We start from the raw sequence: 127,868 nt of genomic DNA on the forward strand, positions 1-127,868 counted from the left end.
GCAAGGGAGCAGCCTGTGGTGCCCTGTTCTTTATTTATGCAAGGGGTGTCCTGCTCTTTACGCAAGGGAGCAGCCTGTGGTGCCCTGTTTTTTACGCAAGGGAGCAGCCTGTGGTGTCCTGTTCTTTGTGCAAGGGAGCAGCCTGTAGTGTCCTGTTCTTTATTTATGCACAGAAGAGCAGCCCGTGGTGTCCTCTTCTTCTTTTTTTTTTTTTATGCAGGTAAAGAGCCCGTGGCAGGGGCGGATTGGGAAGCCGGGGAAAATTTCCACTGTGCCGTGTCCCGCACCCCTCTCAGTGGCCGTTCTCCTACCAAACCTTGGCTGCCACAATTGGAGCTTCTGCGCATGCGCAGAAGCTCAGTTAACCCAGAGCCACACGAAAATGGCGTGCTAGGCGAGGAGGCAGTGTCACTAGCTCCCCTGCATCATATATTAGGCTGGCTGTAGGAGGCTGTCAGTGTGGCAGCTGTGGCCACTCTCACTGCCATAGGCAAGCAGCTCTGCCTCCTTCAACAACGCGCTGTTACTTATGGGCCAGTGCTCTGGACTTGCCCCCCAGGCTAAAATCTGCCAGCCAGCCCCTGAGGTTATGAACAGTAAATACATGGGCGAGATGTCCTAAGTGATAGAATTGAGAGTGATAAAGTACCAGCCGACCAGCTCCCAACTGTCATTAAAAACACAGCATGTTACTTGGCAGTTAGGAGCTCCTAACTGTCAATGTATTTATTTACTATTTATAACCTGTACAGATCTGAAACACAACCGAGTCCTCCGGTGAATATGGGTCCGCTCTGTAGGCTGTGGTTATCCCTGTGTGCGTTTACATTCTTGGCCCCTCCCCAGAAATGAGAGTTAGTCCCACCCCCCAGCCAAGAGTGGAGATTTCCCAAAGCCCGCTACTGATTGGCTGGTGGGTGGGACTAACCCCAAGTTTGGAGGAGGAGCAGAGAATGTAAACACACACATCTTGGCTCCTGTCCCTGGGATGACTGCAGCCTATGAAGCGGACCGATCTTCGCCAGAGGCCTCGATAAGTCATATTTGCTTCAACAGGTACCCACAATTGGGTTCTACTGGACAAGGGAACAGACCTGCAGTGGACCTGTAGGTGGGTATAGTATGTGTGATTGTAGAGTGGAATAAAGTTTTACTTTTCTGGTGTGCGTGTGTGTGTGTGTGTGTGTATGTTTTTGTCACACGCAGCCGCGACGGAGCGCGGCGGGTACAGTACTCACCCGTCCGCGCCCGCCGCCGGCTAGCGTGTGCAGGCTCCACTCTGAGGCGGGCAGGTGGGGGCAGCGCTGGGTAGAGGCGGCAGCGACGGAGCATCAGGTAGCAGCGTCCTTGACGATTGCGGCGCCGGGAGGCCGGCGGCGCCATCTTGAGTAAGGGCAGGTAGCGGATTGGGCCAGAGTAGAGAGTTCCTCCTCATCCTGCACGGACAGCCAATGGCAGCCACTCCCTGGGGATATATTGGAGCTGCCCAGGCTGATCCGTGTCAGTGCAATGAGTCTTCTGAGTCGTTCACATCTCCGAGCTGACTCCTGGATCCTGGTTCTCTCTCCTGACTCTGGTGCCTTGCTCCCTGCACCTTATCCAAGGAAGGTTTTCTCCTGACACCAATGCTGCAAGCGCTATCTAGTGCTGGCTCCTGCTTGTTCCAGAATTCCCTTTCTTCATCATCCACCCATTCCATCCTCTTCCAGTCTTCCGGATCCATTTCTTCCATCATCAAATCAACCTCTTCCTGCATCTTCTTCTATGTACTCTGGCTCACCTAAAGACTGGTTCCAGAATTACCACTGGCAGTATATTGTGCTGGACTTATTGATTTATTCTTTTGCCACTTAAAGAAGTATTTAAGTGAACTTATTATTTATGAAACCAGTTATTAAACCTGCACGTTTCAATCCTACTCGCCCTGGTCCGTCTCCAGCTTCTGTGCACCACACGACTCCATCCAGCCCTTCTGCCGTGACAGTTTGCACTGACCCGATGGAATCGGGTGAAGCACAGGCTTCCATGACGGATGTTCTTCAAGGCATCATGGCTCGCCTGGAACAAGTAGAAACCACCCAGCGTCAAGTGGCTCACTTCCTCCAGTCCTTGTCACCACCTCAGGCGGCTCCCTCAGCTTCGGCCGCACCCACTGCTGGAGTCTCTGCCCCTCCTGCTCCTGCGAGTCCATCTGTTCCTCACCATCTACAGCTGTCGACACCCAGTAAATATGACGGGTCTCCGAGAGGATGTCGAGGATTCCTAAATCAATGTGACGTGCATTTTACCCTCCAGCCTTCCAATTTCCCTTCGCCCAAAACCCGGGTGGCCTACATCGTATCCCTACTGGCTGGTCCAGCCCTGGAGTGGGTGTCCCCCCTCTGGGAGCGTGCGGACCCTCTTCTCAATAATTATGAAGAGTTTGTGGCCTCCTTCCGTCGTATATTCGACGAGCCCGGCAGAGTGTCCTCTGCAGCCACGGAGATCCTGAGGATTCGTCAAGGCAGTCGCCCAGTGGGACAATATGTCGTACAGTTCCAAACCCTGGCGTCCGAACTTCGATGGAACGAAGAGGCTCTCGTATCTGCCTTCTGGAACGGTCTGGCTGGGCGCATCAAAGACGAGTTAGCAACTCGCGATCCTCCTTCCACCCTGGCAGAACTCATCTCCCTATGTACCAAAGTCGACCTGCGACTCCAAGAACGCCAACTTGAGAGGAATCGTTCTGATCGCCTTCGTCCTCGTTTCTCTCCCAATGTTGCTCCGGGTCCCAAGGCAATTCCTTCGCCTGCTGCACCAGCTGATGAACCCATGCAAATCAATCGTTCCCGCCTGTCCCTCGAGGAGAAGTTCCGAAGACGGCGAGAGAATTTGTGTATGTACTGTGGCTCATCTGCTCACCTATTGGCTGCCTGCCCACTGCGGCCGGGAAACGACCGCTCCTAATCCCCCCGAGGGAGGTCCGATTAGGAGTATTGTTTTCATCTCCCTCTTCTACTGACTCTATTATTCCAGTGACTCTTGTGTGTCCCCAAGGCGAGAGAAGACTTCAGGCCTTATTGGATTCTGGAGCAGCGGGGAACTTCCTTTCTTCTTCTTTTGTCAACCAGCATGCCCTGCCTGTGCAACCTCTGGATCATTCGCTGGTCCTCACGGCTGTGGATGGGAGTCGAATTCGGAGTGGACAAATCACTCATCAAACCATTCCGCTGAAGTTGCTCATCGGAGCCTTACATCAAGAGACCATTCAATTCTTCATTCTTCCACAATCTTCTCATCAAATGGTCCTGGGTCTTCCCTGGCTCTCCAAACATAATCCACAAATTGATTGGACCACTATGGAGATCAAGGCCTGGGGAACAGTCTGCCAGTCTACTTGCATTCCTCAGATCCTTCCGGTCTACCAGACCCATCCACAATGTGAGGATAACTGCTCTTCATCTTCTTCAGCTCCACCCTTGTCTATACCCGTACCGTATCGTCCATTTACAGATGTCTTCAGTAAAGGAGGTGCTGACACTTTACCTCCCCACCGGCCTTGGGACTGCCCAATAGAATTGATGGCTGGGAAATTTCCTCCTCGTGGCCGCATCTATCCTCTGTCGCTACCCGAGACTGAGGCCATGTCCTTGTACATCCAAGAGAACTTAAACAAGGGGTTCATCCGACCTTCTACCTCTCCGGCCGGGGCTGGGTTTTTCTTTGTGAAAAAGAAAGATGGCGGTCTTCGGCCTTGTATCGACTATAGAGGCCTGAACGACATCACTATAAAGAATCGCTATCCCTTACCCCTTATCACAGAACTGTTTGATAAGATCAGAGGAGCGACTGTCTTCACCAAATTGGACCTACGAGGGGCCTACAACTTGATACGAATCCGTTCCGGTGACGAGTGGAAGACGGCTTTTAATACAAGAGACGGTCACTATGAATATCTGGTGATGCCCTTCGGCCTTTGCAACGCCCCTGCCGTCTTCCAACAGTTCGTGAATGATATCTTCCGGGACTTGCTGTACCATTCCATTGTAGTCTATCTAGACGATATACTCATCTTCTCCTCCAATCTTCAACATCACAGACAGACCGTGTCCGAGGTGCTACGACGTCTTCGTCAAAATCAACTATTCTGTAAGTTGGAAAAATGCGTTTTTGAAGTCACCTCCATTCCATTCTTAGGCCACATTCTCTCTGCTACTGGTATCGAGATGGATCCAGAGAAGGTGAGAGCGATCCAAGACTGGGCACCTCCCACGACACTCAAGGGAATTCAGAGATTTTTAGGATTCTCAAATTATTACCGGCGATTCATCCGGAACTTCTCTACCATCGCTGCTCCCCTCACAGCTCTTACCCACAAAGGAGTTGATCCAAGTCAATGGCCGCCAGAAGCATTCTCAGCCTTCCAACAGTTAAAGAGGGCGTTTATGACGGCACCCATTCTCCTCCAACCAGATCTCGACAAGCCCTTCATCCTCGAGGTGGACGCATCCTCGGAAGGTATTGGGGCCATCTTGTCACAAAAAGGAGAGGATCAAGAATTACATCCTTGTGCTTTCCTCTCCAAAAAATTCCTTCCGGCAGAGAAGAATTACCCCATTGGGGAACAAGAGTTACTTGCTGTCAAAACAGCGTTAGAGGAGTGGCGATACCTTCTGGAGGGTGCGCGGCATAAGATCACCGTGTATTCAGATCACAAGAATTTGTCCTTTCTCAAACAAGTTCAATGCCTCACTGCTCGTCAAGCCCGATGGGCTATGTTTTTCGAACGTTTTAATTTTCAAATTAAATTTCGACCTGGCACCACTAATATTAAAGCTGACGCCCTATCCCGTTCCTTTGAAACGACTTCTGATATAGAGATTCTTCCTCGTCCAATCCTTGATCCAGTGGTTTTTGCTCAACTGTCCGTACAGCCAATTCCTCCTCCAGGCAAGACGTTTGTTCCTCTCGAACTGCGAAAAAAAATATTATCATGGGCACATTCCTCCCGTTTCGCAGGTCACGCAGGAATACAGAAGACCTTGATGTTCCTGTCACGTTCTTATTGGTGGCCAACCATTCGTCACGACGTCACCAACTTCATCGCGTCTTGTGTAAAATGTGCTCAGCATAAGGTGCCCAGAACAACTCCTGTTGGTCCTCTCCGTCCTCTGGCCATTCCCACAGAACCATGGACTCATCTATCTATGGACTTCATTTGCGAGTTGCCTCCTTCCAAAGGTCATACAGCAATCTGGGTAGTGGTTGACCGATTCTCAAAAATGGTCCATTTCGTCCCACTAAAAGGTCTTCCCTCTGCTCCAGTACTGGCTCAGCTATTCATTTCCACCATTTTTAAATTACATGGTCTGCCCAAAGAAATTGTGTCTGATCGCGGAGTACAGTTCGTGGCGAAATTCTGGAGAGCTCTCTGTGCCACGGTAAAGGTTATCCTCAAGTTTTCTACTGCCTTTCATCCCCAGACCAACGGCCAGACGGAACGGGTGAATCAGGACTTGGAGGCCTTTATTCGATTGTTCATCTCGTCCTCTCAAGATGACTGGGTAGATCTCCTCCCGTGGGCAGAATTTATGCATAACAACTCCTATCACTCTTCCTCCGGAACCACGCCCTTCTTTACCGTATTTGGTAAACACCCACGATCTCCAGACTTCTCAGAATTACCCTCTTCTGAAGTTCCTGCAGCGACCACTTCCCTCCAACGCTTTGCGAAGATTTGGTCGGATGTCCACACCGCTCTCCTTAAATCTTCTGCTCGATACAAGAGAATGGCGGACAGGAAAAGAAGAGCAGCGCCCAGATTAAAACTCGGGGATCGGGTATGGCTATCTACCCGTCATATACGCCTCCGTCTGCCTTCTATGAAACTGGCTCCCCGGTACATTGGGCCATATGCCATCACCCAAGTCATTAATCCAGTCGCTTATAGACTTCAACTTCCTCCTTCCCTAAGGATCTCGAATTCCTTTCATGTGTCCCTCCTCAAGCCTTTAAGATTGAACTCTTATCAGAAGACGGTTCCCAAACCACCCAAGATTAACTCCGAGAGTGGGATCGAATTCGAGGTAAGACGTATCATAGACTCTCGTCACCGCAATGCTCGTACTCAGTATCTGGTGGAGTGGGTCGGTTTTGGTCCTGAAGAGAACTCTTGGGTGGACTCCGTTGATTTGCATGCTCCAAAGCTGATTAAGCAATTTCTGCAGCGAAATCCTCACAAGGCCCATAGGCGTCCTGGGGCCACCCTGAAAAGGGGGGGTACTGTCACACGCAGCCGCGACGGAGCGCGGCGGGTACAGTACTCACCCGTCCGCGCCCGCCGCCGGCTAGCGTGTGCAGGCTCCACTCTGAGGCGGGCAGGTGGGGGCAGCGCTGGGTAGAGGCGGCAGCGACGGAGCATCAGGTAGCAGCGTCCTTGACGATTGCGGCGCCGGGAGGCCGGCGGCGCCATCTTGAGTAAGGGCAGGTAGCGGATTGGGCCAGAGTAGAGAGTTCCTCCTCATCCTGCACGGACAGCCAATGGCAGCCACTCCCTGGGGATATAGTGGAGCTGCCCAGGCTGATCCGTGTCAGTGCAATGAGTCTTCTGAGTCGTTCACATCTCCGAGCTGACTCCTGGATCCTGGTTCTCTCTCCTGACTCTGGTGCCTTGCTCCCTGCACCTTATCCAAGGAAGGTTTTCTCCTGACACCAATGCTGCAAGCGCTATCTAGTGCTGGCTCCTGCTTGTTCCAGAATTCCCTTTCTTCATCATCCACCCATTCCATCCTCTTCCAGTCTTCCGGATCCATTTCTTCCATCATCAAATCAACCTCTTCCTGCATCTTCTTCTATGTACTCTGGCTCACCTAAAGACTGGTTCCAGAATTACCACTGGCAGTATATTGTGCTGGACTTATTGATTTATTCTTTTGCCACTTAAAGAAGTATTTAAGTGAACTTATTATTTATGAAACCAGTTATTAAACCTGCACGTTTCAATCCTACTCGCCCTGGTCCGTCTCCAGCTTCTGTGCACCACACGACTCCATCCAGCCCTTCTGCCGTGACAGTTTTATTCAACTATTTGTAATGTTGTAGAACTACAAGTACCAGTGGGCCCTTTAATGTCCCGTATGCTGGGACTTGGGTTTCTCCACGTCCCTGCATGCGGTGCAGGCTTCTATGGGCAACGCTGATTTTAAAATCACGCTGTCCACCCCATCAAAGCCCCGGAATGTACCGCATTACGGGCTTGGTGCATATATGGCTGCAGCCCAACTTCTGAAAACTACATTTTCGGAGGTTGGGCTGCATTTTTTACTTTGCTGCATGTCACGCATTGTATATCAGCTCATTTTAAAAAAGAGGAGGCTTGTTTGATTAATAGTGTTTCTAGTTTTAAAATGATTGATCAAAGAAATTTGAGGAAAAGTGAAACCGCTAATACTTTAGCATCTGCAGATATGCGGTGGGTATATGAGTTACACTCATTGCAGCCAAAAGTAGAGAATTTGAATTGAAATGTGTTTTTTTATGTAAATGTGACTTTTTATAGGTTTTATTATTTAATGTAAAATTATGCTGTACTTCGTATATAGTATAAACTTTCAGAGCCCCTGTCCCTGTGTCTGCAGGTTCATACAGTCACCCAAAAGGATAGCACATTGCAATGCGATCCTGGGTGGTAAATTCCACCCAGATTGCATTGCATATGCGATCCAATGATAAATTGGCCCCTAAGTGCTGCATAGCAAGTAATACCAATGGCAAGCCACACATGAACTTTGGGAAACTAGGGGCTCTGGGCGATTGACATTGCTGGAGCTATAGGACAGCCAGCAGTGGAGATGTTTGAAACATAGAATTTGATGGTAGATAAGAACAGTTTGGCCCATCTACGCTGCCCCCTTTTTAACCATATTGTTACCTCAAACCCTATGTGATCCTTATATCATTATTTCTATCCAATGCATGTTTACATTGTTCTACTGTCTTAGCGTCTACCACCTTGTGTTCTAATACTTCGCTTCATTTAAACAAAGTTTCCCTAATGGACCTTAATTAAACCTTTGATTTATTTGAAAGTTTCTATCATGTCCCCCCTTTCTCTTCTATGCTCAATCTATAAATATTGATATTTATTAGTCTTTCCAAGTAATTTTTGTGATATAGGCCATGCACCATTTTAGTTGCCCTTCTTTGTACAGTCTCTAATGTATTTATATCCTTCTGGAGAAATGGCCTCCAGAACTGAACACAATATTCTAGGTGAGGTCGTACCAATGACCTATACAGTGGCATTATTACTTCTTTCTTTCTACTGCTGATACCTCTCCCTATGCAACCAAACATCCAACTTGCCTTCTTCATTGCTTTGTTACATTTCCTACCTGCCTTTAAGTCCAGTGAAATAGTACCTACTAGATCCCTTTCCACCTCAGTAGTTTCCATTATAGTGCCATTTATACTATATTTAGCCTTTGAATTTTTGAGACCCAAGTGCATGATTTTAATTTGTTTGGCAATAAACTGTAATTGCCATGCTCCTCACCATTCCTCTAGTCTACCTACTGTATATCATTAATATAGTGTTCCAAGTGCAAATGGTAAACAGCCCCTAAGCACTCAGGGAGGAATGCTGGGAGGTGAACTTAGAAATAATCTTCCAAACAGTAAGTATCTTCAATTATGAATGGGGCGAACTTAGTGCTATTAAAAAGGTAAGATCAAAAATATTAAAAGGTCCCCACATAAACAATACAATAAAATAAAGAGATATATTAGATTAGGTATGTTTCGGTGATGCTGTCAATGCAAAAGCAAAGCAAGACTGGCACATATTGAATGCAAAGGGGGAACCTCATATTTATTTTAAACAGAAGCATAAACACAGGGACTTTCAGAGTTGTAAAGAAACCCAATGGATTGCAGCTACATCTACTGACAGTCTTCATGAAAATTAAAAATTCTGGATTTGCCAATATCAGTGTCTGCGTTCTTGACTTGCAGCGTATATGTGGCCATCCTGAGTAAACTTCGGAATTTTCTCAGATGATCGATGTTGAAGCATTTTTTTTAAAGGAACTATAAATGAGGATATGTTCATAAAATCCATAAGTGTCCAGTAATGCCCATGTCTTAATTATGTAGACAGCGATGAAATCAGTGGCATATTTATAATGGGTGCAGTTTGAACTGTGAAAATGGGCCTCTAAGTCCTAGGGGGGCCCACATCGCACACACTGCATCAATTATTTTTAAATACTTACCCCTCAGGAGTTCAGTGATGGTGGTAGCGGCGATGCTGAAATTGCTGGTGAAATGGCCACTGTTCCATTTTTTCATAGATTTGCACATGCACAGTGGAGTCTGAGCACTCTATTGCACAGACTTCATAAGGTTGCTGGTGCGGAAAGTGCCAGAAATATGTAGAGATCTGCACATGCTACTCCCGGCAAAGAGGAGGGAGCCTCTTTGCCGGGAGTAGCATGAGGCTGAAAACAGACCTCCTCCTATCCTAAAAATGCCCAAGAATGAAATATTTACATGTTTCTAATATAAGAATATATCGGTCCTGGTTGCACAGTGGTGACTTACCTGCTTCTGAAGGCTGCAGCAGCTCTTACACGAATTCTAGGTCCAAATGGTCATGTGATTATGAGGGTCAGAGCTGCGATCCTCCCGCAATCCAGTGAATATTTCTTCCCTATACCGAATCCTTTTCTCTACCGCTTATCCTAACCATTCCCCTAGAAACTAGCCATAGCCTCTTCAATTCCCCTAAACCTAACCCTATTCCTCCCAACCACAACCTAACCCTAATGTTGACAATTTGACAATGTCAACATTTCCCACGTTGAAATTTTGAAGATGTCGACCATTTCCTGTTAACCTCATAACTATGTTGACATCCTAACTAACAAAACTGTGGTATCAACCTTATTAATGTCGACACTTATTGTCTATCTTTTTACTACATATCTGATCAGCCCCTGTGAATGAGAGAATGGCTGTATTTTTAAAGTGGCAATCATTTAAAAAAAATGAATAGATTGCATTATATCAACAACATTCATCATATAGTTTACACAAATCTTATCACAATAGCCGCCCCCCGCTGTTCCTGTATTGAGCTGCACCCTAACCTTTTTATAATTGGAAGGCATGGCACCTTCAGGTCCACCACTCACCAAAGAGTGAGCGCAGTCAAATCCAGTTAAAAGACAAGTTCCTGACAGTATCTGTTTTCAGTAGTATTTGACCGAGGATTCTTGCAGTGATAAAGAACATTCTTGCAGCAGTAGATTGATGTTCTGTAGGTCTATCTGTACATCAGCAGTTTGTTGCACTTGATTTGTAGAGTCTGTGACCCATGTACCAGCATGTGGGCATGTTGATAAGCGATCCCTCACTTTACAGATGTGTATATAAAATATAAAATCACTTTGCTAAGTTATCACTGCAAGAATCCAACTGCTTTGTTCTGAAAACAGATGCTGTCAGGACGTTGTGTTATGTTATGCGTGTATCTGATGCAGGTGTGCATGGCCTGGTACCTCTTGCAGATTGGCTGTTATAGTGTGATAGTTTCTGAAGTATAACATCATCTGGGAGCTATAACGAGAGGTAAATACAAATCATCAGCTGTGGAACATAAAAATCCATTAACTATACAGCCATGTCTATAAATGTCACACGTCTTACCTGGGTACCAGTAGAAAAGCAGTGACAAGCATGTAGTCCTGATAATCTTGATAGATCACGTGTCTAGATTCTAGAGTCATTTTGACTGCAATATTTCCATTGACAAAGTCAAAGCATATATTGGGAAATGAGACACAAATCAATTAATCGCTCTACAATTAATTATCTGCCGTAATTCTAGAAATTTACTAAAAGCATAAAAATGTTAACATTTTGTCTTCCCTAAGAACATCTGCCCCCTGGTGCCTCTGGAGCTGCTTGGAAGGCTGACAGAGAATGCTGACTGGCTGTTCTGATTGTGAATTACACAAAGTCAGAGCCCCCAGGCAACATTCTCTAACTACCTGCCTTCCAGCTTGCAGTAGACAGTGAATCTCTGTCAGTGTGTTGATTGGTTGATGACTGGAGCTATCCACCAATCAGAGTGCTGAAAGCCATTCACTATACGAAAACATGGGGAAAGACTGCACAAGGCTGCAGGAGGTGTCTGTTATTATTGTGTTTTTATTTGTTCACATGATTGGGTGCGTAGGCCCAGGTCCTACAATGCTTATAAAATAGGCCGGAGATGATTATTTTATTGTGAATTAAATATTTGCTATCCTGACAAGTCAATCACAATTAGCCACTATCAGTTGTAAACCTAAAGTGTTTCTATCATTCTTAAATTTGATGGCCACAGACACAAAAACTTTAGGTTTCTATTCTGCTCAAGTAATTCTGCTAAATAAACATCTGCCTTTATCATATGAATAATATACTGTATGAGACAACCAACTTTGCAGATAGGCACTAGGTTTGGGAACCACTGCTCTAATGTTTAAATTAAACACATTAGAGCAGTAGTTCCCAAACTTAGTGCCTTGTCACCCTGGGGTGCCTCAGGCCACTTGCAGTGGTACCCTAGGCTAGTGGTCCAGGATCAATTAAAATTATTAATGTTCAATGTATTAACCAAAACCAGAGCTGGTGGTTTCCCATCATAAAGTATACATATTTGTGTATGATATATATATATATATATATATATATATATATATATATATATATATATATATATATATATATATATATATATATATATAATCCTTATAGTCCGGCAGCTCCTGTGCTGACAGGTTCAGCCTACAGGTACTTGCCCGGGTGCCCGCTTGGAGGGTTGATGTCCCCCCACAAACAAGAAATAATAAACAAGCATCACTCCGGGTCTGGTGTCAAAAGTCAAAAAACTTTACTGAGCAATGCCTATGCCGTTTCGGGCCAAGCCCGTCTTCAGGACATTTGGCCCGAAACGGCGTAGGCATTGCGCAGTAATTTTTTTACTTTTGACACCAGACCCAGAGTGATGCTTGTTTGTTATTTCTTATATATATATATATATATATATATATATATATATATATATATATATATATATATATATATATATATATATATATATATATATATATATATATATATATATATATATATATATATATATATATATATATATATATATATATATATATATATATATATATATATATATATATATATATATATATATATATATATATATCCCGCACATTGAAACACAGCACACAATCTAAATTGACAAGATCTGTCCAACAGATATTTAACCTCACTCGCGAGCAAAGAGTTGCTCTAAAAAATTGTCATACAATTGTACGCACAACCAATATGGGTGGTGGTTCTTGGAGTACTACAAAAAATATATTTACCAACAATTAAATGACAGCAATGTTTTTGAAGCTCTACCTCAGGACCAGATCAGTACTTACATTAAAGAACTTGATCGCATACTCATCATCAATACTTACATCTCTAAATATCTGTTCCAGAATTTCACATTGGATCATTCAATGTCACTGTTCCTTTACACTAATCCCAAACTTTACACTAATCCACCCGGAAAGGCTGATCGATGCTGCCAGAAACTCACTGTATTTCAAGATTTCACAGTTCTTCGAATTTCATATCCAACCATTGATATAAACACAACCTACTACCAGGGTGAGCTGGTAAAACCAATAACAGAATTATTCAACCAGTCGCTAGCTACTGGAGTAATCCCAGAGGACTGGAAAACAGTGAATGTAGTCCCACTGCACAAAAGTGGAAGAAAGGAAGAGGTAAGCAACTATCGACCAGTGAGCCTTACATCAGTAGTAGGGAAATTGATGGAAACACTCTTAAAACTTACAGGATCCACAACAGCATGGGTTTACTGGGGGAAGATCATGTTAAACAAATCTTATTGACTTTTTTGACTGGGTGACTAAAGTAATAGATCAAGGTGGGGCTGTAGATGTAGCTTATCTAGACTTTAGTAAGGCTTTTGACACTGTCCCACATCGCAGACTGTTAAATAAACTTGAAAGCTTGGGATTGGATTTTAAGATAGTTGAATGGATAAGAGCGTGGTTGCAGGACAGAAAACAGAGAGTTGTAGTAAACGGAGTACAGTCAAAGGAGGTAAAGGTTACAAGTGGGGTACCCCAGGGATCTGTACTTCTACCAGTGCTTTTTAATATCTGTGTTGGTGATATTGCAAATGGAATTGAGGGTAAAATGTGCCTTTTTGCAGATTACACAAAGGTATGCAACAGGGTAGACACACCAGGAGGGGTAAAACAAATTATTGATGATCTAGGTAGATTAGAGGAATGGTCAAGAGCATGGCAACTACAGTTTAATGCCCAAAAATGCAAAATCATGCACTAGGGTCTTAAAAATCCAAAGACTAAATATAGTATAAATGGCACTATAATGGAAACTACTGAGGAAGAGAGGGATCTAGGTGTCACTATTTCAGGGGACTTAAAGGCAGGTAGGCAATGTAACAAAGCAATGAAGAAGGTGTCAGATGCTTGTTTGCATAGGGAGAGGTATCAGCAGTAGAAAGAAAGAAGTAATAATGCCACTGTATAGGTCATTGGTACGACCTCATCTAGAGTACTGTGTTCAGTTCTGGAGGCCATAATTCCAGAAGGATATAAATACATTAGAGACTGTACAAATAAGGGCAACTAAAATGGTGCATGGTCTACATCAGTGGTTCCCAACCCTGGTCCTCAAGTACCTCCAACAGTGCACGTTTTCCAGGTCTCCACAGAGAATCACATGTGACATCATTAGCTCCACCTGTGGTTCTTTTAAAATGTGTCTGAATAATGAGTGCACCTGCTGGGAGACCTGGAAAACGTGCACTGTTGGGGTACCTGAGGACCAGGGTTGGGAACCATTGGTCTACATCACAAAATGTACCAGAAAAGACTAAAATATCTTAAAATGTATACTTTGGAGCAGAGAAGGGAAAGGGGGGGACATGATAGAAACTTTCAAATATATCAAGGGTTTTAACACGGTACAGGTAGGAGACATTCTTTACAGGAAGAGGAGCAACAGAACATGAGGACATGCACTGAAACTAGAGGGAGGAAGATTCAGGGAAAACTTGAGGAAGAATTACTTCACAGAAATTGTAGTGGATAAGTGGAATAGCCTCCCATCAGAGGTGGTAGAGGCAAACAGTAGAACAATTGAAACATGCTTGGTATAGGCATATTGATATCCTTACAAAGAAATAAGGATCAAATATGGTTTGAAGTAACATGTTTAAAAAAGGGGCCAAGTGGTTCTTATCCGCCACCAAATTCTATGGGCGAGTTTTAGTGAACTGCATACTTTCAGAAATTGCACCAAATCGCACTTTTTAAAACCGCATTATTGGCCCGATTTTCGTATATTTAATGAGATGCAAATTCATGGCAAAAAGTGCGATAATGTTCGATTTTCAGTCATGAAAATGTGCAATTTTCAGTCATAAAATTGTGCATTTTCAGAAGTGCAATTGCGGTAAAAAAAAAAGTCGAAAAAAAAAACGGCATGGGGTCCGCCTTCCTGAGCATAACCAGCCCTGGGCTCAAAGAGCTGGTCCTGGATTCATAAAATAACAGGGCAATACAAATAAGGGTCCCCAGGATTTTTTAACACCAGCACCAGGCTCAAGGGCCGGTCCTGGTTTCCAAAATACGGGGGACAAAATGAGCACGGGTCCCCTGTATTTCAAGAACCAGCACCGGGCCCAACCAGCCAGCCAGCAGGGTAATGCCACAGCCGAGGGGAGACTTTTGATACAAAGCCCCCTGGCCAAAGCATTCATCCCTCTGACCGGTCAGCATCGGCAGGGGTCCTGGGGAAGTGTGGACCCCCAAAGAAGGGGTCCCCCCCCTCCAGAACTTACCTGCCCATGCTGAAGCCCGGGGCTGTCCTCGATGCCCCTGGGCGGTGGGCATCAAGCTGATTATAGTGTAAAAAAAATAGAGAACCTATTGTGTATTGCTGTGGCACTACAAGTCCCAGCAAGCCAGCACCGCATGCAGGGACTTGGAGAACCACAAGTTACTGACATTACAGATTCTAGCCAATCTCCATGCAGCTCCTCCTATAAGTATAGTGGGTTGAGACCTGGGAATTCGCCACTACAATGATGTTTTTAGAGTAAGCTGTGTGTCTCCACAGCTCCAGTGAGATCCTGCTGTCTGTGTACACTATCCATCCTGCTGCACAGTCTGGCTTCATCCAGCATCCCTGGAGGCTCCTCTTAGTTCCAGCAGAGTTCGACATTCGCTTTCTTCAAAGTCATCTATCCACTCCTGAAACATTTATAGTCATCATCAATAGTCATCATCGATTGTCACCATTGATAGTCATCACCGATTATCATCATCAATTGATATCATTGATCATTCAAACATCGATTGCAATTGACCGCTAGCTTCAAGGGCATTGCTCTAAAGCGCCAAACTAACATTCACCTATCAATTAAGTGCTACTTTTTGCATCTGCTGATTTTAAAGTTCATTGCTGTACTTCTACATTGCTACCCTCTAAAGTAACTTTCCTTTCCCAGTCACCTTCAGAGAGTCCACGCTGATATCAACCACCCTCGGTATCCAGTATTGGTACCCATCATCATCAGGTGTACCCCACTCGGTATTGTCACTCCAAGTCTCCTGTAGATTACAGCATATTCCCTGCCAGTGGCTTCCAAGATACTCACCTCTTCTTCATCCATCGATGGTCATCATCGGACATCAGTGACAACATCCATTCTGCAGCTTCTGCTGATTCCATCCCCTACCGGTTCCACTCCAGTCAGAGACTCTACTCAGGCAAACCCAAGTCCAAAGACTTTTACAGTTACTACTGTTTCTTTCTGCTAAGTCTAAGACTTTCTAAAAGTAATTGCCATTGTCTAAGTTACTGTTCAATAAATAACAACTGCTGTAGTGTGCTTAAACAGGGAAATCCTATTAACCCTTCACGAATATATATATATAGGTGCCCACAGACGCACCAATTTTACTGTGCAATGCGTTTTTGATTGTACAATGGTTCTATACAATTTTTCTTCCAGCTTGCGACGCGATGTGCACTTGGATGCATGCGATGCGATGTGATGAACCCATGTTTGTAATGTTAATTTTCAGATGTATTCTAAAAAGTATGTGTAGCACGTACTTTTTTAGACATACAATATCGGGCTCCCGGGAACGCGCATCGCACAAGCCCATAAACACCACCCGATAATTGTACATAAGTTGCGTTTTGTACTTAAAAAGTACAAAACGCATTTGATAATTGATGCGTCTGTGGGCACCTTAAGGATGATAGATAAACACAATTCACTTAATTTAGTCATTGTATTTTTCAAATTTCCCAATAAGATACTTAGGGATGCCAGGTGCTGATACTCTAGGATGCCATAATTCAGTTTGGGATCCACCACATTTCAGTGTCTTCCTTTATCAGACACCATTTGCTTATCACTATATTTCCCATTTATATTTTGCTTGCCATCAGTGGCTGAATTTTAATGTATACCAATAAACATGTAAACACATTTTAGAAAATTAACCCTGTGAGTGAACAAACAGGAATATTGTTTTTCTCTTTTTTCATGATCTCAGATACCATAAACACTTCCTGAGTATTTCATTTCATCCGTCTTTTATTTACCCAATGGGACAGAGAACACTATTGTGCGAATTCTGACTGCCATAAAGTGCATCCGCTGCCTTGTTGATTCACACCTATGAATTAATCGCATTTAATAGTATCAACCCCCTTGAGGCTAAATATGGTATATTATGTATCCAATTATTACTATATGTCAAACATTAAAATCATGCATATATTAAAATAAGCATTATTATGTAAAAAGCATATTTATTATTGTTGCTGAGGCAAAAACATAAATAATTAATCATTTGTATCTTTTTTTAATTATTATCCATGCACTGTAATTTCATCAAGGAACTGATAAACTATTACTGCTTTCACAATGCAAAATGCAGGGTCGCACTGGGACTTTGAAAATGTTCAGTCCCTGCATATTGCACTTTCCGACCCCTTCAGCAAACCAGCAATATTTCCGGTTCGCTGCCGTCATGCAGGGGTGGGGCAAAGCAGGGGAGCATCATCAGTGGGGGGGAGGAGGCAGTGCTTAGAGCTGGCGCTGCTCCAAGCACTGCCTCTTCCATTAGTGTGAACGGGAACTGGGTCGATCAACTTGAATAACCCGTTCACAGTGCACAGCAACCCGGCAATGAACTGGTAACAACCTTTTTTTAATGGTAGGTAATGCCGGGTTGGTACCGGTTTGCTAGAACTGGTAACCCCTTTCAGATTGCACCAATTACCAAGTCGAACCGCCAACAAACCGGCATGAACCCGGTAATAAGGTGCGATCTGAAAACTGTATAAGTGTACTATGATAATCTGATATTTAAAATTCTGTGGACTGTCACAAAGTATACAAAATGTTTAAATAAATACATGGTAATTCTATGTTACCATTGGTGAACTTTGTCCCAGATTAGAACTACCATTATAGGTAATAGAAAAAAAAATTGCAGATTGTTATCTTAAAAAAGCTTTGAGTATGTGAATCTCCTGAATTTGGACAAGCATACACAGACAGATAAGGCGTTGACAGATATTGATAAAGCTGAACAAACAATTTTTATCAATTTTTTTTCTAAATTGATCTTTTCTTTAATGGACATGCACCTATAAGTCACCAGTTAGTTTCCAACTGATTGTGTAGATCAGTGGTAGCCAACCCTAGCCCTCGAGAGCTACCAACAGTTCACATTTTCCAGACAACCTAGCTGCTGCACAGCTGCACTCAATAATCACTGACACATTTTAAAAGATACGCAGATGAAGCTAATTAGCTTACTTGTGATTCTGTGAGGAGACCTGCAAAACATGCACTAGGGTTGGTTACCCCAGGGGTAGATCAATCTTAATGCATAGATCATATGCACATCATACTTCAATTGTGTTCTGAATAAGATAAACTAGTTTTAAGAGCTTATCTTGAAACTTAAATGCCCCTGTAACCTGAATATATAGCATAATTAATAAAGTGCATAAATTAATTTTTACGCAGTTTGCATCATTTTAAAACACCTTGAATATGTGCACTCCCGATACAAGTGAAAAGTGATAAAAAATTTTTTTTGCGAGTGTGGAAAGTTTTTTAAATTAGTATACATTGGACGGCATTCTGCCGATGTTGTGTGTGGAGAAGTAGAACAGGTTTATTGTAGTGTATGCTGGGAATAGGTATAGGGTTAGTGGGCATGTGCTGGGTGCACGGTTAGTAATATGTAGTGCAGTGTATGCATTGGCGTAACTAGAAATTTTGCTCCCCGTTGCCAAAATAAATTCTGGTGCCCCCCCCCCGGGCATCCCGCCAGCCGCATTAGTGCCCCTGCGTCCTGGCGTACACAGTGGAAGGCAGGGGCATAACTATAACCTTGTGGGCCCCATAGCAAAATCTTGCTATGGGGCCCCCTCCACAGGGACCAGGGGCACACTGACACACACCCATACATTACACAGGGACCAGGGGCACACTGACACACACCCATACATTACACAGGGAGTGGGGGCACACTGACAGTGGCACCCACACATACATTGCATAGGGACCTGGGGCACAATGACTCACACACACACCCATGCATTGCATAGGGACCAGGGCCCCACTGACACACACACACACACACTCATACATTACACAGGGACAGGGCACACTGACAGTGGCCCCGTCATTACACAGGCACACTGACAGTGGCACCCACCCATACATTGCACAGGGAGCGGGGGCACACTGACACTGGCACCCACACATACATGGCACAGGGAGCGGGGCACACTGACACACACCCAAACATTACACAGGGACTGGGGGCACACTGACAGTGGCACCCACACATACATTGCACAGGGAGTGGGGGCACACTGATACTGGCACCCAAACATACATTGTACAAGTGCTTGCACACAATCTCCTCCTCCCTTCCCCCTGCGCTTCCGGGTCCAGGAGCAGTGCTTTCATCTTCTGCCAGACTGCTGCCAAGGACTCCTGCGGTTGCCTCCGGCTTCATGAGAGCGGTGAGCACCGAGACTCTGCGCCCCAGTGGCACAGGCTTCCCCCACCACCGCTAGGGCTGCGGAGCCCAATTTATGCCACAGAGTGTATGTGGGGTAAGGGCTTCTATGTGAAAGGTTGCACATGTGCCCAGTATTTGGAAGCCCTCAGGGGCATATTTAGTGTGGGTGCAGTGTGCACAGTGCACACAAGCACCTAGGGGGCCCACACAGCACACGCTACAGCAATTGTTTTTAAACCTTACTGTGCGGAGTCCGGCTCCAGCTGCAGCAGCCCCACGGAAATTGCTGGAAAAATGGGCACTGCACCATTTTCCAGAAATCTGCGAATGCGTAATAGGGTCTGAGCTCAGACGCGACTGCGCTGCACTAAATCCTGGCCTGGCCGTAAGAGACTCATCTATTAATATGCCCCTGGAAGCCCTGTTGTCTGCAATGCTAGAGAAAACAGAACAGTCTAGCAGGACAGTCTGACAAGGCAAATAGTTATGGACTATGGAACCCATGTACCATTGAATATTTGCAGCTAAGTTAGCCGCATATATTAAGTATTCCTCAAAAGTATCTAGGAGGGCCCGCAGCATGAATCTCCGATACCTGCTACAATCCCTCTGGCACTGCCAGCAGCCGCATCCCCCATAAGTTTCTACAGTACTGTTTACCTAGAACGGCGCCCATCGCGGGCATCGCATGTACATCGCATGCCATTATAATGGCATGCGATGCGACCGATGCGATGCCCGCGATTTTACATAGAAATGCATTTTAAAATGTAAATGGCGTCGGTCGCATGACATGCGGCCAAAAAACGCATGCGATGCGACCGACGCGATTACCGTGATTTTACATAGGGAACAATGATAAATGGCCCAATTGACCCGATTTTACATAGGGAACAATGTTAAATGGCCCACAGACCCCAAATAGGCACCCTGAAGTGTGAAATGGCCCCCCCAATTGTTAACGCCACCCCACGATCAACGTCAACCCGAAGCGTGGCGAGCGCAGTGAGCCTGCGAGGGGCGGCGGTATGCGTCCTCCGACCTTTTCATACCCCCACTATCCACGTCGGCATGGAGTTGAGAATAGAAAATGTGGTGAGCGCAGCGAGCCTCCGAGCCCGAAGCGTGGCGAGCGCAGCGAGCCACCGAGTCCGAAGCGTGGCGAGCGGACGCGGATACCTGTGAAGCCCGCGAATACCTGTGAAGCCCGCGAATACCTGTGAAGGTATAAGCGTCCGCTCGCCACGCTTCGGGCTCGGTGGCTCGCTGCGCTTGCCACACTTTCTATTCTCAACTCCACGCCGACGTGGATAGTGGGGGTATGAAAAGGTCGGAGGACGCGTACCGCCGACCCTCGCGGGCTCGCTGCGCTCGCCACGCTTCGGGTTGACGTTGATCGTGGGGTGGCGTTAACAATTGGGGGGGGCATTTCACACTTCAGGGTGGCTATTTGGGGTGCGTGGGCCATTTAACATTGCTCCCTATATAAAATCGGGTCAATTGGGCCATTTAACATTGTTCCCTATGTAAAATCGCGGTAATCGTGTCGGTCGCATCGCATGCGTTTTTTTTGGCCGCATGCGATGCGACCGACGCGATTTTTTACCTTGCGATGCCTAAGATCAAAATCGTGGGCGCTGTTCTAGGTAAACAGTACCGTTTCTACCATCCAGTGTGTACACATCCAACAACATACAATGCATGCTACAGTGGGTCTTTAATGACTCGCCCCGTCGTCTGAGCATGTACAGACGAAGGTACGCATTGTTAGTGCTATGGCAACATTCGCAACAAACAGACATGATAAAACCACAAGGACCTTTTGACTGTCAACCTTCCCAATGTCGACATAATGCATGTGTCAACCCTTTGACCCTGTCGATCTTAGCCATGTTGACCTTTTGTCTACATTGACCTAAAGCCTGTCGACCTTTAGTGGTCCACTCATTGTATGTCAACCTTTTTTTGGTCGACCTAATGACCCATACCCTTATAATTCACTATATAACTGGACACAGGGTTTTCCTGTAGACTCCAGTAGGTATGATGATAATAATTTGCATGTTTTATAAGGTTGCTTTTTCTGTATTGTGCAATACATTGTAAATATTTAGAATCAAGCTTGTTATCTTGACAGCAGCATAAAAATATATATGCTATAAACCAGAGGTTCCCAAACTGTGTGCCGTGGCTCCCTGGGGTGCCTCGGGACACATGCAGGGGTGCCCTGGGTTGGTGGACCAGGACTAGCTCAAATTATTAATGGTTAGTTATTTATGAGCAAAACCAGTGCTGGTGGCTGCCAATCATAAAATGTGTACAAACAGAAGCAAATCCTACCATTTACCACATAACTCACCCTAAGAATCGCATATAAACCCAATCTAATTAATTTATTTTTGGCCTAGGGGTGCCGTGAAAAAAATCTGAAACTCTAGGGTGCCGTGATTCAAAAAAGTTTGGGAACCCCTGCTATAAACTATAAAAGTGTACACCTTAATTTCCTTTAAGTTGCATTATGCACTGAGATCTCATACATAAAGCCTAGCATTGTATATTTTACCTGTAGTCTCATTTATTCGTTCTTGCCTCTTTTCAGTAATTGGGCCATACATCGTCACTTCACCTCTTCCCTGTCATTTCTTTTTTTTCCCACTGACCCTCTGCTATCTTTCAGGTGTTCTACCTTCATTTTTCTGTCAACAATGCTAATTTATCTTTTTTTTTTAGAGACATCTGGAAAAATCTGGAAATGTGACTAAGAACATTTATAAGATGAACATACTTTACCCAAACCTATTGTATAATAAAGAAAAATGAAACATTAAGCAACATCCTATTATTACTGTACAAATTGTACAGTAGATTATACATATACAAGCCTAGTGGTTGTCCAGTCTTATTGACAGGTCTGCACATAGCAGTGGAAAGTTCTCCTGTGTATTAAACCCGGCAGAAATGACGTTAAGGTTTTGCAGACAGGGCAGCCATCAGGGTGGGTCTGCGGAGTCTCCAGTCTGGGGCTCAGGACTGGAGTCTATCAAGTATAATTTGTCATAAACACATTTCCCTTGAAGCAATGTAGAGGTTGAATAGTGCGGCCAGTGCTGCAGACACCGGCGGTCTTACCAGGCATGCTTGGGTTCAAGAAGGGGAAAGGGGTCCATGCCTATTATGTAAGTCCCGGGCCCCACCATTTCTGATGGCAGCCCTGTTTTGCAGACACAAGAGTGAGCATGAGCCTTAGGACATGAGAACCCTGTAGCTGTGTGTCTGCTGTGGAACAGTGTTGTAAAAAACTTATTTTCACGCAGGTGTTATTTCCATGCTTCCAAACACTCTTGAAATGTCTGAGATCAGGGCCGTAAGGGGATACGGTCTTAGGTCGACCTTTTTCCATGTCAACCTTTTACATGAGTCGACCTTTTGACTGTCGGCCAATAGTGGTTGACCTTTTGACTGTCTAACTAGACACTGTCGACCTGACAACCATTACCGGGCCATAAGGAGGGCATTGTGGCTGCTGCAATCCCACAGGGTGGAATGCCCTGGGTGCAGCATCCAAGCTACTTCTGCATCTGGCTTGCCAGTTTCTCTGCTGCAGTGCCAGCTTGTGTGTCCTTTGGACATTCTGACCACACACCCTGCAGGCTGTAAAGATTCTCTGAGTGGGGGAGGTGCAGCAGTACATGTAAGCTGTCAGACGGCTGAGCAGGGGGGAGAGGATGGCTCTGGGGCCCCTGGAATCGTCAGGGCCCGGGTCAGCTGTCCCCTTCGACCCCCCCCCCCCCTGTCGCCGGGCCTGCTCACATCTGAGCAAGGCTTTTCAAAAACTGTGAGGGTATATATATATTTATATATATTTATAACAACAATGGTAAGATGGCGCCCAATATATATATTTATATAAAGAAATTAACACTGAGCTTATAAATTATGTGTTTACCACATAAATCTAACGCTTGTTCTCACTGTTCAGCTGTATCCTGGGATAACTGTCATGGAATGTATTTTAGGTAGCTTTGTGCACTTTAATTAAGTTTACACTACTTTAGGGCTTTTTAATTCTATGGTATTGTCTGGAGGACATGGCTAATTATCACTTACAATGCATCAGCCGTACTATTACATTTAAGTGTTTCTTTTTAGTATTTATCTCCTCCATTCTGGAAACAGGCTGTTAACCTAGGGGTCCATTTATTGTGGATGGCATATTGCAATGTGATCAGGGTGTAATCTTACCGCCCGGGACATTGCAATATGAGATCCTAATGGCAGGATGTAGTACTGTGCAGGCGCTGGGACAGGAGCTCTGAAAGTGGCACTTCCCTGTGATCTGCTCTGCCTGATGCCACGGCTCTGCGCATGTGCGGTCACAGCTGACCACCGGCTGACCACTGGCCATGGCCAGGTCTGCTTAGGGTCGGCTTGTGTGTATGGGGTATACCTAAGAAAAAAAAAAAAACATTTGGAGGATCACAACTAACTTTCCCCCAAACGTGAGCCAATTGTCATTGCGACAGCTTATAAGTGCCAGCAAGAGCATCAGAAATACATATTTTTCTTGTAAATATGCCCATTACTCACAGGGTGAGAACATTGGGTACTTGTGTAGTTTCACGGCGCCACCGCGGGCACAGTCTGTGTTTGAAACTTGGCAGCTTGCCAGACTCTGTGTTTAACTGTGCGCATGCCGCTCTAGCTGTTCTCAGCGCAGCACGTGGCTGCTTTACATATGTAATCTACGTTATCAGCGTAGCGCTGGGCTAAAGCGTCTAAATCCAGACTCCCTGGAAACCACTAAGAAGGGGGCATCTAAATTTAGACGCTAAAGTGTCTGAATTTAGTTGGGTATAGGGGTACATAGGGGTGCACTGTGCAAAACGCTCTTAAACCTGTTCACAATGACACTAGTCGACGTAACATCTGTCGACCTTGTTAATTCCACTATCCACGCCACCCCGAAGCGTGGCGAGCGCAGCGAGGCCCGCGAGGGGACGCAGTACGCGTCCGACCGATCTTTTCATACCCCCACTATCTACGTCGGCATGGAGTAGACTTTATAAAGTGTGGCGAGCGCAGCGAGCCACCGAGCCCAAAGCGTGGCAAGTGCAGCGAGCCCCGCGAGGGGACGCGTATACCTGTGAAGTAATCCGCGTCCCCATGCGGGGCTCGCCACGCTTCGGGCTCGGTGGCTCGCCACACTTTATAAAATATACTCCAGGCCGATGTGGATAGTGGGGGTATGAAAAGGTTAGTCGGACGCGTACCGTATCCCCTTGCGGGGCTCGCTGCGCTCGCCACGCTTCGGGGTGGCGTGGATAGTGGAATTAACAAGGTCGACAGCTGTTACGTTGACTAGTGTCATTGTGAACAGGTTTAAGAGTGATTTGCACAGTGCACCCCTATGTACCCCTAGATCCAACTAAATTCAGACGCTTTAGCGGCTAAATTTAGATGCCCCCTTCTTAGCGGTTTCCAGGGAGTCTGGAATTAGACGCTTTAGCGTCTAAATTTTAGCGTGTGCCGGGGTGTCTAGTTTAGAAGCCCCGTACATTAGCGGTGTGCCGGGGTGTCCAGTTTACATACCCCCGTTGTCAGCGGTGTGCAGGACTGTCTATTTCACTGTGGAACTACAAGTACCACAGTGACCTGTCAGCGCGCGCTGCTGCTGCCCAGCGCTACGCTGATAACGTAGATTACATATGTAAAGCAGGCACGTGCTGTGCTGAGAACAGCTAGAGCGGCACGCACACAGTTAAACACAGAGTCTGGCAAGCTGCCAAGTTTCAAACACAGACTGTGCGCGCGGTGGCGCCGTGAAACTACACAAGTACCGAACATTGCTACTAATACCCCTTTCACATTGCAGCTGTAACACGGTATATTGCCGTTTTTTTTGTGCTTTAAAACGGTTCCAGCTGCAATGTGAAAGCTACATTGTCAATTTACCGGTTACAGAAAACCGGTATTTTGACACGTGTTAAAAGCAGGATCCTACACGTTTCTGAGCCGTTTTCCCTGCAGTCTGAACAGCTCAGAAACGGTATTTGCTACAAATGATAACCACACTTGATCCCCGCCCACAAGCAGGAAAAAAACATTTAAAATTACATTGTATGGCTTTCTATGGGTGAAAGGGGTTGAATCTGAAAGGTACAAAACGGTATTTAAACTGCAATATACCTTTACATCCTGCAATATGAAAGGGGTTTAACTGGCTTTTGACCAGTTTTAAGACACGTTTAGAAAATCGGGTTGAAAGCAGGTTTTTGCAATGTGAAAGCAGTATAACTTAGTCCCAGAAACAGCATAGGTTGCCTAGTGATTCTCCATCCGTTGCAGAATGAATATTCCCAGATTGTCATGTCAGCTGAAAGTGCAGCCTGGAACTTGTAGTTCCACCACACCCAGGGGTACATTTACTAAATATTCTAAAAGTAAAAAGTGTGGATGTTTCCCATAGCAACCAATCAGTTTCCTACTGTATCTATGTAATGCAAAACATTGTGTTAGTAACAAGATTTAACATATCAAATTGTGTCATTTTCAGCTTACAGCCTTTATAAAATTCTAGCTTGACCTGAAGCTTAGTATATTTTGATATAATAGAAGGGTCCAGTGTAGAGCTAAGGAGAAGCACAAATGCACCTATTTCTGCACCACTTTAGCCCACATCCTCTGCTGGCTGCCCCAGCCACACAACAAGGAGACTGAATACAATAAAAGCTTTCAGGTGGAAGCTTTATAAGTCAGAAGTATATTTAATAGGCATGTAGCTGTGAAGATGCTGTTTGATCTGAAGAGCTATTATGCTTTCATAGCCAGACCCCTGTTCTAATCTCCAGACAATCAAAGGAGCCTTTTCAAATAGCAGCTTCTTGTGAGTTTAAGCTACTTCTTTATTATTACTGAAATGTGTATTATTTGCATTGGTTTCATATATAATATTCAGTAGGTCATCTAATGAATGTTCAGTTATCATTAGAGTTTTACCACATATAAACTAAATGCAACACGTATGCCGGTTCTGTGCCAATGCTGGAAGAAAGCAACCCTTCACATGTAATAACTATTATTCAAGTGGATTTAATGTTACATTTACTTTAATGCATGATTGTATCCTAAAACAGATTTCAGACATATATGGGAATGCAGCAATGCCCTCTATGCACTAAGCTAATAGGGTGCTGCCATGGTTGTGACTATATGCCCTTCGTGGAAAGGAGGTGATCCTTATGGTGAAGGGTAAATAGCTAAATCACTAGAGAGCAGGCTTATTCCCCTTCACCGTAAGGACTTTTATGCCCCTAGTGGTCAGATCCTGCATACGAAGGGAAATTAGCCAGCTCTATAAAGATAATGCTATATTCCCTTCGCCATAAGGATATTATGGACCAAAAGATGTTAAGACCTTATGGCGAAGGGAATATAGCCAGCTTTACAGTGATAATGCTATATTCCCTTCGCCATAAGGATATTATGGACCAAAAGATGTTAAGACCTTATGGCGAAGGGAATATAGCCAGCTTTACAGTGATAATGCTATATTCCCTTCGCCATAAGGATATTATGGACCAAAAGATATTAAGACCTTATGGCGAAGGGAATATAGCCAGCTTTACAGTGATAATGCTATATTCCCTTCGCCATAAGGATATTATGGACCAAAAGATGTTAACACCTTATGGCGAAGGGAATATAGCCAGCTTTACAGTGATAATGCTATATTCCCTTCGTCATAAGAATATTATGGACCAAAAGATGTTAACACCTTATGGTGAAGGGTATATAGCCAGCGTTACAGTGATAATGCTATATTCCCTTCGCCATAAGGACATTATGGACCAAAAGATGTTAAGACCTTATGGTGAAGGGCATATAGCCAGCTTTACAGTGATAATGCTATATTCCCTTCGCCATAAGGATATTATGGACCAAAAGATGTTAACACCTTATGGTGAAGGGCATATAGCCAGCTTTACAGTGATAATGCTATATTCCCTTCGCCATAAGGATATTATGGACCAAAAGATGTTAACACCTTATGGCGAAGGGAATATAGCCAGCTTTACAGTGATAATGCTATATTCCCTTCGCCATAAGGATATTATGGACCAAAAGATGTTAAGACCTTATGGCGAAGGGAATATAGCCAGCTTTACAGTGATAATGCTATATTCCCTTCGTCATAAGGATATGGCGAAGGGAATATAGCCAGCTTTACAGTGATAATGCTATATTCCCTTCGTCATAAGAATATTATGGACCAAAAGATGTTAAGTCCTTATGGTGAAGGGAATATAGCCAGCTTTACAGTGATAATGCTATATTCCCTTCGCCATAAGGATATTATGGACCAAAAGATGTTAACACCTTATGGTGAAGGGTATATAGCCAGCTTTACAGTGATAATGCTATATTCCCTTCGCCATAAGGATATTATGGACCAAAAGATGTTAAGACCTTATGGCGAAGGGAATATAGCCAGCTTTACAGTGATAATGCTATATTCCCTTCGTCATAAGGATATGGCGAAGGGAATATAGCCAGCTTTACAGTGATAATGCTATATTCCCTTCGCCATAAGGATATTATGGACCAAAAGATGTTAACACCTTATGGCGAAGGGAATATAGCCAGCTTTACAGTGATAATGCTATATTCCCTTCGTCATAAGAATATTATGGACCAAAAGATGTTAACACCTTATGGTGAAGGGTATATAGCCAGCGTTACAGTGATAATGCTATATTCCCTTCGCCATAAGGACATTATGGACCAAAAGATGTTAAGACCTTATGGTGAAGGGCATATAGTCAGCTTTACAGTGATAATGCTATATTCCCTTCGCCATAAGGATATTATGGACCAAAAGATGTTAAGACCTTATGGCGAAGGGAATATAGCCAGCTTTACAGTGATAATGCTATATTCCCTTCGTCATAAGGATATGGCGAAGGGAATATAGCCAGCTTTACAGTGATAATGCTATTTTTCCTTCACCGTAAGGACCTTTATGGTCCCATAGATGTTATGTACTTATGGTGAAGGGGAATAGGCCAGCTTTCTAGTAATAATGTTATTTTTGTCACCATAAGGATCCTTATGGTGAAGGGTATTTAGCCAGCCTTACTTTGTCTATGCTATTTTCCCTTCACCATAAGGACCCATAGATGTTAGGTCATTATGGTGATGGGGAACAGGCCAGCCATTTAGTGATACTGCTATTTTCCCTACACCTTAAGGCAGGGCTTGACAAATTTCTCTCAAAACTAGGAGCCAGCATGAAAGTAGGAGCCAGACACACTAAAACACTATATCACCCCTCCTCCAAAAAATGTTTTTGCTTCATTCTAGAAATGCTGCATTTATAGCTCATCTCAATAATTTAGTTGACATTACCTATTCTGTTACCAACATTAATAATTACTTGTTTGACTACTAGGCAGGGAGTATTGGCCAGGGGAGGATTTAAAAAGGTGGACTGCCATACAGCGTACTCATGGAGGCTGTTTTGATGGCGCTGGGTTCCACAGCTGTGACTGCCGCACTGTGAGGGTGGCATATGAGGGCTGGTAGTGGCCGCAGCCAGGAGAATGACAGCAGCAGCGCATGATGGACTCTGGGCTACTAACACCGGCTGTGCACAGGTGCTCACCCCGACTCCGGCGGCAGACAGGGCGCAGCTCCAGATGACCCGCTCCCAGGAAACCATGGTGGGTTCCAAATCTCCCAAACTATACATCACTTCTCCATCACTGCATTGCTGACATCCAGCTGTGCCAGAGTGACGCTGCCAGTGCACTACATCCATTGCCCAAATAACTTTCCCTACTTTCTGGACACTCTCCTGCACCCTGATCCCTCTTTCTGTGTTCCCTGCATACATTGATAAATGATTGTCCCTACTTTTTGGACACTCTGGTCGGTCTTCCCTAATGATTATCCCTACTTTCTGGGCACCCTTCTGCAACCTGATCCCTTGTTCACATTGTCCCTTAATAATTATCCCCTTTCTGGGCACCCTCCCCCCTGTGGGCAGCTTCCGACTGGTCACCCCTTGCCCTCCTAGGTCCCATTGGCTGGTGCATTGCGCACAGAGTAGGGGCACCATCTGCCATGACACAAGCAGATAAAAGCCAGGGATGGGACAGCCTCAACGGCATGGCGGGCATTGTGTATCTCCCCGCTCACCTTTTCCAGTAGGGGTGCAGGAGGAGAAAGCCACCCGCCGCCGATGCCCGGCACGCACTCATCGTCTGCAGCCTGATCTGGCAAGCTCCCTGGGATTACTGGGCTGCACAGCCCCCCTGTCCCTGGTGCTCATCTTCCCTGCAGAGCACATGCCTTCCATAATGCGGGACGAGCACTACCTCTACTGCCCGGCCCCTCCGCCAGGACGGTCATGGACAGTGGCAGGTGGGGAGTTTGACTGGGGCAGTACACCTGTCAAACCGTAACGCAGGTGTCCTAAGGACAGAAACCTCCCGTGTAGCAGAAGGGCATCACCGCTGATACCATTCACCAGCAGCAGGGTCCTCCGCTCTAGCGAGCCGCCTGCTCATCATCCTCCGGGTGCTCCTGCAGGCGCGTGTGCTGGCTGGAGGTTCATAAGAGCCGTGCCAACACATCAGGGGCTTCCAGGGATTGGGGGTGTGGCAGGCCCCAGCGTCTGAGAGCATAACGCTACTCAGAAGGATCCCCTTCCCAGATGCTGCAAGGAGTTCACCTACGAAGGGGCTACTATTGTCAGCTGGACCGTAACACTGGGTATGTGGGCTACAATGTTATAAAAGGAGCTTAGAGACACTGCCACGTCTCCACAGGATCTGGTCGCCAGGAAGGAAAATCTGGTCGCCATGGTGACCTGGCTCCCGGAGTTTGTCGAGCCGTGCTGTAAGGACCTTTATGGTCCCATAGATGTTAGGTCAGGGCTGGGCAATAGCGGCCCATCAGCTGTTGATGAACTACACATTCCAGCATGTCTTGCAGCAGTTTTAGCATGGACACATAGCAAAACTGATGCATAGCATCCTGGGATGTGTAGTTCATCAACATCTGGATGGCCACTATTGTCCAGCTCTGTTAGGTCCTTATGGATGGGCCCAGGAAAACACTGGGCGTTTCCATGGGAATGCAGACAGGCACTTGCCTTCTGGGGGTGGGCAGCTGATGTCACAGTACATTAGCCACCTCCCCATTCTCGGACCCAAATGCCACAAGTCTAGGTCAGTCCAGATTGACTTTGGTTTGCAAGCAGGGGAAAAAGTAATTTGATGGTTGGCAACCATGGTAGTTAAGCTACCCTGCAAATGGATGTTAATGCAAAACAACCATTTGCAAAGCTGCGGGGATGGTACTTGTTTCCTAGAATGGCCACAATCGGGCCGATCGCATGCCTTAACTGTAAGGCAAGCGATCGTCGCGATGTCCCTGATTTTGTGTGAATCACTGGGCTATTTGCCGGTGAAAGACGAAATCGCATTGATTGCGGCCATTGGAATCAATTTAAAAAGCCCCAAAACCCCACATTTGTATAGGAAACCCCCCCCCTGATGGTTGTAAATGCCCCTCCATTGTTAACGCCACCCCACTATTGACGCCAACCCGAAGCGTGGCGAGCCGGCGGTACGCGTCTTCCGACCTTTTCATACCCCCACTATCCACGTCAGCGTGGAGTTGAGAATAGAAAGTGTGGCGAGCGCAGCAAGCCACCGAGCCCGAAGCGTGGCAAGCGGACGCGGATACCTTCACAGGTATCCGAGTTCCCTCGCGGGCTTCACAGGTATCCGCGTCCCCTCGCAGGGCTTGTCACGCTTCTATTCTCAAGTCCATGCCGACGTGGATGTATGAAAAAGGTCGGAGGACGCGTGCGATGCCATCAACGCAGTTTTTCCGACAAGATGTCTGCAACAAAAATCGTTGTGGCCGTTCTAGGAAACAAGTACCGTGTGGATTGTGGCAGTCAGCTTTGGAAGGCTCGCCAAGCAGCGAAGTTTCACTGCTTAGCGAATCAATCAGAATCATATGAATTTTAAGTTACATTTTATTCATTATTATAGGACTTTCACCCATATCTCTACTTACTATTGTTGTATGGGTGTTTTAGGAAAGTGGGTAGCACCTTCAAATTGAATTATAAGGCATTGCTCCTTCAAATATATATTATGCAATGGAATATGCAGCGCTATATAAGAAGCTGTAAAGAAGTAAATTATATAGGTCGGGGCGCAGACCCCGAAACGTTCTCCTACCACCATAAATATTTGCTGCAACTATTTACTTGTCTTGTGAGTGCCGTTTGTTCCAGCACTGGGATTGGATGTATTGAAATCAATAGTCTGGAACCGCAAGCAAGTTGATTTGTCATATGGAGTGCCGGGAGAGTTAGATCTGTGTGTATATATATATATAAATGTGGAGTGAAGAGGGTCTCTTGTATGAAAAATTAAAACTGGAGCAGGATTCATTCTTGTATCTGTCTTTAGCAGCCTGCCTGTACACGCAGCACGATGCGCCAATACATCTGCTGCCTATACACCCAGCACCAATACATAGGCTGCCTGTACACCCAGCACGATGCGCCAATACATCTGCTGCCTGTACATGCAGCACCAATACATAGGCTGCCTGTACACCCAGCACAATGCACCAATACATCTGCAGATGGGAGTCCTATGATTTAGCGCCATCCAGGATGCTTGTTATCAATTTAAAGACAACAGCATTCCGGCATCAGGCAAGCGTGGCAAAGTATGGGAGCTGGAAGCCACGGCTGGCGGAAGACAACAGCTGAATCAGCCGCATGCTACCAATGCTCCTACCAACAGCAATATGCAGGGCCTCCGTGGTCCCCTCCACTGCAACTGTGCGACTTATTATAAAGTTTGCATCCCAGACTTACGTGATGAGACCAATCACCCCAAACCTGTGCCCATGTGGGTTCCACCAGAGCAGGGCCATGGGCAATTGCCTTAGTGCAACACAAGACCAGGTGTGACATTCCATGCACAATGACCCAGTATCAAACTGTCCACAATAACTTTCTATTACATTGGCCACATGTAGAAAAAACATAAAAGTGATCTTCCATCATAATATCCCAGAGTTCTCTCTAAAGGGCCGTACACATGGAGAGATTTGTGCCTGAGATTCATAATGGGAGCGTCTGTGAGAGATTTCAAATCTCTCACAGAAAGTGTTTCGGCAAATTCAGGGGAATAAAGTCTCTTCATATTGAAATAATGGTTTGGAATAGAGCCTGGGGAGTGACATCTTCTTTGTGTAAAATAGAAAAATAATAATAGAACAAGCATAGGGTCCGCCCCGCCCCCCCCCAATCATATTTCACCCCGGGCTTTTGGAGTGGTCCTGGTTCCCAAAATACAGAGAAAATGAATAGGGATCCCCCGTATTTTGGGGACCAGCACCAGTCTCCACACTTGATGGAGTCCCGTAGCCAAAGCATTACCCACCCTATCTAGTCAGCCCAGGCCGAGAGTTTTTGGTAAGGTGGGAACTCCCCTGGGCGGTGGGTGCAGGGTTGATAAAGCTTGTTTAAACAGTAATATTGTCTTTTACAGTAGGACTACAGGTCCCAGCAAGCCTGTCCTACATGCTGGTACTTGGGAGAACCACAGGTACCAGCATGTGGGGCATTAAAAGCCCACCAGCACCTGTAAAGGAAATATTAAAATAAAAACACAGATTTGTAAATATTTTATTAAACTGCATCTTGTCTTCACCCAGGGGAGCCTATGCCCCCCCGGGCTTCTGCAGAGTCTTCACCTGGGGCGGCCTTTTAAGCTCTTTTGCATGGCTGCTGCTTCCCAGGGCTTCAGCCTCTTCCTCTGTGTTCTTCGCCTGGGTGCGGGGCCTTTTGAGCTTTTTTTTGCATGGCTGCCACCTCCCAGGGCTGGTTCTTCTGGAGCTTTTCTCTGCTCCTCCACCATCGGACTGGCTACCTACTGTCTGGGGCTGGCTAATACAGCCAGCTCTAAGGGTCAGGGCATTGACACAGCAAGCCGTGATTGGCTGGCCACGACTGCAACCAGGGTGAATGGGGAGGGGGTCTAGGTTCCGTGAGTGGGGGAGGGAGATCTACACACAGCGGTTTATATGCATTTTCTGAGTGATTTAGTAAAATAAACCCTGTTTGTGGCGCCCATTACCTAGAGTGATACACTAAGTGTATGTGACCTGAGAGGGTCACCAGTGACCTGGTGTAGCTTGGTTCCACGGTGCCCGGAGCAAGGGCATGTTTCGCGCGCCCCCCCCCCCCCCCCCGTCGGCACATGTACCCTTGGAGATAGGGCCACACTGGCCAACTCACATGCCCTGGGGTGGTCTGGAACCTTCTGTTTCCGGGCGACACTTGGTACTGCGAGCAGGTGCTGGTTATATAGGCTGGGTGCGGGGCCTGGAGAGGAGAAGTGCCTGGTCCCGGGAGAGGAAGCCCGGGGTCGGGGGTCAGTGCAACAAGGAGGAGAATGAAGCTGCCCGGCGAGGGGCAGGAGGAGGAAGAGCAGCAGTGTGGCCAGCAGCGCATGAGAGGAGAGCAGAGAGTGGGAGGGACGGAGCGGAGATTGACAGCTCCAGTCCCCGGCACCAGCGCCCGATACCCGGGCCGGCAGCCGCATCACCGCACCAGTCCACGGAACCTTTCTGCGGTCTGATGATGCCAGGTGCCATGGAATGGTGCGGTGATGCGGCTGTCAGGTATCGGGCGCTGCTGTCGGGTGCCGGGACTGGAGCTTTCAATCTCCGCTCCGTCCCTCTCTCTGCTCTGCTCCCACGTGCTGCTGGCCACGCTGCTGCTCTTCTTCCTCCTGCCCCTCGCTATGCAGCTTCAAGTTCACTCTCCTCCTTCTCGTCGTCGCGCTGACCCACGACCCCGGGCTTCCTCTCCAGGTACAATGGGAAGCCACTAGCAGTCTTGCACAGAGGGGAGCGGGCGAGCAGGGCGGGGGAGCTGGCGGCAGAGCTCCGGCACCAGATGACATGTCGGCGACCGGAGCTGGTGCTCCACTGGCTCCGCCCTAGCTACGCCTCTGTCTGTGAACAACGTGTAGATAGTTTCACAAGGGAGACTGTACCTGCACTCTGGTAGCTCTGGCCTCGTGCTGCGATTCCTGCTGATCAGAGAGAGGCAGTAACAGGATAGTACAGCTTCCTGGGCAACAGATCTGCAAGCGATTGGCACCCAAAGCTGGAGGACGTTCAGCAGGCTAAGCACCATCCCCTCTGAGCACCACTGCTCCTGATGAAGACGTCCTGAAGACGTCGAAACGCGTTGAGCCAAGCCACATCCAAGATCCTGAGATCCATCCAAGCTTATCCCCTGACTTGGACCATCCAATAGCCTGAACCACCTTGCACCAGGCTCCAGCACAACAAACCGATTCCGGACCAGCTATCACCACCTTGGGCGGTCAGCCCCTTTTCTCCCTGGGCAGTGATCCACGGCGGCGCTATACCATCCTTCACCACCACTCCTGCCTCATTTCCATCGGAGAACCAGGTCCACACCTCCCGGACAGAGATTCACGGCGGTGGCCATTCCATCTCCCACCCACCATTCCTGTTCCACTAACATCTTGAGGCAGTTGGACCCACTAGCTGGGAATTAACCGGTACATTCTCAGGTTCCCAGATGAGATCCTGATACTTCCCAATCCATCGGTGGTAACTATAACCATATATTGGCATACGAACTGTCTTCATCATTTTTTCTTGGAGCTTAGTGCAAGCAATATTCCCATTTTTCATCTTCTTTACCCCTGCCCCATTTTTTAATACATTGCGCAATTTTTTAACATATTTTTTTCTTAGAGAGTACTCTCTTTATTGTTATACTGTACAATAAATGTATTTTGTATTTTCTTAAACCAAGTGTCTAATTGTCATCATTCAGAAAAACCCAGCGCTGTATAACCCCCCTTTTTCTGTTCTATATTCTATACGGGGAGACTTACACCCTCCCTCATACAGCAGCTTTAATTGACTTCGAGGTTCACTTTCTTCTTTCTAAGCACCATCCCCTCTGTGTTGGTCTTCCCCCACTGGAGCAAAAGGATCCCCATTAAAATGGATCCCAAGAGATCCAGGCTGTGCTCAGGCCCCAGTGGTCTAATGGAGTCCCTGCCGCAAGCAGCATTGTCCACCCCAGCTGCTGCGGCATACTCCCATCATGCGCAGCAGCTGTTTGTGCTCTCACAGAGAACCTTACCTTCTCCAATGCTCTGGCCAAGCTGCCTGGGGGAGATGTCTGGCAGTGCTAGGCGCTGTGTCTCTCCCCCGCCGAGTACCCCTCTGACACAGGTCGTGGGGGAGTTCCGGCACGGCAGCTACATCACTCCCGTCGTCAATGATTGACAGCGGGGGCGGCTCAGTGTAAAAAAGAAAATATATATTTTTATTAGCTTCTTATGGGATTACCTCAAAGAGGATCCGGGATTGGAAAATTCTCAATCCTGGGATCAGCATCCATAGTTGTGTCAGGGGTGTATCATACCCACCCCCACACTGGCCGACCCGCACATTTACTCACATTAGCGGAGCGGGTGGCTGGGAGAGGAGTGGGTTCGGAGGTGGACGGTGCCTCCAGGCTCATACACCTCCTCCTTAGTAGACAGCACAGCAGCCGGAGAAGAGGCAGGACGGAAAGGAGGCAGGCGGCCAGGCAGAGGAGAAGAGGTGGGCGTGCGGAGGAGAGTAGAAGGGGGCGGGCACAGGAGAAGGCTGCAACAGAGTGGGCGGTGTGGCCTGCGCAGAGTGACCTCTACTGTCACGCTACACAGACCGCACGCAGGTGTCAGGATTCAGGAACAGCCGGGCGGCGTATGAGCGATTGCTCAGACGCTGCCCAGCATTACACTGCGCATGCACAGTCTAATCCCGAAATTGGATATTTTAAAATCCAAGACTTTTTTGGGACCAAATCCCGGGATATGGAATATGGAGAATCAGGCTTCAAGGAGGAGGAGGAAGGGGAGGGGGGGTAATAGGGCACACTGAAGGACACAGGGGAAGAAGACTGCAGGTCGAAGAAATGTTGGGGCAATAGGGCACACAGAGAGCATGTGGGGAGTCAGGCTGTGCAGGGGAAGGGGGCAGGTCAGGGAGATCCTGGGGGCAATAGGGCACATGTGGGGAATCAGTCTGCAGGGGGGAGGAGCATGTCGAAGAGTACCTACACACGGCCAGTAATCCTCTGCTGCTTGAAAATGTCTAGTCACATGGGTGTGACGTCATCTGAGGACAGCGGGTCACATGGGTGTGAAGTCATCTGAGGACAGCGGGTCACATGGGGAGGACATCAAAGATCCTTTCCACAAAGGGAAACTAGCCGCTACCCTTCATGCTGGCACCAAACAAAAAATGAGGAGATGAGGATGGAGGCAGGGTTATAGGGGATAGGGATCAGGCATCCTGAGAAACTTTCAAAGCTTTGCTGATTGGTGCACAGTCCTCTAGATCCACCTTCAACCCCAAGGTCACCCTGTGGGTGCCATGGAACACGAAGAAGAAGAAGAAAAAAAAAGACAAAATAAAAAGGGGAAGGAGCAGATGGAGTGAGATAAAAAGGGGGAGAGAGGAGAGTCAGAGAAAGGATTGAGATGAGAGGGAGGAAGGTGATGGCGAACTTAGAGTGGATGAGGTGAGAGGGCACAGGCTAAGGGGGTCAAGAGTTTACACGAGAGGGAAAAGGGGACAGGGAGAGAGCGAAAAAATAGGAAAGATGAGGTGTGGTGAGATGAGTGGGGCGAGATGAGGGGGTGGGTGATGGTGTGAGCTGGTGGGGAGCAAGAGAGCGAAAAAGAGTAAAGATATGGGGTGTAAAAGTGAAATGAGAGGATGGGGGGGGGGGTGTGAGCAGACTAGAGAGAGAAAGGAGGGGGATGGGGGGTGTGTGGAATCATGGAAAAAGAGGGAATGAGAGAAAAAAGCCAACAGGGCAGAGTAGGGTCCGCAGGAGCCAGGCACCTATACCAAAGCTTTTGAGAGGTAGGCTCCTCCCACTGCATCCCAGAATCCTCAGTTCAAACATATGCACAAACATCAATTTAACCAACAACAACATGATATATCATGAATACTGGCATACTTACTGAGCATAATGGAGGGATTGCTGTGTCACCAGGACCATTTCAGAAAAAGGGATTCGAACGGTGAGTTCTTACAAAAATCTTCTTTTTCATTTTCAATGGTCCTGGTGACACAGCTTCACATTGGGACGTACAAGAGCCGGTCTTTTGGGAGGGTAAGCTCAGATCTGCAGCTCTCATCACTGCTCGCCCGAATGATGCGAATGATTGGTAAAAGTGTGAACAGATGACCAAGTGGCGGCCCTGCATACTTGCTCAGCTGTAGCCCCATGGCAAACCGCCCAAGAGGTAGCAACAGACGTTGCGTTTGTGCGTTTATCCTGGCCGGAACAGGCCTACCAACCTTAGTATATGCAAAAGCAATAACCGATCTCAACCACCTGGCTATTGTCTGTTTAGAAGCGGGCCGGCCTATCTTGTGTACATCATACAAGATTAATAAGGTATCTGTCTTCCGAAAACCTTTTACCTTGTCCACATAAATGCGCAAGGCGCGCACCACATCCAAATTCCTCAATTTGTCCCTTTTTCTAGAACCCTCCCTCTGGGGGTTGAAACACAGGCAGAACAATCTCCTGATTCAGATGAAAAGCAGAAACTACTTTTGGAAAAAATTGGGGGTCTAAGAACGGCCCTATCGTCATGAAAAATAAGGAAGGGAGCCTTACAGGACAACGCTCCCAACTCCGAAACCCTCTTTGCAGAGGAAACAGCCAATAAAAATACCAAATTTCCACATAAGGAAGGTCAGCCGACCTTAAAAGGCTCAAAGGGAGGCAGTTGAAGACACCAGCACCAAAACCAAAGACAAATCCCAGGGTGCCACTGGTTGTTTATATGGTGATTTCAACCTGGAAACCCCCTGAAGGAAAGTTTGCACCTCAGGAAGTACAGCCACTCTCTTCTGAAAGAAGATCGACAGAGCGGATATCTGTACTTTAAGCAAATGGAGACTGCGGCCTGAAGAAAATCCATCCTGAAGGAATTCAAGCAATTTTGACAGTCAAAACCTTGACTTATGAGACTTCTGTCGCTCACACCACCTAATATATGTCTTTCAGACGCTGTAGTAGTTGGCCGAAGACACCGACTGCCTGGCCTTAATCATGGTATTTACCACTGCCTCAGAAAAACCTTTACAAAATGGCGGTTTCAATAGCCAAGCCGTCAAAGTTAGTCAAGCTAAATCCAGATGGAAGAACGGTCCTTGGCTTAGTAAGTCTGGCCTTTTGAGGTAGGCGCCACGATTCCACTGACAGTTTCCGAACACTCGAATACCAAGACCTCCTTGGCCAATGCGGAGCGATTAGTATTACCGGAATTCCTTGGGACCCGATTCTCTTCAGAACCCTTGCAATCATCGGAAACAGCGGGAAAATGTATGCCAGATACCCTGTCCAGGGAACGGTCATTGCATCCACAGCCAACGCCAAGGGATCCCTCGTCCTGGAAAAGAATCTGGGAACCTGATTGTTGGAAGCCATTAAATCCACCTCCGGGGTCCCCCATCGAGATGCAATCTGTTGGAATATCTGTGGATTCAGCATCCATTCCCCTTCGAGCAGCTCCTCCCTGCTCAAGAAATCAGCCTCGACATTCTTCACCCCAGGGGTGAATATCGCTGATAGGGCCGGAACATTCTGCTCCGCCCAACCAAAAATCTGGGATACCTCCCACATGGCCAGCTTGCTGCGTGTACCTCCCTGATGATTCAGGCACGCCACAGCCATGGCGTTGTCCGAATGGACCTTGGGGAGACCCCTCAGCCTGTCTTCTGCCAGGGACAATGCCTTCCAAACAGCCCTGAGCTCCAGGATATTTATCGGCAGTGCTGCCTCCCCCGCAGTCCATAGGCCCTGAAGCCTCAAGTCCAGGACCACTGCTCCCCAGCCCGAGACTGGCATCACTAGTGACTACCAGCCAGTCCCAAGACTGAAGAGACCGACCCCACTGAAGGGAATCCACATCTGTCCACCATTGTAGGGAAAACCTGGTTTCTAACATCAGCTTCAAACTCTCAGTCTTCATGGTCTGTGTGTTCCCCAACCAAGACGTCAAAATTTTCCATTGGAAGGTCCGAAAATGGAACCTGGCAAAAGTTTGCCCAGCAATTTTAAGCACTTCCAAACCGAGGGACCCGGTGCTTCCAGAATCGACCTCACCATGCGAGACATGTCCTTGGCTTTTGTCTCCGGCAGGAATACTTGATGTAGAGGAGTATCCAGGATAACTCCCAAGAATTGGATCCTCTGAGATGGGACCAGTTGAGACTAAGTTTAAAAGCCAACCGTGAACTTGCAAAAACTGAATAGCCTCCGCTTTTCTGCAAGGTCTCTGCTAAATCTGCTTTGAACAGCAGATCGTCCAAATAAGGTATCACAATGATAACCCTCAATCGGAGAATGGCCGCCATCACTGACATGATCTTGGTGAAGTGGTGAATACCCTTGGAGCCGTGGCCAGTCCAAAGGGTAACGCCCGGAATTGAAAATGCCAGTCCCCTATTGCAAACCTTAGGAGTGTCTGCTTCCCCCGGGAGAATAGGGACATGCAAATATGCGTCCTGGATGTCCATGGACGCCAAAAATTCTCCCTGGTCCAGGCTGAGAAGCACAGACCGCAGATACTCCATTTTGAAGTGGTCTACCCACAGGTGGAGATTTAAAGATGTTAAAATTAGGATCGGTCTGAAAGTACCGTCCAGGCTGGGCACTAAAAACAGAATGGAGTAAAAACCTTTCCTCCCGAGGCACCGGGATCACCACTCCTTTTTCTAGAAGGGAGTGAGCCGCCCCCAAAAGAGCAGTTCGGAGTCGTGACTCCTTTGGGAGTGGTGTGGGTAAAAACCTCCTCGGAGGAAGAACTTTAAAAGGAATTTTGTACCCCTGTGATACAATCCTCCACCCCCAGGGCTGAGGAAACCTTTAGAATCATCACCCTGGTCCCAGGGAATGTCTGACGTGCATTCTCCTTCCTCTCCTGACTCCACAGTCAGTAAAGGCGCCGAGTAAGACCGTTTGGGAGTCCCCTCGGTATCATTATCAAATCTATCCAGCAGCACATTAAATCTGCTAATACACTTTGCAGTATCCTGCATCACCTGTAACAGGCCCGGATCTGCTTGAGTCAGAGGCAAGGAGCCTGAGGACTGCTGAGAGGATGACATAGGTTTAGGGGAAGACACCACAACATCTCTGTCCAACAACTGCACTAAGGCATTCACTGACCTGCCCAGGGCACTAGCCCACGCAGGCTCTGCTTGCTCTACCCTCTGGGGTTCACTGCCCATGGGTCTCACAACTGTGCAAGCCGGGCACAATTCCCCCTTGGCCATCTGTTCAGGGGAAATTTAAAGTGCACAACCACTGCACACTCAATGCAAGTGGGGCTCCCTCCCCCAAAGCTACAGACTGTTGCTCTGACATAGTATTCCCGCGCTAGGGTGTTTTAGCGGGGCGCTGCGCCCGGCCAATTTTTAAAGGGCAAAATGCGCCCCGCTAAAAGAGCCTGCTGCTTGTCTTGCTGGTGTACCCGGGAAAGCTCAAGACATCTCAATCTCTGCGGTGCTGGGCTTCCCTGGCAGCTCAGGGACTTCGGTGTAGCTAGGTCCGCCCCCCTTGAACGACGGTGGCAGCCCGGGCACGTCCCCTTTAGTGACGCGGCGGCCCGGCCCCTTTAGTGACGCGGCGGCCCGGGACCGCCTACAACAATGACGTCGGCGGGCCTGGTCCACCCCAATTGCGCTGCCCCTGTGCAGCGGCGCCCTGCCCACAAAAATTCCTAGAGGGAACACTGACATGACACAGCAATTTCACATAGTGCAAAGTGACAGGCGTTTTATACAGAGTCAATGTATAACACAGCACTTATCTGTCTGAAGCTCTGGAATTCTCCTCCAGAAGGGGGTAGCGATGCCCAGGAAATCCAGTCACTCAGCCAGATACAGCTCTTCAGCTCCACAACAGCGTCTCCCAAAACGGCGCCAAGCAAAGTGAGGGAAGTGACCAAATGTCCCTGTTGCTGCAGGGTCTGTAGCATTTTGGCGCCAAACCACCCCCAGCAGCCGCTCCCACTATAGGATTTCCTATGTCCAGTGTCTCCCCTTCGTATGGGGACCACTTGGACTGATCCTGTAACAAGCTGCTGTCCTTTTCAATAAGGAGGTCATCTTGTAAGCTCCGCGTAAAATGGCCGCCACCATAACGGAGTGCCCGTCCCCCATTACCCTCACCTGCGTGAAGCCAGTTCAGGGACGCTCCGGAGCCCAGGAAACTTCTTAATAGAAGTTGTCAGCGCCGCACAGAGAGACCAGACAGCGTCTCCTCTGTGCGCAGGAAAACTGACAGGACACGCTTCTGTCAGCACCTGCCGTGCTGGCAGTGTGAGGATTCTCATAGAATAAGTGTAAAATTTATAAAATAAAAAATACCTATCTCTCTCTAATCTTCGGCTGCGCAGCAGCCTCTTCAGTATAGCACCCACTCCAGTGGGCACCTAAACGAAACTAAGGATTCTGGGATGCAGTGGGAGGAGCCTACCTCTCAAAAGCTTTGGTATAGGTGCCTGGCTCCTGCGGACCCTACTCTGCCCTGTTGGCTTTTTTCTCTCATTCCCTCTTTTTCCATGATTCCACACACCCCCCATCCCCCTCCTTTCTCTCTCTAGTCTGCTCACCCCCCCCCCCCATCCTCTCATTTCACTTTTACACCCCATATCTTTACTCTTTTTCGCTCTCTTGCTCCCCACCAGCTCACACCATCACCCACCCCCTCATCTCGCCCCACTCATCTCACCACACCTCATCTTTCTGCGGACCCTCCTACATCCCAATGTGAAGCTGTGTCACCAGGACCATTGAAAGGGAAAAAAAAAAAAAGGAGAAAAGGGGAAGGAGCAGAAAAGAGGACAGATGGGGTGAGGGGGGTGAGAAAAAAAAAAGGGGAGAGAGGCAAGTCAGAGAAAGGATTGAGATGAGAAGTAGGAAGGAGGTGATGGCGAGCTTAGAGTGGAAGATGAGGTGAGATGGGATAGGTGGGGTGAGCCGACGGGGGGGTGGACAGACAAGGGGTGAGCCGACGGGGGGGGTGGACAGACAAGGGGTGAGCCGACGGGGGGTGGGTGATGGCGTGAGCTTAGTGTTCCCGCTAGGCTGTTTTAGTGGGGCACTGCGCCCTGCCCGATTTTTAAAGGGCAAAATGCGCCCTGCTGGCTATAGAAAAAAAAAAAGAGTGAAAAGAGCGAAAAAGAGGAAAGATGGGGTGGCTCCCTATTAATGGGCCCCCCATACATTAGCCTGACTTGTCCAAGGGACAAGTCGGACCTGATTTCCCTGGCAGCCTCCCGGGAGGAGTCACACATGATTAGGCATTTGATGTGCCAAGTTCTGCATATGATATATTGCAACTCCCGGGGAGCTACAGTGGGAGCTGTGAGGCAGAATCAGCAGGCGAGGGACGCTGGGGAGTAGCCGGGTATGGTAACTTGACAAATAGGCAGCGGGGCATGCTGGGGAGCCGGGCAGGGGACACAGAGGCAGCACGCGGGGGGACGCTGGTGAACTGGCGAGGGATACGAGAGAGCTGGGCAGGAGGATTGGGGACTCACTTTGAAAGAAAATAAATAAAAAATACAAATAAATGGTCAGCCAGTGATTGGCTGAGAGCTCTCTCAGTTAATTGCTGATTGGCTGAGAGAGCTCTCTTAGCCAATCACTGGCTGCCCATTAATTTGTAATGTTTTTTTTTTTTTCCTTGCAGAGACTAGTCCCCGATCCTCCTGCCCAGTTCCCTCGTTTCCCTCGCCGGTACACCGCCCCGCCCCCCCACTGCCTGTGTCCCCTGCCCAGCATTCCAGCGCCCCCCCCCCCCCCCTATTTGACAGCTTACAATGCCCAGCTCCCCCCCCTGCAGCTCCCCAGCATCTACCTGTCTCTTCGGCGTCACCGCTCGCTACTACTGCCTGCCTCTGTCACTGCCCTTGCAGTGTCCCCCACCCGCTGATCCTGCCTGGAGGCTGCACATAAGATTTAGGAAATCTTATGTGCAGCCGGTCCGACTGCCGACTCAGAGGTGCACGGGACCGCGCATCAGATCGGAGATGTCTAAACATGCGATTTGGGCTGATTTCATGGCCCGATTCATCTGAATCAGTTGAAATCGTGCCCAAATCGCATAGTGTATGGGGGCCTTAAGAGTGGGCGACAGGGCACAGTGAGTAAGAGAGAAAAAGAGAGAAGAGTGGGGGAGTGAGGGGACAGTCAGAAGACAGAGGTGACAGTGTATATACATACTTAGTGGCTCTGCTTGTGCTCCACGTCCTCTGTCCTGTTCAACCTCCCAGCGGCGTGCAGCTCTGGCTTCCCGCAAGAGGTAGCAGACAAGTCCCAGCAGTGCGCAGCCTCGGACTCCCATGGGAGGGGGCAGGTGGGTCCAGGCGGTGCATGGCTCAAGCTCCCATGGGGTGAGCCAACGGGGGGTGACACACACGGGGTGAGGAGGGGTGGCGGGAGCAGCTGCGGGTGAGAACTGAGGAGGGAGGAGTACGCAGCCATTGGGTGGATGAGATGGAGAAGGGAGGGTGCGTGGGTGAGGGGTTCGCGGGTGGAGGGTGAGTGCACGGATGAGGGGTGCGAGGGCGTGCGTGGGTGAGAACTGATGGGGGTGGCCGGGGTAATCATGGGTGTTGTGCACGGCCGCCGGGCGTGTGCGGGGGCTAGGTGCAGCCATGGGTGTAAAACGTGTACCTGCAGTGCTTATAGCGCAATCTCCGCGCTCCCGCTGCTACAGCTATCCCCGATTCCCCACGCTCCTGCCGCTTCAAACTTCTTAGTCAAATGGGTGTGACGTCAACTGAGGGAGCGGGTCACATGGGGGACGACGTCATCAAGGCTCCTTTCCACGAAGGGAATCTAGCCACTACCATACTAGCATGGACTGAGGAGAGCCAGAGGATGTCTATATACAACCAGCGGCTCCTCCACCCAAATTGGTTAATTGACCGCCTATTGGCCAATCAGGAGTCGCAAGGCCGCTAGGCAGCCAATAGTGCTAATCAGCTGCAGGAATATGCGGGAGGGTGCATGGAGGGCAGCAGGAGGGTGCAGGTGGGGGCAGCAGGAGGGTGCAGGTGGGGGCAGCAGGTGGGGGCAGCAGGAGGGTGCAGGTGGGGGCAGCAGGAGGGTGCAGGTGGGGGCAGCAGGAGGGTGCAGGTGGGGGCAGCAGGAGGGTGCAGGTGGGGGCAGCAGGAGGGTGCAGCAGGAGGGTGCAGGTGGGCAGCAGGGGGGTGCAGGTGGGCAGCTGGAGGGTGCAGGTGGGCAGCTGGAGGGTGCAGGTGGGGGCAGCAGGAGGGTGCAGCAGGAAGGTGCAGGTGGGGGCAGCAGGGGGGCTCCATGGAGGGCGGCGGCATGGAGGTGGCAGGGGGGCAGCAGGAAGGTGACGGTGGGGGCTGCAGGAGGGTGCCGGTGGGGGCTGCAGGAGGGTGCCGGTGGGGGCTGCAGGAGGGTGCCGGTGGGGGCTGCAGGAGGGGGCAGCAGGCGGGGGCAGCAGGCGGGGGCGGGTGCAGGTGGGGGCAGCTGGCGGGTGCAGGTGGGGGCAGCTGGCGGGTGCAGGTGGCGGGCTCCATGGAGGGCGGCAGAGGGGCTGCATGGAGGGCGGCATGGAGGTGGCAGGGGGGCGGCATGGAGGGAAGCAGGGGGTGCATAAAGGCAGCAGGGGGGTGACGGAGGGTGCAGGTGGGCAGCAAGAGGGTGCAGGTGGGCAGCAGAAGGGTGCAAGAGGGTGCCGGTGGGGGCAGCAGGCGGGTGCCGGTGGGGGCAGCAGGCGGGTGCCGGTGGGGGCAGCAGGCGGGTGCAGGGGGGTGCCGGTGAGGGCTGCAGGAGGGTGTAGGTGGGAGCAGCAGGCGGGTGCAGGTGGAGGCAGCAGGCGGGTGCAGGTGGGGGCAGCAGAGGGGCGGCAGGGGGGCGGCCTGGAGGGCGGCAGGGGGTGCATAAAGGCAGCAGGGGGGTGACGGAGGGTGCAGGTGGGCAGCAGGCGGGTGCCGGTGGGGGCAGCAGGCGGCTGATGCAGGAGGGTGCAGGTGGGGGATGCAGGAGGGTGCAGGTGGGGGCGGCATGGAGGGCGGCAGGGGGGGCAGCATGGAGGGCGGCAGGGGGGGCAGCATGGAGGGTGGCAGGGGGGGCAGCATGGAGGGAAGCAGGTGGTGCATAAAGGCAGCAGGGGGTGACGGAGGGTGCATGTGGGCAGCAGAAGGGTGCAGGTGGGCAGCAGGGGGGTGCAGGTGGGGGCAGCAGGAGAGTGCAGGTGGGGGCAGCAGGAGGGTGCAGGTGGGGGCAGCAGGAGGGTGCAGGTGGGGGCAGCAGGAGGGTGCAGGTGGGGGCAGCAGGAGGGTGCAGCAGGAGGGGGCAGCAGGCGGGCTGCAGGCGGGGGCAGCAGGCGGGCTGCAGGCGGGGGCAGCAGGCGGGCTGCATGGAGGGCGGCAGGGGGGCTGCATGGAGGGCGGCAGGGGGGCTGCATGGAGGGCGGCAGGGGGGCTGCATGGAGGGCGGCAGGGGGGCTGCATGGAGGGCGGCAGGGGGGCTGCATTGAGGGCGGCAGGGGGGCTGCATGGAGGGCGGCACGGATCAATACATTGCAGCTGGCGGAGAGCAGGCAGCGGCTGCAGGTACAGGGGATGTGTGCACCCCGAGACCCAGTCTGAAGTAGGGAGTGACGGGGACACAGCCGCCGGGTCAGGCTGTCTGAGGGGGGAGCGGGAGGGTGTCCCTGCAAGAAGCCCGGAGAAGCAGCCAGTCCCCCCGCCCGCTGTCCTCCCTGCATACCTGCGTGTATGCTCACCGGTCCCTGTTCCAGAGCTGCCGGGATAGCGGCACTGACAGCCGCATGAGTACTGCGAGCTGGGTCCCCCGCTCATTACTTATGCGGCAGCTCTGGAACAGGGACCGGTCAGCATACACGCAGGGAAGACAGCGGACGGGGGGCTGACAAGCATTGGGACAGCATATGCAGGGGGACGGCTCCCGGGGGACTCCTAAATCCCCCGGCGGCACACAGGGGACGTCAGACGGGGGACACAGTCCCCCCTTCCCTTCCAAACCACGCAGCAGTGCACTCTCTCCCCCTCCACCCATCTAACACACCAGGGGCATAGATGAGGGGAGAAGAGTGTAAACGTGTAATAAACCCCCGGGAAACTGTACCTGACGCCGCTGTGGGACTCACGACACGAACGTGCTGCCTGTTTCCTGCAGCGTGCTGACTCCTCCCCCTGATGACGACAGCAGTCACATGGCCGTGACGTCATCAAACCTCCTTTCCACGAAGGGAATCTAGCTGCTACCGTGCTGCCATTGCTCAGAGAACCAGGGCACAGGACACAGTAGGGCACAGGAATGGGAGGTCAGAGGGTTGCACATTATTGGTGGAAGCAGACTTGGAAGAGAGAGGTGGGTGAGAGGACATGTTACAGATGGCACCCAGCCCCTCCCAGGTGTAATATTACCTGCAGCTCTCACTGTCCCACCCCGCACACTTATGCTGGGATGCTGAGTTCACAAGCAGCAGCCCTGGTGTCCTGACATCACCTGCAGCTACACGTTACATCGCCCTGCTCTGCTGCTGCACTACAGATGCTCTGACACTCCTGCAGCCCGGCACCAAGCACTGTGCCCCGACCAACAGCCGGACTGGTACTCTGCATCCCCGCACCAGGGACTCTGCCCCGGGCAACAGCCGGACTGGTACTCTGCATCCCCGCACCAGGGACTCTGTCCCGGGCAACAGCCGGACTGGTACTCTGCATCCCCGCACCAGGGACTCTGCCCCGGGCAACAGCCGGACTGGTACTCTGCAGCCCCGCACCAGGCAACAGCCGGACTGGTACTCTGCAACCCCGCACCAGGGACTCTGCCCCAGGCAACTACCGGACTGGTACTCTGCACAGGGCAATAGCCTGACTTGGACTTTATAGCCCCGCACAGGGCAGTAGCGGACTGGTCCTCTGCCCCGGGCATCAGGATGGCCAGCTGGTCGCTGAGCCGCTGCAGTGACAGAGGGGTCCCGGCTCTCCCCTACTACGTGACGGCTATGCTGGCGTTCCTCTCCTGCGGGCTGGGGTCCCGGGCGCTGAAGCCGGATGACATTATCGCCAGTAACCGGGGAGTGCGGGTGCCCTACGGCCGCTCCGTGTCCCTGGACCCGGTGTCTGAGCTGGCGATCCGCGTGCAGCCGGGAGACAGGTGCGTGGTGAGCGTGCTGGACAATGACCCGCTGTCCCAGAGACCGGGCACCCTGACGCCCAAGAGGTTCCCGTGCGAGTTCGGGGCGGGCGAGGTGACCTACACCCACCTGGGCGCCCGCAGCCCTGCCCGGGACCGGGTGCGGCTGCAGGTGCGGTACGACTCCCCGGCGGAGACGCTGATCGTGGCGTGCGTGCTGGAGGTGGAGGTGCTCTTCCCGCAGCTGGAGCTGGTGTCCCGCAACCTGCCGCTGCCGGTGCCGGAGCTGCGCGGCCTCAGCGCCCCCATAGACAAGCAGGTGCTGGCCTTCTCCTACGACCCGGCCAGGGAGAGCTGTAGGGTCACCCCGCTGCCGGGCACCGGCGGGTCACCCCGTTACGGGCAGCTGCTGGGCGCCGTCCCCGGCCAGAGCGTGGACTGCCAGGGCTTCACCAGCTCGGGGCTCCGCTACCAGCACACCGCCCCGCAGCCGGCCCCCGACCGGGACTACCTGCCCATGCTGGTGGAGGTGACCGGGGGCGGCGGCGGTCCCAGGCGGGAGCACTTCCAGCTGGCTGTCAGCATCCAGGCGGGGGCAGAGAACAGCGCCCCCCGGCCCAGCTTCGTCTCCATGCTGATGATGGAGGTGGGACAGTTCGTGCTGACCGCCCTGACCCCGGACATGCTGGCGGCGGAGGACGCCGAGTCCGATCCCGGGGAGCTCATCTTCAGCCTGAGCAGCCCCATGGACCCGGAGGCGGACGGCTTCCTACTCAGCACCGACGACCAGACCGCGCCCATCACCGCCTTCACCCAGCGGGACGTGTCGGAGCTGCGGATCGCCTACCAGCCGCCGGCCGGGGAGTCCCGCCTGGAGCGCATCCTGCAGCTGGAGATGCGGGTGGTAGACCCGGACGGCGCCGCCTCCGACCCCTTCGCCTTCATGATTGTGGTGAAGCCCATGAACACGCTGGCACCGCTGGCCACACGCAACGCCGGCCTGTGGCTGCTGGAGGGACAGTCGCGGCCGCTGTCCGGACCTGGCTCCGGGATGGACAACCTGGTGATCAGCGACGAGGACAACCTGGCCGATGTGAGGGTGAGCGTGGTGGGCGGCCTCCGGCACGGGCAGCTGCTGCTGCTGGAAGAGGGGGGCACTGAGGAGGCCCTTACCTTTACCCCCCAGCAGCTGCACTCTGGCCTGGTCATCTACCAGCACGATGGCAGCGACACCTACAGTGATAACCTCATCCTCAGGATGGACGACGGCAGGCACAGGGTGGAGCTGCTCTACCCCATCACCGTGTCCTCCACTGACGACGAGCCCCCCGTCCTCAATGCCAACACCGGCCTTACCATGGCAGAGAAGAGCCTGGCCCTCATCTCGCCCTTCATGCTCAGCGCAACAGACATTGATTCAGAAGACTCCACGATCCTTTTTGTGCTCCAGGAGCCCCTCAGTACATTGGGGCAGGTTATCCTCAGGCAGGCAGAGGAACCTGAAGAGGGTGAGGGCTGGACATACCTCCCTGATGGGGTGTATGAGAAAGGGGTAAGCCAGTGGTACCAACAAGACATTGTGGATGGTAAACTCCACTACAGGCATGTAGGACAACATAGTGCTGAGACCATTTCAGACCAGGACAGGTGCTGTTCATGGTGCAAGATGACAATGATCCCCCCAACCAATCCGGACTACAGGTGTTTACTGTGCGGATAGAACCTGTAGATGACGTACACCCAGAACTGTTCCAAGGGACAACTTTGCATATGACTGTTAAAGAATATGAGGTGACTCATTTCAAGAAGACGCACCTAAGGTACACCGATATGGACACAGATGACAAAAATCTTAAGTATACTTTGCACAGCCACCCCAGGGACACCGACCCCAATCATTCTGCACTGACTGGTCATATTGTGCTGAGTGATGTTCAGGATGTTCAGGTGACCTCTTTTACTCAAGCCCAAATTAACCATCACAAGATTTCCTACAGACCACCTGAAAAGGAACTCGGTATAGTGCCCAAAGTTTTGCAGTTTAACTACACTGTGGAAGATGCTTCAGGGAACTCGGTCAATGGAACTTTCACTATTTTCTTACAACCTGTGGACAACAAACCACCTGAAATCCTTAACACGGGGATTACTGTCCAAGAGAGGGGTACTTTTGCTTTTACCAAAACTGAGCTTGATGCCACAGATCCAGACACAGAAGCAGAAAACATTGTGTTCATCTTATCACAAGCTCCATTACATGGTCATCTGCAATATCGTGATGAACCAATCTCCCTGGGAAAATCGTTTGGGCTACTTGACATTGAGCAAGAACATATATCCTATGCCCATAACGGAGATGAATCCACCTTTGACTCCTTTTCACTAGTTGTCAGTGATGGTGTGCATGAAGTTCCTATTACAACGAGAATACGTGTGAAGCCAGTGGATGATGAGGCACCTACATTGATGCTTCCTGGGGGCCTTTTGGGATCCTCCTTAGAGGTTCTGGAGAGGGGAGAAACAGAAATCACTACAAACGTCATCCAGGGCACTGATCCTGACACTGATGACCTCATTCTTACTTTTATTGTAGAAGAGCCTCCCCAAAGAGGGGAAATATTGGTCAATGGTGTTCCCTCTGAGAGATTCTCTCAACAAGACCTCCTCAATGGTGATGTCATGTATGCCCATACAGCAGGAGAGATAGGCCTTCACAGACAGCAAGACTTTTTTAATTTAACCATGTCAGATCTGTCTAATGAGTGGGTGATTGGAGGCAACAAAGTGCATGGTGTGAAGATTCATGTGACCATTCTCCCAGTAGACAGTGAAGCACCCGTTGTAAAATTGGGTGATCTGTTCTCTGTATTTGAAGGTGGCAAACAGGTGATCATACCTGAAAACCTGGATGCAGAAGATGTTGATACACCAAAGGATGAAATATTATGTACTATTATTGTCCAACCTACGTCAGGATATTTAGAAAATATCTCCCCAGCCCCTGGCTCAGAAAAGTCCAGATCTGGAATTCCTATCAGTGCCTTCACTATAAGAGATATCCATCTTGGCCATATATATTATGTTCAAAGCATCCACCAAGAAGTAGAGCCCATAGAAGACAGGTTTACTTTCCGCTGCTCAGATGGTATCAGCTTCTCTCAGCCCCTCTTCTTCCCTATTATCATAATCCCAACAAATGATGAGAAACCAGACATTTTTACACGGGAGTTTATTGTCATGGAAGGAATGAGTCTTGTGATTGACACCCCCATTCTCAATGCTGCAGATGCAGATCAACCCCCAGATGAACTTATCTTCATAATCACTAAGCCCCCTCAGCATGGAAGAGTAATGCTGCAGCAAAGTGCCTCTCCAATCTTTAACTTCACCTTGGAGGACATAAAAGAGAGCTCTAGTATCATTTATGAGCACGATGATTCTGAGACCAAAGAGGACAGTTTTAATATACTCCTAACAGATGGAGATCACAGTGTGGAGAAAAAGATACTTGTAATGGTCATTCCTGTAGATGATGAAACTCCTAGAATGACAATAAATGATGGACTAGAGATTGAAATTGGAGAAACAAAATTAATTACAAATAAGGTCCTAAAAGCAACTGATATAGACTCTGATGATAAATCTCTCACTTATATAATTCAGTTTGGCCCAAATCAAGGACTCCTACAGTACCTTGACCAAGACGGATCAGTTTTAAGTAACATCACAATAGGAATGAATTTTACTCAAGCTGACATTGACCAGGAACTCATCCAGTACACCCACATAGGTCAAGAAGGTATCCGTGATCTCATCAAATTTGATATCACAGATGGGCTTAACCCATTTATTGACAGGTACTTCTACATTAGTATTGGCAGCATCGACAATGCTTTTCCAGATATTATTAATAAAGGAGTCACGCTAAAAGAGGGAGGAAAGGTAACATTGACGACCGACCTCCTAAGCACAAGTGACATCAACAGTCCAGATGAGAATCTGAGATTTAGCATCACAAGGGCACCAAGTCGTGGTCATCTGGAGAGCACAGATATGCCTGGGATTCCTATCACAACCTTTACCCAACTCCAACTGGCTGGGAACAAGGTCTATTACATCCATACCTCAGAAGATGAGATGAAGATGGACAGTTTTGAGTTTGAAGTGACAGATGGCTACAATCCTCTGTTTCGTACATTCAGAATTTCAATAACTGATGTGGACAATAAGAAACCAGTTCTTACAGTTCAGGACCTGGTGGTAAACGAAGGGGAAAATAAACTCATCACGCCATTTGAACTGACTGCTGAGGATAGGGACACTCCTGACCACTTGCTGCGATTTACAATCACTCAGGTCCCAGTGCATGGTTCCATTTTGTTAAACAACAGTCGCCAAATAACTTCCTTCACTAAGCAAGATCTAAATGATAATTTAATAAGTTATAAGCATGATGGGAGTGAGACTTCTGAAGATAGTTTCTCCTTTACTGTCACTGATGGGACACACACAGATTTTTATATATTCCCATACACCATGCTTGGAACACGGAAACCGCAAATGATGAGGATTAGAATAAATTCCTTGGATAATGGTGTTCCTCAAATTGTTGTTAACAAAGGGGCTGCCACATTAAGAAGTCTTCCATCTGGACATCTTGGTTTTCTCATCACCAGTAAATCATTGAGAGCAGAGGATCGAGATACTGCCAACAGAATGCTGAAATATAGAATCACACATGTGCCAAAGCATGGGGCCATTATCAACATGGCGCACGGCAATGACACTGTGAAGACATTCACACAGGGTAAGTTCATTTGATGAAATGAAATGTATTACTGCTTCTGTATTGATTGCTTAATAATGAAACATGCAGAGAGGTCAGTTTGAAAAATGTTAACATCTCTTTTAGTATATGTGTCAGATACAGAAACTATATAGTATATTAGAGAATGATAGACATATGGGGCCAGATGTTTTTACCGCATTTTCATTTGCAGCAATGCATCCCCTGCCACCTGGCACAACCCTGACGATCTGCACCGCCCAAACACACCTCTGCCGTGCAGCATCCTGCTGTGCTGCCCGGATCAGTGACCTCCTCTTCCCTGCACCTCTTCCGGGTGCAGGGAGGAGGAGGTGGAGCCCGGCACCTCTGCAGCAGTCTGAGCAGGGGGCCGCCGGGGACCTGCAAACACATATATGGGCACATCCTGCTGTGCAGCATCCTGCTGTGCTGCCCGGACCAGTGACCTCCTCTTCCCTGCACCTCTTCCGGGTGCAGGGAGGAGGAGGTGGAGCCCGGTACCCTCTGCAGCAGTCTGAGCAGGGGGCCGCCGGGGACCCGCAAACACATAGGTTGGGCACATCACAAATGGTAGCTCTTATCGCAACAGCTGCCCTTTGTGATAATAATCATATATGTTAGTGCATACGTGATTATTATCTATGTGGTAGCCGGCGATGTGGTGGAGAGGGGATGCAGATGTTACTGCATCTCGCCCTATACCTTGAAAAGTAATAAAGTGGAGAATGACAAAGTTCCAACCAATCAGCTCCTGTCATGTTACAGGCTGGGTTTAAAAACAATGACAGGAGCTGGTTGGTTGGTCATTTAAAACTCTCTACTTTATAACTTTTCAAAGCTTAGTACATCCGGCCCATAGTAATGTTTCTTTTTCATCTTTCAGAAGTATCTCTCTCCAAGCTTTGATACATATCTGTTAAAAGTATATTTTTGAGTGAATTCACTGTGATAGTGTAATGTGTGGGTGCTAAATGTACATCTCATCCATTCCTCTATTTTCCTTTCCAATAGCGGACATTGATGATATGAAAGTCTGTTACGTCCTAAAGGATGGTGAGAATGCTACCAGTGACATCTTCTATTTCTCAGTAGAAGATAACGGTAAGTTCTTGGAATTCAGTTCTGTTCATTTTTTATTTATTCTCCTTGAAAAATGCCCCTGGTGATAACACAATGGTAGCCTCATCAGAGATGGGGAAATCTATCATTTCAGATCTATAAAGATTTTAATTGATAAATTGTAGTGCTTAATGATGTAATACACAGAATTGTTTTGCTATTATTATTATTATTATTATGATTATTATTATATATTATTTATTATTAATAATAATAATTACAAATATAATCATTTTACTATAATATTAATAATAATTATCACAGGGACCTGGGTCCTTATTCAGATCTGATCGCAGTACAAATTTGTTCCCAAAATGGGCAAAACCATGAGCACTGCAGGTGGGGCAGCTGTAACATGTATAGAGGGATGTGGTCATCTATTAGAATGAACTTAGGTCTACAGTCATTAGGTCGACCCCACTAGGTCGACTGGCAGGAAGGTCGACCTGACTTAAGGTCGACATGGGCCAAGGTCGACATGACTTAAGGTCGAATTTGCATAAAGGTCGACATGCGGAAGGTCGACTGGTCATAAGGTCGACATGGGGTTTTTCACTGTTTTTTGAGCCGACATGTGCCGACAGGCAGTATTTCATGCCCTACCATCCACTAGGGCGTGGAGGAGGTTATTAAAGCTGTGGCGAGCGAAGCGAGCCACCATGCCCGAAGCATTGTGAGCGATGCGAGGACCGATTTTCATTGCCAACTGTGTCCATGTCGACTGTGTCGACATTCGGATAAAAAACAGTGAAAACCCCATGTCGACCTTATGACCAGTCGACCTTCCTCATATCGACCTTTATGCATATTCGACCTTAAGTCATATCGACCTTGGCCCATGTCGACATTAAGTCATGTCGACCTTCCTGCCAGTCGACCTAGTGGGGTCGAACTAATGACTGTAGACCTAAGTTCATTCTAACAGATGTACTGATTCCGTATAGAGAGAGTTAGATTTGCGTGAGTTAATACTGGCTGCTTTATTTTTACACTGCAATTTAGATTTCAGTTTCAACACACCCCACCCAACTTTAACTCTTTCTGCACATGTTACATCTGCCCCACCTGCAGTGCACATGGTTTTTGCCCATTTTGAGAACAAATTTGTACTGTGATCATATCTGATTAAGTGCCCTGATGCGATGCTGTCTGATGTTTATACATCGGGCAGCATCGCATCCCCCACAGAAACCTATGGGCAATACAGCAGCGAGTGGAGCAGGAGGGATCGCAGCAGGGATCAGAGATTCTCCTACATAAATTTTAAGGATACTTAATATTTGCTGCTAATCCACAAAAATAGCTGCACATATGTAAAAGTAAATGGGCCCTAAGAGGGATGTAAGTAAATGGAGGAGGCGTATCAAACCATCTAACAAGGGAAAGATGATTCTAATTACCTTTTTGTAGAAAGAACTAAATAGATTATAGCTAGAATCTGATTGGTTGTTATGGCCAACTTTTTAACTTTTTTGAAGGTTTGATAAACATCCTCCATAATCTAAAACTTTTCTGTAAGTATTTGTGAATTCACCTGCCAATGACCATACATACTTCCACACTAGGGTTGCCACCTCTCCCGGATTTCAGAGATTCTCCCATAATTGGTGGCAACCCTCCAGGACATTTTTGCAGTCTCCCGGATTCTGGGACTCCCCCGGAATCCGAGTGACTTTAAAAGCCTCCACAGTCTCCCGTCCCAACTGAGTGTTCTATTACCACCGCTGTGGAGCTGGTTGCCTGCTAGCTAGGCTGCTAGCCTGCTGCTAGTACAGATTCTGCCCCCTGCAGGCAAAGACTCGCAAGATGATCATCATCTCGCAAATCTTTGTCTGCGGGGGGCAGCGGCGTTCGCCAGGCCAGCGGAAATCAGATCCTGTGTGTGACTGACACTGACTCATGTCTGGCGTGGGTGCGGTGCAGGTGTGCGGATGGTGCGTCTACTCTGAGGAGGATAGTAGGTAAGTTATATATGGCATCCTCACCTCACAGCAATACATGTCTGTTTTAGAGGCCATGACCGCGTTTCTGAAGAGATCACACTCATTTAATAAGCCACGCCCACTTTTCCGGAAGCGGCGCACGCATTAAGATGAGGGGGGTAAAATCTCCAGGAATCGAAAATGCCTGAGGTGGCAACCCTATTCCACACACTCAAATTACTCTGTTGGTCATGTAGAATTTTAATGCCTAAAATAGGTCTATCCGAAAACCCATATAATGATTATTTTACAGCAGGAGCTATACTGACACTATCCTCAAATAATATTTATATTTATTCTTAAATACGGTGGATCAAGGTCAGGGCATAAATATGGGCATTGGGCATTGGGTCCACCAACTGAAGGTTGACATATATCGGGTTGAGGTCCACATGCCTTAGGTCGACACCTGAAACAGGTCAACATGGGTAACGTCGACATTGGGTCGACCACTGAAGGTCGACATGGGTTAGATCGACACCTGAAATAGGTTGGCATGGTTGGAAGGTCCACACAAGTATTAGGTCAACAGCATCTAGGTTCACAGTCAAAAGGTCGACATGGGTTTTTCACTTTTTTTTTTTGTCCCGAAGAACAACATGGACACCGTATCTGTGTACCACATACATGGATGGTAGGGCATGAAATACTGCCTGTCGGCACATGTCGGCTCAAACAAAAGTGAAAAACCCATTTTGACCTTTTGACTGTCGACCTAGACACTGTCTACCTAATGCTTGCATCAGCCTTCTCACCATGTCGACATATTTAAGGTATCGATCTAACCCATGTTGACCTTCAGCGGTCGACCCAATGTATGTCGACATTTACTGTGTCGACCTATTGACCATATACCATAAATATGTGGAAACATGCTGTAGGTTTGGAAAAGTTGACATACTGAAAGGAACCACAAGCAGCAAGTTTGCATCTGGAAGTGATCTGACAGCCTGTGATCTGCTAAGTGTCCTCTACATCCGGCAGTGAAACTAGAGTGGGATTATTACAAAGGGTCACAACATGTACTAAATGCTGTATTTTCAGAGACAGGTTGGAACAAGTGCGGGGTTACAATTAACATGCAGTAAATAGCAGACATGAAATCAGGGCATCAGTGTGAATAACAGGTCAAGTGATGACAGTCTGAGTTGAAAGCTCATCAAAGCATGAAGTAATTGCTTTGGGAAGCTACATTTTTTGTCATAAACAAATAATTATATTAATGTGTAATTATTCAGTTGGGCACCTTGTAAAGTTTATGGGTGAGACTTAATGGGATACGGTCATTCTATCAGACCACACTTAGCTCGACAGTCATTAGGTCGACCACGTTGGGTCGACAGGGGGGAAGGTCGACAGGGTTGTAGGTCGACATGGGTTTAGGTCGACATGGGCCAAGGTCGACATGGGTTTTTCACAGTTTTTTGAGCCGACGTGCCTACAGGTGGTATTTCATGCCCTACCATCCACTATGGCGTGGTGGGAGAATAAAATAGTGTGCCGAGCGCAGCGCGGCACTGTGCCCGAAGCATGGCGAGCGATGCGAGGGGCTGCGGGTCACCTCCAACTGTGTCCATGTCGATTGTGTCGACATTTGGGTAAAAAAATTGTGAAAACCCCATGTCGACTAAACGACTGTCGACCTAGACCCATGTTGACATTGGCCCATGTCGACCTAAACCCATGTCGACCTTGACCCATGTCGACCTACAACCCTGTCGACCTGCCCCCCTGTCGACCCATTGTGGTCGACCTAATGACTGTCGACCTAAGTGTGGTCTAATAGATGATTCACACCCGATTTAATAGGATGAGAGATTCAGAAAGTGAGAGATTTGGTAAGAAATCTCCAGTTTTTTTAAAGTGACAATCATTTACACTGCAAAATCAAATTGGTTTTGCAGTGTAAATGATTGCCTCATTAAAAAAATGGAGATTTCTTACCAAATCTTTCACTTTCTGAATCTCTCATCCTATTAAATCTCACCCTATGTCTACCTGAAAAAAGTTTATTGAATGAAGACTACTAATTATATTTTACATACAAAGGTAATTCTGTACTGGCTCCGTTATTATTATTTGTGGTGGTTACGGCTCTTCATTCATATACAGATGTGTCCACAAGCACCTCTCCAAGCATCTTGTACCGTATGGTGCAACATATTTGGTGATTGCGGACACATGTGACAGTATCCAATTTTGTAACTATACCTATGTGTTTTTCGTTACAATGTAGTTATGACCTCACAACAGGTAAGGTAACATTATCAGGCAACAGGATTTAGAGGGCATTTCATAAAAATATATTGGCCGGATTTTGAGCTGGGAGTAAAAACTTAAAAAAAAGTAATTGTGCACCCTGCAGTCATGTTGCACTGCAAGAGGGGCAGTTGTACAACATGCAGAGAGATTTAGGGTCCCAATTTATTATGGACAAATACATTGTAATATGCGATCCTAACGACCGAATGTATGTCTCTGTAGATGCAGGGACACAGGCAATGACAGGATCTCAGAATAGGGGTAGCTGCGGGAGCAGGTGCGATGATGCACGATATTGGTACATCGTGCAGCATCGCATCCCCCATGGAAAAATATGGGGGATGCAGCAGGGCTCGCAACAGATATCAGAGATTTCTGCTGCTGTCCCTCCGTGATATATGCCGGGGGGGCTTAATATTTGCGGCTTATCCCAGAAAACACCCGTATTAGCTGCAAATATTGAATGATAAATGGGCCCCTTAGAAATAAAAGAGGGGCATATCCAAACTTAAATCGCAGTGGAAATATAAAACTGGCCAGTATTTACCCTGCCTGCATTTTTTTTTTTTTACCATTCGCATTTCAATATGGTTAGTCCATGTAGTTCCTTGCAATTTATTGCTGTGTTCCCAACTGAGAATCAGGTCCTATGGTCATAATTTTTTTATGCAGATATTGTGGCTAAATTAAGAAGAGTTCTGCTATTAAATTGAATATTTATTATACTGTAATCAGTACTGAGACAGTACATATAATTTGTAATAGAACATGTTAGATCTTTCATGCTGCACATTTGCATTACATATTAATATCAACTTAAGTGAGCTTTTTTTTTGGGGGGGGGGGGGGGGGGGGGTTGCTATTCAAGCAACAGGAGTGTTATTTCATTCACTAAACAAATAGTAGGAGGAACCAGACACGTGAGACGAAGAATGCATTGCACATACCTGAATGAGAGCATTGGTATCCCTGACTAAAGAGTAGCTGGACATGTATTATCTTCATGAGGTGCTCTGTCTGTGCACTTTGTTAGCCAATCATATCTTCAGAGTGTTGTACACAGCAGCATGATATGATTTATTTATTTACAGTTTCTTATATGATCTGCTGGAAGACATATAAACTCATTTGGTTATAGTGGGGACAGGGCTGCGTGTGATAGGGGCATTGCTGTGAAGAATGTTGACATGAAAGAACAGTAGTCACATAAATAGGTTAGTGGAAGGAGCAGTGTTCCCAGTGGCGGATTCGGTGGGGGGGGGGCACCCGGGCACAAACACACGTCTATATAACACGTACATCCATTCATCTTGTAGAAGCCAGTACTCAATCTGCAACATTGTGGGGGGATACTATTAGCAGCTTCCAGCTGAAACATTCTATGACAGAAGTTGTCATTAATCACAGTAAAGAGAGAGTTATTCCCCAAACCAGATGCACATGTAGAATGTAGAGATGCAAAAATTTATTGCAATTTGTACCACTAACAGATAATTAGGATGAACATAGTTAATATTTATTTGTTATTATATTTTTATACAATTGTTTAATTGATAAATATAAATGGTGAGACTTTGCAGTCCATTCTGTTACCCTTAATGGGCACAAGGTCCTGTGGGGCTGCAAACTGAAATCTACAAGTAGCTGCACTTAAGGCCCCCATACACTGAGCCGATTGCGACCAATCGGGCCTTTAAATCGGACCAAATCGTCTGTCCCTAACCTGCTGTCCGGTCTGATGTGCGGTCCCGTGCGCATCGGACCCGAGCAGGTGGCCGGACCTGCTGCCCGTCTGACCACTCATTCTTGGGACCTCCCTCCTGGTGGCAAGATGGGCGGGAAGCAGGGACGCATGCGATCCATCACAACAAAATGTGACGTATCGCATGCGTCCCTGCCGCCAGGAAGGTCCCGGGCAGCTCGCAGGGTATCGGGTGTCCGTACACTGCTGCGAGACCTTGCAGTAGTGTATGGGCACCTTTACTCTCAGCCACTTATATTGATCTGATTTGTACACTCTGGAACGCAAACTAAAAATGTATGGCTTTTGCAAACAATCTAATATCACCTGAGGGCCTCCCCTATTGTGGTGAGTTTACAGAACCTTTGCCCTCCTGACATCTGCAGCAGCCCTGCCCTGGAGTGTTTATTTGTGTCATTTATACTATCCTTTCATGAAGCCTATGGAATAGTAATAAACTTCTGGTCTCATTAGTCCTTGTTTTGAAGTTAACAGAGGGCCTGATTGAGACCTGATTGCTGCTGTGCGAATCCCCATGAAGACAGATTATCGATAGAGTGCATACGGGTCGCAGTAAACATGCTCTGTGAGATGAAATCCTGCTCATTTTTGTTCACTGGCCGTTTGCAAGGTGCTTGACAGGAAGCCGGCGTTTGTGGGTGTTAACCGGACGTTTTACGAGAGTGACAGAAAAAATTCAGGTGTTACTAGGGAAAATGCAAGCATGCCCAAGTCTATTAGCGGAGGGTATGTGACATCAGCTTCTCTCTTGATCAGGCTGATTCCATCACAGCCGCGGGGTAAGTCCAGGGCTACACACAGGCTGCACATAGTGGGGAAATCATTCGATGCGAGTGATCTGCAAATGGCTATGCAGCTTTTTTCTGGTCTGCAACATCTTCACTACCCATTTGCAGGCTTTGCAAAGGGGGTATTACACTCTGGCAGCTAACTTTCCGCACAGTGACCGCACAGCGCTGCTAATTCGCTGCTGTGCGATCAGCTCTGAATTAGGATCATAGTCTGTAACATAGGGGTTATTCAGACCTGATAGCAAAGCTGATTTGTTTTCGCAGATGGACAAAACCATGTGAACTGCAGGTGGGGCAGATGTAACATATGCAGAGAGGGTTGGATTTGGTGGGGTAGGTTCAAAATGAAAATCGAAATTGCTATGTAAAAATAAAGCAGCCAGTGTATACCTGCCACAAAAACACAATAACTCAAATCTAACTCTTTCTGCACATGTTACATCTGCCCCACCTGCGATGCATACGGTTTTGTCCATTTGAGAAAAAAATCAGCTTTGCCATCAGGTTAAATAAATAAATTCTCCACATAGATAAATAAATAATTGAGGAGGTTTTGGGTGGACCACATGCCACCATGATAGCCACCATGGTAGATATTAGATTCACATGCTCTACAGATTTAGATTAGGCTAGGTTATCACTGGCAGTAACCGTATAGTGCAAAACATATGGGGGCTGAGCTTGATGACTGGGGAAAACAATATATTGAAAAAGTTTTATTCGTATCAAAGAATTCTGCCTGCCTGTAGTTTGCACATATTGCTTCTGGTCACCAGCCACTGGGAAGATTAAGGGCCAATGTTCAAAAAGAAAAGTTGGAGAAGTAGGAGGAGCTATTGCCAGACAGGCCATAGCTTAGGCTGTGTATGGAGAAGCCAATGACATAACGATTTTTATGGAGGACTCGGAGAAAGTGTTATAGTGGAGTAATGTAGTATAGCCTTTACTACATCTCTCCACCATGAAGGTAGTATGAAGGTATCAGTAATGGAGTCCTACATCAGTGGTTTAGGAGGTACTGATTTAGATCTAGGATATAATGCTATGTATAGAGGGAGCATTAAAGTATAGTATTAGTATGCCGAAGTCAGTAAAGGATTTCTGGCTATGGAGGGTTTCGTGAGGTATAGGGGGAAATTTACTAAGATGTGTATTCTACTTCACATGTGATGTTGCTATGAGCAACTAATCAGAATCGACTTCTTATTTATTTAGCACCCTCTAAAAGATAGTAGACAGGATCGGATTGGTTGCCCATAGCAACATCACATGTGAAGTAGAATACAAATCTTAGTAAATTTCCCCCATAGTATTCATATGGGGAAGTCATTGATGTAGTGCTGGGTATGGAGAGTTCCGTGAGGTATAGTATTTGTATTGGGAAGTCAGTGGTCTATTGCTGGTTATGGAGGGTACTGTGAGGTACAGTATTTGTATTGGGAAGTTGATGTTGTAGTGCTGGGTATGGAGTGTACTGTGAGGTATAGTATTGTTATGGGGAAGTCAGTGATGTCGTTTTGGGTATGGAGTGTCCCGTGGCATATAGTATTATTGCACGTCAGTGCAGTAATGTAGTGCTGGGTATGAAGGGTTCCGTGAGGTATAGTATTTGTATTGGGAAGTCAGTGATATAGTGCTGGTAATGGATGGTTCCATGAGGTATAGTATTGGAACGGAGAAGACAGTGATGAAGTGCAGAGTATAGAGGGTTCCATGAGGTATAGTATTTGTATATAGAGGTCAGTGATGTAGTGGTTGGTATGAAGTGTTCTGTGAGGTGTAGTATTGTTATGGACAAATCAGTGATATAGTGCTGATTGTGGAGGGTTTCATGAGGTATAGTATTGGTATGGAGAAGTCAGTGATGTAGTGGTGGATATGGAGGGTTCCAGGGGCAGAAGTCATGGAGGCAATGGAGTCATCTGCTGCCAGGCTCCTGCTCCCAAGGGGGCACCTCTCCTCCCCTGCAAGTTTAAATCAGTTAATTGAAAGGCATTGATATCCCTTCTGTAGCTGAGTTCTGAAATATATATGTGTGTTCTCTCACTCTCTCTATATATGTGTGTGTGTGTATATAAAACACATATATTTCAGAACAGACAAATATTATATAAGGTTGTGTGTGTGTGTGTGTGTGTGTGTGTATATGTGTGTGTGTGTGTGTGTGAGAGAGAGAGAGAGTGTGTGTGTGTGTGTGAGGGGGCACCAATACTGTATATATCTTGCCTACGGGCAACTGTGGCGAACTTATGCCACCTGAGGGTTTTGTGAGGAATAGTCTTGGTATGAAGAAGTCAGTGATGTAGTGCTAGTCATGGAGAGTTCTGTGAGGTATAGTAATATTGTACCTCAGTGCAGTTATGTAGTGCTGAATATGGAAGGGGCAATTTCACAGATGCTCTAGATACAGAGGGTTCAGCAAGGTATAAGTATGTTACAGTGCTGACTAGGGGGGGGGGGGGACAGTTATGTAGTACTGGGTGTAGTGGAGGATGTTGGAGCTTGGTACACAGAAATGGGGTGAAGTCTATTTTTTAAAAGGAAGTCTGAGCTTGCAGGGAGCCTGACACAGCTGCTGTAGTACCGGGCACATCAGCCTGCTTGGAATTATTATATAGTAATAATTGTAAATCTAAAATTCTGCAGAAGAATGGAGGTAGTCATGTTGACTTTATAAGAGTAGAGTTATGGCTGCCTAGCCACCCCTCCTCACCCCCATCACCTGCCAATGCCACCCCCATATTAAAAAATGTTTGAGTGCTCCTCCAGGAAATAGCTCTACCAGTAAATGAATTAGCTTCTCAGCACACTATTTACTTTTGTATCAGCCATGCTATACACTGATGAGTAAAGGAAGGGTAATTGGTGCTGCTGTGGGTAGTGTTCTGTCTCGCAGTAATCTCATTGTCAGTCAGGATTTGTGATAGGAAAAGCGAAAAAAATGTGCTTTTAAAATCATCTCTTCCAATTATCTGTTAGAAGATGAATTGTAAAATTGGATTGTGTAAAGATTTTTTTATACAGAATTTAGCTTGTTAACAAGAAACTACCATATTTGTAATTATACAGTCTATTATCCCTTGATGGGAAAATATGATGGGTGAAACTTAATAGGATGAGAGATTCAGAAAGTGAGAGATTTGGTAAGAAATCTCCCGTTTTTTTAAAGCAGCAATCATTTACACTTTAAAATCAAACTGGTCTTGCATTGATTGCCGCTTTAAAAAAACTGGAAATTTCTTACCAAATCTCTCATTTTCTGAATCGCTCATCCTATTAAATATCCCCCATTGTATCTACCAGTAGGGTATTTTATCACTACATAAGATAACTAATGGGCCCTACACACATAGGGCCTTATTCTAGTTCACTCTTTCTGACAAAATCCTTCTTAAATGGACATGTGCACTGCAGGGGGGCAGATTTAAAATGTGTAGAGAGAATTAGATTTGGGTGAGTTATTTTGTTTTTGTGCAGGGTAAATACTGACTGCTTTATTTTTACACTGCAATATAGATCTCACTTTGAAGTAAAACCCCACCCAAATCTAATTCTCTCTGCACAAGTTACATCTGCCCCATCTGCAGTGCACATGGTTTTGCCCATCTAAGAAGGATTTTGTCAGAAAGAGTGAACTAGAATAAGGCCCATAGCGACACTGCTAAGCGTTCGCTCAGAACGCTCAGCAAGATCGCTCAGCACACAGTGATGTGCCATAAAAATGTGCCAAACGTGCATAAAAATACTTGACTTGTATAATAAGAAAGTGCTAAGATTTCACTTATATGCTGTAATTGGGATTTTTACACCTATTCAAGTCTGCAGGAAGCATATAAAGACATTAAATTGTAATCCCTGTAGATTGCTATAGATAGGGATTCAAGGAATGTAACTGCTGCCAGACTCACCACCTCCAGAGGGAGCACAGCACATCATATACACATCTTGGGGCTGAATCTGGTTCATTCTTAGCGAACCGAATTTGGCCCCTGGTCCAATGGTTGGGGTTTGCGCTTGCTCATTTCTGCACATGTGCAAACCCCAACTTTGAACAGCCTCAGCAATTTACAATGTTGCTGTGCCATTCACAGCGGGGAGGGAGGGACGGGGCGGTGGTGGAGCTGGGACACGGGAACATTAGACATTTCATGGGTGTCCCATGGGGCGACGTCATAAGGACTCAGTAATCTGCGAGCTTCGCAGATTACCGAGTCAATAGAATCAGGCCCCTTGTGTATTAATATACAGCATGAGGGGGTATTCATAAAAGGCTGGAGAGAGATAAAATGCTAACCAATCAGCATCTGTCATTTTTTTGGGTTCAGTATGAACGGGTTTGAAACCGCTGTGACACAGCATGAAACCTGTGTTAAATGACCCAAGCTGGACCCAGTATTTTGGTATGATCGCTGTATAACAGAAGTGTTTGTATTGCAGGAATACCAGATAATAGCATATTAGTAATACTTTACAATATTGACATGTCAGATGTGTCCCCAAGTATGGACTTTCTTTATTTCTAGTCTCTATGTATATGTCTACAGCCATGGACACTGCACATTATAAATCTCATTGGTTGACCATATAAAAAATATCCCCCCATGGTATTCTTGACCCTGCTGAACTAACCTGACGCTCCAGAGAAATGGAGACTTTAGGAGCCTTTGTTTTCTGTGAGCAGAATGACATTCCTGTATATGAGATATAGAGATCATGGCTTTGTGTCAGCAGGCAGACAGGCTGTCTGGAGGTAAATATTTCTTGGTTTAAAATTATTGCGATCATCACTTTTCTTTTGAAAATAAATCCGCTGCAAGGATGTTTTAATCTTTTCAATGTAACACCCAGATTAAATCTGTCAATGTATGTATTAGCTGTTACAAAACATATGAATGGCTAAGATTGACATTTTATTAACAAAAGGATATGTATACGTTTATAGACTTTTAAGTTGAGAGCGGTATACAGAGGTAGAAATACTGCCATACCTGTGAAGAACATTTGTATGATGTATTTATCAGTGCAAGAGACTCATAACATAAGATCAATAATAATATTTACAGACACAAACTAGTAGTGAACATCTGGACATTTATGCCCCTTTCCCACTGCAGCCTTAAAACGGTATTTTGCCGATTTTTGAGGGCAAAATACCGTTTAAGGCTGCAGTGGGAAAGCGCCAGAGTTGAAATACCGTTTAAAGTTAAACGGTATTTCAACCCGTTTTCAGAGCAGGGTTTTGCACGGTAATCTACCGTTTAAGATGCAATGGGAATGCATCTTTAAACGGTAGAGATGATTGCTGATTTTTTTCAGCAATCATGTCCGTGTGTGTACGCTGCCGGGCTGAAAGATTAACCACTTTCAGCCCGGCGGTACGCCCCGCTGCCCCCCGCCCCCCCCCCCTCCCCCTCGCCCCCGTCCTGTTATACCCCTTTTACACCTTTTACACGGGTCCCGTGTAAATGGCGGTGTACATGGTCCCGCTGCGGGTGCAGGCACCCGCAGCGGGTCCACAGCGTGCAGCGCTGGGCAAGATGTGCCCAGGTGCTGCGGGAGGAGGGGGGTCCCTGCTGCTGCTGAGGGGAGAGGGGGTACCTGTCAGCCTGACACGGCGCTGCCGCTGCTGTATCTCCCCCCCGGCGGCCGCTGCCGCTGCTGTATCTCCCCCCCGGCGGCCGCTGCCGCTGCTGTATCTCCCCCGCGGCGGCCGGTTCTTGCGGCGGATGTACAGTCAGTGTCGGCGGTCCCTCTGGCGCAGGGGAAATAGTACTTATTTCCCCTGCGCCAGAGGGACCGCCGACACTGACTGTACATACGCCGCAAGGACCGACCGCCGGGGGGGAGATACAGCAGCGGCAGCGCCGTGTCAGGCTGACAGGTACCCCCTCTCCCCTCAGCAGCAGCAGGGACCCCCCTCCTCCCGCAGCACATGGGGACAGCTTCCCCCCTCTACCCCCACAGCACCCGGGGACAGCTTCCCCCCTCTACCCCCTCCAAGCTGCCTGTCTATCCTTGTTGATAGATATATATCTATCTATATATATATAGATCTATATAGATATATATATATATATCTATATAGATCTATATATATATATATATAGACATAGATCTATATATATATATATATATATATATATATAGATCTATATCTATATATATATATATATATATATATATATATATATATATATATATATCTATCAACAAGGAAAGACAGGCCTGACCCATTGTCACAGGCACTAAACGTTTTGAAGAGCTAAAACGTTTTACCTGCAATGGGAATGGTACTTAAATGGCATTTGAAACTGTAATCTGCTGCAGTGGGAATGCTAAATACCATTTAAGATTACCTGTAAACTAAAACGGGTCTGCAGTGGGAAAGCAGCATTACTGTAGGTTGTTTTTCCTCTGTGCAGCTTTTTTTTGTAGGAGAATCTCGTAAATGGTTCTTGCTGCATTACTCGCTCCATCTGTATAAAGCTAAATACAATTTTTCAAGCAGTACACAATTACAGTGACTGCTATAAAATATATATATATATAAATCTGTACACCTGCTCGTTATTATATTATCAGCCAAATGATGTTACTGTAGCTCATTTCATGAAAATATGCAAAGATGGTCAAGAGTTCCAGTTATTCATTATCATCACCACAGTGCAGAGACAGCCCTAACCAATTTAATACCCTAGACAAGATTTTGGTTGGCCCCCTAGCCCTGCCGCTAGTTCCGCATCTGACCCATCACCCCTCACCCATGGCGAACCTCATTTTGGGTTCCCTTGGCAGCAAGAGTACTGGCTCCCACACTCAATGTTTTAAACAGGTAAAGTGCACTACTTTGGCATGTGTTCCAAAAAGAGTTGTGTTCTTGCTGGGAATGGGTGTGGCTACACAAAGGTACCCCTAATCAAATGACGCCACACCATATTTCAACCTTATTCACATTACAGAACTATTTCAGGTTGGTTTGCAAAAGCAAAATCCTTCTTTAATCGGAAAAAACTATGTGCAATGCAGGTGGTGCTGGTATAACATGTGCATAGAGAGTAGATTTGGGTGGGGTGTGTTTAAATGGATATCTAAATTGCTGTGTAAAAAAAAAAACAGCCAGTATTTAATCTGCACAGAAACAAAATAACTCACCCAAATGTAACTCTCTCTGCACATGTTACATCTGCCCCACTTGTGTTCCTTATTCAGGTTACACCACACAGTAGTATCTGTTTTTTCACAACACAATGCCACACCGTATCTCCTCTTATTCACATTACATCCACTGGAGGGCGGCACTCGGGACGTTATTGAATACTTATGACCTGGTGAAAAAGTTGGCCAAGACTGAATACCTCCAAAGTAATGTGTGCTTCTGCTGTCTGGACTATATGGCCATTCAGGTGAGGGACCATGTGCTTTATTCAGGTCCATTCGCACCAATGCTTCGTTTACACGGGGACCAATGTTTCATTAATGCACATGTGCATTTCTGCATGCACCCAACACAGCTGGCCTGGGCGGAGAGGGGTGTTCCCATGAGAACACTGGGTGTTCTCATGCTAATGAGGCCTTGACGCGTGTGGGCAGGGCGGCAGCTGACATCACCCGTCCATTTCCTCCCCAGCCTGCACGCATATGTAAAGTTGCTCAGAGCTTCCTTACATACAGTATGTGTGCACCTTCCACATCTTTCAATCCCACCTGGCAACGAGCATGGAAAGAAACCCTGGCAGCACTTATGTGCCTAACAATGCGATTAAACACGATTATTTGAAGAAAAATCATGCGATTAATCATGATTAGAAATTTTAATCATTGCTCAGCACTATTTATATATATATATATATATATATATATCATTATTATTAATATTATTACTAAACTATTACTCAATTGCTTTACAAACCTGAAGAATGTAATATATTAAAGTCATTATATGAACAGGAATTTATGTTCCTGTCACTCTAATTAATCAATTACAGTTGGCTAAAAGCTCATTAGCCTTTTCAGATTGATTCCGTTCCCTTGTCAAATTGAAGTAAAGTTTAAGAAGATTATTTCAGTGCTGGCCACCCAGCTAAGACTACACAGGCATCATTAGGCAGAAATATAATCAGTTGTGAAATGTCATTGGGAGTCTTGTGTTCAAGCCAAAGATATAAGCTTCTGCCGAGTGCTGAAAACTAAATTCCCATGTGAATTCGCAAATGATTTTTCTCACAACTATGTTTAATGATGATTGTGTCACGTCAACATTTTATTCTGTTAACTACATATGCGCTTTGACTCTAACATTTGTACACTAGACATATTGTAGAAATGGCCATACAGAGGGGGTTATTTACTAAGTCCAATCACACTCTATCTATTATCTTCTAGAAGGTGCTAAATAAATTAGAAGTAGATTCTGATTGGTTACCGTTGACTCGTACAGAGCATGCATCCAACTGCTGGCACAAAGAGACGCAGACACCTGGACATTGTTGATATGGACAAAATGTCGACATTTGACCAGTGAAAATGTCATCATTGAGGTTATTATTAGAATTTAATGTCGACATTGTGAACATGACAAGTTAAAGTGGCATTTTGTGTGTTGACTGTACTTTGTTGATGAACAGTACATTTGTGTAACGGACATTCTGAACACTGATATAATGTATGTATCCTGGAGATACATCATGTAAGCATGGTGAGGTAGGAAATGCAGTTAGATGTTATCTGTAAATGTAACAACGTGCCTGTATGAAAGCTCCCCTGTAGTTACTGGTGGTCTCTTATGCTGGTACATACAATGATGTACTAAGCCGAAAACAGCATTTTCATATGTACTAAAACCCGGACGCCGCGTCACGGTATTGCCGTCCGCCGCAGCCTCCCTCCCCATCCTCCGTGCTGCTCCTCCTCCCCCAGCAGAATGTCACAGCCAGGTGGGGATGTCCTTTCAGCTGCAGGGGGAAGGAGGAGATGCCGGGGATGCCACATAGCCAAGGAGGTGACGGAGACCCCCCGCACACCACATCACAGGTATCGCGGGGGCCTCCATCACCGCACCACGATGCTAGCCGCATATGTTAGTACATAGGCACTAGATTCACGGTGGGGGCATGGCGAGGGGCAGCGATGTGTGTTAATACATTCCGCCCACTGTGATTTGTGTACCCAGAGACAGCACAATACATTGCACTGTGTGTACACATTGCAGGATGCAGTAGACGATGGCGTGATGTACAGTTCCATGCTGCATCATGGTGTCTTTCACTGCATCATCCCATTTACTGGGTAGTAAAGCAGATGGCTGACCGCTGGGCACACACAATATACAATCTGCAGGATAAATCGTTCAGATCTGTGTCATCTGCTTAATGTGTACCCAGCATTAGAAGGGGGCATATATTCTGCAATATAAAAGCCATGAAACAATGGGGGAAATTTACTAAGATGGGACTTCTATTTCACATGGGCTGTTGCAATGGGTAACCAATCAGATACTATCTATTATCTTCTAGAAGGTGCTAAATAATAAGTGGTTGCCCATAGCAACATCCCATGTGAAATGGAACTCCCATCTTAGTAAATTTTCACCAATATGTGTATATGTGTCAAAATTTACATAAAGCAGGCCTTACAGGAATTAAGATCATTCTTTTGTTTTATAGCTAAAAATATACAAACTGGTTGACATGAGTTTTGCACAATTTGTTTTATTTTTTGAACTTTTTCATGCTTTAACATCCATGTGGACTACAATTAGGAATGGTAAAGTACCCAAAGCATGGGGGGGTCCATGCTTCTCGGCATTTTGTTTAAGATCAAGTGTAGTATCTGTTCTTTTCAGTGAGTGTGGACTGCCCCTGGCAGAAGAATAGAGAAAGGCTGGACTGAGTAGCTGCTACAATGGGTGGAGGGGATGGGATACCTCATGCTCAGAGCAGGGAAAAGTCTGGCTGAGTAACCCCCCCCCCCCCACCCCCTCAACTGGTTGGAAGGGAAGAAGCTCAGGGCATAGTAGGTGACTCTTTTTATGGGGTTTGTAGCTCTGAAGGATGAGATACCGAAAAACCTAGTCTAGTATCCATCCCCAAGTAGCGGAGAAACGCTGGGACTGAGTAGATTGCTCCCATCCCAGTGGTTCATAGCCTCTGATGGGGAGACAGCGAAAAGCCCAGATTATTACCTTAACCTTGGGATGCAAGAAACACTGGGACTGAGTAGATTGCTCTTTTTTGGGGGGCTGCAACCCTCAAGAGAGTCAATGGAAAAGCCCGGTGGAGTATCCAGTCCCATGCCAGGGGTTGGAAAGCACCCTAGGTAGGAGCAGAGAAACACTTGGTCGGGCTCTGACTGGCCAGCTGTTTAGAGCCTGAGGTGTAGCATGCCTCAGGGAAAACTCGGAGGTGACTTAAACATATACTGGTGTCCCCACCAGCACATATTGGCACGAGCACTGAGGACATACTCTGTCCTCGCCCTGGACCTTTTGGCTGAGGCAGGATCATTTTTCACTCCGCCACCTCGGCCTTTTGACTGGGGTCCTCTTTTATTTATTTATTCTTCACTTTTTTTCCACTCATTTGTCACTTTTCACGTTTTCTGTTTGAGAGGGGTTAATGGTACGACCCTTATGGGCTTCCATTCTCCCCACATACCAAGGCTCTCTCCTTTTGGGGAGAGAGCTGAGGTTCCTCAGTCCCCAGGGTGGTGCTTTGGCTAGCCCTGGGAATGTTGGGGCGACCCCGAGCTGCAAGTCAGAGAGAAACCCTCTGAGATTTTCTCCAAGCTTTGGCGAGGAGAACCCACCGATCCCTATTTTCCCCTCTTGGGCCTTTTGGCTATGAGGAGTTAGGGGAGTAATGGGGCCCTTCTCCTTTGGGAGAGGGTCCACAAGTTCGTACTGCCCACTTTGCAGGATTTATTGCAAAATACATTTTTATTGATTTTAGGTACAGCAAATACAGTCTAATTTAGTTACAAGGTTGTCTAGTAAAGAATAATATATTTGCATAGTAAAGTACACAAAAACTGGTGTGAAAACAATGGTATGCATAAAGAGAAAAGAAAGAGTAATAGGAGAAAGAATGGATAGGGGAAGGTAAAGGGTTCTCCGGTACGTTCGTGAGTATGACATTAAAAAAGATAAAACATATAGTCATGTATGTGTGAAAATACGTGTACAAACAGTCGAACATTATCAACAGAGGAAAGGGTCAGCAGAAAAGTAAGCAAGAGGGGGGCAGAGGAGTTCCAAGTCGCTGGGAAGGGGAGATACTAAGAGGATTGGGACGCCAGAACTTCTTTATAGGTCCTGGTATCTCTGAAGAGCAGCCAACGGGACCAAGTACTCCTAAACTGGGCGTGTCTGTCATCGACAGAGGATAGGATGTCCTCCATGTCCATGTAAAAGTTTTATTTTTTTGAACCAGTCCTTTATTGTTGGAGGAGAGGACCCCTTTGCATGATTTAGTTCGCGCACTGCGTGTTTGCAGCACCACCTCGGGCTCCAAGTAAAAAAAATAAAAATTGGGGGCCCATGATGAAATATAGTTCGTGATGAAATACAGTTCTTGAAATTCACCTACAACCTAAAGGGGTGACCATATACTAATAACAATCCACAAGCAGGGAGACAAAGCTTCTGCTCACACCCATATCAGCTGCCATTTTAGAATGGTGAAAGAGAAACTATTTCTATGTATCATACTAAATAAACAGAGACACTGGGAAAACTATATAAGCATGCAGTTTCCAGGTTTCCCTACCTACAGAGAAGAAACGAGCCAGTGAAAATGTAACATTCACAGCAATTTGGTCATGTATTGTATATTACCATTTCCCCAGTTGTTTTCATTCTACCTTTATATTACAGGCGGTAATAAACTAAGCAGTCAGCCATTTCGCCTCAACTGGGCTTGGATATCGCTGGAGAGAAATCAGTACACTATTGATGAAGATGCCAAGCTCCTAGAAGTGACCCTTAAGCGTCGAGGATACCTTGGAGAAACTTCATTTGTCAGTAAGTAATTCTTGGAATAATCCTAACAGTCCTCATTGCAGCAGGAGCATCCTAATTTACATACCAGAAGGGCAGGGTTCACCATGAAGTGGGTGGGGCTTCATCAGAAAATGAGCATGTTAGGCCAGACTAGGTTCTGGATTGGAAAATTTCTTGGGGAGCAAGGAGGAGAATGTCACTTTGTGATGCACCAAAGGGTATAATAAAACATAACCTTTATTAATTTATTTCCTAAAATCTATAGCGAAAATAAAAAACACAGTACAGACATATAACATAGACATGTAAAAAAAGGATAAAGATATCCTTATAGCCGTGGGGTCCCACTCCCCAAAATGTATATAAATGTTGTTTTTATTTGAGCTGCAATCATGTATTGTTCTGTAACTTAGTAGCAAGTATTGCTGATTTTTTACTCTTAGAACTTTTTGCAGTTACTAGCGGTATGGGCTGTGCACATCACAATAAAATATATCTATTTTAAAGCTGGGAGGTGAAAAGTACCCACAAATATATGGTCACACACAATGCGATAATCTCTTAATCAGAGTGGTGAAATATACGGGCCTGCTAAATGCACCAATCGAGTACCCAGAAAGTTATCTGGTGTTACCCCGGGCTCAGGCAGTGTAAATACACCATAAAAATAGCTAGAAGCACAGCACACTAAGCGGTTTGAGAGGTGCCCTATGACCGGTACGTCAGCCGGGACAGCGGGGCTCGCAGTGTCTGAGTGAAATACACTGCGCCCACTTGTCGCGTCGGCTGGCAAATGACGTGGCCGGTTCTCAGTACCGTGTGCGGCAGTGGCCGGGTAAGCCTGTAGGGCTGTGAGCCACTACATAAAAAGCACTCGAGTCAACTGATATACTCCGTGCTAGTCTGCCGCAGATCAGTGCTTAATGCACGCCGCTCAGTTACCGCTAGAAAAAAAATACAGATCAAAATGCAATAATGTAAGGCAGGGGAAGTGGGAGCACACCACGGAGTGTACGGTCGGCCTACGCTTCGCTAGTGAGCTTCGTCAGGACCCTGGATTGGCTGAATTAGCGCAAGGTTTTAACATATTGGTACCTCAGGCAGCATTTGCATCCCCCATAGAAACTTATGGGGGATGCGGCTGAGTGCTTGACAGGAGGGTTTGCAGCAGATATCGGTATCTGTCATACATTTTGGAGGTACTTAACATTTGCGGCTAACCCATGAACCCACGGTTGTTTTCAGAGAATTAGAGCAAACATTAAATGATAAATGGGCACCTAGGTGTGAGCAGACAACATATATAAATGATGCTTCCAGCACTAGATTTTCACAATTTCATTACAGGACGGGGACATCCTGGGAATACTTATACCAAATGTATATAGATGCAACCTGTACACATTTTTCAATAAAGTAACAAAATCACCAAATGGGTAATGAGCATGATAAACTTTAATATCAAACTGAATTTTTAAATAAGATTTAAAAATCTGAATGAATAACCAAACTTTATTTTACCAGTTTCGGTGGGAGAATCTACTTTTTTATTTAACCAAATTACCTTATTTTCATTATATTATCCCTTATATTGAGATATTGGGCCAGATTCAGACCCGATTGGTGGAGCCTAGCGACCAGGTAAACGCCCCCCTGCCATAGTGTTTTCCCGCCCCTGTGCACGGCTGTGAATGCATTCACAACCGTGCGAACAAGGGGAAATACACTAACCATTGAATGGATATCGACCTCGTGGCATACTTGGTGCTGCGATGACCGTGGGGAGATCGGGGCCACTGATCGGGGCCTGCTTTTTTTTCACCTGCGCTTCCAGTAAAATGCTGAGGTGCCGCCTACAAATGTCAACTGGCTGTCAATCATTTTGCGAAAGACTGGCTTCATTTGCAAGGGGCCCCCTTGCATGCACTCTGTGTACCGTGCACATGCGTGGTTGTTCGATAATGGTCAGGGCTGCTAATTCGCAGCTCTGTGAATAGCTCTGAATCGGGACCATTATGTTATAATTTGCTCATACACATATTTTCATTGCTTTATATAATTAATGAAAGCATGACCATAATATTATTTTTATTCAGTGTACATTGAAAATTTAAAGAGGCCTAATATAAAGTACTGGATCACAAATCACAATAGAACATTTCAACTATTAATAATGCCAACATCTTGTACTTTACCTGTGTTGACTTTTATGTTTTAGGCTCTATGGGGCTTCGGTGCCCAGTAGCCACATGTCTGTATGGGCGTGATATGCATGGGTCCCCATGTTTATTTTAAATATATCCACTTCTTATAAGCACCTGAAGCTTTTATTTATACATTTTTAGCTATTTTATCAAAGGGAACTTTAGATTCAGTGGCCCTTAAAGTTATTAAATGTCAGCCCTAGCAAGTAAAAGATGATAATTTTCAAGTCATTTTTTTAAAGCTTTTATAATCTCAGGTGTCACCATCCTATATCTTTAAATGCTCGGTTTTATTTTTCCAAGGACTCCAAGAAATCCAATACTGCAGGAAGCTTTCAAGGCCATTTAACGCACATTTTTGCTTATCACTATAGTGGGGCAGTAAAGATACATTAACATAAACTTTGTTTTAAACTTTAAACTTGAAAACCTTAGCATTGGTAACAAAGAGAAGCAAAAGCCTTGTGTTAGGTGGTTCTGTCCAAGGTTTAGTTATTATTATTATTGTTATTATAAATATTCGTTATTATCATCATCATTTATTTATATGGTGCCAAAAGGGTTCCGCAGCGCCTGACAATACATAAATAAGTAAAAAACTATTAAATAACGAATTACAGTACAATGCAATTTAGGACAAATAGATGGTAAATAAAGACAGTTGCATCATGGGACAGGACACTGAAGCAATTGTTAGGGTGCAAGAGATATACACAGTATATTCTAAGAAAAGCACATGAGGAGAGAGGGCCCTGCTCGTGAGAGCTTACATTCTAAAGGAGAGGGGCAGACAGACACTAGTGACACAGAAGAGGTATAAGTAAGAAGGTGTCTGTATGTAAGTGTTCTCAACCCCCAATATGCCTTTACTAGTGTTGGGTAACACAAGTACTGCAGATGTGCAGCGATAGCTAAAGTATAATTAAACACTAGTGCAAGCATTTGGTGACCATTATAAATGATCCATAGAATGCTTAAGAAATCTGCTTTTCAGTATTAATACATAAATAGCATGGTCATTTATATGGTCATCTATAACTCAGCTACCAGAATAATGTCCAACCAAGCAGGATAGATATTGTTCTGTGTTAGTCCGTTCTCTAAGTTTGTTTTACACGTCACTCTTTAGACAGAGGCCACACAGAAAGGTCTTTTTCTCCCACTGCTTCTTTCATTGTTTCTTTGATGGGATGAATATTTAATGCTTGGGTTCATTTATCTCATAAAGGTATCAGCACAAAGGATGGAGCAGCAATTAAAGATAAAGACTTTAAAGGAAAAGCACAAAAGCAAGTCCAGTTCAACCCTGGCCAAACAACAGCCACATGGAAAGTTAGGATAATAGCTGATGACGAGTATGAGGAGTCTGAGACCTTCCAGATAATACTGTCCGAACCTGTCATGGCTGTACTGGGCTATCTCAGTGAGGCAACTGTGGAGATTGTGGACCCTGGTGATGGTGTGTATAAATAGCAATATGTGATTAGCCATTTCAAGGAATTTAAATGTATTAACTCAACCACATTTATAATAATAAGGTTTGTGGTCTAAATAGTCTAATAAATTACATTGAACAAATGATTCTTATTAGAGGTGTAGATATTTCCCGGGACAGCAACAGCTTTGGAAGTTATACCGAAACTTTATAATAAGTAATAATAAGTGGAGCTTACAATCTATATTCCCTACCACATGTACACGCACACACAGACCTTCTTGGGTTAATTTGTTGGGAGCCAAATAACCTACCAGTATATATATGGATTGTGGGAGGAAACCAGAGTACCCGGAGGAAACCCATGCAAGTACAGGGAGAATATACAAACTCTGCACAGTTAGAGCCATGGTGGGAATCAAACCCATGACCTCAGTGCTGTGAGGCAGTAATGCTAACCATTACACCGTCCGTACTGCCCCATTTTCCTATGAAATTACAGCTCCTCAGTAAGCACAATTCAAATAACCATTTACTCACTACCCTTTGGATTTAATGGGACAATCCATACAAACACAGAAACCTACAGTTGGCTAATAATTTTGTAACATTAACCCTCCTTTTCTTCTTAGTTTGATATGTTATATTCTGCGACCATCGAATGATGTGGGATGTGCATGCATATCTAAGGTCGCTCAGATGTGCGTGTGCACTCTGAGGGAAGTGGGCGGGCAGCTGATATCTGGTAAAGTCATCTGCCCGCCCCCCACACCGTCGGCCCATTAGCATGAGAACGCCCATAAAACCCTGGGCAATCCCATATGCTATGCCCCCCCCCCCCCCGCCCTCTACAATCTTTTGGCCACACGCACCCAGCGCATGCGCAAAGAGAAAACATTGGCCCCGTGCGAACGGACTTGAATAAGGTCCATAGAGAGTAACATGTTCATACGCTTGGCCATACAATCATTATATAAAGTACATGTTTTTCTTTAAGCATTCTAACAATATAAACACTTTTTTTCTTCTGTCTAGAATCCGTGGTATTTATTCCGCAATCAGAGTATAAAATTGAGGAAGATATTGGTGAATTACTTATCCCCATTAGAAGATCAGGAGATGTTACACAAGAAGTAATGGTGGTCTGTTCAACACATCAAGGTACGTTCCAAAAAGTAATGAACAATTTTGAATATCAAAATGTTAGATGTATTGTACCTCTTCTCTCTTCTCTGTTTATCAAAAATACCAAACTTTAATTGTCTTAGTATTTTAATTTCTTGTCAATGTTGTCATTATAAAAATAAAGCAATCTGATAAATTATTGTATTGTAAGGACTTTTTTTTAAATAATAGATGTGAATATAAATATTTGCATTTGAAAGCCATAGGAAGTGATCATAAACTTTCAAACAACATAATATGAAATAAAGAAGTCACTGCATACTGTGTGTTCTGCCTTGGTCCCCTCATACTGTACAGCATGTATACCCTCATACTGTACAGCATGTATACCTTCATACTGTACTGCATGTATACCCTCATACTGTACAGCATGTATACCCTCATACTCTACAGCATGTATACCTCATACTGTGACACACTGTTCCACACTGTGAGGCTGATTCTTTGGTGCACACATGGGGTCCATTCAGGATCGCTCGGTGCTATCTGAATTCGGCCCCAGTCCCGATGGTTAAAGTTTGCACATGTGCATTTCTGCAGTAACATATATATGTTCTGAGTAACATATATATGATTAATCTGCAATTGTTAGCCATATGGAACCACAAAATCATAATGACAAAACCCATAACATGCTCTAAAATTCTTTCAATAAGCCATGACAAAAGAATGTATGATTTGTAGGTCTGTTCCTCCCTGAGCAGTCCTCAGTCATATAGGCATGTGCATGACAGAAGTGATAGTAGCAGCGCAGTGTTTGGTGACACTACAACAGCTGTAGGCTATGGCGTTGATAGGCTCAGAATATTACATAACAGCTGCCTTGAAATACAGCTTGTAATTGTAGTAATCACATTAAATTTTTGCAACCAGCAGTTCGCAATCTGATTCTTTAATTAATGTTAGGTAATTAAGAACAATTTGATAATTAGTGACTAATAAAAACATAATGCATAACATATAATACACAGTAAGCTTAAAAGATAAAGACTGTGACTGGCAGCCATCCAGGGCTTTATATACCACCTTCCCCCATGCTTTCTGCACTAAGAATGGTTGCACTGCTTATGGTAAAGGCTGGCATGTAAATAGATACTGCCGGGAACCTATCTCTTACAGGACAGCAATCCATTCACAGATTCCTTTCCACAACATGTGGGATCAAATTGCTTTACAAATGTTTTCTCTCTAAAACACTTGTGCTATAGACATAACAGAACACCATGGAGGAGATTATACAAAGATGAGGATTAGACAGATAGACAGAGACTGATGCATGTGTGTGTGTGTGTGTGTATATATATATATATATATATATATCTTCTATATATTTAGCCACATCTGTCAATTGTGTGTGTGTATAACGCTGGGGGGGGGGAGACACAGCCCCCCCACCCAGCATTATACACACAGGGTGATTGACAGACTGCCTTACAATATTCCACCCCCCGGCCAGTGTTATAACACCACACTCAGCGTCATGCACACCCCAAGTTACGCCCCCCATCCAGCGTTATACACAAAGGGGCCGCCCCCAGGGCCGGAGCACTCCCTGCGCTGTGGGATGTGAGGCTCCCACTCCGTGCGCTCACTTCCTATTATAACTCCCGGGTGCCTGTCCCCGCCTCGCAAAATTAAGTAACAGATTCCCAGTGGCCTATTGCGGGGGCAGCCACAGCGAGTGCTGCCGCCTCACCCGCCTGCACTCGCTGCCTGTGCCACTCAGGATTACCGGAGCACCAGGGAGGGATGCCTGTCCCCTCCTCCCAAATTTGAGTGACGGATTCCCAGTGGGGCATTGCGGGTGCAGCCGCAGCGAGTGCTGCCACCCCGCCCGCCTGCACTCACTGCCTGTGCCACTCAAGATTACCGCAGCACCAAAGAGGGACACAGGCACCACATAACCCAGACCAGCCCCAACATATCAGCCGACAGCCTACAAGCACACCATAGAGTCCACACCAAAAGCTGCAAGCCTCTGACACCGGTAGGGGGTGTAATTACTGGTTAGAATGCCTGCTGCTATAGACAATTTACAAGTGTGCTCCCACAATTTTAAGCTGGGGTCACTAGGAAAGGTACAAGGGAGAGGGTGCTGTAAGGAGGGGGAGGGGGTACTGTAAAGAGTGTAGATTGAGGGAGTGCAGTGAGGAGGGTGAGGTGCTGCTGTGAAAAGGGGGAGGGGTGCTGTGAGATGGGTATGAGTGAGGGGGTACTGTGAGGAGGGTAAGAGGAGGTACTGTGACGAGGGTCAGAATTGAGGTGGGGGGGTGCTGTGACGAAGGTAATGACAAGGGAGTGCAGTAAAGGGGATGGCTTCAGAAAGGTAATGGCGAGTAAGTGTTGCAAGGAGGGTAAGCATGCTGGGTGATGTGAGGCGGTAATGGTGATGGCATTGCTATGCTGGCCATTATGTGTATAAGCGGCACTGCTTTAGTGGGTATTATATCACTGCTACTATGGGTATTATATCACTGCTACTATGGCTAATTAGTAATTATTTGTATGAGTGGCACTTCTACTGTAGGACCCACAGCACACTAGCTGACCTCCGTCACACACCCACATGACTACCACACCCACATGCAACACCACCGCGGCTGCCCCTCCACCACTCACAGCAACCCTGCATCCACTTTCGCTAACACACCACCGCTGCGGTTGATGGGAGGGGGGGCATTACAATAGCCTCCTGGTGCCCGCACTTACACAGCGCCTCCCTGCTATTGTTACGCCACTGGTTATAACACTACAGCTGGAAAACTGCAAGCTACTTGTGTGATAGATACATTTATTTTACATCATGAGTATTAATTACATATATTAATATATTAAGATGCTAAAATTGAAGAGTTATATCAAACACCTAACTAATTACTATCTACAGCTATATCAGACCTGTATACAGTATAAGTTTCATGTTGTGGAAACATTTCTTCCTGCACCTAATGTGCTTAGGCCGACTACCGTTTTTGTGCTGCATGACACAAGATGGTACGACTTAGTTGTGACATAATGGTTAACTTTTTCTCACCACATAGCATCTTTTTTGCATCACATCCTCATTCACCAGATTGGTAGTGTGGTGAGTCATATTTTGGCAGTCTCTTAGTATTCTCAGATTATTGTCCTTCCCACATTGTTATAGTTTGTGCCTTTATCGCATTAGCAGTGACAAACAGTTGCGCAGCGAGGGAACACATGGCGCGGCTTAGTCACATTATTTGTGGCATGCCACATAACCCTGTTTCAGGTTTTAAGGATAGGTTAGTGAGGACAAGCAAGGGGTTTCTGCCCAGATAACCCACATAGCAGTAGCTATGATGCAACCTAACTGAATCACTACCATAGATTGGACATTTTGTGAAATAGTTGTGGTGATCTGAGGAACAACAATGTAAAAGCTAAATACAAAGAGTACATATTAAACTTTTATTAGAAATGCCCCGTTTCATCACATTTTCTTCACACAAAATGTCATCCCATTTTGTTAATCTCTACCACCCACTACACTGCAAAATGGGCCTAGTTCAGAGATGGACGGAAGTTCAATACCGCATACAAGCAGCGCTGAATTTCCATCCGCTCTTTGGGAGGGGTATGAAGGATACGTCAAAGAGGCGCCTCCTGTATGTAGCTTCAATCTCAGCACTGCAAGCTAGGATCCATCACAGAAGGCTAGCTAAGTAAGACTCAGCATGTGCAGATGGCCAATGGCAGCAGGGGCTGTGAGGTCGGGAAGTCTGCACAGTGACACACAGACCCTTGGTTTTCCAAACCTACAAAATGGGGTGCGCACGCCCTTTGCCCTTACCCCCCTCCTCAATGCCACTGCCTGTCAATCATGCAAGCTAAGGTAACTATGGGCAACATCTCCTGCACTGAACTCAAAATTAGGCCTTATGTTATAAAGGCAACCATTTCTGTATTAATGCAATAAAACATTTTTTTACGTTTTTGGTAGATTTTTCTTGATCCTCATCAGATTCCAAATGTCAGTGCTTCTCTACATAAAGCTGGTCTAGATATGAGAAAAAAATTATTTTAGCTGTTGTTTTATGCAAAGTAGCCATTTCTGAAGTTTGACATGCTCTTTGATCGCTGCTCCTATTGTACCTGATGTAGGCTCAGCCACAGGCACTGTTCCCTCGTCAGTTCTGTCCTACTCCGATTACATCACGCGTCCAGATGACCACACCAGCATCATTCGCTTTGACAAGGAGGAGACAGAAAAAACCTGTCGCATTATCATAATTGATGACTCTCTCTATGAGGAAGACGAGGAGTTCAACGTCACCCTCAGCATGCCAATGGGTGGACAATTAGGCACTGAATTCCCTAGTGCCAGAGTGGTAATTCTGGCAGATACAGATGACGGTAAGAACAAGCTCTCGATGATATCCTTACAAATAGTAGTAACACAACTCTCTATAGCTCAATATTTAATATAATATACACAACTCCTGCAGGATGTTATTAACATATGTGACAATAATGGCAATTATAACAAGTAGCAGAGTGCATATAAAAATGGCCCTCAGACGTCATTAGCCGTGGTATATAGGAGATGTTATTGTCAGACCATTGTAACTTTGAAAGACTTGTTCTTAAGACAGACTTCTAAAGGAGGACTGAAATAAGGGATAAAGGAGGCCCTGCACTTACAAAGAAAGAACTGTTATTCTCTTGACCAAGACACACAATGTTGGGTTACACTGATGAAATGAAAAGTGCAATTAGCAAGAATTCTTTCAGCAGAATCAGCTTCCCATGGCTAGTCCAAACCACCAACCAGTACAAACCATAGCATTATGCCCATTGGAAGGGAAACACATTATCGCTGTTGGGATTATTTAGTTCTGCAGTGTGATTAGAAGCATTAATAATCAGGTTCATTGTTTTATTTGAATGGAATATATTTAACACACATTTATTGTCCTTCTTTTATTCTCAAAGTCTATTTACAATGTACTGGTACTAACGGGTGTGTAAACAGTTGTTAAAATAAATTAGAACAAAAGTAAAAACTATGCTAAAAAATGTTTATAAAAAAATAATGAATATAAAGATATAACAATACTAATATAAAGACCATAATGATTAATACACCACTGTGACAAAACGCAACAAACATGTACTCATAATTGGGTACAAAGCATAAATTGTAACACTCTAAATAAATGCTGAAACATAAACTATTAAAAAGCCAAAATGTAACAATGGAAAAGACAAATATTATGTTATAAATATTTTATAAATGCCAATAATTTTATTGGTAGGAACAGGTAGGAACTATATTAAAATGATATTGAAATAAATAACAAATGTATCAAGTAAAAGTGCACATTCCACATTCACTTCTGATTCAAGATATATCAATTATCAATTGGATATCTTAGGGGATTCAGAAACTAATAAGATTACCCTATTTGGGTCTGATTCTGATTAATAGTATTGCACAGCCACAAGTAAGGGGAAGTGCAATACTGTACAACTAAAAGGCTAATGCAGCAGAAGACGTGTGTAGGAAAAAGAAACCCCCTGCCAGCAAGTGTTGCAACCAAAGCTGCAGCATTGGATGGTGGTAATTGTCGCATCCCTCAGCCATCTGCATAGGCCAAAGACTACTGTGACTTGCCAACAGAGCTGGTCAGTAGGGTCCCAGAAGTCTGCATCCACAAGGCAGACCCAGGGCTTGGCATGACTACAAAACGGGTGACATTTCATTTTGTCGAACAGTCTAGACCCCCCCCCCCCCACCAACTTTTAATGGTGGACTGTGAGCGATCATGCATGACTCATTCTGCACATTCATAGAAAGGCCCTGTGCTTACACGGTCCCCCTGCCATCGGATTGTATGTAAACCATCGGGTTTATATTTCAATTGGAATCAGGTCCTTGCGCATAACAAATATGACTGTTATTCTTAAATCATAGTGTACTTATCTGCTAGTTTTTTAAGTACATTCTTAAATGCTGATCATTTTTGGTTGTTTTATTGCAACATACACTATAGGACCCACCAAAAATAAGCTGTTGTTAGTGAATGTGAAGTCTCATAATATTTAGAATACTAATACTACTACTAATAATAATGATAGTAATAAAAATAAAGATGATAATGAAAAAAATAATAATACAGGCATGGGATATATTCTGATTTGATCTTTACAAGTGATTCATTTGGAGCACCATGAATGTATATCGATGTTTCCTTCCTGATTTTTATAGTTCTCCGTAGAACAGATTTTTTACTTGGTAATGAGTCATGTTTACACGCATCTATACATGGACCAATAACACTTTGGAGCAGAAGTATAACGTCCAGCCAATCAGCTCCTTACTGACTTTTTTCAAACACAGCCTGTAACATGGCAGTTAGCAGGTGATTGGCTGGACGTTTATCTCTCCTTATCACCCTTGCATTTATCTCTTGTTAAGGCTTAATACATCTGCCCCTTTATTACCTATAAACAGTTTGTTAGATCAATGTGACATCTCATTTTCTAATATTTTACAAAAAAGTTTTATAGAGAAAGGAAACCAAGTTTATGTCATGTCAAGTTGTTTAGGTAAATGTAAAAACATCCCACCCAAATAGTACTTAGCTCATAAGTGCGCTGTATATGAATAGCAATTACATAGTGGGGGAAGCAGACTTGTGCCATTGTTCAGCTATTATATATTTGGGCTATCTAGGACCGAGTCCTTTTCATAGCCTTTAAAGCAGTGCAAGAAGCACCTGGGTATGGGAACATGATCTAATCGTAAATACCCTGCTCCTGCTCTATCCTTTACACATAATCAGTGTACAAAGACTTATTTGAAGGGCAAGGTAAGAAGAAAAGTTTTGCATCCCCTGTATACACGTAACAAAGGTAAGCTTTCTTAGGTCTCTCTCACAGACTCCTTTGAGGATTAGTGTAAAAGACCCTTTTCCAGAAACAACATGGTAAAATAAGAACATATGTAGATGGTGGATATGACTAAGACAGACAGATTAAAAAGTGGAAAGTGAATAGTATCAGCACAATGGCTGCATAAGAACTGAAAGAACGTAATGTAATGTTAAGGAAAATAATTTGTAAATAGCAAACAAAGTAAATTTAGCAAAAATAATGTACCACAATTGATTAGGAAGAGAAGTACAGATATAGCGCCGGTTATTCAGCTGGTGGCTGGCAACAGAATTGCCAGCCGCCAGCCACCACCAACCTCCAGAAGGAGGCACGCGTGCATGAGATGCTTGCATGCCCCGTTCCGAAGGAGCTCTCCACCGGTCTCCTAACCCTGTCTGTCTCCCTGAAGCGGAGATGGGCAGGGCTTCCGCTCCCGGCTGCCGAGTGACTGAGACGCGCATGTGTGTGAGACGCTTGCGCGTCCCAGTAAGATGGAGCACCTCTCCACCAGCGCTTGCCATTCTGGCGAGCCCTGGAGCTTCATGAGAGGAGCTCCATCTATAGGTAGTATAAATGAAACTCCATTTCTTTAAAAAAAAATGTGTTTATATTTTTAATGCCAAAACTCCATTTGTGAATTGATGAAAGTTGTTCTTTAATATAATGTGTTGTGTCTCCATTGACCACAGCATGATATACCCACTATCCCAGACTACTCCACTTCTAGTAATGTACTGACCAATCTCATCCTCACTGCAATATCACCCAGCCCAACATTTCTTCTGTACCAATTGATTCTTCCTTTCCTTACTATTATTATCTGTCACTCACCCTCGCTCTCCCAAAATCAAAGCATTTCCTCCTTTATACAACCTCCCAACTAGAACATATATATATATATATATATATATATATATATATATTTTTTTTTTTTTTTACTGATAACAGTGTCTACACCTTAATTAAATGTATTACCTCTACTTTTGTACAGGAGAATTACTTAGGAAGCACCTTTTTTGTTAGGTGTATGGGGTCTTGTACCATATAAACCTTTTATCCTTTGTTATTGTTTCTACAAATTACAGCACTGAGCACAGGAACCAGGCTAAGTAATTATTACAGTATTAGATTTGTACATTGGCAGAATGAATAAAGGAAACAGGGTCATACAGTACAAGCCGTAATTAGTCAAATTCTATTTTCTTTTCATCATTTGAAAAGTCTCAGAGTTTGTTTTACATTGACATTATAACCACTGAATTGCTGAAGACAACTATAATTTCACATTGGAATATATATTTATGTATTTCTTTACTTAGCTTATTTTAGCTGTTTAGACAGTTACATTTATGTTGTAGAGTGTCTGTCATTGGTTGCTGTTGTTAGGTATTAATATTCTCTATAATTCTACTTACGTGGCAAAATTTTACCCAAAAATGTAATGGTAAAAATAGGGAAAATACTGAAGTAAATTAAACTATGAAACCATGGAATACAACAAGCCCACCATACTAATTGTGGGACACAATAAGCCAATCATATAAACTGTGGTACACGACAAGCTAACCATACTAACTGTGGTACACGACAAGCTAACCATACTAACTGTGGTACACGACAAGCCAACCATACTAACTGTGGTACACAACAAGCCAACCATATAAACTGTGGGTTTACAGCCCACCATGTAAACCCTGGTACACAACAAGTCTGCTATAAAAACTGCAGTAAAAGAAAAAACTGAATTGCCATTATTTATAAATGTGTAAAATAATATACAGTATCACAATCAAAAATTGCATTACTACCTCATTGCAAATATGTTTTTATTAAGTTGTATTATTATTTTTTTTTAGGTTTTGCATTTGTTATTTGAGTGGTCAGTTGTCTAATCTCTAAATGCAGCAAATTATCAATTAGCTGCATAATGATTTCTTAACAAAAAGTGACCTTCCCTGATCTAGTCCCCATTATGAAATGTTCCCAGAGTAGAACTGCAAGGCTTCTCCTAATTATCTATTAAAACATTAGGCACAGTTTACAACATTGGAATACAAAGTGGGAGATTTAAGCCCCTCAATACATTCAACTGCATCCATTCCTATTCCAAAAAAGGTTATTAAAGCACTAGTAGCAATGATTTACATCACTAAGAATTGTCCGAACAATGGGTTTTTCAAGTTTCATAATACTTTCAGTGAAACTATCACTCAGGGTAACAGACTGGAAGACATTGTATACTTTCTTTTTTACATATAGCTATGTTTCTGGTATCTACTTTTTTTTATACATAAATGTATGAGTTTTTTACATACTTGCTTCCTAACAAAACAATATATACAAGGCAGGGGTTAACTGTACTCTGGACCACCCCTTTGTCAGTGGGCCCGCCGGCTGGAGTGCATTGCCATCTTTAGCTGTCCCTCTTATGTAGCAGCAGGACCAGAATGTGAGCAGGACAGTATGCAACGCAGGCAGAAACACAGGAGTATTAGGTTTCATGAGTTACCGATGAAGCTTCCGGACCAGAGGAAGAAGGGTAGAGAGAGCTGTCGGTTTCACAGGGATCCCAGCTTTCTCCTCCCCACCTAGGTGTCTGGGCATTAATAAACTATTAGTTTAAATTTAATATACACTATTGGTTTACATTTAATATACAAAATCCATAAATCCCAAAATATACTAGTAGGCACCTGTTTAATGAGAGCAGCGCTGCTGCAGTTGCTTAGCAGCGCTGCTCCAGAACCTCAGTGGGGGGAGGAAGCGGGGCTTGTCAGCAGTGTCAGTGCCCCCCGGCTCCTGACAGCCCTGAAGCCCATCCAGCTCTCAACCTGGTTTGATTGTACTTACTCTATATAATAAAGGAACAGTGATTTCTGTTTTCCTACTGTACATTGACTGCTATTTATTAACAGAGGAGTATAATATCTAATCTACTGTACTCTGAATGAGGCTTTAGAAAATAATGCTGGCAGGGAGCAATGAGACTTTGCCAAAAGAATGTTTTTATCATAAGGTTATTGCTTATTAATTAGGTTCCATTAGCAATGTATAGGATAAATATAAGTATGTGTTATAAGAAATCAACAGAAATGTGCTCCTATCCATAGAGCCTGCCTTCTACTTTGCTGATAGTGATTACCACGTTGATGAAAGTGCTGGATATGTTGAAGTTCGAGTCTGGAGAACGGGAACAGATCTTTCCAAACCAGCCACAATCACAGTACGCTCCAGGAAAACCGAACCTCTATCCGCAGATGGTGAGCCGAGTGAAAATATACTGAAGGATAATAACTTCTGTTTTTTTTTATGTTAATTTTTTAACAAACAGCTTAAAATATAAGATGGAATTGATGTTATAGTATAATATAATGGACTTTTGAATTCCATTTTATGGTACATGAGAGGATGTATAGAAGGGTGAGGTAATGCTGTGTATAATATTTACCGATTTGCTCTATTGATTGTGAAAGCGTGCTCATTATATGAAGCTCCACAATGATTGTTTTCCCAATCCAGCAGGGACAGATTATGTAGGCATTAGCAGAAACCTCGACTTTGCTCCTGGAGTGAATATACAGACTGTTCGAGTGACCATTCTTGATGATTTGGGCCAACCTGCTTTGGAGGGTCTGGAAAAGTTTGAACTGGTCCTCCGTATGCCAATGAATGCCATGCTGGGTGAACCAAGCACAACAACCATCACCATCAACGACACCATCTCTGACTGTAAGTGGGGCTATTCGGTCATCGGTGAACATAATAGTAAACATGAACGTTTCTATATGAACAAAAATCCTGCTTATGTTTATGCTGTCTATACCCACCCATTGTGTCAGTGCTATAACAGTTATCCTACTCCTTCTGTGTCATGTCATTTCATGACCAAATAGTAATGATCTTGAGGCAAAATAACTTTTGCAACAATTTACTGTATCTAGCGATCAGTTTGGCTCAATCTTCTGCCGCATTGTTGCTGACGGAAATCTCTGACCCTGGCATAAATGAATATATTTATACAGTGTGGCAGGGGCAGCATCCCTAAACATGAAGATAATGTGGATCCGGTCCAGGTTTTAGAGCAGCAGCAGGGAAACTGATGTGATCAGGGTTGTGCTGATTAGCAGCACCTGTGCTCTCCTGATATAAGGGTTTCCAGGGCAGAACGTCATTGCTCTTGATGGTAAATTGCTGCCAGAGTGATAGGCCGGAGTGTGGGCTACAATGGTAGGGACCACTGGAGCCTTCTGAAGAGTTTGTACTATGCTGTGGCACCTGTATGCTGCAATGCTGTAACCTAACTTGCTTATACTGATTCCTTCTCACAACTGTTATCAGCTGTAGCGGTAATAATACTTTTTTTTATAGTACCCAAGGTACAGTTCAAGGAACCTGTGTATATTGTGAATGAAAGGGAAGGTCATGTATCGGCTTCCATATACAGAAGTGGAGATGTCAGCCATAAATCTACAGTACGATGCTACACTCGCCAGGGCTCTGCACAGGTTACATTGGATTATGAAGAAAGGCCAAACACTGATGAGTCTTTGGTTGTATTTCTCCCAGGTAATGCATATAAGCTTTGTGTTATCGCATATGTGTATAATGGCAAATCATTTCGTTTTTGTCTTCGAGATTAAAACTACATTCCCACCACTTTAAAATGGCTGCAGGTGCTGTGAGACTAACCACAGAGCACATCCCATTATTAGGGCAGAGCTATAATGAGAATGGCTTTCAGTGTTGCATGCTGTTTATTGGCAATCCAATTGTGTACAAATTGGATTCCTTGTCATTTATATGATTTCCTTGGAGTAACTGATCATAGTGCCAATTTTGCTCTATTTGTATACAGTGTGTGATTTAAAAGAGTGTTGTAATTACAGGTGAGATTGAGAAGCCGTGTGTGGTGACTCTAGTGGATGATACGCTTTATGAGGAGAAAGAAGAGCTCAGGCTTGTTCTTGGAAGTCCAAGAAGTGACTTGCATTTTGGAGCTTCAGTTGGAGAACAAAATGAAACTCTGATGAAGATAAAAGATGAGGAAGACAGTGAGTTACCCTTTTCCATTATATAAACTCATTTTAAACATTATTTAGATCATACAGCTATTTCTAGTTTCTAGTTTTTTATCATTTATGTTTATAATGTGCATACAGTAACAGATTGAAAGGTTTGCTGATTGCTTTAATAGTAAAACACTGTAAATGTATAAAACATGCTTAAATATCTGTATACAAAAAATTAAGAGAAACCTCACTTAGTATCTTGGTTCCCCACCCACTTGGGTATAAATGACACCGCCCTCCTCCCAACTTCAGTGCATGGCCCCCGGGGTACTCACCCATGCTGCCTGGGAAGGGAGTCACTCTCTGGCCTCTCACTCCCTGCTGACACAGTCGGCGCTGTCAGACCATTCACCCTGCGTGGTGCTGTGCTCCTCTGCCCAGGCCCAGTCCTTTTCCCTCACTGGTTCTCCCCTGCTCTCAGTCCGGAATATGAGAGCCCAGCCAGAGTCACCACAACCACACTGGTCAACTAACCACGTCTCCCTTGCTCTCAGCTCTATATCAGCAGCAGCGCCACTTCCTTCCTGGAGACTGAGAACTGGCATCAGTCAGAGAGGGAGAGTCCAGCCTGCCCCACCCATCGCGGAGCCTTCCCACATACACTGTCTGGCCCTGCCACAGTGATTTTTCTTGGACTTGATTCACTAAAATCATCATTGCCCAGCTCTCATATGGGATAGGTGGATGGTGTGTACCTAAACCTTCCTCATACACTGCACTACATAATAGTGAAAACTGCACCAAAATTCATCCAGAGGTTTTCGAGATTACAACATTCAGACAGATACGCTTCGGGGACTTGCTTTTATACTATGTAATGATTAATTGCATCAATGTGTACATGTTACACCCAGTAATAACTGTGATGTTACTAGTGTTTCATGTATCTGTATGTTTGTTACATAGAAACATAGAATTCAACAGCAAAGAACCACTTGGCCCACCTAGTCTGCCATTTTAGCCTTTAGACAATCCCAACACTTTATTAGTTATTTGTTAGGAGTCCCCTGGGAAGTTTTTCTTTTTAATGTGGAGTGAAACACAATTTATTTTTTATAGATTTTGAATTTCGGTCATCCACATATCATTGTGGTTAGTACATATATTACATCCACATATTATGGTAGTATATATTCCCTGGTGCTGCAAGGAGTTGAAGTATTAGTAACTTAAATTGGCAGTACAGGTTGAGTATCCTGTATCCGGAGATCCATTAGTGACGTCACCGGCTCGCCTGGGTACTCGCGCAATGTACTCCTGGGACCGCCGGAGATGCCGGAGACGATGCTGAAGGCCTGCCGTGGAAGCCGGGGGACACCGTGGACGCCGAGGGACCATCGGGTCACCAGGATGTTTTTTAAAAAATTATTCTACAAACCGGAAAAATCCATTATCTGGAATGCTCGTGGTCCTGAGCATTTTGGATAAGGGATACTCAACCTGTATTATTGTTTTTAATATTTAACATGCTCAGACTTATAATGATACACTGTTTACATGGATTCAGTGCATAACATTATTAAAATAACAGTGTATCACTGAAACTGGCTAGATTGGTGAATTTGTTTGCTGTATTAAGGGCATTTTTTATATCATGCTTTCTTTCAAGTTGTTACAGCGTATGTATATACCCGTCACCATTGGGCTCACTAGAGTATCTCTCTGATCCACCTCGCAGATATTTTCCACATTCTGTAGTAACTACTGTAGCTAGTTACAGCATCATTCAAATGCACATGGACATGCAATGAGCAGGCTGTAGCGGGTTTTGCTGATGAGCTTTTTTCAAGGCAAAAAGGCAGCACTCCAAATCTGGCCGAATAGAGAATTTTTACATATTCAATTAAAAAAACCTTTTTAAATTGAACAATTAAAAAAGCACATCAAGTAATATTGAGAAGATGAACTAATTCCCATGTTTGTCACTCTGGGGGGAGGGTTTGTAGCTGCTTGGCTGCCCCGGGGACCTGTTAGTCTGCAGTGCCAGCTCCTACACTACAATGGGAGTATGGTAGTGCATGTAATGCTAACGTGCAGCACACAGCTCCTGGCACTGGGCAGGTGCAGTGGTGTCACTCCTTGGCGGTTGACACCCAGTTGTGATGCCACTGCTCTGGCATAATAACCACTTGCACATATGCACAACATAGATGTGGCACTGATACCTACTTCTTTTCTATTCTCTGTGTATTGTTTGACCATATCCCTGAAGCTCCCTGTATTGTATGGCAGTCACTGGGATGTTATATTATATTTAGATTTATAGTTCTATAAATATTTTTGTCCAGATGTACTAAGCTTGAAAAGAGATAAAATGGAGAGTGACCCAATCAGCTCCTACCTGCCATGTCACACTGAAACTCTTATAATGACACTATGCTCTTCATTTTCCATAACAAAGATTTGCTATTATATTAAGTTCCCCTAGCTTTAGTCTTTTTTCAGTTTTTTTGCCAGGAAATTAGCAATGATGGGGTGCCACTTTTAGCATGAGGTGCCGAACATCATGGCTACAAATTGCAGAGAATAAACCTCTTGTTTATTATGTTGCTTATAAATAGTGAATTATAACCTAATTACTTATTTCCACAGAACCAATTATTCGATTTTCAGAAGTTAAATATAGTATAAAAGAGCCTCAGGAAGTTGGGGGAATTGCTGTGGTGAAAATCCCTGTACTGCGCATAGGCGACAGCTCCAAAGTGTCTATTGTGAGAATCCACACAAAGGACGGATCAGCCATTTCTGGAGAAGACTACAACCCACTCTCTGAAGGTATTTATTAATACTGTATTTACAGTTGTATTATCTCAATATTAAGATTAGTGTACGTTTAGTGATTACTTCAAAATGCAGTTATTGCTGTTTACTGTGAGTACTTACATTTAGGATTCACATAGATAAAATGTTATCTGAATGTGCATACTAAAGCACAGATCTTACATACCATGAAACTTACATGCCATGAACTCTCATATGTCGCTGACATGCTGTATACAGATAAAGCCATGTTCATCTTTGCTGTGAAGCGGCATGCACGTCTGGGACTATTTGCAGCAGACGATCGCTCCAGTAATTCCCAATGGAATTAATAATGCAATCGGTGCAGGCACTCCATTTAGCATGCTGCAATGCATCAAAGATGAGCACCTGTAGATTAAAACTGCAGTGAACAAAACGTCAGTTTGGTCACTAGCTGTGACCAAAATGTAACATTCAACACTGCCACTCCTGATTGGCTGCTGGACCCCGAGCTTTGATTGGCTCGCGGTCCTGCAGGAGAGTTCAAAATAGCCGAGGACCTGCTTTGAGTATACAACTGGGTAACCCATGCACCTCTCTCTGCCCTGCTGTCACGGCTCTAAATTGTGTGCGGCTGGCGGCTGTCTTCCTTACAGTGAGCGGCAGCTGAGTGAGGGTCCATAGTAGTCTGAAGCCTTACTCAGCTGCATGCTATGTGTAACGGGTGGGCAGGCCCTGATTGTGGCTGACTGACGGCCGCCCTTAGGAGTCGGCACCCAGTGTGGCATCTCCTGTGGAATGTGCATCGAGCCGGCCCTGGTCACAATGGCAATGACCACTAGTAAAAAAAACTACTGCCATGTTTGATCTGTGAGTGTGACAATGAGGGGTTTATGGGCTTTAATACAATCTGAATTTTAGTGTTATCAGGGAGTGGGTCACCTATGACAGGATGTCTTTCCATGGTGAATTTAGTACATTCATTGCAATGTATTTCTTCCCACAGATGTTGAATTTAAAGAAGGCGAGACAGAACATTTTGTTGAATTAGAAATATTATATGATGGCAAAAGGGAAATGCGTGAAGCATTTACTGTTCATTTGAAACCCGATGATAACATGGTAGCTGAAACACAGGTACTGTGCAACAAAATGATATATTTTACAGTAAGAATATATGATGGAAAAATGCATAAAACTCTTTTAATGCAATCACATCAGGACTGCACATTAATCTACTGACAGAAAACAGAAGACTTGTGCAATTCACAGGGCGCTGCATTACCGAAAATGTACGCTGCATGCCAGTATTTCATCTGTCTTTGTGCAGTGAATGTGATAACCTAGCCTCCACAGTCACTTCTTAATTCTTTTACCACCACTTGTGGCCCTGAGTAGAGGCAAAATATTGAAACCCTGATGTGTCTGTATCAGCTTGTAACTTTACATCACCAGAATGCTTAGGGCAGTGGTTCCCAAACCTGGCACCCTGGGGAGCCTCGGGAGGTTTGCAAGGGTACCTTGGGTTGGGATTGTACAACCAAAACAAATTATTTATGCTCAAAGTGGTAAGACCAGTGCTGGTGGCTGCCAATCTTAAAATGTATCGACAAATACGTACAGTATGTTCCTCACCACATACATTAACTGAACCTGAGGGTGACAATTAAGCACAATTTACTGTATTTTTTTTATTTATCCATATGAAACTTTTTGACCCCGGGTACCTTGAACAAATGCTGATATTCTAGGATGCCCTGGTCAAGGATAATTGGGAACCACTGGCTTAGACACTTGAAAAGCCTTGACATGCTGGGGTTGCTGCATGTGCAAGAGGCATTTGCATTCCACAAGGAGGATTTAAGGGTAATTCCATGTCGCCTAAAGGTCGATACACACTGGGCGACTATGCCCAGCGTGTGTGGACAGCGATGATTGCGTTCATCGATCAGGGAAAGCTGCTCAGTGCATACACACTTAGCAGTTTTCCCCCTGCCCGGCGCAGACGACGGGGGGAGGATGGCTTTCCATAGAGCAGATGAACGGCTTTCCCAGCGATGATGCAGAAGTGCGCAGCAGCGCTCACTCCTCATTGCCAGGGTATACACACTGGGCGGCTTTGAGCTGAAAGCCGCTCAAACCTGCTGTTTTGAGCAACTTTCAGCTCAAAGTCTGTGTATGGGCCTTTACAGTACAAATATATGTAATTAAGATCTCTGAATTACCTTCTATTATGTTGGTTTTTCAAATCTTATTACTAATGCCCTTTGGTGTGCTAAGGGTTAATACCCCCTCCCATGCAGCATTACTAATTGGATTGAGCAGCTCCCACACTGTTTTTAGTTTCTGCATGTGCACAGTGTTCTGCGGCACAACGGTGATAACGGTGATAACGGTGATAAAGAAATGGCATCATGTTATGATATAAATCCTAGTGGCCTTCTAAGATATCCCAGACAAATGCCAATACTATAAGGTTACCTGTTTCTCCTTTACAGGTTATTGAACTAAAATAAATATGTATGGTAATTCCAGCAGCAGTAATGGGCAGTTACGTCATGTCTTATATTTTCAGATGAATAAAGCCATTGTGTACATTGAAGAAATAGACAGTGTTGCTGATGTGACTTTCCCATCTGTACCCCAAGTTGTTTCTCTACTCATATATGATGATACATCTAAAGCAAAGCAGAGTCCAAGTCCCCCTACTGGTTATCCTGTAGTATGTGTAACGGTAAGTACTACCATTAGCTGGTATCATTAAAAAATATGTAATATAACAAAAATATTATTCTTTGTCCATTTATACATAAGTCATAATCACACATACCCCAGGCCAAATGGTGTGAGAATCAGAAAGTGAGAGATTTTGGTATTTTCCCCTTTTTTTTTTTTTTTTTTTTAAAAGCGGCAATCAATTACATGGCAAAATCAATCTGTGTTTTTTTTTTCAATGTAATTGATTGCCGCTTTAAAAAAAATTGGAAAACTCTCCCAAAATCTCTCACTTTCTGATTCTCACACCATATTACATTTGTCCCCCCATGTCCTTTTGCCTTCCATGCTGTCCCTCTTACGGCTCTAATATGCAAAAGTCTAAAAATCTCTCTACGGTCTCACAGAAATGTCTGTCAGTAGTTGCAAATCATTTGCCCATCATTGTTCATATAAAAAATTGGGTTGATCCAGGATTTGTTTAAATCCATAATCACAGATGTGTCCACATGCACCTATCCTAAAATGGATCTATTTGTTGCACTACAAACACAACTAAGCCCATACCATCCCTAAACACAGATTCGAACCAAATATATCATAGTCACATCATTGATGTGAAAAAAATACAATGGGCAGTATTCAATGAGCCTGATTCGCCATGTTTTTATGGCGAATTTGTGCTGTTTGGCGAATTTTTGACTAAAACGGTGAATCACCCTATTCAATGACCAGATGGCGAATACATTTGAAGGTTTTTTTCGCCATGATTCACCGAGTAGCAATCGCTATCTTTTTATGGAGAAGTGGAATGTGAACTTTTAAAATAAAGTGTTTTGTTTTTTACATTTGGTGTCAAAAAATCAGGAATTTTATTCTGAGGAGGGGCATGCTATTTTTATTCATGTGCTGTAAGCACATGAATATATATTTAATTTTAAAACAAATATTTTTTTTTTTTTTTACACAGCAGCCAGCAGGGGGCGCCGGAGCCGAGCCGCTCATTAGATATTCATATATTCACTGCACCCGATCGTTACATATGCAAGATCGGGTTCGCCGCAGGAGCTCATATTTGCCGGTCAGGGGCAGCGAGCCCCTGACTCGTTGAATACCGGAGCCGGCGAGGCTCCGGAACGTGGCGAATGTGCAGCGAATCCTAAACAGGATTCGCTGCACCTCGCCGGTATTCACATTGAATACCGCCCAATGTGTGAGAACAATGGACACCTGGGTAAAAAAAAAGCATAAAACAATAGGGCAATTTATGCATTCAAGAGGCCCCCACTCTAGAATCCTTCAAAAACAGACTCAGGACTTTCCTGTTTACTCAAGCATTTCTATAATTCCCTTAAGTATCTCTATCCTCTGTAGTTTATGAAGAGCTTTTCTGTACTTCATTGTTTCTGTACTGTATTACATTAATTCTATCTGTTAAGAGCCTTGAGTTTTATTACAGAAAGAGTGCTGTATAAATAAATGTATTATTATCTATGACATTATGCCAACTGCAGGGTCACTCAGTGGACAGTTCATGGGAGCAAAACAGTAATTAATGCTGCAGTCATGATCTGTCCAGCGCTCACTCCAAAACTCTTGTATATTGCTGATGAGTTCTTCATATTTCTAAATTATTTAAATGTTTTGAAATGCTGGTGAAATTACACTCAGCAAGTGGTGAAAGCAGAGGCCCAGTGAGCCCTACATAAAGAGGAATTTATTGGAAACTGCTTGGCTAATTTGTAGCAGCCGAGCAGACGTTAAGACTCATCCACTCAGCACTCTAAATGGTTTCCTAATAACTTGCAAGTAAATGTTAATATTGAACATAAAATGTATATTCATTTATATACATGAGATGTAGTGCATGAAGCCCGCACATCCTAATAAGATAATATGGCTGGTGATGTATTTATTTTCATGTTATCTCTTGTTTTCTAGGCATGCAATCAAAAATACTCAGAGTTTGACAAAACTGCCTCCATCTGTGCTGCTGAGAATATTAATGACACCCTTACTCAGTATCGGTGGCTCATCAGCGCTCCCAGTGGCAGTGATGGTGTAACCAGTCCTATGCGCGAAGTGGATTCTAATACATTTTTCACGGACACCAAGTCAATCACTTTAGACTCCATCTATTTCCATGCTGGCTCCCGGGTTCAGTGTGCTGCCAGAGCAGTCACTGCTAATGGAGAACCTGGCCTTGAGCTACTGAGCCCCATTCTCACTGTCAGCAGAGAAGAAGGTTAGTTATTCTTGGTTTACAGTGGCAGACATACATTTTTGCTTGAACTGTTATGGAGGCCCCTTGGCAGTCAGGACAACATCCAACAAGGTCCAAATGTCTACCTCTCACAGCAGCCCCCCATTTAATAACCACTTAATGTCACCCCCAATTGTAGTCACCTCACAGTACTCTCCCACCCATTCACTAAACACCTGACAGCAGACCCTGCTCAGCACCACCAAAATGACCTAATTTGATTCCTTGTCCCAGGCTCCTTCTCACCTTTCATTGCTCCAAGTCTCCATCCTAGTATGTGCCCTCTCAGGCTCCACCATCCTGGGAATGTCACACATAGACGTTCTGCAGGCTGTTGGGAATTTGTAGCTTAAAATGGATACACATATTAAGCTATTTACAGAGCACATACCACACAGTCTGCAACTCCCAGCAGCTCCTGTGGTACTCAGCAACACACATCCAAGCTGTAATAGCAGCTATGGTGTACTAGAAGCCTGGTTATCATGGTGTTATTAGTGACGAGCAACAATAAGTTACTAGTATGTAGTTGAATTGTGGGGGAAACCAGTACATCTGGGGGAAAGCCATGCAGACATGTGGAAAATGTACATATTCTAAGCAGGCCCTGGTCGTAATAAAACCTGATTGGGCTGATTTGAGAGTGCACATAACCATAAAAACACTTCAGAAACCTTTTAATGGATAGGGATGACTCAGTTCTCAGTGATGTCAACTTTCTCCCATAGATGTGCTTAAGAAAATTGGCAATTTTGGCTTCCATAATTTTCGGGGAACATTTCAGCGGCACATTGACGGGAATTGAATTCCTCCCAAAGGGCCTGATTCTCTGTCAGACGCAAAAAAAAAGTATGCAGCAGCGTCTATTAGTGGTCACCCAGCTACATCATTATGCAAATGCAGTTACACACTCCTTCCCTTGTGTGCATTTGTGCAACCGAATGTGTAAAAACTGAGAACCCATATGAAAATGTCTGTACACGCTGTAATACTGGTTGGGACATTCTTAGATGCCACCATAACTTGCAACCATTGCAATTTGCACCAGCACTATGGCTGGAGTAGTTACTCTGTCTGACCAAGACCAGCTGGGAACCATGTCTCTTTCTTCACACAAACGTGACCCTTCCATAACACGCCCACTAAATGGACCATTTGTATGTACATTTCTAGCCACCTCTCTGTCTCCGCCGAGGAATGGCTATGGGGGGGGGGGGTTACCGCATGTGCAAAGGAAAAAGGTCAGACTACAGTCGAGGTGAGGGCGGGTAGCCCAGCCGAAGCCTGGTCATAAATAATATTCATGATGTACTATATCCTACTGATGTCATAGGTATGGTGGCTATTGTGTGCTGACCTGTAACAAAATGTGTGCTGACCTGTAACATCTTGGTCTTGTGGACACCACACATCCAATACATCCCATATATATTACATAAAAAAGTATTATTTTTCCTTTTCTCTCTTTCTCCCAGACTGTTCAATTTTCCCTTGAAACAGCCCAATCTTCTTCCCCCTATAATTCTCATCTTTTGAGGTTTTTGTATTATCTCTTAAATGTTATGATAGCAAAAGTAAAATAACATAAGTTAGTGCCCCCAAAAAAAGAGTTATCTTTTCTCTCCCCCAAAATGTATGGTGGCTATTGGAACAGCTACTGTTGCAGGGTGTAGGTAACAATTCTATGCTAGATCATTCTTATGTTTGCTTGAGAAAGCTTGAGAGATGAACAAGTATCAGCAAATAATTACCTTCTGGAATTTCAGTTGATCATTTGGTACATTAGTACAACATACAACAATATTTACGTGTAACTCTGTATGGCCCAAAACATTGTGCACCTCAAAATGGTTATTCTAGAAGCAATCTGGTCCTATAATGACAAGAATAGAATGGTCTATGTTTTAAGGGATTCAGTATTGAATCCCGGCGGTCGGGATCCCGGCGTTCAGAATCCCGACGCCGGAATCCCGACAGCCGAAATGCCGACAAGGGGGGGACGTGGATCGCCCCCCCTTGCGGGCTCGCTGCGCTCGCCACGCAGCGGGCCCGGTGCCTCGCTACGCTCGGCACACTAATTTATTCTCCCTCCAGGGGTGTCGTGGACACCCCAGGAGGGAGAAAGTGTCTGCATTTCGGCGGTCGGGATTCCGGCGTCGGGATTCTGAACGCCGGGATCCCGACCGCCGGGATTGTAACTGCATCCCGTTTTAAGCTATGCTTTATTTTAATGATCTGGCATCTGCCCTGTCAAAGTGATGTAGTCATTTTCTCAATTGCAGAAGTATACTGTATGTTTAATTCACTAACTCTTAACAGTTGGATCTAACTCAACAGTACTATACATTGATGACTTGGAAATACTACAGTAGACACATACCACATACTGGAATGGAGATCTGATTTATCTCATGTACTATAAATGATTCACCTTTACATAATTAATGTGTCTTTTCCTTCAAGGTCTTTGTCAGCCGCGTGTTCCAGGAACAGTAGGTGCTGAACCATTTTCCGCAAAAATTCGCTACACCGGCCCTGAGGATCCAGATTATCCTAATCTGATAAAGCTGACAGTAACTATGCCTCATATGGATGGTATGAAGTTCCATGTTACCTGACCTACACAGAAAATCTCCCAGTTAGCAATATCATATGTATGAATGAATATTTGAATGTATAAACCTCAATATTGTATAATGATGTGCTTCCCACAATATTCATAGAACAGGATAACAGAGCATGGTAAATGTGCATGTTGATTAAGGAATGACATAAATGTTATACAAAGAGTAAAACTGTACATTTATATAATATATGACAAACGTTTATATCACAGGTATGCTTCCTGTTGTGTCAACCAGACACATGTCCAACTTTGAACTGACTCTTAGCCCTGATGGCACTCGGGTTGGAAACCATAAATGTTCTAACCTCCTGGACTTCAATGAGATTCCTACCAAGCATGGCTTCATGACAGAGGACACGAAAAATGATGTAGTAATAGGTGAAACATCTCCGTACCAATACAGCACAGCTCTCAGATCGGCCAGGACCTTGCGTTTCTATCGGAATCTGAATCTGGAGGCCTGCCTCTGGGAATTTAACAGCTACTATGATATGTCTGAGCTCCTGACAGACTGCAGTGGAACTATAGGGACTGATGGACAAGTAAGTATACATGTGTATATTGCGTTCTTTTGTTCACAGCCATTGAAGTTTGTATAAAAGAATATTATATAGACCTTAATAATGCAGCTAGTACAAATCTAGGCATAGGGTTATGTAAGAATGAATATAGAATTCAGTTATATATTGATTATTATCGATGACAATTCTAGTTTGCATAAAGCATTGTACAATGTAAACCATAAGACAATCATAAGCTATTAAACATTGTTTCCTTTTTGGAGCTCTTTGGTTATGATCTGGATTAGGTGTCTGCAGTCCCTCAATAGTAAAACAGATCTCTATAAGTACTGTGTAAATACAGGACTTGTCTGCAGAGCCATACGGGACCCGGGACCCCGCTGCCCATCCCCGGACCCGCTGCCAGGACCTCACACTAGCGACCCCCCAGCTCCCCCTAGTTACGGCCCTGTGCATACAAGCCGTATGGCTCTGCAGACAAGTCCTGTATTTACACAGTACTTATAGAGATCTATTTTACTATTGAGGGTCACAATTATAAGGGTTATTTTTAGAAGCTGACATATTGTTTTATTCATTACATTAATGACATCAGATCATATCAAAATATCCATAATATAACCAAGGTGTCTATTCAGCATCATTATAGATGAAATAACTTTTACAGTATTTCTAGTTTGTAACATAGAGCCCTGGAAGGAAATGTTCTAAAGAGGACAAGTGGATAAGTTACCCTTAGCATCCAATCACCTTCTAGCTTTCATTTTATAAAATGTGCTAGATCAATAATAGGTAATGGAGCTCATTGGTTGCTATGGGAACTTCTCCACTTGACTTCTTTAGAAGGTGTGAATCATATCCCCCATGATGAGGTGAAGCATATCCATAGAGTATCACACTGACCTATAACCAGGGAGCACCTAGAAGGAAGAGAGAAGGCCTGATGGGAGGCTTAACCACGGCCTCCAGGGCTGGCTCTACCATTAGGCAGTTGCATAGGGTGATAGGCAGACACTGTGGCACCCTCCTAGAACCTATCACAAAATTAAGGCTGTCCATGAGGAAAACATCCTGGTTGTACTTAATGCAGGTGTCTGCGGAATGTCTAAGACGCCACCTCCACACTTTCACTTAAGTTGCCAGAAAGTGGATATTGGTGGCAGTGTGACTGAAGGTGGGGGGTTGGGAGGGGGGCAGTAGGTTGAAGTTTTGCCTAGGGCGCCCAGAAGAATTACACCGGCCCTGCATGCCTCCTTCATGCCAATGTTAAACTCCTGCAGAAGAATGCAATATTCACAATGCAGCATGGCCACATGCCTCGCCCCAGATCTCTTTACAGCCCTGTTATAATAAAACTTCTTAATATGATTGCATTTACAGTACTACATGTGTTTTACAGGTGTTGAATTTGGTTCAGTCGTATGTCACCCTACGAGTGCCTCTCTATGTGTCCTACGTGTTTCATTCTCCGGCTGCAGTTGGTGGTTGGCAGCACTTTGACCTGCAATCTGAATTAAGGTTGAAGTTTGTGTACGACACGGCCATCCTGTGGAACGAGGGAATCGGCAGCCCCCCAGAGTCTGAGCTGCAGGGTAAAGTCATAATTTACATTTAAAAAAAAAGAAAAAATGTCCATCCACAATTATCAAAGATTGGAAGAACACAATGTAAATATTTAACATGGGCGTCTATAATGGGAACCATCCATAGATGCCCATAATAACTTTTACTTGGAATTCTATGGAGCTGCGAAAAGCCAATCAGCCGTGGAGCTCCTATGGAACCCGCGGCTGATTGGCTGGAGGAGGACACGGTGTCTGACGTCACTGGCTAATCCTTCAGTTTGGGGGAGGCGCTCCAACTGTAAACACACTTGGGACTCCTCCAGATTTTTATGGTATCAGGACCACTCACTTTGTTATTTTAACCCGTGGATGCCTACATGGACCGCTAAATGTATGAAAAATACCATTGTATTTGTTTCATGCACTACACATTGACAAACCCCTTTATAAGTAATGAATAACTAACAAAATATTTATTTTACTGTTCATTTCAGGATCTCTTTACCCAACCAGCATGCGCATTAATGATGAAGGGCGTCTAGTTGTGAACTTTAAGACTGAAATTCGCTTCCGTGGACAGTTTGTCATGTCTCATCCAGGTAGGAGTGTGATACAATGTGTGTGTGTGTATTTGCATAGTAGGACAAAGAGAATACGTTTAAGAAGAAAAAAGAGCTCACTCACTCACTCACTCACTCAATTCTCCTTTCTTTCATTGCTGCTCTTTTTTTTCCTCTCCTCTTCTATACTTTTTTCTTCTTTTATTTTTCTCTAGGTGTTCCCATACAGGTTGAGCACTTCTCCCCTATAGATTGTAAGCTTGCGAGCAGGGCCCTCATACCTTTGACCATCTGTAAATACCCAGTTTGTTGTAGCACTGTCTCCTATTGTAAAGCGCAACGGAATATGCTGCGCTATATAAGAAACTGATAATAAATAAATCTCACTATTAGTTCTCGAATATTTAATTGTGGTACTTATGTAATATCTGGGCTCCCGTTTTTCTTATGAGACCGCGTCCCCTCGCGGGGCTCGCTGCGCTCACCACGCTTCGGGCAAGGTGGCTCGCTGCGCTCGCCACACTATATAAAATCAACTCCATGCGTAGTTGGATAGTAGGGGTATAAAAAAATGGGGTGCATTTAACATGGGAGCCCAGATAATACATAAGTACCTTAATTGTTTTCTATTTAAAACAAAAACTGGAAGAAGTTTGAAGCTCTATCATTTACTGTTTATTAATACACTATGTTTTTTTTTATCTTTTATTTAACTACAATGCCATTGTTATTAATTTTTGGTCTTTAGTATATGTTTTTTACTACACAATGGCTGTAAATTAATGCCTTCCAGATTGAAGTTCAGAGTTATGTTTTGCATTATCTTTTGCTGTCTTGTATACGGCATTGCTTATTTAAAACCTATCTTTTTCTTAATACAATTGTGTTTAAAAAAGACAAAAGGATTTGATGGGGAATCCTTACATAGTATACAATAAAGACCATAGTATGCATCTGTCTGTTCATTCAGGCTAATTTCAAGAAGCACTGTTTGGATTTTGATGTAGTTTTCACATTACGTTAGACCACAGGTTATCAAATTAAGTCCACAGGACCCCACATATTTCACGTTTTCCAGGTCACTTGTGATTATTTAAAATGTGACAGTTGGTGATACACAGTGACCTATATAATGTGACCTGTGTGGGGTCCTGAGGACTGCTAGAGCATTTGTTAAAAGTAAGAAGCTTACTAATATATTATCACTTACAGTTGGGAGTGCTGTACTCTCTCTCTCTCTCTCTCTCTCTCTCTCTCTCTCTCTCTCTACACATTGTTAAAGGTCTTTTCTCTGCCCCAGGTACATCTTTGTCATCCATGGTCATGTCAGTTGACCATCCAGAGCTCACTTTTACATTGAGCCTTGTCCGCAGTGAGCCAAGCTTCAGACAGCCTATGCAGCAGTGGAGTTTTGTCTCAGACTTCGCTGTAAGTATTGATACATTTATTACGCTTGCCTATTTATAACTATTGACTTACTGTATGAACCCAAGAACAAAAACCATTTAGGACCTCACATAGCGCATTGGTTTAGTTTTACACCCGTACAGAGCTTTCTGCTATTGAATTCTGCCTCTGAATACTAGATACTTTACAGGAAGGCAGAAAACTCTGAAGAGGTGCACTGTGCATAAATGTAGATCATCCATGCACTCCTGTTTGATGCATGCATAATGCTGCTTCAGTGCCGGTTACATATCATGTCCCCAGTAGGACATTCAGGAAACCATGGTTTTTGGAATAATTTGGATAGCAGATATCCGCATAAGGGGTACTCGAAAATGAACAGAACCACTATTAGCTCATGACGTGACACAAAGCAAAATAAAACATTGTTGAGCTCCATGGTTCCATCTCCTGGTCATTATAGTGAACTGTAGAGAGCTGGATCCAGTGTCACTTGCTTACTGGAACAAAATTCTGTCTCTAGGGTGTTAACTTTGGAGCTTAATTGTAAATAATAGGTATAAAGCATATCACCTTCACTTTAGTTATACAGGACACAATTTTGAAAATCACTTTGAGCTTTTAACTGGCACATATTTGTATTCCTACATTACTCCACAAATGAATACTACTGTACCTCTCCCCCCAACCATACATGGATCTAGGATGGGGGGCACTTGGGCCAGTTGTGCAATATGTCTGAGTCTAACATTTGAATGCATATAATTATATACAGTAGTGTGTATGTACAGTTAAGAGTGAAGTTGGCTACACCAGTTTTCACTGCTGTGGTGGCATGGGTAGTGGCTCTGTGAGCTGCTGGCCATGCCCCCAGCCACTCTGTCTCCGAAAATACACAAAGACGCACACCCGAAATGCACACAGCGTCTATTCACCGCTGCTCCGCTCAGCAGTGCCGGGCAGGGGGACTCCTAATTGCCCCCACTGCATGACGCAGGACCATCCCACCAAAAATGGGATGGTCCCACTAAAATTGGGACAGTTGGGAGGTATGTATTGTGTGTAATTATTTCATGCCTTATGTTGTTTTATAGAGTCTAAATTAATATGGAAAACTATTTTGCAGAAAGTAGGTTTTATAAAGTAACTAAGTAAATCAAGAGGATTATATAACTTCAGAAAGGGTTTCCGATACACATTAGAAAAGAGACGCACAACATGTCAGTTTCCTTACCAACCACCAGGGCATATTATCATTCATCACTATCATTCATAGACTTCTAATAACTTCTCTGATTTTGTTTCCTAGGTGCGTGATTACTCCGGTACTTACACAGTAAAGCTTATCCCTTGTAGTGCTTCTCCTAACCAAGAATATACTGTGACTCCCATATGCAACCCACGTGAGCCAATCACGTTTGACATAGATATTAGGTTTCAGCAGGTAAGACCTTGCTTCTAAGCCATATTTGTTCGTAGATAACGTGAATTCATGTTTGTGCCTGCACCATGATATATACATAAGTAACTCATTTTATATTGTAGGTCAGCGATCCGGTATCAACAGAGTTCAGTCTGAACACACAAATGTTTTTATTGTCCAAAAAAGAACTGTGGCTTTCCGATGGCTCAATGGGATTTGGTGAGGGCACGGATGTTGCCTTTTCTGAAGGTAAGAAAACCAGACTTCTGGAAAGCAGTGTAGATAAATGAAAACATCTGCATGTAGCTATTTTAGATTTATTAATACATTTTCTGTATCATTACACCTAATCATATATTACTTATATTTGTAAGTCATTGTCTGAAATGTAAGGACTACAAATCTCCATTTAATAGATTATTAGCAACCAGAATGTTTCACCTTATCATGTCATGTGACATTGCATGCTGAATATTCTATGCTTAACATCCTATGTAGAATATTCCATGCTGAACATTCTATGGGCAGTATTCAATGAGGCTGATTCGCCATGTTCTACAGCGAATGTGTGCTATTTTCGTGCTCTAAGGTGAATCTTTTTACTGAAAAAGTGATTCACCCTATTCAACGTGCAATATTCGCCGACGGTGAACAGTGAATGGCGGACAATTCGCCGTCTGATAGTCACCGCAATTAACTGTGGTTTTTCTAAGGGTTTTTCAATGTGAATCACCATGAGTGTATTCATTGATCAGATGGCGAATTGCTTTCTAAGTGATTTTCGCTGTGTGTCACCGTGTAGCAATCGCCATCTTTTTATGATGAACTGGAATGTGGATTTTTAAAATAAAGGTTTTATTTTTTTTAATTTGGTGTAAAAAAATCAGGAATCTTATGTGAAGGGGCGTGCTATTTTTATTAATTTTTATTCACGAGCCCCTGCGGCATTGAACACTGTGCCAGCGAGGGCTGGCAGCAAAGGCTCCAGCCCTCTGGAACAGGATTCGCTGCACATGCCGAGTATTCTCATTGAATAATGCCTTATGAGGCATATTCCATGCGCAGCATTCTATGTGCAATATTGTATGCTTAACATTCTATGTGAAATATTCCATATGCAACACTCTATGCTCAACATTCTATCTGCAATATTGTATGCTTAACATTTTATGTGAAATATTCCATATGCAATACTCTATGCTCACCATTATTATTATGAGTAGTACATCTGCCCATGTCCTTTATCTCCTTTAAACGTCAGTTGATTAGTAAATATGTATCATGGATGTGTCCTGAATGTCGTATTAGTAATCATTCATTTTCTTTTGGGTGTCAAGGATCTGTGATTTATGGGCGAGTCATGGTGGATCCCGTTCAAAACCTTGGAGACTCTTTCATCTGCAACATTGAGAAAGTCTTTTTATGCACTGGAGCAGATGGATACGTTCCCAAATACAACCCCGAGGACAAGGAGTTTGGATGCCTTGCAGACTCCCCAACTTTACTTTATAGATTTAAGATATTGGTATGTCAGAATACATGTAAATCTATATATATATAACCATCACACCCTAGTGTATTAAAGATATGTTTGTATGGAGCATATAGGATATCTTATATATTGGCTAATTGTCCTATCCTGCGAGTTCTGATATTTTCACATAAGCATAAAGTAGAATGTTTTTATACGGGTCATAGAATTTCAGGATGAATCTAATATCAATAACATTTTGAAAAAGATTGTATATCAGACCTTATGATACACACAGTTTTTCCAAAGCTAAATTGATGATGATGTCAGAACTCAATGTGGAAATCAATCTAGTTCCTATTGATACCGCTTTTATACCAAAAAGCCGGGTCGCACCCCCGGGATTTTGGACACCGCTCCAATCCGGATGCGACCTGGCTTGTGGCCCTTTCACACGGCCGTTCCTACTCAGCATAATGCCAGACAGGTGATGTCAGCGGATCCGGGTCCTGAGTAGGCGCTGGGAGATGAGAGCATCCGTGCTAAATGTTTTATAACTATTTACATTATGTTAGATTGTCAAATATTTAAATTAATATAACGTTCTTCCTATTTATTCCATAATAGGACAAGGCACAGCCAGAAACCCAAGCTAAGGTGTTTGGAAATGTTGCTTTTGAAGCTAAATTAGTTGCTGACAACCCAGAAGCATTGCCCTTGGCAAGACAACCCGGGTCTGATGGCTTCAGTCTATCATCAGATGCTCTATTCCAGGTAAGTGTAGACTGAGAGAGCAATTACCACTTCATACTTAATTGCTGAAGCAATATAGGAAAAAACATTGCAATAAATGACTTATTGTCATGTTAATAATGACAACGTTATTGTAAAGTGAAGAAATGCTGTGGGGCTTTATAGCAAGAGCTAAGGGGCAGCTGTATTAAGCCTGGAAAGGTTATAACGCAGCAGTGTCAGCTCCTAACTATCATGTTACAGGCTGGTTTGGAAAATGTCTTATCTTTATGGTGGTGAAAAAACTATGTCCGCTAGGTATAGTAGAAGCTGCCGTTATGTGCACTAGTGGGTTACCTATAACTTTCGAAAATTATTAATACTATTGCACAGGCGAAGGTGTGCACATTGGGCAATAAAATTCTGCCAAGAGAGGATAGAAGAAATATTATATTTCTCCTTCAGGGGTATTATTGTCTCGTTACTAGTCCTTTCTCTAGTAGTTACTAAGGGTAGAGGTAAAAAGTAAAAGGAGAAAAAAGGCCTTAAGTGGAAAGTTCCTTTATAAACAAATATATAACAAACTGGGTTCAGAATAACTAATACCTCACCTACATAGCAATGTGGCGAGGTGAAACTTATCAAGGTTTCTTTAGATATAGGAATTGCATTCCTTACTTATATCATAAAAAGGTAAGTAGCATTCATCAAGGTTTCTTTAAGGTCAAAAGAATGCCTACCAGTACTGACAGTTAAAGGCATGGTATCTTCCACACTGTTGAGTTTTTATTCATAAACAATTTTTAGCATAATATACAGATGAAAAAAATCTTAAAAATAGTTAATTGTTCAAAAAGTAGAGAGGGTGGTTTCGGCTCGCCTAGAGGTGGCAGCCAACCCCCTCAGTATAATAGGCCCTTTTATAGTGGAGTTGGAAAAAATAAATTAAGGTGTCCTACCTCCTCAACAAGTTGCTGATCGCCACATCTCCTATATATGTAGAAAGTCCTCCTCCCAATGCGTTTCAAGACTAAAGTTTAAAAATAAAGAGACCTTAAGGTGGCCATACACATCCCGATGCGGGCTGTGCGATGTGTGCTTTGAGGTGCGCGCTCCCGTGGCACCTCATCGCACAGTACAAAAAGTATGTGCTGCACATACTTTTTGTACTTAGTTTTCATCACATCGCATCGCATGCACAAGGCATGCGATGCATGCTAGTTAAGCACAGAATGCACGCCTTGCCTGTCATTTCTGCATCTGTCACTATGGGGGTTATTCTAGTTCATTCTTTCTGACAAAATCCTTCTTAGATGGACAAAACCATGTGCACTGCGGGTGGGGCAGATGTAACTTGTGTAGAGAGAATTAGATTTGGGTGGGGTTTTTCTTCAAAGTGAGATCTATATTTCAGTGTAAAATCATGCAGTCAGTATTTTCCCTGCACAGAAACAAAAAAAACTCACCAAATCTAATTCTCTCTGCACATGTTACATCTGCCCCCCTTGCAGTGCACATGGTTTTGTCCATCTAAGAAGGATTTTGTCAGAAAGAATGAACTAGAATAAACCCCTATGTCTTAGACTTCCAGTAGATTTTTTTAAGGTTAAGTATAATTTTTTCCCTTAACTTCTTAGGTGGCTGCAGGTCGTGAATGGTTTATTCATACCATTTATACAGTCCGCTCTAAAGAAAATGCCAATAGAGGTATTGGAAAACGTAGTCTGGATTACTACCATAGCTTGAGTAGCGCTGCAGGCCATAGTGATCAATTGCTTCTGAAGAGAAACCGGAGAGCAAATCAACAGGATTCAGCCCTCACACAAGACATTGGTACAGATAAGAACAGAGGAACAAATATTCAGCATATTACTATTACACACTCCCGTAGCGTCTCTGCCAAGGATGCATTCCCTGGAAGTGGGCAGCTTGATAAACCAGCACTGGAAATTACTGGCCAGGACCCGCAGGGCACTTTGGTGCCTGTTATTGGAGGAACGGTCGCTTTGCTACTCCTGGTTTGTACAACAGCTATTATCATTGTGCTTCTAAAACACAGAGGACGCTCACAGTCAGATAAAAAGTCTGTGTCCAGCAGTCACTGCAATAGCCATGAAACTGTAACCACTCAACCCAGCAGCAGTGACAGTTCCGAGGTATAGAAGAACGGACATGGCCTAACATACCGCCAGATTTCTTGGTGCTTATATTTTGGTATTATTATAATGGAAGCATCAACAGTTAAGCCAAGGCGATTAATGAGTATTATATAGAACTTCTTGGGGTATTGATGTTTGAGCAAGACCCTGCAGATAGATCTTATTGGAACATTGATGTTGCAAATGTCAAATGCCTGCAGGCCAGATACACCACTATGACAAGTGCCAGCAAGAAACCAACAGCAACAGCCTTCTTAATTTTTGGACTTTGTGTCATTCTGTAGTGGAACCGATGAAAACACTAAGCATTACCTTGTGCTGTAGCTCTGATCATAAAGAATATACTGTAACAGTAAATGAGTGCAGTTGGTCACATGACTGAATGCTTGCGGAGAGTGCGCCCTGCTCTGTTTTACAGAGTTGTTTAGTGCTTACATTAGTTCTGACTTCTAAGACAAAATGCACTGATGAAAATGTAATTGTTTTTGCCAAGAACATCTAACTTAACATGTGCCTTAACGCTTGTTAGAAGGAACTACAGTAGTGTTACATGTACATTTTATTTGTAGGTATTCTGTTTACTATTCATGTCTGAAGTCCTGAATGCCCTTAAGCAGGGCACATACTGGGTGATACTGTATATTGGCTGTTTAAGATGATACATCGAGCAGCCGATTGGTAAGTGTACATGCTTACCTGATTTGCTTACCTGGTCTGTTGGTGCAATGGCAGGGCTGCCGTCAAGTCGGCCTAGTGTGTACCCAGCATAAGAAACATTGGGGAAAATTTAAATGATTGCATTTGAATGTTACTTTTAACCCTTTGAGTGCCAAGTGAATTTGTCAATATAGGTGTGAAAATTGGCACACAACCCTTTTTATTCATCATAATGACCTGAAATGTTTACCTTATATAGGAAATAAAATTCTTTTTTTACACATTTTTTTATTTGAATTTATATAAGAAATGTGAGTGATGCTGACATTTTAAGCGGATATTTTGCAAATCTCTCAGAGATGTTGGCACTCAAAGGGTTAAACATGATGAAATTGTGTTTGGACAAGAAATTTTGCTTTCTCTGTTTCCTGTTTTTACAAATCTCATGAGTTCGGTGTTCTTTGAGGTTAGAACCATGTTACAAGAACACCGATATTTGGCTCTTCTGCCATCCCTTAATATGCCACTCCTTGCCTCTCTTAGCACTCCTGTCAGCAGTCAATCTGGAATAATTCATGGAGAATGAGTTTAATACAAGTCTCTAGCAGAGTGGATTATACTGCAGAGAGGGTGTTCTTCTTCTCCTGAGACATATTCTCCTCTCCCTACCTTTCTCCTCTTGGTGTGCCCACTGCAGTGAGAGGACATTGACCAAAGATGCAGGCTGCCAGTGTACAAGTACCACCATGGACTGCAGAGGTCCGATGCATATGAGATTCTCTGCTCACTTCCTCTTTCATCTATGTACAAGTGTTGTTAACATTGTTATTGTGCTCATATGGCTCATCTCCCTAGTCCATCATTGAGAATTCCTTCACCGGCTACAAGAAAACACTCTCCTTATTAGCCCTGCAATAATGGCAGCTCTGCAGTAGGCCAAACTGACTACATATGAAGCTCATAGTAGAGACGGTAAAGCCTGCATTGGGTAGCCAGTAAGGATTAATGTAAAGGGAAGAAAGCCACAGTATGTTGTATACATTAGATGCCACAAATTACAATAGCTGATATTTCTGTATAGATACTGAATATTATCTGTTGCGCAAATTGATGGCCCTTGTATGTGATGTGTACAGTTTTTGTGGACGCATATGACGATTCCTCCTCGCTCAATTTTTGCAGCGAGGGGAATCGGCATATTTTGCTGCAGAAGCAGCGAGACTCACGGCTAAATGCAGCATGCTCCCTGCATTAGGAACGTTGAACACGGAGAACGGCCGGAGCGGGTGTTAAACAGCGAGAATCGCTGGTTTTCGGCGATCCCCACCGTTTAAACCCCTCACCGACGGCTCGCACCCTCATTGAATACTGCCCAAAGCATTGCACTGCTCTTTTATTATTTGTTGCCTACAAAATACTGTTTCATATATGTCCTAAAACTGAAGCATCATTGGCTCTTTATTTTGAGTGATATTTCAGTTTGCTTTTTATACATATTGGGTTAAGTTTGATGGAAGAGTAGCATCCCTACGTAAGCAGGTACATGCCGCTAGTTAGCTAAGTATTGTACAAGATCATATGGGGTGTTACAATATCTTTCCCCCAGATCTGGTCATCGCTATGTACAGTATTTGTTCATTCCAGCAATTTTTATCTAGTAAAACATACTCATAACATTCTCACTAATATTCCTAATCTTCTCCAGCCATTCAGTAAGTATTAGGCATCTGTATGAGTTCCGTTCCACTATACCAAATACAATATATTGTTATTGTTTATGGCTTTTGTTAATTGCAATTTTTAATCCCTTCAAGTAAATAGAAATGAAAAAATCAATCCTCTAAGCAGAGCAATATATGCCATTCTGTTTTATGTACTTGAAGCGCACTAAAAATATAATGCAGAACTTTCACTTGAACATGTGTATTTATGTAAATTAATTGTCTTTAAAAAAACAAATAAATACATTTGTATGACTTATCAATGGGGTTATTGGAGGTTACAGGAGGTGCATGGAAGGATAGAGAAACCACCACCGACATGAGCGGACATCATATGCATCTTCTTTGTTGTTCCTCCATGTCGGTAATGGGCTGAGAAATACTCACAGTACTGAAAGAGTACCGAAAGCATTACTTTTGGAGATTTTAAGAATCTCAACACTATTGCGGTCAACATTGTGGTGCTGCCATTATTATTGTCCACCTTCTGACTACATCCTCTCTCCCCCTGACATCTTTTCTCCCCCTGCTACTTGCACCTTACACTAGGTGTTTAAAAACCTTTTTGAATCACGGTGTCCTACTATGCCCCTTTCACCAACACACCCCTGTGGCACCTGGGCATCATATGAACCCACAACAAGTATCACCAGCAGTTGAAATGCCACTGGGTGTCATCCTAGTGCAGTGATGGATAACCTTGACACACCAGCTGTTGTTGAACCACACATGCCAGCATGCCCTGCATCAGTTTTATCATGGAGTGTATACTCAGCTTTATTGTTCTTTTCATATTTGCATTCGGTATGACACTTCACTTTTTGTGCTGCGCAAATAGAGCATAATACTATATTACTATTGTAAAGCGCAACGGAATCTGCTGCGCTATATAAGAAACCGTAAATAAATAAAATAAATAAATATTACAGTGGTTTTCCATATCATATTTCCCAATGTGACTGTAAAAGCACTAACATTACTACAACATATTTCCTTAGTGTTACATAGTGTATGACCTCCCCCTGGTGGTTTAAAGTGGTGTCTACAAAATCTTTTTTTCCACTGCTTAATTTTTTTGCAGTTGTTTTTACTGCTACATTGTTGCCATAACATTTGTTTGTTGTCCCCATTGTCAGAAGTTGCATCCTACTGTTTTTACATTAATATTACTATTCGTTCAAATTGTGTCTTTGTAAAATCTGTTTTATTCGACGTTCCTTAACATCTGTGTACTAGCATGTTACTGTTATCTAACTGCGCTCCTTTCCAACACATGCTCCCATGGGTAATATTTGGCTGCGCAGTTTATCATTTATAACTGTCAATACATAATATCATTAAAGCAACATTCAAGACTAGCTCTGGTAACCTCGCAATAGCTACAGTATTTCTTAATTGAACAATGTGTAACTTCACATTACCTGGTGGTGCTGGGTAAAGTTAATGCTACATTTTAGCATTGGTAGTGATACTAGTTCTGATAATCAAACATCTGTTACTAATACCAGAAAGGGAGGCCAAAACCAATGACTAGTAAATCCAGCACCAGCTCCCAAACACCTTCCCCAGCCCCTGCTTGATATGTGCTGGTATACCACCTCCACCACTAAAACTGCTCAAGATCAAGTTATTATATTATATTGATAATAGACATTACAGACCAGCTCAAGTATGTTCCTACAGATTACTTCCATCTATGATGTATACTGAAGTGTTAAATATTCTACATAAAACTTACCTGTCCCCACAAGAGTTTTACAATTGGACATTCTTCTGTGCATAATTGCTATAGACATGGAGATCCTACAGTTGACTTGTATCATTATTTATGGCTATCCCCTTGATTAGAAGAGTTTTGCTGCACATTAAGCTGTATGTGGATCAGTGGCGTAAGTTCGTCACAGTTGCCCGGTGGCAAGATTGTAGTACCACATCTAGAGTCCTTGAAGAAGGAGATTCACCTTAGAAGACAGGAACCACAATAGGTTTATTTATGTGGAAGCTGGAATAACTTTTGGAAGAAAAGACCTCCTAGTATACCGCTCTGCTTTATCAGGAAGGAAGTTATTTACTAGAGAGGACAGCAAGACAGAGCTTTTATGTCCAAAACTCTCCTAGCAGAAGCTAAAGTTAGAAGCAGTACAACCTTTCAAGATAAACATTTAAACTTCACAGACTCTTAACGACCATTGTAAAGTAGGAAATATAACAATCCCAGAGAGCACTGGGAGGGAACGTTTGTTACCACCGAAATACCCAGAGAGGTTTGCAAGTCTTTCAACTGTGCAAACTTAGAAAAAAAAAAAAATTTTAAGAGAAAAAGGGTGGAAACTTGGACCTTAATGAGCCCAGACACAAGCCAGCACTTAAAGTTGCCTACAGGAAAAGGAGGAGCTGAGAGGTATTAAGGGCAGAGAGAAAAAACTTCTACCTACACAGTGGGCAAGGTAATTTTTCCAAATACGATAATGACATTACATAACCTCCATACAATGGTGAGCATTGAAGGGATGACGACCTCTCATCCTCAGGAGAGCTCACTCAACAACAATGCCGTCAAATGAAGATGCTTTAAGTCTGAAAAACCTGCTGTAACAGATCTTCCCTCAGAAAGAGGGGCCATAATTTATACACCAGCAGACAGCAGAGACTGGAGTACCAAGCCCTTTGCAGTCATGAGCTATCAAGGAAACCCTGAGTGTCTCCATCTTGATTCGCTGAAGACCAGGCAAAAAGGGGATTTTTGTAAGAACTCACCGTTCATATCCCATTCTCTGAGTCCATCCTGGTGACACAGCTCAACCGTGGGATGTAGGAGGGTCCACAGGAGCCAGGCACCTATGCTAACATCTTTGAGGCAGACTTCTCCCATCTTCATCCCAGCACTCCTCATTTCAACTTCCAGAGCATACTAGGATACATTACTCAGCACAACGCCTGAACATATTAATATGCACAATCAACAATAACATGGGAGGGTACGCTCAGGCCTGCAGTTCTCATGGAACCTGTAGAATTTGTTAAAGGTGTGAACAGAGGCCGGTGTGGCAGCCCTGCATAACTGCTCTGCTGTAGTCCCATGAGAGGAAGCAACTGACCTAGTGGTATGGGCATTAATCCTGGTTGGGACTGGCCTGACAACTTTTGTGTAAGAAAAGGCAATAACTGACCTCAACCACCATGCAATGGACTGCTTAGAAGCTGGCCACCCTCACTTATGTAAGTCATACAGTACTAGTAACAAGTCAGTCTTACGAAACTCCTTTACTCTGTCCACATAAATGCGCAGCGCGTGTACCACATACAATTTCTTAAGTTTGGCCCTATTTCTTGCCTCCTCAGGAGGACAAAACACCAGAAGAACAATTTCCTGGTCCTGGAAATTTGACACCACTTTAGGTAAGAATTTAGGTACCATACAAAGAACAGCCTTATCCTCATGAAATACAAAAAAAAAGATAGACAACGCAGAAAGTTGTACTTTCAAGGATTGTAAACTCAACCCAGCTGAATACCCATCCTGGAGTTTCTGCCTTTCACACCACCGGATATAAGTTTTCCAAACTCGATGGTAATTTGCTGCCGACACAGGTTTGCGAGCTCTGAGCATAGTCTGAATAACTGCCTCCGAAAACACTTTCTTTTTCAACAAGGAGGTTTTAAAAGCAAGCCGTCAAATTGAGACGAGCTAGGTCGTGGTGAAAAAATGGACCTTGTTGGAGCAGGTCTGAATGAAGAGAAAGACACCATGACCCTATCAACAACCTCAGTATGTCCGAATACCAGGACTTCCTGACCCAATCCAGAGCCACCAGAATGACCCTCAAACCCTGCGTCCTCACTTTCTTGAGGACCCGAGCAATCATGGGAAAAGGAGAGAAGACATATGCCAGGTTCAAACTCCACGGGACCGTCATGGCATCCTCTGCCCACGCTGTAGGATCCCTGGATCAGAACTTGGACACTTGACAATTGTGTCTGGATGCCATCAAATCCACCTCTGGCAGACCCCCAGAGAGACACAATGTTTTGAAACACCTAAGGGATTAAAGACCATTCCCCTTCCAGCAAGACCGACCTGCTGAGGAAGTCCGCTTCCACTTCCGAATCCCCGAAATGAATACAGCCAACAGGGCCGGAATATGTGACTCCGCCCATTGAAAAATCTGAGACACTTCTTGCATTACCATCTTGCTTCGAGTGCCTCCCTGATTATTGAGATATGCCACAGCCGTGGAATTGCCTGACTGGATTCTTATGGGAGACCTCGTCAGTAACTCCACCCCTTGCTGAAGCGTCTTCCACACTGCTCGAAGCTCCAATATATTTATTGGTAAAGAGGATTCCGTGCTGGACCACAGCTCCTGTAACCTGAGATGTAGAGCCACTCCTCTCCATCCCGAGGCTGGCGTCGGTCGTGACCACCAACCAGTCCCACGCCTGAAGGGAACAACCTAAATGAAGCGTTTCCAGATCCGTCCACCAAATAAAAAAATCCATTGTCTCCTGAGTCAGGACAAGTTTCCTGCTTCATGGATTTTGGATCCCCTGACCAACTGGTGAAAATGTTCCATTGAAACAGCCTTGAATGAAACCTCACATACTGTAGGGACTCAAATGTTGCCACCATCTTGTCAAGCAACTTCAAACACTTCCAGACAGAAGAGTTTGATGACTGAAGGATCGCAAGAACAAATAGACCATGGGCTTCAAACTGTGGCACTCCAGATGTTGTGAAACTACATGTTCCAACATGCATTGCCACATTTTTTCCTATAAGAGCATGCTAAAACGGTCAGGGCATGCTGGGACATGTAGTTCCACAACATCTGGAGGGCCACAGTTTGAAGGCCCATGCAATAGACGAATGTCTCAAGACTTCGATTCTGAAAGAAACACATTATGCAGGTGTGCATTCAGAACCACTCCCAAAAACTGCAGTCTCTGGGTGGGACACAAATGGGACTTTGGGATATTCAATATCCACCCATGGTCTTGCAAGAATTGTGTCGTCATTGTCAGGTGCTCCGACAACTTCTCGGCCGACTCAGCCTTGAACAGTAGGTCGTCCAAGTATGGAACGATGACAGTTCCCTTTAACCTGAGAGCCGCTGCCATAACAGCCATCATCTTTGTGAAGACCCTCGGTGCAGTGGCCAGCCCGAAACGGAGAGCCTGAAATTGTAGGTGTTAAGTGCCTATAGCGAAACGCAGCACAGACTGATGTTCTACATAGATAGGCACATGCAGATATGTATCCTGAATATCCACCGATGCCAAAAATTCCCCTGGTTCCATGCTTAAAAGCAGCGACCTTAGGGACTCCATCCTGAAGTGATCCACCCACAGATGAAGAGTGAGATTGTAGGTTTAGAATAGGTCTGAAAGACCAGTCAGGCTTGGGTACCAGGAACAAAATGGAATATAATCGCTTCTTCCTTTCCCCTGGTGGAATAGGTACCACAACTCCCTTCTTGAGAAGAGATGCCTCCCCCTTGAGGTTGATCTTGTAACCCTGGGAAATCACAGACTGAACCCAAAGATCCTGAGTGGACAAGGCCCAAGCACCCCGAAACTGCAGGAGGCAAAACGGGGACCCTCAATCCCATCATGCCGAGAACTTATCCTCTCCTTTGGAAGACTGCTTCTTCGCAAAAGGTGCCAAAACGGGACCTGGGTGCCCTTCCCTAGCCAGAGGGAAATTTCCCTCTACTGGCCTGCTCTCTAGGGGGGGGGGGGGGGGGGACTCTCCCCCCCAAAGGGAGGAACTAAAGCCCCAAACTTGGGTTCCGTATTTTGTTGCCGCAGTAGGAAGAAAGGTACTCTTTCCCGTTTGGTTCAGAGCTTGAGTCTCTGTTCAAGCAAAAGCTTGCCTTTGAAGGCCAGCGCTTCCAGCTACTTTTTTGGGCTCACCATCAGCCTCCCATGCATTTAAGCCAAAAAGCTCTCCTAGTTGCTACAGATACGGCCGACACATTTAACACCATCTTATCCAGCTTTACATACATATTCACACTTTATCTTTTCCGTTAAAAAAAAAACTTCTGTATCTGGTTGCAGTTGAGCACACAAGGCATCAGCCCAAACAGTCATAGCCTTATATACCCAGGAAAATGCAATAACCGGGCGCAGGGTAAACCCTACCCCTTCAAATGTAGCCTTAAGGCAACCTTTAATCTTTTTATCAATGGGGTCTTTGAATGCAGCACCCCCTTGAACAGGTAAAACCATTGCTTTAGACAACCTTGCCATAGGTGCAACCACCAACGGAACCTTTTCCCACAATTAATAAGCTCCTCTTGCATGGGATACAAATTTGTAAACCTTTTGGGCATAAGAAGCCTTTTATCAGGTGCCTTCCATGCCTTCCCCAGAAGCGCTTTCATGCCCTCATCTGTGTTTAAGAAGCATCACTGCGGTGCTTCTTAAACACACCTTGTTGTTGTTGCAAGGTGGTTCAAAGCCTACTTAACAGCCAATATCAAATCCTCAATACCAGGGGTAGAGGTCTCAAACTCCTCTCTCTGGCCCCAAAACATGTCCTCAGCACATTCACCTACTTCCTCCTCAGAGTCTAGATTAAGCTTAGGTTGTTTGGATATGGGGGTGTCTGGTAACCTCAGGAGCCTTAACATATTGCTCCATAAATGCATTCATTTTATGGACACTGTGCAGTGTCCTGCACAGCCTGTACTAAGGCAGGCACCGATACAGAATAATATACCAGTGCACTTATCTGTCTGCGCTGCTGTAATGGACCCTCAGCAGTCAGTTGGAGAAATGCTGATCAGAAGAAACAGTCACCCAGGTCTGCAGTGATAAATCTTCCTTTCAGCTCTGCACAGTGTGGGGAAAAGGGCACCAGACCAGAGAGAAAGGAGAGACCAAGTCCCTGCTTCAGCGGGGAGAGAAGCTGTTTTGGCACCCTCCCCCTAAAATTGTTTCTTCGGTCTTCCATTGTCTCCACACTGAACAGGATCACTTGGAAGTGCCCAGCTGCGCAGGGCTCCTGTAACAGGCTTCATCTCCATAATGGAGTTCAGCCTGTAAGCTCATTAAAAATGGCGGCCGCCATCGTGGGGGGGGGGGGGGGTGCTCAGGTCTCTCCCCAGGGCCCAGGAGACCGCTCTATAAAAAGAGGTCAAAACGCTGTGCTGAGAGACCATGTAGAATCTCTCAGCACACAGAAATCTGATAGGACACACTTCTGTCAGCCTCTGTTGCGCTGTCAGTGTAAAAAGCGCTCTCCGGAAGCTTCACACTGTAACCTGCACTAACTAGGAGCATATTAATAAAAAATAAACCCCTAGCTACTCTAAGAAACGGCTGCAGCCCACAGTCCATCAGCATAGCACCCACTCCAATGGGCACCTAAAACGAACTGAGGAATGCTGGGATGCAGAAGCCTGCCTCTCAAAGATGTTAGCATAGTTGCCTGGCTCCTGCAGACCCTCCTACATCCCAAGGTTAAGCTGTGTCACCAGGATGGACGAAAGAGAAAATGGAAAGAGATGACACTACAAGCTCATCCACTGCCACCCCATTAGGATCACAAGAGTGGGATAGATACAAGGGAAACTTGTTATTGTTCCTGGGGTCCATGTGATTGACCTGATGAACAAACTGGCAGACCCATGTCCTGCCAATTGAGGTAGTCAGTCTCACAATTCCCTGGAATGAACATGGCCGACAGAGGCGGTATGGGCCTCCACCCACACCACGATCTTGTAAACTTCTCCCATGTCCAAGCCACTTCTTTTGCCTTCCTGGTGATGGATGTAGGCCACGGCAGTGGCGTTGCCAAATTAAATCGTACCGCCTTGCAGAAAAATAGAGCTTGAAGAGAGCCAACTGGATCTCCCTCAACTTCAAGATATTTGTTGGTAACCGCACCTCTAGTGGAGACCGAGGACCCTGGAAGTGCTGCCCGCATGACACCTCGCCCAAGCTGCGCGGGCTTGAATCTTTGTCCAATTCCTCACTCTGTCTCCATCCTGCAGAGATGGCAGGAATCTAACCACCAAAGAGATAGACATCCATGTCTTTGGTGACAGACACTCCCTGGTGAAGAAAAAGATGTGAGCCCGACCACTGACAGGTCATTGAGCTGGAACATCCTGGAATGAGAACGGCCATAAAAGAAGTGCCTCGAAGGCCACCACCATCCGGGCCCAGCAGAATATGGAATGCAAGGGAACTGGAGTTATTACTGCTGCTAGCAGCAGTCTGGAAATTGCCCCCGTTAGAGCAATCCTTTTGCCTGGTGGGCAAATGTTGCAGCGGCTCTGCCACAGCCTCTGAATCCTCTACAAGTAGTTGCTGCCCCCCTCCCAGGAACGGCCCTGGAAAGGGACTAGGGGCTGAAGGACAGGCCAGAAAATGTCTAGGGCAAAGGCCACAGACAGCAAAAAAGATAGCCACCGCGCCGCCCCCCCCCCAACCAATATTCCTGATAGCGTCACCCAGAGAAACAATAGACTCCTGAATGTGCTCTGTGGAAGAGATAAGAATCTCTATCTGCCTCTCCGCTTGCAGGCCTGCAGCAAGTTGAGATATGCACGTTACAACAGTTTGATGGCCCAAACATTGGCCCTTGTGTAAATAGATTTCAGGGAGCTGTCAATTATTCCATCTTAAATTTCCTTTAAAGTGGCAGTTTCAAGAATGTAGTATCGGTTTAAAAAATATATATATTTTTATAAAGACTCAACACAGAAGGGTCAACTATAGGGGCGTTTCACAGGGTTTTCTACTATATATAGAAAAGAGGTAAGTCGACAACAGGCGACGTGACACCTGTAAGCTCTTATCAAGATGCTGCCAAGTAGAAGACAGAATGTCATCTAATTCATGCGAGTCAGCAAACTACAGCAGATATCTGCATAAAATAAAATTTTTATAAAAAAAAAAATTTGTCCAGATCATGGTCTCCTTCCAATATGCCATATCTGGCCAATAGCAAAAATGAATGCATAAATTCCCTATGAAACAGTCTTTCAAAAACAGTTCCTAGCTCAGAGTTCTGCATAAACTCACCCACCTCCAGTAAGGGGGTGGGGGATCGTCCTGACGCATAAGATTGCAGTAGAGACTATTGCTCTTTGCTTAGAAAGCTGAAGCAATGTAAGGGACCAAACCCTTAAATACACCAGCTACTGACCTACCCAATGTCTGGACCCAGGCTGGTTCAGAGTCAGAGGAAGGAGACTTCCTAGCAGATTCTCAGTCCTTTCTAGAAGGGAGCTCTGCTGAGAGACGAGATGACCATGCAGGAGAGTCTTAGCTCTATACAGATTTCAACTATCAGGAATAAAAGTCTCACAGAACATAGAGTTATTATATTGTCCCAGAGTCAACTTTGAACAAGATAGTTCCTTTGAGCCCTTTCCAGCCATGGTGGAAACGCACTGAACAATAGCATATAAGACAGTGGGGCAGATGTACGAACCAACGTTAAGTTGATTTCCCCAATGTATCACTAGCGCACCTAACGTTTGCTAGTGACAGCCCGCCGAGTTATGCTCGGCGGGGCTGTCCCCTGGGGGGGGGACAGACGGACTGCGAGTGCGCATGTGCGGGGCGTTGAGGGAGCCGTTCACGCTGGGGATAACGGCTCTGCTTAATACATCTGCCTATAACGTTTGCCCGCTTCTCCACGTTATGCTGGAGAAGCAGGACTCGTTATTCGCCAAACGCTATAGGCAGATTAATACATCTGCCCCAGTGAGGGGTAAAGACTGGCAGGTTAGGGGCAGGAACCACACTTTTGCTCTTACCATATTATATAGCAGTACTATAAATTCTAGGCACAATACAGTATCTGAAAGTGAAAGTAAAATGTACTCCAAACTCTCCTTGCAAGCTATACACCTCTGTTTTTACAACTCTAGTGCCTCAATGCTGAAAAACTAACACTGCCATCCCCAGCACGGTAGCTGTCTATTACACCATCAGTCTGTAACATGTGCTGTTGAACAAATTGTCCGCCAGCATCAGAGTACCGCCAGGGCCACTGGGAGCCAGTAAGCATCATAATCTCCTCTGCTTCCTTTTGTATAAATGAGGTCATTTGCCATTTCAATTAATCAAATTGTACTAGGCAGAGATGTATGTTTTTGCCTACTAAACTTTAGCAGCATACAGGAATACTGCCAGGTTGAATATCAGGTCTGGAGTACGAAAATTGCACTCCAAAAATAGAAAACTAATTTCTCACTGAGGGCCAGATGTATCAAGCTTCAAAAAGTGATAAAATGGAGTGATAAACAACCAGCTTCCTTACTGTCATTTTTCAAACCCAGCTTGTGATATGGCAGTTAAAAGCTGATTGGCTGGCTGTTTATCACTTGATACACCTGACCTTCACCCTATTAGTTTTGTTCTTTCCACCTGAAAGTACAGATTCCTACCTGTTAATATGCTTTCCTCTACTCCACCATGGCAGCCAACTCATGGGTTAAGTCCCAAAAGGTAGTACTCTGGAAGGAAACAAAAAAGAACACTGGCCCCTATATAAGCTCCACCTCCTTAGAGCTCAGTGTCTTGATTAAATAGCATACATATATACACTTATACTTCAACTTAAATAATTTTAACCACCAACAACCGGGCGGGATAATGCTGCCATGGTGGAGTAGAGGAAAGCATATTAACAGGTAGGAATCTGTACTTTCCTCTACCTCCCCATGGCAGCCAACTCATGGGTAATACCCAAGCAGTTACCACACTGGGTGGGCACAATAATAATAATAATAGTGGTTACATCACCTTACTTTAAACAACTGCGCTCAGCACCTTCCTACCAAACCGGGCATCTACTGACGCCGCTACATCCATTCTGTAATCTTTGGTGAAGGTATGCAGTGAGGACCAGCATGCCGCCTTACATACTTCCTGAATTGACGCCGCCTCTTTTTCTGCCCAGGAGGCCGATACTGCTCTAGTTGAATGAGCCTTTAAGCCTACAGGTGGAGTTTGGCCCCTAACTTTATATGCTTCCAAAATACAAGATTTGATCCACCTTGAAATTGTTGCTTTACTGGCCCCCTGCCCTTTATTCTTCCCTCCAGTCAGCACAAACAACCTTTCTGTCCTTCTATGAGATTTAGTTCTCTCCAAGTACATTTTTAGTGCCCTAACTACATCCAGTGTATGTAGCCTTTCTTCTTTTGAATTAGTAGGGTTCGTGCAGAACGAGGGCAGGACGATCTCCTGATTAATATGAAAAGTGGACACCACCTTGGGCAGAAACTGCGGATTTGTTCTTAGGACTACTTTGTCAGGAAAGAAGTTCAGGAAAGGCTGTTCCGCCCACAGAGCTTGGAGTTCCGATACTCTTCTTGCAGATGTGATTGCTACTAAGAACACAACCTTAATAGTAAGCATTTTTAATGACACGTCTTGCATTGGCTCGAACGGTTTTTCTACTAAAGCATTCAGGACCAGATTAAGGTCCCAAGGCGCCAGCGGGTTATGAAAGGACGGCTTTATCCTTTTAGCTGCTTGAATAAACCTCTGAATGTATTTATTATCTGCTAGCTTCCAGTCCAGCATAGCCGAGAGAGACGAAACTTGCACCTTAATAGAACTGACTGACAAGTTCTTATCTAGCCCTAGTTGCAGAAACTCCAGCACCATCGCTACATCTTTCGCCTGATTGTTCTTTGACTTACAAAACTCCACATACTTCCTCCAAATTCTATGGTACGTAATGGAAGTAGATCTTTTCCTGGCCTTGAGCAAAGTCCTTACTACTTTACTGGAAAACCCTCTTCTCTCTAGCATCTGGGTTTCAACAGCCACGCCGTCAGTCTCCAGGTAGGGGGCTGTGCCTTCCATAGTTTGTTCTGCCCTATTAAGTTGTCCAGATCCGGCAGGCGCCATGGGTCCGCTATCGCCATCTCCAGTAGTTTGGAGAACCAAGGTCTCCTCGGCCAGTACGGAAGTATCGCTATTGCCGTCACCTTCTCTTGCTGAATTTTCCTCAACAGCCTTGCTATTATTGGAAAAGGTGGGAACACATACACGAATTCTGCTTCCCATACTGACGTCAGTGCATCCTGTTTCTCTGCCCCCGGATCCCAATGCCTTGAGAAGAACCTCTGGAGCTTTGCATTCTTTCTTGTGGCCATGAGGTCCACTTGAGGTTGACCCCACATTTTTATGATTTGCTCGAACACTTCTGGGGACAACTCCCATTCTCCCGGCTGCATGAACTGCCTGCTGAGGCTGTCTGCCTGCAGGTTTTCTTTGCCTGCTACAAACACCGCCGTGAGACTGCTTACATGACTCTCTGCCCAGGATATTACTTCCGATACCTCTGACATGAGCTCTCGGCTCTTTGTCCCTCCTTGCCTGTTTAGGTAAGACACCACCGACTGATTGTCGGACCTTACCACAATATCTCTTCCCACTAGGCCTTCCTGCAGGTGTATGCAGGCCATAAGCACCGCTCTCATCTCTCGGACGTTCGAGTGCTTGATTCTTGTTTCTTGGGTCCATACCCCCTGAACCATCTGCTCTCCACAGACCGCTCCCCAGCCTGCCAGGCTGGCATCCGTGGTCACCACTTTCTGTCTCGACACTGCGAACACTCTTCCTTCTTCTAGCCTCAGTCTGACCGACCACCATGCTAGATCCTGACGAGCCTTTTTTGACAGAACAATCTTTTGAAACTTGTTTCTTCCATAGCCATCCCACTGCATAAGAAAGCAGCTTTGGAAAGCCCTCATATGGAACCGACCCCATTGTACGGTCTCTAATGCTGCCGAAATTAGGCCGAGCACTTTCATACAGTCCCCTGAAAAAATGACTTTTTTGCTTTGGAGAAGAGAGATTTCTCGTCTTAACTTCTCCCTTCTGTCCTCTGTTAGTTTGATTGTCATGTGATTTGTGTCTATCCAGACACCTAGATACTTTACTACACAGGCCGGGATGAGTTGGCTCTTCTCCTGGTTTATCAACCACCCGTGTTGTTCCAGGTACTGTCTTACTTGAGACGTGCTTCTCTCCGCCTCTTTCCTTGTTCTTGCCATGATCAACAAGTCGTCGAGATATGGCCATACGCAAATCCCTTGCTGCCTCAGATTGGCGACCAACACCACCAGTACCTTCGTAAACGTCCTTGGAGATGTAGCCAGACCGAATGGCAGGGCGACAAATTGATATGTTACTCCTCCAAGACGGAAACTTAGGTACCTGTGGTGCCCCGCATATATCGGTACGTGCAAATATGCGTCCCGAAGGTCTATCGTAGTCAGAAATGACCCCTCCACGATATCTGGTAGGATAGACCTTAGTGACTCCATCCTGAATTTTTTTGTTATGATAAATGCATTTACTCTTCTCAAATCCAGGATTGTCCTGAAACCTCCTGAAGGCTTTTTGACTATAAAAAATCTTGATTGGCAACCTCTCCATTCTTGCTCCTTTGGTACTCTCACTACCACTTTTTGATTGATCATTTTTTGTAAACTGTCTAATAACGCGGCTTTTTCTCCCGGATCCCGAGGCATTGGAGACTCCGTCCTCCAGTAACCCGGAAACTTTGCGAATTCTATTTTGTATCCGGATTCTATTATCTCCAATACCCATTTGTCCTGGACAGATTGGGACCAAATCTGCTTGAACTGCAGCAGTCTGCCCCCAACTGTCATTCCGGCGTCATTGGCTAGAGTGCCTTGCGGAATCTCTTCCGTCTCTGCCCCTTTGGCCTCGAAAAAAGCTCCGATTTGCCGCCCAGGACCTTCTGAAGCTTCTCCCTGGCCTATACGTCCTCGCTTCCTTAAAATCCGACCCTTGGGGCCTCCTCCCAATGTTTCACCTGCTCACTATCGAATGGATACATCTTAGATACCCTAAGCGGCACCGCCACTTTTTTATCCGGGTGTCTCCATTCTTCGTCCACCATTTCCTTCAATGCCTTTGACAATGGAAATGTCTTGCTCTTTTTCTTCTTGTCTTGGAAAAGCAGGTCCTGCAATTTCTCTTCTTCCTGAGTCTCTTCTATCTTCAGAGACTTATTAATAAGAACCAACAGGTTCTCCAATAACACAGGGTTAAAGTCAGCCTTTGCTTTATCCTGTGTTATTTCTCCTTCTTCCACTTCCTCCGCTCTAAATGCTGGGCCCTCTGCAGAGTCCTGGGATCCCCCTGAGAACTCGGCTCTGCTCCTTTTTGCTCGCATTTTCTCAACATCCTGCTTTGTCATAAATGTGTCAGCCAGTGCTGTCTTCAGCATAGACACCAGCTCAGTCATCTAAGCAATACCCATTTGCTGGGTGATTTTACAGGCATTGCAAGTGGAGCCTATCCATTTATCCGGCAGGGCCTTATCACACAAGCTGCACTTAGCAGGGTGATGCTTCTTGTGTTTAGCCTTTGCTTCAGACTGCCCCTTGCTTGTATCTGATCTACAATCAACATATATAAACAGTCAGTACCATTATCACTTCCTTTATCAACCAGTTCCTCTCCGGCTTACCCGGACTTCTTCTGCTGCTTTTTCTCCTCATCCATATTGACAGCTTATCAGCCTGCAGCTAAAAGCAATGACACACAATAAGGATGATGAAAGCTCCTCCAGCTAACGCTGTCAACGGAGTCTTACCGTCTGCTGGAATACACTGCTCTCTTTTCTCTGTTTTTTTCGTGCGTCCGGCTCCAATGCTCACAGGTCGTTTGCTTATTTATATTTGCCGCTTTTAACCTCCCGGCGCGCCGAACGACGCGTCCCCTGGTCCGCGCGGCGCCCCTGTGAGGTCAGACGCCCGCCGCATATGACAGGCCGGCTACGCGCCCGACGGGCGCCCGGCATCTGCGTCTCCGTGCGGCGCCCTCGTGACGTCAGACGCCACACGCCGGCACCCGACCTCCAGCTCACTCTGCATATGCTGCCGCTACCCCGGACCAGCGTTACCGCCATAGTGACCGCTCAGAAATCTCCGGCCACCAATTCCAGCAGACCCAAGGTACCCCTTACTGCCCTCGACAGCGGGGACCCGTATTTCCAAATCCTTGCCTCAACCCCAGCTGCTCTAGGCAGTGGAGAGGGCCGCAGCTCAGGGTAAGCCCTTCCACTACCCTGGAAGGAAAAAAAAAGACACTGAGTTCTAAGGAGGTGGAGCTTATATAGGGGCCAGTGTTCTTTTTTGTTTCCTTCCAGAGTACTACCTTTTGGGACTTAACCCATGAGTTGGCTGCCATGGGGAGGTAGAGGAAAGCTAGTTTAATTAATCTTACTTACTCTTCTCTATCAAACACTTCCAAAACTAAGGACATAAACGTTGTGCCTTTCACCAAGACAGTGCTAGAGAATAAGTTTAAGCAATAATCATTTCAACTTCAGTTATTATCTGGTCATCCAACTGACTAGACACAATGACCAGATCTTCTACAGTTTTCCTCTATCAATTATTGTATTCCTAGATTCCAATCCATGAACATTTTATTTAGGAAGGTGTGCATCGCCTATACCTGCCATAATCTGTAGTTTTGGCTAATGTCAGTGAGTGAAGCTTGTACCTATTGATTTAAGCAGTTAAAAGTTGCATCCATAATGGCCACCATACTGGTGACATAGCCTGAAAAGTTTACTCCCATATCATATGGCTATACACAAATTAAAATTTTATTAGGAATTTCCACAAAACCCTTTAACAATCCCACACTGATAGTTTCTCATTCTGTATTAAACGGATTACTGTCCGGAAATAAAAGGCAAAAAAAAAAAACCCACGAGGTTATTCAAGTGGGCAAGAACAAAGCACATGTTACCGGAAAGGGCAGCCAGCTCGACCATGTTGGTGCCAGGAATCTCCTTTTACTCCAAGAAATAACTGACCATTACTAATTTATTTTTAAAATGGGTTATTCCGGACAGTCAGAATATTTTGACAAGCATTTTATGAAAGAAAGAAAAGTACACAGATGAGCAATAAAAACCAGGAAGTGCATCTAAATGATGCAAGGTGAACAGCCACAATATTCAAATAGGTGGAAAATAAATATTTTGCACAATAAAAGTGCTCTAGAAGGTACCTTATATAACCAGTGAATGTCAGGAAATGAATTGAGATCATACAGTATATATAGAATTGTATTGCAGTATCAGAGATGTCCACAGGGGATATAAAGCAGCAAATTCTTCTTTAGCGGAATCACTAGATATAAAAGGCTAAATTCTCCTTATTTTTTTGACCTCTTGAGGTCACACAATGGACCAAATTATTCCTTAAAAGAAAGTGAAACCAAAATGATACGTTTCCAACTTCCTGAATATGGATAGAGGAAGATGTGAAGACAAATTGGAGGTTGG

General features: G+C 45.1%; 1 protein-coding gene across 1 annotated transcript; it reads left to right on the forward strand.

The window, feature by feature from the left end:
• The first annotated feature begins 46,501 nt into the window (after positions 1 to 46,501).
• Positions 46,502 to 111,816, forward strand: FREM3 (FRAS1 related extracellular matrix 3). Its single transcript, XM_083173122.1, is given in 25 exon segments — positions 46,502 to 49,116; positions 49,119 to 52,287; positions 53,299 to 53,388; positions 72,073 to 72,219; positions 75,631 to 75,861; positions 76,873 to 76,998; positions 81,148 to 81,399; positions 87,033 to 87,182; positions 87,442 to 87,651; positions 88,291 to 88,488; positions 88,809 to 88,973; positions 91,584 to 91,766; positions 92,740 to 92,870; positions 94,309 to 94,467; positions 96,390 to 96,693; positions 99,175 to 99,306; positions 99,548 to 99,879; positions 101,258 to 101,450; positions 101,918 to 102,022; positions 103,284 to 103,411; positions 104,700 to 104,834; positions 104,936 to 105,062; positions 106,151 to 106,338; positions 106,912 to 107,058; positions 108,654 to 111,816. Coding segments are annotated over 25 exon segments (9,363 nt in total). The 5' UTR covers positions 46,502 to 47,280; the 3' UTR covers positions 109,179 to 111,816.
• The last annotated feature ends 16,052 nt before the right edge of the window (positions 111,817 to 127,868 follow it).

This window comes from Crinia signifera, chromosome 1 (genome assembly GCF_055691185.1).
Source record: "Crinia signifera chromosome 1, ASM5569118v1, whole genome shotgun sequence".
NCBI lineage: Eukaryota > Metazoa > Chordata > Amphibia > Anura > Myobatrachidae > Crinia > Crinia signifera.